The 144,179-nt window shown below is 32.1% G+C and overlaps 9 protein-coding genes and 2 long non-coding RNA genes across 26 annotated transcripts; 4 read left to right on the top strand and 7 right to left on the bottom strand.

The window, feature by feature from the left end:
- Positions 1-10,982: 10,982 nt before the first annotated feature.
- Positions 10,983-23,525, bottom strand: LOC111708248 (trypsin-1). Its single transcript, XM_023481569.1, has 13 exons — positions 23,341-23,525; positions 23,055-23,114; positions 22,378-22,459; positions 21,523-21,590; positions 20,776-20,869; positions 19,161-19,238; positions 18,592-18,676; positions 17,603-17,677; positions 16,928-17,012; positions 14,777-14,869; positions 14,100-14,185; positions 11,786-11,858; positions 10,983-11,085 (listed from the first exon to the last, which is right to left on the bottom strand). Exons 1-13 carry the CDS (start codon positions 23,395-23,397, stop codon positions 10,999-11,001), a joined length of 1,023 nt encoding a protein of 340 aa, XP_023337337.1. The 5' UTR covers positions 23,398-23,525; the 3' UTR covers positions 10,983-10,998.
- Positions 23,526-30,660: 7,135 nt separating this feature from the next.
- Positions 30,661-39,608, top strand: LOC111708238 (uncharacterized). The gene is made up of 9 exons (XM_023481547.1): positions 30,661-30,904; positions 33,335-33,457; positions 34,088-34,119; positions 34,459-34,548; positions 34,722-34,775; positions 34,911-34,973; positions 37,061-37,155; positions 38,406-38,477; positions 39,459-39,608. The coding sequence occupies exons 1-9, from the start codon at positions 30,761-30,763 to the stop codon at positions 39,575-39,577; spliced, it is 792 nt and encodes a 263-aa protein (XP_023337315.1). The 5' UTR covers positions 30,661-30,760; the 3' UTR covers positions 39,578-39,608.
- A 1,526-nt stretch (positions 39,609-41,134) lies between these two features.
- Positions 41,135-43,266, top strand: LOC111708249 (uncharacterized). 2 transcript variants are annotated; one of them, XR_002766610.1, is made up of 3 exons: positions 41,135-41,233; positions 41,654-41,716; positions 43,160-43,266. It is a non-coding gene; the product is annotated as an uncharacterized LOC111708249 (long non-coding RNA). The 2 variants fall into 2 exon arrangements; XR_002766611.1 differs by lacking the exon at positions 43,160-43,266 and adding an exon at positions 43,067-43,102.
- A 1,678-nt stretch (positions 43,267-44,944) lies between these two features.
- On the bottom strand, positions 44,945-61,343 carry LOC111708239 (uncharacterized). Its single transcript, XM_023481548.1, has 14 exons — positions 61,324-61,343; positions 59,571-59,795; positions 56,877-57,092; positions 56,130-56,194; positions 55,662-55,749; positions 55,364-55,437; positions 55,030-55,134; positions 48,793-48,945; positions 48,007-48,218; positions 47,904-47,949; positions 47,481-47,627; positions 47,101-47,194; positions 45,447-45,507; positions 44,945-45,013 (listed from the first exon to the last, which is right to left on the bottom strand). The coding sequence occupies exons 2-14, from the start codon at positions 59,772-59,774 to the stop codon at positions 44,964-44,966; spliced, it is 1,515 nt and encodes a 504-aa protein (XP_023337316.1). The 5' UTR covers positions 59,775-59,795; positions 61,324-61,343; the 3' UTR covers positions 44,945-44,963.
- Positions 61,344-64,515: 3,172 nt separating this feature from the next.
- LOC111708241 (suprabasin-like) lies at positions 64,516-65,535 on the top strand. The gene is made up of 2 exons (XM_023481550.1): positions 64,516-64,762; positions 64,898-65,535. The coding sequence occupies exons 1-2, from the start codon at positions 64,516-64,518 to the stop codon at positions 65,533-65,535; spliced, it is 885 nt and encodes a 294-aa protein (XP_023337318.1).
- Positions 65,536-68,965: 3,430 nt separating this feature from the next.
- Positions 68,966-81,002, bottom strand: LOC111708242 (uncharacterized). 2 transcript variants are annotated; one of them, XM_023481551.1, is made up of 20 exons: positions 80,808-81,002; positions 79,154-79,224; positions 78,549-78,627; positions 78,422-78,470; positions 78,018-78,063; positions 77,395-77,465; positions 76,789-76,871; positions 76,470-76,549; positions 75,183-75,251; positions 73,654-73,749; positions 72,431-72,521; positions 72,025-72,159; positions 71,826-71,904; positions 71,535-71,627; positions 71,391-71,461; positions 71,038-71,095; positions 70,772-70,832; positions 70,675-70,712; positions 70,032-70,117; positions 68,966-69,257 (listed from the first exon to the last, which is right to left on the bottom strand). In XM_023481551.1, exons 1-20 carry the CDS (start codon positions 80,852-80,854, stop codon positions 69,149-69,151), a joined length of 1,512 nt encoding a protein of 503 aa, XP_023337319.1. In that variant the 5' UTR covers positions 80,855-81,002; the 3' UTR covers positions 68,966-69,148. The 2 variants fall into 2 exon arrangements, with proteins under 2 accessions (XP_023337319.1, XP_023337320.1); XM_023481552.1 differs by lacking the exon at positions 80,808-81,002 and adding an exon at positions 80,286-80,371.
- Positions 81,003-82,679: 1,677 nt separating this feature from the next.
- On the bottom strand, positions 82,680-90,268 carry LOC111708245 (uncharacterized). 4 transcript variants are annotated; one of them, XM_023481566.1, is made up of 9 exons: positions 90,052-90,268; positions 89,181-89,392; positions 88,133-88,200; positions 86,967-87,049; positions 85,836-85,904; positions 83,969-84,022; positions 83,718-83,850; positions 83,251-83,344; positions 82,680-82,861 (listed from the first exon to the last, which is right to left on the bottom strand). In XM_023481566.1, exons 2-9 carry the CDS (start codon positions 89,291-89,293, stop codon positions 82,804-82,806), a joined length of 672 nt encoding a protein of 223 aa, XP_023337334.1. In that variant the 5' UTR covers positions 89,294-89,392; positions 90,052-90,268; the 3' UTR covers positions 82,680-82,803. The 4 variants fall into 4 exon arrangements, with proteins under 4 accessions (XP_023337334.1, XP_023337335.1, XP_023337333.1 ...); XM_023481567.1 differs by having other exon boundaries at positions 89,181-89,302; positions 90,130-90,268; XM_023481565.1 differs by having other exon boundaries at positions 89,181-89,302; positions 90,052-90,267.
- A 508-nt stretch (positions 90,269-90,776) lies between these two features.
- LOC111708246 (uncharacterized) lies at positions 90,777-92,899 on the bottom strand. The gene is made up of 3 exons (XR_002766609.1): positions 92,622-92,899; positions 91,252-91,383; positions 90,777-90,949 (listed from the first exon to the last, which is right to left on the bottom strand). It is a non-coding gene; the product is annotated as an uncharacterized LOC111708246 (long non-coding RNA).
- A 3,083-nt stretch (positions 92,900-95,982) lies between these two features.
- LOC111708243 (uncharacterized) lies at positions 95,983-109,375 on the bottom strand. 11 transcript variants are annotated; one of them, XM_023481561.1, is made up of 9 exons: positions 109,289-109,375; positions 106,150-106,297; positions 104,451-104,528; positions 103,517-103,740; positions 100,948-101,046; positions 99,169-99,235; positions 98,988-99,057; positions 97,461-97,492; positions 95,983-96,257 (listed from the first exon to the last, which is right to left on the bottom strand). In XM_023481561.1, exons 3-9 carry the CDS (start codon positions 104,476-104,478, stop codon positions 96,187-96,189), a joined length of 591 nt encoding a protein of 196 aa, XP_023337329.1. In that variant the 5' UTR covers positions 104,479-104,528; positions 106,150-106,297; positions 109,289-109,375; the 3' UTR covers positions 95,983-96,186. The 11 variants fall into 11 exon arrangements, with proteins under 11 accessions (XP_023337329.1, XP_023337321.1, XP_023337327.1 ...); XM_023481553.1 differs by having other exon boundaries at positions 98,988-99,076; positions 99,176-99,235; XM_023481559.1 differs by having other exon boundaries at positions 98,988-99,076; positions 99,176-99,235; positions 104,451-104,521.
- A 20,286-nt stretch (positions 109,376-129,661) lies between these two features.
- Positions 129,662-130,402, top strand: LOC111708240 (uncharacterized). The gene has a single exon (XM_023481549.1). The coding sequence runs from the start codon at positions 129,662-129,664 to the stop codon at positions 130,400-130,402; it is 741 nt and encodes a 246-aa protein (XP_023337317.1).
- A 4,566-nt stretch (positions 130,403-134,968) lies between these two features.
- On the bottom strand, positions 134,969-137,595 carry LOC111708237 (uncharacterized). The gene is made up of 5 exons (XM_023481546.1): positions 137,511-137,595; positions 137,168-137,279; positions 136,555-136,671; positions 135,516-135,598; positions 134,969-135,043 (listed from the first exon to the last, which is right to left on the bottom strand). The coding sequence occupies exons 2-5, from the start codon at positions 137,270-137,272 to the stop codon at positions 134,998-135,000; spliced, it is 351 nt and encodes a 116-aa protein (XP_023337314.1). The 5' UTR covers positions 137,273-137,279; positions 137,511-137,595; the 3' UTR covers positions 134,969-134,997.
- Positions 137,596-144,179: the final 6,584 nt, after the last annotated feature.

Raw genomic sequence — 144,179 nt, 5'->3', positions numbered from 1 at the left:
AACTATTATGTATTTTCAAAATTATCAAAATTAAATGCAGAGTATACACGACCGCAATTAACTTTTCTTGCATTTACTTTGGTAGACTTTTATTTAACTGACTGCAACGTACATAGGTGATAGTAAAACTCTCAAAATTCTTTTTATCTTATTTTTATCATCTTTTACATATAACAAAATACAAATATAACAAGATATAGAGATAGGAAATATGGAGATGGAATTGAGTGTTATATTGTTTGATATGAAATATAAATTGATGGCAAAATTTCCTTATTTTGTTCTTTCTGTATTTTTTCAATCATAACTCGTTTTTTTAAAAAGCTATTGACAAAATAAAAACTTTTTCCAATGTGACACCAAATAGATTTGCTTTTATCCATGCTTGGACGTAAAAAGAAAATTATACCGGAGCTACGAGGTTACAAAGTTGCACCTATAATTTCGTTGACATGCCCGTTACAATATTCGTTTTCAAGGGATGAATTAATGTTTATGTTGGAGTATTGGAACCTTAAAAGATACTACTCCCTAGTCTAGTTGAGTGTACAGAGTGTATTCCCAAATGTAGGATTAATATATCTAATATATATTTTTATATGTAAGGAACTCCTAATCTTTTATATTATATTCTTTTATTCAGACTGTTGTTAAGTTGGGTTAACGACGTGTGGGGACAACATAGTTCTGATAAGAAATATTAAACTTTTGAAGAAAGATTTTAAACTTTTGAGAATCCATTTTAACGAATAAAACTGCGAATTATTATCTTTTGTGACGTATAATAACTTGCAAACCAAAATAACGACAATCCCGTGGTTCTGTCGAGTTCCTCAATCAAAAGGAATTGAATCTTTGCCGCAAACTCTAATATTTAATCCCTATATCTGTGCAATCCAATGTCGTAGACATCTGCAGATAATTCATTTTAGATAAAATAGTCTAAGAATGAAATATCAAAGGTGTATTAATCAGAATGCAATGATATAGTGATTAGAAAATTCGAGTTTGTGGCGAAGACTCAAATTCTCAAATCGATCAAAGGGTGCATGTCATGGTTGGACATATACACCCAGACAGAGAAATTACTTCTTTATTTATTATTCTTATTTTTATTCATTTTTCTTGCAAAAATATATTCTTGAAGTTGAAGTCTGTGACAGTTTCCCCCAGGGAACCAAAAACTACTTTCGCAGATTTTTTAGATTTATTTTGTGATTTTTAAAGTTATGAGAAAAGAAAATGATTTAATATTTCTAAGATCTGGCCAGACTAAAACAATCCAACCATCCATTTTTGATCAGAATAAATATTCGGAAAAATGTAAATTGTGTTATTAAACTTTTCTTGAAGGTATTTAAAAAACATTTTTATTTAAACTTTTTGATCCGTAACCCCCGTCGATCGGGTTTAAAAAAACTTTTTTTTAATAAGAACATAATCACATTCTTAAAAAAATTCATAACTTTTCTCAAAATGAATTGGGGTTTGTAGCAATCTCTGATGTTCTAATCCAATCTTCGCAACTAATTAGTTATAATAATGAATTACGTTAAATAATAGTTTAAGTTTGAAATATCAAAGGTTTTCCATGTACCGTCAGGTTGCAAAGATTAGAGATTAGAAAATTTGAATTTGTGGGAAAAAGTCAGTTTTTTTCCTTTAGCTTTCACAGTTCACGGTATTGTTTTACTCAAAAAGAGCAAAACAAGAACAGTAATCTAAATAGTTACTTTGCTTGTCTGGGTGTTTGTTTGTCTGTCCGTTTGTTCCAATAAACGTCATTACATCTGAACCGATCGGGCAAATAATTGTGGTGGGACCTCGCGTGTGCCCAAGGAAGGTTTATAAATGATCGAATTCTCAAAAATTTGCCTGAATCAAAATTTTTGAAAATTTTGAAAATCCACGAAATTTTTTTTTTTTTACAATGTGCACAAAGAGAACATGTTCACAATGGAAATGGAAGATGGGCGCGAGCTTCCTAAAATCTTTGTAAATTATATTTCAACAAATTGTATATAAACATTTTAGAACCAATACTTTAAAATACCAATATGTTTTATTTTAGATGAGATTTTTCATAGTCTTCAATGATTCATTAAAAATGGCAGCGTGTTATAAAAATTACCAGAAAAAAAACCAACGCAAGAAAAAAAAAGTAATCAAAGTTATATTTAAAACAATTTATAAGAAAATGTAATCATATTTGAAGTTAAGGCAAAATAATTGTTCATAAGTATTGTGAGATAGATGAGAAGTAATGTGAGATAGATGAGAATGTTTCCTAGGTTTTAAAAAACCTTGTTTCACGGGCCTCGAGCTTCTCTAGACTGAGAAATTTATCCGAACTTTTCAATCCTCTCATTTCTTCTCCATCCTCATAACTTCTCCGTCCTCATATCTTCTCCGTCCTCATAACTTCTCCGTCCTCATAACTTCTCCTTCCTCATAACTTCTCTATCCTCATAACTTCTCCATCCTCATAACTTCTCCATCCTCATATCTTCTCCTTCCTCATAACTTCTCTATCCTCATAACTTCTCCTTCCTCATAACTTCTCCATCCTCATATCTTCTCCTTCCTCATACCTTCTCCGTCCTCATAACTTCTCCTTCCTTATATCTTCTCCTTCCTCACATCTTCTCCATTATCATATCTTCTCCGTCCTCATATTTTTTCCTTCCTCATATCTTCTCCGTCCTCATATCTTCTCCTTCCTCACATCTTCTACTTCCTCATATCTCCTCCATCCTCATATCTTCTCCTTCCTCATATCTTCTCCATCCTCATATCTTCTCCTTCCTCAAATCTTCTCCATCCTCATATCTTCTCTATCATCATATCTTCTCCTTCCTCATATCTTCTCCTTCCTCATATCTTCTCCTTCCTCATATCTTCTCCTTCCTCATATCTTCTACTTCCTCATATTTTCTCCATCCTCATATCTTCTCCATCCTCATATCTTCTCCATCCTCATATATTCTCCTTCCTCATATCTTTATCTTCCTCATATCTTCTCCTTCCTCATATCTTCTCCTTCCTCATATCTTCCCCATCCTCATATCTTCTCCATCCTCATATATTTTCCATCATCATCATATCTTCTTCTTCCTCATATCTTCTCCTTCCTCATATCTTCTACTTCCTCGTATCTTCTCCTTCCTCATATCTTCTCCTTCCTCATATCTTCTTCATCCTCATATCTTATCCTTATTATTATATCTTCTCCTTCCTCATATCTTCTCCTTCCTCATATCTTCTCCTTCCTCATATCCTCTCCATCCTCATATCTTCTCCTTATTATTATATCTTCTCCATCCTTTTTTTGTGAAAAAAATTTTTATCATATGATTTTCATATGTTTTAAAAATGTACAAGATATTTCAAAATAGCATTTAGATTTGCTACATGGTTAAAGATTTCTTGGAATTCTGATAGAATCTGCTAAATTGGATTCAGATGCGAGTATCATACCAAGAAATCAAATCTAATTACATCAAACCAAAATTTTATTTCCTGTGGCAAAACTCATTAAAAATCAAATAAATTCAGTATTTTTTGCAAATTTTGCTTTAGTAATTTTCAAAATTTGATTCTGCACTCGTAATGTTGCAAAAATAGATACTTATTAAAGGGGCTGAGACACTCCATTTAGGGGTCTAATCACAACGATACCCTCGAAAAAAGTGGCTTTAAGATTTTTGCAACAGAAGAGAAAGAAGTAAGTTGCAAAATATAACACTTTTTAAGATAGTACATTTTTTGGTATACTAATAGTAAAGAGTAAAGGACATTCGAAATGCATTAAAAAATCAAAATTACTCCAGGGTTATATTTGAATATGAGACCATAATTTCTTTTAATGGAATTGCCTTGCAAAGTTGCAGTTCTGTCAGTTATCTTTAAAGAAATGTCCAAAGTTTGGATTGCTAAAAGGTTTCGAGAAAAAGAACGAAAGGTAGCTTTAAATGTCACCAAAAATAAAAAAAGTTTATGATTTTTAATTTTGAAATAGACTTTTATTTTTACCGAAGAATCCAATCCGTCATTGAAATTAAGATATATTAAAATTATCTCATTGGAGTTTTTGTTTTTGAACTAAAGAATATTCCCGAAGTTCTTGTTGTGTTTTCAACAAAATACGAGATGGTTTCATAGCTAATTATTCGATACTAATCTTCTTTTCAACTTATGGAAACCTTATCGGGAGTAGTGTAAGCGTAATTTCAAGTGACCTTTCACGTAAAGATGTCAATGCCCGATTTATTACAGTAGCCCTAAAAGATCTAGAACGAAGTATGAATTAGATATCAATGTTTATGTTTACCACGCACCTCTGAACCTTCAGTAAAAGTAAATTAACCTAAAGTCTTACCACGTCAACCTTGTTGCACCGGATTGTCATATTGAGTGTCTGCTTTATTTACCCAATGTCCGGGCGATACAGTACTAACTGGGACTGGAAAGGTACTACGGCAGAATATAGGAAAATGTATTTACAAGTAAAAAAAGAAAAAAATGAAATGATACTACTGAATCATGGAAAGCCGGAGCTCTCTGGCAGATTCTCCGCCTTTCATTCGCCTCGTACGACGAGTTGATTTTCCGTCTTCAAAACCTTGATCACAACTGGATCTATTTCGGTTTTAGCCCTTTTTTCTCCTTCTATGCCGTGGTTCATGCCTATTGGCTTGAATATAAACCAGGATCTGGGGCAACGGTGGCTTCGGTTTACAAGGCGTTCAAGCATGCGTTCAAAGCATGTCTTCTGGGTTGGCATTTTCTAACAACAATATTTCTCCACGTTGGCGACTTATCATCCGCCCCACTATCTGTCCGACCTATAGCTATATAGAGCTATTACGTTGTTATAGAAGTTTACCCAAATAAAACACAGCATTTAAATTAAACAACAATCTAAAAAATATCTTTGACTCAAAACACACAATAAACAGAACAAAATTGAATCTAAAAATATTTTATTTCTAAATATAACTTATTTTAATATAAGGTAGATTAACAAATAAATAACATTTATATTTACACACGTGATAAAAATAGTAATAATTATAATAAAACAAAATATCAAATGCCCTGTTTTAAAAATAGAAAATACAGAAGGAAGACTAAAAAATACCTAAAGATTAAACAAAATGAAAGACTTGGATGGTGCCTTAGGGCGAATTTAAAGAATTTAAGCCGCGGCTTAAAGTTGAGACGCGGCTCAAACATGGTTGGTTCCACTTAAAATTGTATTAAATGTTTCAAGATTTAAGCCAGCGCTCAGTTGAAACCGGGGTTTGGCGGATTTAAGACGCGGCTCAAATTCATTAAATTTGGACACTGTAAGGTTAAAAAACTAGATTTTTGTATTTTTGCATAAATAAACCATAATTTTTGCATAAATAAAGCATAGTTTCTGCATAAATAAACCATAATTTTTGCATTAATAAACTATAGTTTTTGCTTTTTTCTGAACATTAGATTTTGCACCATTTTAACGAGGAATAAAAACGAAAATATTGCGAAAATGTTTGTATTGCAATGTCATATCTGCAGAAACTGGAGCTGATACATCAGAAAACAGAAGCTGATATATCAGAAACAGGAGCTGATATATCAGAAAACCGTAGCTTATATATCAGAAACAGGAGCAAATACATCAGAAACAGGAGCAAATATATCAAAAACAGGAGCTGATATATCAGAATACAAAAGATGACTTATCAGAAAAGGAACTGATATACCAAAAAACAGGAGCTGATACACAATGGTCGCCGTTTATAACAATACTATGAAAACGACTTTTATTATTAAGCTTCTCTTTGTTTCCATGTTAATATAATTTCATGCTGTTAGAAAGCTTGATAGACATCAAGTTTTGAAATCGAAAGTCGTCTTCATGATATAAATACATACGACGACGACTCTATAAGAAAACAAAAAAAAATTAAGGATTAACAAAAACAGTTTCCATTACTTTCCACAACTTGTATAATCCAATCCAGGTACCGACCAATCCTAAAAACATTATTTCAAACAACGAAAAAAAAATCATTTTTAATTTTTTGTAACTTTAGTAACTAGTAAATTTATATAATTATTTTTATTATTATTTTTTTAATTATTATTATTATTATTATTATTATTATTATTAAAATTCAAATTTAAAAATTATTTTTATCAAAAAATGAGCCGTTTTTTCCAATATTACACGCTTAAAAATGTTTGAAAATCAAATGATTTAATCTATCTAGCAGAATTCAAAGTTTAAAACATTGCAGCCTGCAGGTTGCAAAGATGTTGAATTTTGTAAACAAAACTAAAACTATGTTAGCTTTACAAAATGTTTTTTCATTTAAAAAAATCTTTGACAAGCGCGAGTTGATTTAAAATTCGGTGATAGTGATGAACCAAACCTCTGTAGAATAAAAAAGTAGATGTTAGTTCCACATTTATTGAAAATATATTTCGGTCTAGGTTGACCCTCGTCGGTTCTTTAGAGTGTTTCTGTCACAAAGATTAAAAACAAACAAAAAGTACCAGTTGTACAATAATGAATGTTTCCTATTCTTTGCAAGGAAAAGTAATTATTCTTTCTCCATTTTCTAATTGATTATTTGGGTGCAAATTGTAGGACTGGTTAATCGATTGAGAGAGAGAGAAAACCACGCATCGGACATAAAATGGCAATGTCTGATTTCCAACGATACCCTTAAACGCTTTGTCTGAGCAAGCATGAATTAGATCTTCATGTTTTTGTTTATTTAAACTGTTATATATCAATTTTTGGTTCCTCTTAAAAAGTGACTCGTGCATTTTTTGCTTACAAGAAGCCATGGAGAAACTATCAGAATTAAATACTTTTCGAGTTCATAAAACGATGTTATCATCGACATTTCTGATTAGATTAAGGTTTCAAGGGTAACGTGTAAATTGGTATCTTTGCATGAAAGGTCACTTTAAATTACGCAGACAGTCCCTTTAAGCCTGCAGCTATTTAAAAATACTTTCTTAAAATCTGCTTGGTTGCAGATTCAGTTCTTTGTGGTTCCCAAGAAGGCTTCTTAACAAAAGTTTCCATGTTTTTACTGCATTGATAATCACAAATTGCAAAAACTTAGAAGTCAAGAAACTCATAAAAAGATGTCCAAAAATGTTGAGCTGAAAACAATGATCCAAATTTGTCGATGCACTGCACAGTTTATCTTCTGGAACACATTTAAAATGTGGAGTTTTAAATTTTTTAAAAACTTTTGGGACACAGTGTCCAGACTGAAGCCAATTTCCTGGCAGAAATTGGCGGAAATGTTTTGAAAACAGAGAGAGAAAATAAACATAACTGCTGTTATAATGCTACCACATTATTTCTATATAATAAAACAAGACACTCGTATATATGTTGCGCATAGCCGGCCAAACGGCTGGACCGATTTTTTTGTGGACACTCATGGGTGGCCGGGGGTGTTATAGGCAAAAAATCCATTTTTTCCAATTTTATTTTAAACAATTTTTTTTTAAATTTTTTTTTTTCACGGGCAACGCCGGGCTCTTCAGCTAGTAAATTATATAATTGCATTTAACACATATTTTAGACAACGCGTTGGGCGTCGCTTAATTCTTCCAAAACAAAAATAAAATATAAGAACTTAAACTAAAAAAACAACTTCAAAACATGTTAAAAAATATCTCAGTAAAAGTCTTAAAAACATTATTTGCATGGTTTTACAGCAGCAACAAATTTTGACTGCCGAAATCCACTAAAGTTTATTTAAAAATCCGCAAATCATTATTTCACAATCCATACTAGCATATCAGCAACGATCAGCTCATCAAGATGGCGCGCAATACCAGAAAGAAAGCTGAATTGTGTGTCATTAAGTTGATAGTGGCCACTTCCAACTATTGTTACAAAAAGTAAATGTAAAGTTTTTTTTTAATGTTCTTTTGTATACAAAATAAAAATGTAGTGGCCACTTCCAACTATTGTTACACAAAGTAAATGTTAAGTTGTTTTTAAAATGTTCTTTTGTATACGAAATTTAAATGTAAAAGTTTATGTATTTTTTATTTTTTAATCCATTTATGAAGTCAAACTTTGGAATGCAGTAATATTTTAGAAAAAAAAGTTTTGTTTTTTGTTTTTTTGAAGGCTATATGATAACTACTAATATATAATAAAGCTCTTCGCGCGCTCATATATATATTTTTATATTTGTATATATGTTAGCTTTAGCTGGCTCAACAGCTGAACCAAAATTGGCTGATTTTTTTAAAGTACTCCGGGGGTAACATAGAATAAAAAGTTTTTTTTTCAAAATTCTAATTTTTAATTTTTTCAAGTGTTTCTAAAATTCCACGGGCAACGCCAGGCACTTCAGCTAGTTATTATATATTAACATATGATATTGTACTTTTGATATCACATTGGATAACTTTTTACTATTTATTCTTCTGAGGCCTGAGCTAAAATATTTAAATCAAAAATGCGATGTCATCTTTAACATTTTTATTTTTAATGCTACGAAATGCATTATTTGAAGATAAAAAATACTTTCACTCAATACTAGAAAAAAAAATAAAAAATATAAATTTGCTGTGTATTTGCTGCAAACGAGATATTACAATGAGCCCGAGGTCGGAATTTTTGTATTTTTAATCCTATTGGAAACAACTTATCCGTTTATTGGTTGTAAGTGCAACAGGTTAAGTTCCTTTTGTGAACATCTCAAACGGCCACATAAACCTACCGATCAAAAGCCAACTAAATCTGCAGCTAGCCAATAATAAATCGCGAAAGTCAGATGTTTTTGAACGGATGAATTCGCTTCAAATTTAAAATTTCGCTATGGATATCGTATTTAGGCATTGTAGATTAGCGTTACCTTAATCAAAAGTTCTTGTCTTTGCATGATATATGAATATATGATTAATAAATGTGTTGCTCCTACTCTATATAGGATATATTATTATATAATTATAAGGACCGGAAATATATTGCAGCAAGCCATGTTGTTATCCTAGGAATAGATAAAACATAAACATAATGGATGTTACATCATGTCAATTCCCCTCCTACGGCCTACAACTCCCCTCTCCCTACATTCTATTACTTATATATACTATACTGATAAATTACTTCTTTAATTGGGTAAACCTTGTTATACATTATATTTATACATTTATGCACATTGTACAATGTTCAGATATGTATATATAAACAATACTGTACACCAAGGTTATAATGCAAAAAAAGTTATTTCAGAGGTGTACGCATTGCAGTACTGCAGTGTACTGTCTCTGGGCGGTAATGTAAACACAAGACTGATGTCGAAGCTTGACATTGGATCCATCTTTCACATAAAAATCAATGAAATATTCTGGTCATAGGAAACTATATATGTATATATCAAAAGTATCAACATTTAATGCTTTTAACATCCTTGGATACTGAACGAACACTGATGCATCTATTCTTGTTTACAAATTCCGCCCAGAGAGAACTGGTTTCAATATTTACGCCGAGTATACGCAACTGAAATTAACTTTCCTAGCATTATAAGTTGCTGTGCACAGGCTTTTTAAAATACTCTGAGCCGGAAATTTAAGAGAGTATCTTTGAACTAAAATCCCGAGTTGCCTTTTTGGGGTCTAAAAATTTGCGTAGATTTTAATTTGAGAATTCAGAATACAAAGAAACCTCATGAAATAATATTTCTGAACAAAAATATTAGCATCTACAAAACTGTCTGACCCCAATCATAAAACCGGGTTTTTGATTCTGGGTTTCATAACGATACTCTGTCTTAAGTTTAGGGCTCTGAAGAATAACACAGATATACTGCACAGAGTACACAGAACAGAGCCCTAAACTTAAGACAGGGTATCGCAATGAAACCCAGTATCGGAAACCCAGTTGATTTTACTTGTGTTAGGCGGTTTTAGATATTATTATTTTAAAAAAGCTATCTACGTTGTAAAGAAATTTAGTTTTTGCCACAAACTCTGATTTTATAACCCCTATATCTTTGTGACCCGATGTCGTAGATCTTAGATATTTCAAACCAAGGAGAATTAAATACAAGGAGGGGGCGATAGGGTTTCCGTACACTTTGCTGTGACGTTTTTGGACTGCTGAAGAACTAGTTTTTGCGTAACAAAAATAACAAAGGCAGCCGATCTAATGTAAACAAACATGAGTTAGTATACGGTGAATCTTCATCTAACGCGCCAGAGATGCCAAATGTCTGTTTATCATTTGTGTTATTGTTTACAATCTTTATTATTGTTGTTACGCAAAAACTTGTTCTTCGGCAGTCCAAAAAAGTCACAGCAAAGTGTACGGAAACCCTTTCGTCCCCTCCTTCTATTAAATTCTCCTTGTTTCAAACAATGAATTCCGTTTGATAAAATAGTTGTAGTTTGAAATATAACAGGTTTACACCATCGGGTTGCAAAGATATAGGGATTAGAACATTTGAATTTGTGGCTGAAACTCAATTCCTTTATTATATTTAATTTTTTTCTTTTTTTGAAAAAAAACTGTGCAATAATTACAAATGTTTTCTTTACAGCCGCTAAAAATCAAAAAAAGATGTTTAAAAGTGTAAAAACTGTTTTATGTTCTATCTAGAGAAGAAAAGTTGCAGCTGGTTTATAATGGAGGAAAGAGGATTAAATATCTATCAACCTTTCACACGAACAAACTAAAATGTTTCTCACTAGTCTTCAGGGTTAAACAATTTAAGATGTATTTAGTTTAAATATTTTCAAGGTGGGGTTATTTGTAACAACTTTGGTAGATCTTTGTTAGCCACATGCTGGTCAAAGGTTTTTTGTTGTTAGGTTTAAAGCCAAAAACATAAACATAATTTATATATAATACAATTATAATTCAGACTGTATATAAATCTTTCTTGATATCATGTGAGCCATTCAGCGTTTATTGAACACAAACAAACCGACAACAAAATTGGCAAAAATTAAAACATCAATTTAAAAAAAAAAAAACTTTGTGTCACCTATTTGGGTGAAAGCACTCGTCTCATCGCCCCTCCAAACCATAGGTCCTCCACTATCTCCCTAATTAAACGAAAACGTCAAAAAATGGTTTAGAAACATAAAGCTTTTGGCCGTACACACTACATTAAAATTGCACTATTCGAGCCGGTACATCATGTACAGTCCAGTATGGACTACCCGGTGTTAAGTCAACCCGGCGAGATCACTGTATTGTCCATATTGTTGGTTTTTATAATTACTAGCCTAAGAGGTCGCTTTGCGCCCATATTCTAAATTAATTGTGAACATGTTCTCTTTGTGTACATTGTAAAACAAAACAAAAATAATTCGCGGATTTTCACAAAAAATTTCGTGGATTTTCAAAATTTTCAAAAATTTAATAAAGATCGAATTTTGATGGAGACAAATATTTGAAAATTTGATCATTCATAAACCTTCGCTGGGGTCCCTAGATGTCCCACAAAAAATGTGGGCCCGATCGCTTCAGCCGTTTTGACGTTTATTGGATACAAGCAAACAAACAAACAGAAAAAGAAACAGACAGACAAGCCAAATTTATTTATAGATTTGTACTTGTATGGTTAAGTATTTCTAGACCTAAGACAGTATTTAATAATTTTCCACATATCTCGTCTGTATAGAGTCAAGTGACACAGATTTGGAATTAAATTCGGTTTTGAATTTCTATTCTACTTTATTATAAAACATCTTTAAAAATAAACACAATAATATTTTTAATTTTTAAAAAATTATATTGTACCTGACATGCATCTAGTTTACCCTTATCGTATCCAGCACAAAACATATTCTCAGTGATCTCTTTAGAGTGATATCTAAACAAAATTTTTATTTCGGCCAATTTTTATATTTTTTCTTTTTTAGTTTCCTTCCATTTAAAGAATTACATGCCGGAATCGCACGCTACCCTTTAAAGTTATCGCTGATATAAAATGATAAAGATATCCTTGTTTTCTGTCTAAACTTTGAAAACTTTCCGATGCGGTTTCTTTACAAGAGGACTTACGAACCTTTGCAGCAAAAGCTTCCAGAATAAAGGAATTGAGTCTTTGCCACAAACGCTGACTTTTTAATCCCTGATGCTGAAGAAATTTAATATTTCAAACTATGAAGTCTGTTAGATCAAGTATTTTCAGTTTGAAATATCAAAGGTTTACACTGTCAGGCTGCAAAGATGAAGGGAGAAGAACATTTAAGTCTGAGGCAAAACTCAATTCCTTTCTCTAAAAAAACGTTGATATCGTGCTCAGATGTTTAAAGTGCGAATTGAAACAGTGACTCACTTGAAACTACATAAAATACCTATTTAAGAAATGTTTATTTTGTGGACATTAGACATTAAACATGAACAAAAAAATAAACTTCATATTTGACTTTTTTTAAATTTTAAATCCCTCTGAAAACAAGATATTTTGGTTTCTCATCAAAATGATTTTAATCTGCTTTTTAATTAGAATCAAATATGGCTTAGTGTGACCTTTCTTTTCAACTCAAATATCTAATAGGCTATTTTTAATTTATTTTATAAACATTTATCTTTGGTCATTAAAAAACCATAACGTAATTGATTTTTAAAAATGAACATGAGTCTTTTGGTATTTCAAATGTGAAATATTAAAGATCTACGACATCGAGGTGCAATAAAATAGGGATTAGAAAATCAGAGTTTGCGGCTAGACCAGTTAAAAAAAGATTAGCTTTGTCTCAAAAGGATCCAAAAATCGATCAAAATAAGTTCAATGAAGTAATTTAATTCTCTTTAAAGGAATTGAGTCTTTGCCACAAACTCTGATTTTTCAATCTCTATATCTTTGGAACCCAATGTCTTAGACCTTATTTAGTTCAAAATAAGTATACTGTTAGATCAAATAATCTAATTTTGAAATATCAAAGATTTACTCCATCAGGTTCCAAAGATATACGGATTTAAAAATTTAAGTTTGTGACCAAAAACTAAATTCCTTTAAAGTTAGGGTATTATTAGTATTGTCTAAAATATAAATAATAGATTTTTGATTAAGTTTCTTTAATTCATAAACCTAGGAAAATTTAAAAATTTGTATTCGAATTTAAATATAAAACCTTTTAAAGGATTTCGAATGTCATCTAAAGATTAAGTTTAGAATTCCACAAAAAACACCTTCTAAGTACATTCATCTTTAGGTTTAAAAAAAAAAGTCCAGTGCAGTACGATAAAGAAAGTACATTACAAAATAACATATTTGACTAAAGATTAGTATATCAAATTAGTTTCTACAAAATAACATACTTGACTGAAGATTAGTATAATTAATTTTTCTGTAAATCATTATTATACTTATGCTTATAACACAATTATCCTATACATATATTAATATAATAAAAATAAATTTTTATATTTTCTTATCATTATCAAGGTGGAATTCTTAGTGCAGTGTTACTTTTATTTTCCCAACCTGTAAGAATATTAAGGAAATTGTGTGTTGAAGCTAACCTTCAACAGTTGTTGAGTCAGACATTCTGAAGACTGAAAATACATCTGATATCTACTCACAAACAGTAACTTTCTATTATACTTAATTTGATATTTCTGGCACCAAGATATCAAACTATATAATAGTATGAATCAGAAATATGTGTCAAAATGCATTTTTCTCTTGTCTACCAGAGACTAGAATGAGTAGATCTAAAAGAGAAGAACAGAAAACAGATGTATGATCAGAAATAAGAAGATACAACAGCCATAGGAAAAAAATATTCACTTCTCTTTTTAAATTTTGTTAGAAAAAAAATATTTTAAATTTAAAAATAAATTTTTATTATTATTAAGTGTTTCATGTTGCTCAAAATTATTTGAAGAGAGAAGTGTTACATATGTAATTAATTTACTATCTTAATCATTATAAAAATTTCCAAGTTTTTTTTCTGAATAAGAATAGTCTGAACTTAAATTCACGAAAACACATAATTTCCAAGGCAATTGATCATAAAAACGCTCAAAAACGGCACTTTAAAATTATTCAATTTCACGCTCATATCCAAAGATTTAAAAACTGAAAAATGAATACTTTTTGAACCTTGTATTTCGGCGGCATTTTCGTTGAGGAATAACTGGGACTAAAACCTCCTGCAGTAGATCTGATGGGGATCCACCCTCACTCAACTAGAAAGATAGATAAATTAAGAAAAAAATATAAAATTTTTGGCGACATTACGAGTCCGCGATTTAAAAACTTCGGCTCGAGCTGTAATTACTTAAACCCGACTTTAAAACCCAATCTTTGACCCAACTCTTACGACAGCATGTGTCACGTGATTGACAGCTGCAAGATATTCGAGGCTCGACTTAAGGAGTAAGCCCAATGAAAATAAACCGACCAATTGTTGGTGTTAGTGGAAAATAAGGTAAAAGTTGAGTAGTGTTCTCATAAAAACACGGAAAGCGTCAATTCCTATACCAGGAAAATCCGCCATATAGAATATTAAACCGGTTTTTTTTTTAACTCAACTAATTGATGCAGTAAGAATCCGAAAGCTGAAGACGTAAATAAGGCCGAACGACAACTTATACCCAAACCGTGTTTTCCCGAATTTTTTTAATCGCGGGCTCTGTTGGTTTAAAACTTTTACTGTTTGATCGTGTAGAATTCAGAGTTTGAAATATAAAATAATGATATCAGAACTAAAGTTTCTTAAAAAACTAGCTTAAACATTTTTTAAAATGTAATTTTCTTTGATTTTCCTTTCTACTTACCTTCCCCCATCCAACTACGGTTGTATTATGACCGTTATAGCTTCTGTCAAAAGTGGGCAAGCACACTGGTCTTATATGGGAGGAGAAATCAATCTAAATGAAAAATAAAATAGTTTGAATTCTATCAGAATCTATAGGTAACTTAGCGTGCCCAGCGGACTACACTTTTAAATCGTAATTCTGTGACTACAGCGCTCGTCCACGCGCAAACGGTGTACATTTGAATATTCAAGCTGGGAAAATTAATAAAGCAGCACACCTCTAGATGTGCGTCTGTTTATTTCCCGTTAACGGGTAAACTTCAAACGCTGAAATCCCTCATTTTTATAGTTTTAGGTCGCTTTCAGTCTCTAGATCCATGGTTAACATAACCTGCCCGACTCTAGATCAGGTTAACATAACATGCCCAGCTCTAGATCAGGTTAACATAACGTGCCCAGCTCTAGATCAGGTTAACATAACGTGTCCAGCTCTAAATCAGGTTAACATAACGTGCACAGCTCTAGATCAGGTTAACATAACGTGCACAGCTCTAGATCAGGTTAACATAACATGCCCAGTTCTAGATCAGGTTAACATAACGTGCCCAGTTCTAGATCAGGTTAACATAACGTGTCCAGTTCTAGATCAGGTTAACATAACGTGCCCAGTTCTAGATCAGGTTAACATAACGTGTCCAGTTCTGGATCAGGTTAACATAACATGTCAAGTTCTAGATCAGGTTAACATAACATGTCCAGTTCTAGATCAGGTTAGCATAAGGTACCCCCCTCTAGATTCATGGTTAACATAACGTGCCCAACTCTAGGTCAGGTTAACATAACGTGACAAGTTCTAGATCAGGTAAACATAACGTACCCCGCTCTAAATCCATGATTAACATAACCTGTCCGACTCTAGATCAGGTTACCATAACGTGCCCAGCTCTAGAACAGGTTAACATAACGTGTCAAGTTCTAGGTCAGGTTAACATAACATACCACGCTCTAGATCCATGGTTAACATAACCTGTTCGACTCTAGATCAGGTTAACATAACATGCCCAGCTCTAGATCAGGTTAACATAACGTGCCCAGCTCTAGATCAAGTTAACATAACGAACCCAACTGTAGATCAGGTCAACATAACGTACCCAGCTCTAGATCAGGTTAACTTAACGTGTCCGACTCTAGAGCAGGTTAACATAACTTACCCAGCTCTAGATCAGGTTAACATAACGTGCCCAGCTATAGATCAGGTTAATATAACGTGCCCAGTTCTAGACCAGGTTAACATAACGTGCCCAGTTCTAGATCAGGTTAACATAACGTGCCCAGTTCTAGATCAGGTTAACATAATGTGCCCAGTTCTAGATCAGGTTAACATAACGTGCCCAGTTCTAGATCAGGTTAACATAATGTGCCCAGTTCTAGATCAGGTTAACATAATGTGCCCAGTTCTATACCAGGTTAACATAATGTTCCCAGTTCTAGATCAGGTTAACATAACGTGCCCAGGAGTAACGACATGTACAGCCCTTGCCAAAGGGAATGTAAGTATAATTTTAAGTGTCTTTCCATGCAAAGATGGCAATGTCCGATTTACAACAGTGCTTTTGTATCCTTTAACTAATCAAAAATGTAGAGAATAATGTCGTTTTTAAGATTGGAAAAAGTTTATTTTCCTGATCATTACTCCATTCCTTATTTCTTTACTTTGCTGAGAAACACAAATCAAAATAAACAGTTTTAAAAAACAAAAACAAACAAAGTTTAAAATTCTACCGTTGTAAATTAGGCAATGCCATCTTTGCATGGAGAGTCACCTGATATTGCACGTACAGTCTCTTTAACTTAATCATGTTTGATCTATCGTCGCATGATCCGAGCCCATTAGAGACTTCAACGATCTTGTTCCAACCCGTCTCATAAATCTAGTGGTTCCTGCAGACCCAGCGCGTTTTATGCAAAAAAAATGGGCTGGCTTGGGATCCGACTGTAGACACGGGGAGTCATTGTTAATCCCACCGTTTACACGGTTTACACGCCCCTTGTCGTAAATTACAAGTTCCCGAGTTCCCCATCAAAATTTGAGGCAAATTGGTCAACGGGTTCCAAAGTTATGATCAGACAAACAAATAAACGGACACTTTTATTATAAATAGATACTTACCGGTGAATTCATTTTGATGAGCGCAATATCGTTGTTGAAAGTTTTCTTCTCAAAGTTATCGTGTATAAAAGTGTTGGCCACGGTTCTAAAATTTTAAAAAAATAATTTTTTTAAATAAACATGAAAAATTGCTTTCAAAGTGAGGGAGGAACTTCAAAAATATATTTTTCTTTTTAAAAACATCAATTCAGCGTCAGGGTTGAAGAAAAACAATATTCACCAATTAAAAATATCTTTTGTGAAAGATACACAGAAAATTAAAAATATCTTTGGTGAAAGATACACAGAAAATTAAAAATATCTTTGGTGAAAGAAATATACAGAAAATTAAAAATATCTTTGGTGAAAGATACACAGAAAATTACAAATATCTTTGGTGAAAGATACACTACGACGAGCGTAAATCATTTTTCGTCTTATTCAATAGATATTAATTTAGTTGAGGCAACAATAAAACAAAATGGTTATTTAAGAAAAAATGTATTCTCTAACATTTATAAATCTTTCAAAAGATTTATAAATATGTAAAATTAGAGCCACATTATGGAAAAATTAAAAAATCCTTTGACTATTTCTAAATTTAAAAATATTCTAATAGATTGTTGAAAAATTAGGGAAATAAAGCAAATAAACTGAAAAAAATTGAATAAAAATTAAATATGTTTTTTAACTTACCTGTAAGTTTGACCAGGTCCCCTTAGATTCCGGTCATGATCTCCCAAAACAAGTTTTAAACGAGACTGATTAATCCTAAAAATATCAACAATTTAAGAAGAGAATGAGAATTTGATCAATAGATTATATCGTATTTATATTGGAATCCGTTCGAAGTTTATATTTCAGACATTAAAACTTTAAATTGGTTCACCAAAAATAAAAAAGTAGGCAAACAGTAGAACAAAAGATGAACGGATAAAAGATCTGTTACCCCTTTAAACAGTGGGTCCATAATGGATATAAGATTTGTTACCCTTTCAAACAATGGGTCAAAAGCGGATATTATATTAGTTACCCTTTAAACAGTGGACCAATAGCGGATATAAGAATGGTTTCCCATTTGAACAGTTAGCCAAAGTGGGCTACTAGTGGAAATAAAATGAGTTACCCTTTAAAACAGTGGGCTAATAGTGGAGATAAGATTGGTTTCCCCTTTGAACAGTGGGCAAATAGCGGAAATACAGTTAAGTTCCCCTTTAAACAGTGGGCCAATATTGGATATACAGTTAGTTTCCCCTTTGAACAGTGGGCCAATAGTGGAAATACAGTAGATTCCCCTTTAAACAGTGGACCAATAGTGGAAATACAGTAGATTCCCCTTTAAACAGTGAGCCAATAGTGGATATACAGTTAGTTTCCACTTTGAACAGTGAGCCAATATTGGATATACAGTAGATTCCCCTTTAAACGGTGGGCCAATAGTGGATATACAGTTAGTTTCCCCTTTAAACAGTGGGCCAATAGTGGATATACAGTTAGTTTCCCCTTTAAACAGTGGGCCAATAGTGGATATACAGTTAGTTTCTCCTTTAAAAATTGGGCCAATAATGGATATAAGATTGGTTTCCCCTTTGAACAGTGGGCCAATAGCGGATATACAGTTAGTTTCCTCTTTAAACAGTAGGCCTCACTCTAAGTATGCTAAAAGTGGAAATAAAAATAGTTACCCCTTTAAACAGTGGGCCGCTGTGAGGACAAAAAGGTTTGTAATTAAACTGCCTCCGCAGTAAAGTTTGTCCACAAACTGGATTCCTAAAGTAAGCAAAACAATATAAAAAGTTGTCTAGGATCCTGGATACTCGGGTACAAAGTAAACAAACAACTTAGACCAAGTTTGTTATTGTGTGAAACATAATTTAAAATATCAAAAAAAAAGATTCCGATGCAGAGTATTTCAGGAACCATAAGAAGTTAGAAACAATTGTCATACGATTGTAATAAGTAAATTGTTTATATTCTTTGTAAAAGTGGAAACAGTATTCATGTTTAAAAACGTTCTTCTTTTTTAGCTAAAGAACTCTTGTTAGTTATTACCGATCCAAAATGATTCAAAATCAAATGTGTATCATTTGCTTCAACCCTGTCCGACGTTATTATATTCCGAAATTGATATAATCTAGAAAAGTCACGACATAAAAATTAAAATAGTTACAATCGAACACGAATTAGCTTCGGGTTCATCCTCTTTCACCTTTAATTATTGCAAACACTCCCTTTAATTAATTATGATATTTACCAACTGTCCAAGGATATTGGCCTGGAGAAGTGTCTACACCGTTCACAATCCGTCCTCCCCTCGCAGGCTCACCGCAAACTGGAAAATGGCAAACTATTAAATTATGAAGAACTTACGAAAACCTTTTGTTGAACTTAAAGAACATACAAAGAACTTTCAAAGAACATACGAAGATCTAACAAAGAACGTACGAAGAACTTGCAAAGAACTTACGAAGATCTTACAAAGAACGTAGAAAGATCTTACAAATAACGTACGAAGATTTTACAAAGAACATACAGAGATCTTACAAAGAACATACGAAGAGCTCATGTAGAACTTATTATGAGTACTTACATTATAAGAACCTATGAAGAAATGATGAGGAACTTAAAAACGTATGATAGATCTTACAGAGAACATACAAAGAAATTACGTAAACCTTTTGTAGAACTTATAAAGAACTTATGAAGAACTTATGAAGAATGTGTTAAGAACTCATGAAGAACGTATTAAGAACTCATGAAGAGCTTCCGAAAAACTTATGAAGAATTTACAAAGAGCTTATGTAGAACTTAGGTTAAGAACCTGTGAAGAAATTATGAAGATATTACAGAGAACATACAAACAACATATATTTATATATATATTTACATTTTTTCAGTAGATCTCAAGCGTTTCAGTAGATCTCAAGTATTTCAGTAGATCTCAAGTATTTCAGTAGATCTCAAGTATTTCAGTAGATCTCAAAAGTTTTCCAAACCTGTATCAATGTTTCAGACGGAGACTGACGGGGAGGGGGGGGGGCTCCTCCACTTTGCAATGGAAAATTTTTGTTTTTATCCAATGTTTTGATGAAATTAATTTGTTTTTATCTTTCTTACAAAATAAAATAATTTTCTAATGGAATCTTCTGAAAACTTTGGTTTTGTAACAAATACAATTACATTGTATGTGATTTTAGAAAATTGGAATGGACTTTACCCGATTCACAACTGCACCCTTTAAACTTTTCTCTAAGTAAGAAAATTGGAAAAATTGGGAAAATTGACAATTTTCCATTGCGGTTTCTTGAAAAAAGTGCATTTGTGCAGCATGGACAAACTTAATTGGATGAAGAGCTAGAGGGTACCGTTGTGAATCTAACCTGAATTAAGGTTCCCTTAAAATAAAGTGAACATTCCCTTTGAACAAAACATTTGATTTGTCTAATCTCTGTGAATCTAATTAAATTATATTACACCGGAAAGAAAATAATGTAAAGGTGTTTAATTAAACTTTAAGCAAACAGAGCTTTAATAACAAAGCTAGAAGATTGTGAGTCTAACATATTACACAGTGCAGTTTTTATAAACAAAGTAGTAATATAACTTTTACCCCCCTTTGATCAACATTATCAACCTAGGATTCCACCAACAGAGGGAAGTTAATTACTTTACGTCTCTAGGGACAATTAAGTAGAATATCAACCCGTTCTGCCCATTTTCATCTCAAATGACGATAAAATTATTTACAACTACTTTCTCGGGAATAGGGTTGATTTATCATCTGGGTGATCACTGATCAGTATCATTTAGGACACAATCTGATAACAAAAGGGATAAAAGCGAATGTTTACAAAATTTAGCAAACTAACCAATATTATCTCCTCCTGGATGACATATCTCTGAGGATGCTGAACATGAAGGGAAGACGACAATATTAGATATATTACCCTCGTCTTCATCATCCTACACGTAGTAATTTATAATAAATAATAATAATAAACTTAGATTGGATTTTACAAATGGCAAAAAGTCGGTAAACTACAGAGTTTCCCTCGAAACATGACAGTTGGTCAATAGTTTTGAATTTCTACTTCCATATACTGTATACTGTATATACTGTATACTGTATGTGATAATTAAGAATTTTTGCAGATTATTTAGTTTAAAAAAATCTTTTACTTAAATATATTTTACTTTGAAATCAATTTAACTGTACTATGACTGCCATGAAAAATTTTTTTTATTATCTTTGATATTAAACAACTTAAATTATTTTGAAAGAAGACTTTTAAACTATTCACCAACTTTTTTAGTGCACTGTAGTCCACCGGCTAATACCACAGGGCTATCCACAAAGGATTATACTGAAAAGACGACATAAAACGCTTAAACTATGATCTGATTGAATTAAGTCTTCTGCCTTGAATATAGTCATGATTGGACAAAGAACGGAACATTTTTAAAGTTGCAGGGAACAATGAACACAAGGAAACAGTGTAATTTCGCACTGTTGTCTCTGAAGTCTGATCCTTTAGGTAACCATTTAGATTGTAAAACTAGTACAGTTTAACTGGTTTCCATTTTTATACAAAGAATTAATTTTCCATTTTGTTTACCTCATTATACTGCTTCCCAACCTTATCCTTTAATCTTCGCTCCGAGTAATCCTCCTCAAACAATTGCTCTAGAATTAATTAATTTAATTAATTAATTAATTCAAATTAGTTAAAAGGACTGTAAGTCTATTTTCAAGTGATCATCTATGCAAAAATGAGAACGGTACTCTGGAAGATATTTTCTTTTTCTAGGTTTAACAGCGTTTGATTCTGAAATTTTATAGAAAATAATTCATACTTGATCAAACAAAATATTTTAAGCCTGAAGGGACTGCTGTCAAAATGGATATTACTATCTCTCTTTTCATGTAGAGTTACTTGAAAGTACTCTTACAGTCCCTTTAAGTTTATTTATAAAATAGTTTTTATGTATTTTGAAAATAATCAACTTTTGTTTTAATTTTCCCGCGATATAACTGTACAATGTTAAAATTATAAATCATGACAAAAAAACTAAACGTATATTAAATATTGTAAGTTTATTAAATATTCATTAAATATTATATTGTATATGTTGATTTATTGAACAAAATCAAACTTATACATTTTCTTACGAAACTTTTTCGTTCGATTTTAGATATTTAAGGCCTTACAAAAAAGTCAAATTTTTTTATAAATTAATTTTGTGTTATATTATAATAAAATGTTTAAAAGTATTAAAACTAATCACACGATATAAACAAAAAATTATATATATATAATTGTATATTTTAAATTTAACATAAACATATTTGAGATTTGTAAATCCAAAAAGCCTTAAATATCAACTTTATTCTTTGTAAAGAACAGTGAAAAAGATTTTTTACTCTTTATTTATATAATCATGAACATGATTTTTTGTAAGGATTTGACTACCTAATTGAGCTCCAATATTTGAGAGAATGTTTGAAAATATTGACTTCTGGTCTCCAGAATTTCCTCCAGTAATGCCTCCGACCTATTTTAACTTATTTTAATTTTATAAAACAAAATTACTGCGATGTTAACAAAAATAAATTATGAATAATATAATAATAAATACTAATAATAATTTGTAATTTGCAATTTAATTTGTTATTATGTTTTGAAATATAGTAGTGAAAACATTTTCAAATTACAAAATATGAATTAACGAGGCAAACATTCAATCCTCAGAGTTTTGGTAAATTTATGGTAACAAAGTCCTTTTTTTGCAATTTGCTGAATGTCATTTCTAAAAGACTGCAAAATTTAGCAAAATTAGAAGGGACAGTTTGCTAAATAAGGAAAGGAAGTAAAACATAAACGATTATTTATAAATTTATATTTAGGTTTTTTCGAATTTGTAATTTCCTTCTAGATGTAATTTGCAATCCTCCTAGATACTCTTTTCAATTTAATGGTTCAAGAAATTGAGTTTTTTCCACAAACACTGATTTTTTCATCCCTACATCTTTCAAACTATGAATTCTGTTAGCTCAAATAAACTAAGTTTGAAATATTAAAAAAACTTTGTCAAACTTTAAGGATTAGAAAATTTGAGTTTGTGGCAAAGACTCAATTCCTTTGTTTACCTTTTTCACCATCTCCATTGATTTGGAAGACCTGTCGGCCGCAAAGACTGGAGCTAAATGCTAAAACAATAGAATCAATTTAAAGTTTTTCTTGATTTAAAGGAAAGTAATTTCGGTAGAAATAATGGATTAAAGTGAAACCCATACAATAGTGGAATATAAAGCAAATAGCTTAAAAATCTTCTTTTTTCTTCAAATAAAAAATGCATACCATAAAAGCCAAAAAATTAAAAAGGAAGAAGGCATTAATTAGGATTTAAGATTTTACAAATATTTCATTGTTTACCTGAACACCCTGTAGAGAGAAGTGTATGTGCAGAAGGAGTATAAAAGTCGTCTTCATTTTGAAATATTATAATTACAAGAATATGGCTGCTTTCTATAATCTTCAGAATCTGAACTGGAAAAATCTAGTTTTTACAATTAACTTCTCCTCAAATTCATGCTTTTCTCTGAAATTGTATAATTCATTTTTAATAGCTTTGAAATTCAATTTTTAGGTTTTCAATCGTTGTAATAATACAGGCTAACCCACAAAGTGTGAGCTTTTATGACGACCTAAAAAATTTTTTTTAAGTGAACGGAACCATATGGGTTGCTGGAAACAAGCCAGAAACCGTCTAATTTGCAGGAATATGTCTGGGATCGTACACAAAGATATATTTTGTAAAAATACTATCTTTCCGAATTATGGATACGGTATTAAGAATTTTTTTTAGTTAAAGGCACGGTTCACTTATTTAGGTAATTTAAGGGTAATAAGTGAACGGTCCCTTTAAAGGGACTGTGAACATAATTTTAAGTGATCTTCCATTTCTATGTCCAAGGGTTTCGCTATGCCGTCGAATATTGTTGTTGTTTTTAATTAACTTGAAATTAGACAATTTGTCAATCTCACCGCCAATATAGAATGTGCAAAGACAATATAAAAGTTGTCACTTGAGTTCCATATTTTTTGGGGGACACTGTATTCTTTATTTTAAAAAGCCGGAATTGTGCTCACAATTAGTGTTACAAATATTTACCTAATCTTTGGGAAATTATTTGAATTCGTTTTCAATAATTTTGTGGATAAAATATTTTATCTCTTCATAATCTAACTGTAAGCGGCTTCTGGGGCCCAATTTATCCTTCCAATTGTAAGGAAATGCGTCGCAAAACCTGTTCGTAATATACATTTTTGCGTAAACGATTAAATTGGATTCAATTGGTTTGGTTTGGTTGAGATGTTACTGAGTTGAGTGCAAGAAACAAACTGTTCCTGAATACAAACCAATATTGCCTGTAAATGTGTANAAATAGGGACTGCATACAGGGGGGATGAAAGCGCGAGGAAGCACGTTGAGTTTCGAGATTGCTTGTCGTTTACGCACGGTTAAAAGACACTGTGATATATGCGCAAAGATACAGGGTGTCCCAAGAAACATGAAAGTTGGTAAATAGTTCAAATGTCTTCTTCCATAATTTGTTAAGTTCTTTGATACCAAAGAGAATAATAAAAATATTATATGGCATTAATATAATAGTAAAATTCATTTCAAAGAAAAATATATTTGAGTAAAAGAATTTTTTAACGAAATAAACTGCGTAAAGTCTTTAATATATGATACAGTATATGGAAGAAGACATTCAAAACTATTCACCAACAGTCATGTTTCGTGGGACACCCTGTATGTAAATATATATATAAGAATTTTGAATCTTGATACAGGTCATTCAACTTTTAATTCCTAGCTTTCAGACAACAGCTATTGCATAATAGATTTCCTACAATTCCTACAATAGCTTTCTTATAATAGATTTCCTACAATTCCTACAATAGCTTTCTTAGAAAATTTACAATATAAGCTTTCCAATAAAGCTTTCCTTAATAGTTTTCCAATGACAGCTTTCAATCAATGGTATTTTCCGGTAGCTTTCCTTTAGCTTTCATACAATAGTTTTCCTACATTAGCTTTCCTACACTAGCTTTCTTATAATAGCTTTCTTACTATAGCTTTCCGAAAATAATTTTTGTAAAAAAACTTTCTATCAACAGCTTACTAACATAATAGCTTTCTATCATAATAACTTTCCAACAATAGATTTTCTAAAAAAGATTTCTTATAATAATTTTCCTAGGCAATAGCTTTCCTACAATAACTTTCCTACAATAGCTTTCTGACAATAATTTTCGTAAAATAGCTTTCTTACAAAAGTTTTCCTACAATAGCTTTCCTACAAAAGCTTTTCATCGATAACTTTCCTACAATAGATTTACTACGATAGCTTTCCTACAATAGCTTTCCGATAATAATGTTCGTAAAATAGCTTGCAAGCAATAGCTGTCTAACATAACAGTTGTCCTACAATAGTTTTTCGACAGAATGTTTACAAAAATAGCTATTCAGCAATAGCTTTATAGCATAATAACTTTCCAACAATAGCTGTCTTTCAATAGCTTTTAGAAAATAATTTTTTGAAAATGCTTTCCAGCAATAGCTTTCTAACATAAAAGCTTTCTAACATAACAGCTTTCCAACTAAAGCTTTCTTGCAAAGGTTGTGCAAGAAAAGCTTTCCTACAATTAATTGCTTGCCTAAAAGAGCTTTTTCTGAGATACCTTTTCAACAAAAGCTTTCTTTCAAAAAATTTCCAAAATAATTTAATGCAAAGGAATTGATTCTTTGGAACAAATCAAATACTTAAACCTCAATATTTTTAGAACTCGATGTTGTAAACCTTTGATGTTTCAAACTCAGATTATTTGATCTAACAGAATTCATAGTTTGAAATATCTAGAGGCTGCAACATTTGGTTCCAAAGATATAGTGATTAGAAAATCAGATTTTGTGGCAAAGACTCAGTTTCTTTGGAGGATACTTTTATAGCTTTGGAGGATACTTTTATAGCTTTGGAGGATACTTTTATAGCTTTTCTTTGAATGATTGCTTTCCATAAATACTATAGAATTAAAAATATAAATTATGCTGCAAAGAAATAATTAATTTAAGTAAACGTGCAGCAAGACAGCAAAATTGAATCTAAAAATCAGTTTAGACAGAAGGACGTAATATTGTTTGTATAATGCGAGAAAAAAAGAGATCACATGACAATGCATTAGGCTGGAAGGCCTACTGCCTGAAGTCATAAACTGAGCAGATGTTTAAACTTAATCGGTTTATATTGCATATTTGATATTAGTAATTAGCGTCAATCTCATAGCACATAATAGAGTGCAGTAGAGTAGCAGTGGGGGTATCTCAAAATTAAAAATAGAATTTATCTAGTATTTAATGAGGAGGGGGGGGGAGGGGGGAAGGATCAAGTTTGAATAGATTTAACTGAAATATATCTAATGGTTTAACAAATTTAAAAATAACTGTTTTGATTAATATTTGTGTAAGCCCATTGAATAGCCTTGAACTGCAGAGGAAACAGTTTCCGGGTTTACTGATAGTACTCTAGCTATATTCTATATACGGAGATATATTTGATGTAAACATCACAATTAGAAGCGTTTATATATCAATACGTTTAAATAGCTGTAAACCACATGAAGTGAAGGACAAAATGGGGGGGGGGGGTTATTAGTTCATTGCTTCAGGACTTTATTATATCTAAAGTTTAAAATTGAATAAACATTGTATTTCAGCTATTTTTTAGGGCATTGTTAATTTCAAATTCAAAATCTGTTTATTTCATACTTTACATATTTGACTTTAGCAATTAACAAATGGTTTAAACTTTCAAAGGTCTGTGATATCAGTGTCCGAATTTAATGAATTTAAGCCGCGTTAAATTCTTTAAATTCGGACTCGGACTAAGCTGTAGAATTTGGAGAGAAATCAGTTTCTCACAAGTTTGATATTAATTTTGAAAATTATTAGATCAACTATATAGAGTGGGATCAGTAGACAGAAAACATTTAATTCAATTGCTTAACCAGTATAGCTTGAAAATTAACTTAATGAGTAAAAAGAGTCTGTATACACTACACAGTGCACAATTCCTGTCCTGTATTTTAGCATTTTTTCAACATTTACATTCTAAAATTTGATTATTATAATATATAAATTTTTTTCAAATACAAAAAAAAATAATCTTTACATTTTTATAAAATTTAAACAAAAATTTCACATACAAAACATTTTAAGAAGATGAAAATAAGATATTACAAAAGTTTATGACTCTCAACAATTCTTTAAAGGGAGTGACCGTCTATATAAGGTACTTGAACTGAGTATTGATACATATAACACTTTATAAAGATCTGTAAATCCTGAGTTTGAGCGCAAATTCGACGTTCAAAATCGTACTTTTGGGTGGATACGTCTCCAGAATTGTTTTTTATTATTAAATAACGGCGATAAAAAATGTTAAAAAAATTCTACAGTAAACTAATTAGTTGTTTAGGAACAGGTTGAGAAAATAAAAATTAATCTTATCGTCGAAAATAAGTAATCTTGTTCAGTTATTAGTTTCTATTTTCTCATTATTCAGGTTTCTCATTATTCACGAAGATTTAAATTGAAAATACGACATTTGAAGAATTTGAAGAAATCTGCGAATAAATTCAAAGAAAATAATAAATTCAATATAATGATGAAACAAAATAATTTTGATTCTAGCATTGATTTATTGACAAATTTCTTTTGAGAAATTTGTTCCTAACCACCTAATTAGATTACTGTATAAATATAATTTATTTTTCTTTGTCGTTATTTAGAAATTTAAAAAAAAAAACCCGATTCGTATCCACCAAAAAGTACGATTTTGAACGTCGACTCTCAACAATTCTTTAATTGTATCGGGTAATTTTGCTTCAAAGTTGTGGAGAAAAAAAAAACAATTCCAAAATACTCTAATAAGCAAAACTTTATTTATTTCTTTTTAATTTTTACTTTTGTTAAAGATTTTTTACAATTTTTTTTAAGTTTTAGACAATTTAACTGTTTCATTTTATATTATTATATATTTATATATACTACCCTTAGAGGGCGCTTCGCGCCCATCTTCTAAATTAATTGTGAACATGTTCTCTTTGTGTACATCGTAAAACAAAACAAAAATAATTCGCGGATTTTCACAAAAAATTTCGTGGATTTTCAAAATTTTCAAAAATTTAATGAAGATCGAATTTTGATGGAGACAAATATTTGAAATTTTGATCATTCATAAACCTTCCCTGGGGTCCCTAGATGTCCCACAAAAAATTTGGGCCCGATCGGTTCAGCCGTTTTGACGTTTATTGGATACAAACAGACAAACAAACAAACAGACAGACAAGTCAAATTTAAATATAGATTATATATATGCATTGAATTAAATATTAATTAGAAATATAAATATACCAAATTGATGGGGATCGTGTTGAAGTCTTTTCTGAAACATTCAATATTGTGGATATCTTAAAACTTTAAAGATGTTTATCAATGTTATGTTGACATCTTTAGTCTTTTTGGTTGATATCTTTGGCATATGTTTAGTCTATTTGGTTGATATCTACGGTAGTTTTGGTTGATATCTACGGTAGTTTTGGTTGATATCTACGGTCGTTTTGGTTGATTTCTACAGTCGTTTTGGTTGATATCTTTGGTCGTTTTGGTTGATATCCTTGGTCGTTTTGGTTGATATCTTTGGTCGTTTTGGTTGATATCTCTGGTCGTTTTGGTTGATATCTTTGGTCGTTTTGGTTGATATCTTTGGTCGGTTTGGTTAACTTTGGTCGTTTTGATTGATATCTTTAGTCGTTTTGGTTATTTACTTTGGTGAGGAGAAAAACTTATTGACCAATCAGATTCGACTATTGATTAAATGTCTCAGATTCTAACCTATGTATAAGGCCAAATTGAATGTTTAAAAACGATTCTGAAAACGACTCCAGTCCTAAATGAGAACATACGTTTGTTAATGTATTACATAAAGCAAGAAAAGTTAAACAGTTATATTCAGATATTCAGTAATATATGGAGGTCATATATTCTATAGAGCAATAAACAATTATGATATCATAAAATAGGAAATAAAATTAGCTGGGTTTATACTTTGAATAACTATGATTTATATTTTTGTTTGTTGTCAATTCATAAATAAAATTGAACAAAAACTGCATTTCTTTTATCTAGTTATGGTTCAGAGCGCTTCTCGCCTACATTTAGCGAATTCATTTTTCTAACTTTGTTTTTTAATTTCATTATGAAAGGAAAGATTTCCAACTTTGAAGAAACTTTATTCAAAAACATTTCCCCATGCGCAGTGCTACAAAAACATTTCCCCATGCGCAGTGCTACAAAAACATTTCCCCATGCGCAGTGCTACAAAAACATTTCCCCATGCACAGTGCTACAAAAACATTTCCCCATGCACAGTGCTACAAAAACATTTCCCCATGCGCGGTGCTGTAAAAACATTTCCCCATGCGCAGTGCTGCAAAAACATTTCCCCATGCGCGGTGCTGCAAAAACATTTCCCCATGCGCAGGGCTACAAAAAATGTTTCCCCCTGTTCTGACATTTGTCTGTATTAATTTTTAGAAATATTTGAGATAAATGGATTAAGGTTTCTATTGATAACCCGTTAATCCAGATGAGTTAAGGGTTTAAGGATTAACTTTTCTAAATCTAGTTCCCACCTTAACTCCTTTAGACAATACAAGAACTCAATTAAAGAACTCGCTAGCTCGTGAGTAATATTCACCGACTAACGGTTACTAGGGTGCGCCGCAGGAATCTGACCGATAAACTAGAGCAGCCTCTGGGGGGATTTATCTTGACGGACCACTGTCAGTCTAACTGTCTCAGGCTGAAATGAAAGAATTACTATTCCTCCCACCTCTTCCTTCATCTTCTTGGTTCCCTCTGTCCTCCCTTTCTCCTCTTCTTGTTCTTATTCTTGTTCAAATTCTTCTTGTGGAACCAGTGTACAGTGATCTTCTTGTTAGGAACGGAAATATCGTTGAAAAACGTGAAAAATAACGAAAACTTTAGATATTTCGTAAAAAGAATAATAAAAAAGAATACCTGTGCATTATTAAAGGCTATTTTTTTTATTATTATTATATTGACTTTTTAAAAGTTGTCATTTACAAATTATACTTTTTAAGAAGTTTTATTTACGAAAAGATTGAACGTCACAGCTTTGGTTTAGTCTCAGTGGTTTCTATTTAAAGATTTACCGTGCGAATTCTCTGCAGTTCTTTTACATAGGGCCTTACCTTTAATCCTGTACCTGATAAGATATTTAAGATAACGTCGTTTTAAGATATTTAAGATAACGTTTTTTAAGATATTTAAGGTAACGTCGTTTTAAGATATTTAAGATAACGTCGTTTTAAGATATTTAAGATAACCTCGTTTTAAGATATTTAAGATAACCTTGTTTTAAGATGTCTAAGATACCTTGTTTTAAGATATTTAAGATAACGTCGTTTCAAGATATTTAAGATAACTGCGTTTTAAGATATTTAAGATAACGTTGTTTTAAGATATTTAAGATAACGTCGTTTTAAGATGTTTAAGATAACGTCGTTTTAAGATGTTTAAAATAAATTACTTTGTTTTAAGATATTTAAGATAGCCTTGATTAAGATATTTAAGATAAAAAATTTCGTTTTAAGATATTTCACTTAACTTACACAAATCGAGTTCAAGAATTGTTAGAACTAGTTTTTGCCATTAGGCTTGTATGATTAAGAAAACGGAGCAGTATTATTAAAATTCTTAAACATGGCGCGAAGCGTCCTTGGTGCAGCTTTTGTTCTATACAAATATTCACAACTTCAAACAACTGATGTTTCCAGGAAAGCAGAAAGTGAAGAATTAATTTTACTTTCAGGAAAATTTTGTTCTTTCAACGACAACATTTCTCAGGTTTTAGAAACAAAACAAAACAAAAAGATTTCTCATTTTTTCGCAAGATGTAATTAAAAAAGCCCATCTTTAAAATTAACTTTTAACACAATCAAAAAAAAATTTCTTTGACATGAATGTCTTTTGTATCATGAATAATTGCATTTATAAAGAACAAAACTTGTTTTTTTTGTCATAAAAATTTAATTCCACTTTTAGTTTAGCTTTTAGTTTTCAAAGAACAGAGGGGTTTGACTCTAAAAATTTACATTCAATCTTAAAGCAGATATCGTATCTATGTAATAAAATAGGGACTGCATATTCGGTATCTAACTCATGGAACAGGAACTGTATCCTCTGTAGCTATATAATGGAACAGGAACTGTATCCTCATTATCTATATAATGGAACAGGAACTGTATCCTAAGTATCTAGACCATGGAACAGGCACTGTATATTCTGTATCTAAATCATTTAACAGGAACTGTATCCTCTGTATCTATATAATGGAACAGGAACTGTATCTTCTGTATCTATATAATGGAACAGGAACTGTATCCTCAGTATCTATATAATGGAACAGGAACTGTATAATCTGTATCTAAATCATGGAATAAGAACTGTATCCTCTGTATCTAGATCATGGAACAGGAACTGTATCCTCTGTATCTATATGATGGGACAGGAGCCGTATCCTCTGAATCTATATGATGGAACAGGAACCGTACCTCTGTATCTAGACCATGGAACAGGCACTGTATATTCTGTATCTAAATCATTTAACAGGAACTGTATCCTCTGTATCTATATAATGGAACAGGAACTGTATCCTCTGTATCTAGATCATGGAACAGGAATTGTATCCTCTGTATTTATGTAATGGAACAGGAACTGTATTCTCTGTATCTACATAATGAACAGGAACTGTATCCTCTGTATCTACACTGTCTTTCTAATGGTTTGTCTTTTTTAAACCGCTCTACATTAATAAAAACACAAAGTTAAATTGTTTATATTTTACATTTTTGAATCTACAGGTTGGGACATTTAAGAAAACATATCAATAATCTCTATTCATTATCCCTTTGTGCTTGCTCAAGCTCTGCTCAAATTGATCTCCTTTCATCTGAGAACAGGCTGTAGTGATCTTATAGTGCTCGGCACCGTATGTGATGAACAGCCTTCTTCATATCTTCTGATTCCAGAGACTCTTTAAAGGACTCCACAGTTTGTTTCAGGAGGTGATGAACAGCTCTCTGTACATCTTTTGATTCCAGAGACTGTGCAAAGGACTCCACATGCTCTGCAGTCTGTTTCTGGTCGTCATTATTTGTTTGAGGAACCCTTTTAAGTTTTTCTAATCCAATACTCCAGCACCAGTAGTCCAAAGGCGACAAATCTGGACTCTTTGCTGGCCTGATTTGTCATTCGACTTTTAAATCTGTTGTTTAATCCCCCTATTAGCAGAGCTTAAAAGGGTTCCTCATACAAATAATGACGACCAGAAACAGACTGCAGAGCATGTGGAGTCCTTTGCACAGTCTCTGGAATCAAAAGATGTACAGAAAGCCGTTCATCACCTCCGGCGCCGAGCACTGTGGCCTGTTTTCAAAGGATTGGTGCTCAATATAAGTAGAGCTTGAGCAAGCATAAAGTGATTATGATTGGAGATAATTAATTTGTTTTTTCAAATGTCCCAAACTGTAGAATTCAAAAATAGAAGATTCAAACAATTTAACTTTGTGTTTATTATTGTAAATATCGATTTAAAAAAGACATTAGAAAGACACTGTAGATCATGGAACAGGAACGGTATCCTCTGTATCTATATAATGGAACAGGAACTGTATCCTCTGTATCTATATCAGTGAACATGAACTTTATCCTCTTTATCTATATCATGGAACAGGAACTGTTTCCTCTGTATCTGGGTAGACCAGGGAACAGGAACTGTATCCTCTGTATCTGGGTAGACCAGGGAACAGGAACTGTATCCTCTGTATCTTGGTAGATCATGGAAAAGGAACTGCTTCCTCTGTATCTAGGTAGACCATGGAACAGGAACTGTATCCTCTGTATCTAGGTAGACCATAGAACAGGAACTTTATCCTCTGTATCTAGGTAGGTCATGGAACAGGAACTGTATCCTCTGCATATTTAGTTCATGGAACAGGAACTGTATCCTCTGCATATTTAGTTCATGGAACAGGAACTGTATCCTCTGTATCTAGGTAGATCATGGAACAGGAACTGTATCCTCTGCATATTTAGTTCATTGAACATGAACTGTATCCTCTGCATATATAGTTCCTGGAACAGGAACTGTATCCTCTGAATATATAGTTTATGGAACTGGAACTGTATCTTCTGCATATATAGTTCATGGAACAGGAACTGTATCCTCTGTATCTAGGTATACCATGGAACAGGAACTGTATCCTCTGTATCTAGGTGGACCATGGAACAGGACGAATAGTTCTCCCTGCTGAAGGGTTTAATATGCTTGAGAAGCTGTGTTATATCCTAGACGAGATCAAATATATCTTTGTAGAAAAACCTAAATTTCAAGGAAAGGTGATTAAAATACATAACAACACATTTGGTTTCCATTATTCAGAAATAAAAGTCCATTTTTGAAATGGAATGATTCGGAGAATTTGTCCGTAAAGCGGAATTCTGGATGTAATGGAAACCGGAAAATTTTTGGTTTCCATCCGTACCCGAAAAAAATCCGATTTCCATCCTATAAAACGGAAAAATTTTGCGGATTCTCGAAAAAAAACAGTTCTGGAAATGATTATAATGGAAATAGGGAAAAATTCTGGATCATTTCCGTGTAGAACTCGTAAACCAGAATTCCAGTGAAGAGCCTCAAATTACGACTATGAAAGTTTTTAAACCAGCAATTTTTTATTTACAAAAATCATTCTGATGTCAGAAAGGTTATGTTAAAAATTTATTTCTCTTTTGACAAGGTAATCTCAATGATGTTTTAAATTGTTTATGTCAATTTTTTTTCGATATTGTTTTTCTTTTTAAGCCCATAAAAGTCATTAAAATGTATATAACAATAACATAATAACAGCCATAATTCTGCATAAACAAAAATATTTTTTTACATTTCCGTTGTTAATCTCCATTCCCCCATCTCATATTCTGTAGATGGTGCTTGACATTTCTATGAATAATTTAAATATGCTTAAGGTGAAGAGATTTGCAGATTTCAACTCAATCAGGTTGAATTTTATTTAATGTATTTCAGAAAGAACAGAATTTTAAAATTATCTTGATTTGAAAATGATTTAATAATCTTATCAATGAAATAATCAATATGTAAAGTCGTTAAAAAGGAATTTATTCTTGGCAACAAACTTTTCAAATCCCTATATCTTTGCAACCCGATAGTTTAAACCTTTGATATTTTTGATCCAACAGAATTAATAGTTGGAAATGATCTACAACATTGAGTTGCTCAGGATAAAGGTAATAGAAAATTTGAGCTCGTGGCAAAGACTCAATTCATTTCAATTAATTTTTAAATTAATATTTTCAAAAAAGTTTACTTTTATCTGTAGTTCAATTTATCCTGGGACGTTTTGGTGCGGTCGTGGGAATCTAATCAACGGAACTATGGGAGCAATCGGACTTCTTGGATCTTTAGACAGGTTAGAATGATAAAGATAAAAGTTTTAACGGATCTATTGGAGCAATCGGACTTCTTGCTGGCCAGCTGTTGTCGGGATCATAAATTTTATCTTTTTCTCAGCTGTTGTCGAGATCATGAATTTTATCTTTTTCTCAGCTGTTGTCGGGATCATGAATTTTATCTTTTTCTCAGCTGTTGTCGGGATCATGACCAGTGTGCTGACAATCTAGAGTTTGGGGAGTGCAGGTGATTTTTTTTAAAATTTATTTTCCCCTGATTACTTTAAATTTAACTTTTCAGTATTTTTCATATTTTTTTTGTAATTTTTTCAATTTTCTCATATAAATGGTTTTTTAAATTTGTTTATTCTTAATTTTGTAGATATGGATTGTGCAACCTGAGTCCTATAACTGTATCACACTGTGCTTGTGATTCACAATTCAGGTAAAAAACTATTTATTCCAGAAAACTTTTAACTTTTTAAAAATTAACTATAAAAAGTAGGTATTGCTCTTATACTATAAGTGTAAAGAAGAAGTAGTTGAACCAGCTCTACCTAGTTCAATCACTTTTAACAATCTCTATATATTTCTCTGATTCTAAAATGTTTGCAGTAGTATTCTTTTGTAGACCTTTTTAAACTGCCGGTCAAAATAGTCAAAGTTTGAAGTATTAAAAGTTGCAAAGATAAAGATATGATTAGAGATTGTGGCAAGTAATCAGCAGTCGGCATTTATATCAATACAATGAAGACGACTTTTATATTTAATGTTTTGATTTCCAACAAGATTTTTTAGAAATTACAAGTTTATAAGGCTCAGTAACATTTTGCGTAGTACAAGTTCGCCTAGTACACTTTCGCCTAGTACATGTTTTCCTACTAACATTTTGCCTAGATAACATTTTGCCTAGAAAAAATTTTGCCTAGACACAGTTTGCCTAGACAACATTTTGCCTAGATAACATTAGAAGGTAATTTTCGCCTAGATAATTCACTAATTTTTTTCAAAAATTTCTAAAGTTCCTCTTTTTTCTCAAGAAATTCAATTAAAAGAAAAAAATGTATTATAATAATGTTTACAAATTTTTTCTTAAAGGGCACTATTATTATTATTATTAACATTCAACCTATGGTCAAAGAATCATGATCCTCAAGGACAATGATTCTCCGAGCTCTAGCTCGCTGGAGATCATGAGCCAGCATTTTCAGATAATCAGTTTTAGGCATTGTAGCAAAAGCTACTACCACCAGTTTAACCCTCTGTTTTGCATCCTTGGCTCTCTGCTTTCTGCCTGTATTATCAGCCATATCCTGGCCAACTGAATTAGAAAGAAATGCGCGTCTTGCATCAGCATCTTGTTTGACAAACTGGTCCTGAATGTGCCAAACATTTGGACTGTACCCAGACAATAAATTCCAGATACGATTAAAGGATTCCAGCATATTGTTTGTTTCCATTCCATCCTCTAAAACTGTGCCGTACTGGTTCCAAATACAGGGCGGGAACAATGCTCTCCTCCCACCCCGTTTTTCAATCCAAGTCTGTGAATAGTAGTACCCAAAACGATAATTGTGAAATATTTACAGTAAAAATTGCGTATTTTTTTGTTCCAAAAGCTGGTTAAATATAATTTGAAGAATTTTATCTAGGCAAAATGTTATCCAGGCGAAATGTTATCTAGGCAAACTGTGTCTAGGCAAAATGTTGTCTAGGCGAACTTGAACTAGGCGAACATGTACTCGGCGAAGGTGTACTAGGCAAAATGTTACTGAGCCCAAGAGTAAACAAAGAGAATCTGTTAATTGACAGCTCATCTTTGCTTCCATGTTTATGTGTATCCATCCTGGTTTAAAGGTCGATAAAAATCGAAATTGAAATCGTCTTCATTGTATTTAGGGTTGTTAATCGTTTTTGAAAACGAACGTTAAATAATCGTTTATGTTTCGGTTTTCAATCGTTTTAAAAAACTATCGTTTCTTTTTGAACTTTTAAAAAGCGAATAACGATCGTTTTCAAAAACGATTTGCGACCGTTTTTTATACGATTGTTTTTAAAAAAATGATCACTTCTGAAAAAAACGATCGTCGTTAATAATTGCTAACGAAGGGTTGTCGTTAACGATCGTTAACGTAACGACGAACGTTATAAAAACGGTCGTTTTTGGAAAAAATATCGTTTTTGAAAAAACATGACATGCAACTTAATTGAATGTCGTTTTACACGAAATTAAACAGTTGTGGGGAAGATAAAACTTCCTGATATTTTCTTAAAAACTACTCAATGATAAGTACAGATGACCGTCAGGTCAGTTTCCTCTCTTACCGATCGTTAACGACTGGTTGTCGTTAATAATTGTTAACTAAGGTTCGTCGTTATCGATCATTAACGAAACAACGAGTTTTATAGAAACGATCGTTTTCGATTTTTCGTCGTCGTTTTCATAACAAAACGATCGTTTTTCAAAAAAAATGAAAACGTTAACATCCCTAATTGTATTGACTATACGACGACGACTGTATACTATTTTAGGGAATGTTTGTTGAATGCTAATGTAGATGAACATATCGCCAATGTTGGATACATCTTTTTCAACATTCTCAGACCTAAATGTTTCAGATTTAAAAGTAACTTTTAATTTTTTTATTTTACGATAATTTAATTAATATGACCATTCCAAGAAATGCATTTTGATTTACAATAAAATATTAATAAATAACAAAAAAAAATTGATGATATTAGTTTTTAGCAATATTTTTTGAAAAATGATAATTAGAATATTTGTCTGACATATAAAACGCTAAAAATATTTGTTGCTTGTCTGTGCTGCAGAGTTTAACTGGGAAATTGTGAATCATAGATGGCATTTTCTAGAATTGAATCAGCAGCCCCATTTCTGAATAAATAGGATTCAAAATATACTTTGCGACCTTCATCATTTTCAGAATTTACTACTTTGCAACCTTCATCATTTTCAGAATTTACTACTTTGCGACCTTCATCATTTTCAGTATTTACTAAAGAATATAAATGAAAGTTTTTCAAAAGTTTAAAATATGGATCAAAATATGTAAATATGGATCAAAATATGTAAATATGGATCAAAATATGTAAATATTTGGTGTTTAGAATATTTCAACTTAATACCCTGTTAAATCATGCGTTTTTTAGCATACGAACGGTAGTGTTACTTTTTTGAAATTATCTTTTTCATATTTTAAAGTCTGAAAATTTTCTTTTAATTACATTTGCCAGATAAATGTTTAAGTTTAAATTATAAATTGAAATTAAAATGGCGTTCTGGATATTCAGGTCGGATTTACTGAAAAGTGATAATGTACTGTACAGTAAGAACCAGAAAACTGTGAAATAAGACGATACTTATAAGTTACATCGCAAATAGTATCACTAGTAACTTATTAAATCACATATTAAGTTATTAAGTTTACTCTGCACAATTGCTGTGTCTAATTTTTATTGGACTTTTTAAAGACACACACTGATTCTCAAAGTCGTCTTCCTTTTCCAGAGTTTTTGGGTTTCCCAAAGTTTTTGGAATGATAAAGATGAACTTGAAGTAGTAGTTGAACATTTATCTTGCTTTTCACTTAATCCAGAGCTATTGAGGCATTTAAAGTTTACACTGGAAGGTAACCAGAGGCCGAATTTAAAGATTTTGAGACGAGTCTCAAATTTGAGACGCGGCTCAAACATGGTTGGTTCCACTTGAAATTGTATATTTAGCGTTTCGAGATTTGAGCTAGCTGGCTCAATTGGAACCGGTTTTAGGCGGTTCAGAGACGCGGTTTAAATTCTTTAAATTCGGCCTGTATAATTTTTTCTAAATATCCCTGCACGACCTTCTCTCTGTATTTAGGAAACATGCCCCGAGGCAGGTCATATATAGGACAAGAGCAGACCAGGGTTGACCGGAAGGTTAAATCTCAAGGTATAAAAAAAAACAGTTTAAAAGCATAATTTCAAGTGACCCTCCATGCAAAGATGGCAATGCCCGATTTACAAACCTAATCTAATCTGATAATTTGGAAGATATTGTCGTTTTTCTAGGTTTAACAGTGTTTTTATTTTGTAATTCCTTTATGTTTTCCTTGTGTAGAAACACTGTTTTCCAATTCATAACATTGATTTACATTTCATACTGAACTAAGCTTTTAAGGGTACCCTTGTTAATCGGGCATATTCAAGAATATAATAAAAGGACAGTTATTTCAGAGGTGTACGCATCTTTTGTACTGCAGTGTACTGCCTCTGGGCGGTAATGTAAACACAGGACGGATGTCGAAGCCTGACATGGGATCCATATTTTACTTAAAAAATCATTGAAATATTGTGGTCATAGGAAACTATTTTGTATATTATCAAAATTATCAAAATGTAATGCTTTTATACTCCTTGGATACTAAGCGAACACTGAATGCATCTATTCTTGTTTACAAATTCCGCCCAGAGAGAACTGGTTTCAATAAGTATGCAGATTATACGCAACTGCAATTAACTTTCCTTGCATTAGTACCTTGGGTAAAGTCATCTTGACTATACCCATTAGTCATTATAAATTAGGTCCAAACTTTTTGAAATCTTAGAAAACCCGAATGCGTTTCCGGGATCTCAAAATTTCGCTGAACATAGATCCTGAATGCTCTGAGAAATTGCATTAATTTTCAAGACGGGGTCAACTTTGATCCGTCGCAACGCCTTGCAGTCTTCGATTTTAACTCATTAACTCAATCAAACTTGTAGCCCTAGACATGTTATTGTTATGACTAGGAAGCACTTGTTTTCTGGCTAACATTTAAAAGGAGTTATTGAGAAAATGCTGAAAGATGTTTGCTTGAAGTTGAGAGATTGCAATATTTAAATCACAGGAATTAATGACAGTTTTCTAGAAAAACTAAAAACTTGATTTTAGATTGGGAAGTTGCAATGGAGGCTTACCTTGATACATCCGAGTTCCTTCCTGATTTTATAGTTCGGATGTCAACTGTGCGGACACGTCTGGACAAATATATTGCTCAGGTAAAGACTTGAATATCATCCAGACAGAACAAACAGAAATATGAAGACGACATTTTAAAATTGATGTCTTCTGGTTTGTTCTCACACTTTTGTGTCTTGTTGTTATTTTTATAATATTGTCAATCAATCCCTTCGAACCTTGCTCAAATTGCTTCAAGCCTATCATACCACTTAAAAATGTTCCCCAAGGAATTGAATCTTTGACACAAACTCTGATTTTCTAATCCATCATCGGAAACCAATGTTGTAGACCTTAGATAATTCAAACAATAAATTCCGTTCGATCAAATAACAAGAGTTTGTGAACTCAAAGGTTACATCAATAGGCTCATTGGACTATATATTATGATTTTAATTATTCATGTTTAGGATTTAAAAAATTGATCATAATGACACTGGATTTGCGAAATTCACAAACATTTGCTAAACTTGAAACTATGAAATTTAATCATTAAGAAATTGTGGAAATTTTAGTGTTTACAATATTTATGAAAATAAAAAATAATTTTATGCAAAACTATATTTTGAATTTATTCATTTATTTCAAACTTTATTGCATTTCCCTTTGAACTGTATGAATGCAAAGAAAAATGTTGAAGCTTAAAGAAAGAAAATATGTATCTTTACTCTAAAAGGAATTAAGTTCCTCCCACAAGCTCTGATTTTTTAATCCCTATATCTCTTTCACCCGATGCCGTAAACCTTTGATATTTCAAACTAAAAATTCTGTTGGATCAAATATTCTAAGTTTGAAATATCAAACATTTAAACCATCAGATTTGAAAGATTTGGGGATTAGACATTTTCAGTTTGGGTCAAAAACTCAATTACTTTGTTTTCTCCTGCACTCTTATTTTTGACCCTTGAAATTCCCTGGCTTTTTATGTTTTAAGAAAAATTAATTTAAAAATGTAATGCTGTTAATTGCAAAAAACAACCGTTAACGGCAGAATAATTTCTGTTAACACCATTAATAAAATTGAGATCGTTAACTAACGTACGGTAACTTTAAAAACGGAAAATACCGTTAACGAAAAGAACGTTCCGTTCCTGTAAAACTAACGGCTACATAAAATGTCTTTATTTTTTAACGGTAACTAACCGTTAACGAAACGGTTAGGAAAAGGTGGAACGTGCCCAGCCATAGTGACTGGTAGGATATAGAACGGTCCAAAGACCGGTCGGTGAAAATTGTTGAAAACATTGAACATTTCCATGACCAATGAGAAGCACCATTTTTTGTAACAACTTTTAAAAAGCTTTTTTCGCGGTATATTTTTGCGATAAATTTTGCTTTATGTTATTCAAATATGACTTATTTTTCGCTAAAGTTTACAAAAGTGTTTGTGATAATCATCAAATAATATATTTTACTTATTTTAATACAAATTTTAACAACAAAATGTGGTTTTTTTTCGTTTATTATAAAAATCGAAATGACGGTTCGAAAATACTTTTCACAGAGATTGTTTCGGAAAAACATAAAAAAATGAAATCCTTCTTTTAAAACATCAAAACAACTGTTGATTCGCATTTTTATATTTTCAAATGTATAACGTACATTTGAAATTCAGGTGTTCATTTTTGTTCCTTGTTGCACTCCGAGGCAGGATGTAGATATCTTCATAACAAGAACATTTTTACTTTCTTAGCAGACAACTTAAAAAGGTCGTATTTTTAACAAAATGTTTTTAAATCGTTTTTCTTAAAAGTCGAAATTTGACATTTAAAACGTCGCAGTTTTCAGCAAATGAAGACACTGAGAACGAAAATAGTTTAGCAGGCAGACAAATGTCAAGGAAGCTTAGTTTTGGCCACAAACTCCAACTTTCTAATTTTTGGTGTAATCCTTTGATATTTCAAACTGAAATGAAACCGAAATGAAAGTTTGAACTATCAAAGTGGGTTGCCAAGACATAGAGATTAGAAAATATAAATTTGTGGTAAAACTCAATTCCTTCTGTTTATAAATTCTGACAACTTAAAAAGGGCATAATCGCAATAACAATCGGAAAAACAAACTTTTTTGATCGAGGTAGAGTCAGTATAAATGATGACAGTCCCTTTAAAATATTTGTTTATTTAAAGAATGATTGAGCAGAATGAGAGATTCTCAAACCGTCTAGCAAACCTCGCCTACCAACTCTCAAGGTACTAAATAATAAAAATTCTATATATTTATATTTATATTTATATTTATATATATATTTCTTTATATTAATTTGTTCTATATACAATTGCACTTTAAACGACGTTTTTCCGCTAGGTGTCTTTGCCACGTGTGATCATTCAAACCATCGAGAGCAGAGACACCTGGCGGCCAACTATTTCGGCGTTTTAATTAAAATTAAAAATTTTATGAAATATTAACTAAATATGAATACGTCGAAAATAATCGATGACTTCAGGTTGTATTATCTGAATGACTTTTTAAAAAATAAATAGATTTCTTTACGGTCCGAGTTGTATATTTGCAACTCTCTGAATTTGTATGGACGCTACGTTCTTTGCTTTGAGTCTTTTTTAACAATTTTCTCCTTATAGACGCAACAGATAGAAGTAAGATTAGTAGCGATCTAAAGCGATTATTTTTCACCGTAAGCCTATACACCTCTTTCATTTTTCGCGAACACACCCTTTAATTTGATTGTTTCTATTTTCATTTTTTATTCATTTTATTTCTAGAGAATGAAATAATGCCATTATTTCCATTTTATTTAGAAAATGCAAATCGATCCATCTTAGGGTTTTTATTACTTTGACCTTTTTTGAAATAAGAACTATTTATTATAGACGAATTATTATTACAAAAGAATTGCTTCTTTCACGATATTTCTTCTGAATTGTTAAGATTCGTTTAGAGGAATATGAAACCAAAATAAAACAGAACCAACGTAAAGGGAGTGTTTGCGAAAAATGAAATAGGGTTATAGGCTTACGGCAAAAAATAAGCGCTTTAGATCACTACTAATCTTACTTCTATCTTTTGAGTCTAAAAGGAGAAAATTGTTAAAACGACTCATACCGCAGAACGTAGTTTCCATACAAATTAAGAAAGTCCCAACATTCAACTCGGATTGTAAAATAATCATAATAATTCGGTATGAGTCGTTTTTAACAATTTTCTCCTTATAGACGTAACAAATCCAAAGTGCTTATTTTTAGCCGTAAGCCTGTACCCCCTTTCATTTTTCGCGAACACTCCCCTTTTTATATTAAATAAAAGTTTTTTTTTAATGAAAATTCCCTTTTTATCATATTGCTTCTCTTTCTAAGCTTAGCACCTTAGACGAAGTTAGACTAAGCCTCATTCTTATGCAGTGTTCTCTCTCTCTAGTTTTATCAAGTTGTTTTTACAACACTTCGACTCTTCTTCAATCTTTAATAAAACTAAAATTGGATTTTCAGATCTTTTCTCCCACTTTCATGAAGGACAATTTACTTCTCATCATCATCAATTTCTTCAACAAATATATTAATCCATTTTTATATATTTTTCAGATCATTTCTCCCACTTTTATGAAGGACAATTCACTTCTCATCATCATCAATTTCTTCAACAAATATATTAATCCATTTTTATATATTTTTCAGATCATTTCTCCCACTTTCATGAAGTACAATTCCTTCTCATCATCATCAATTTCTTCAACAAATATATTAATCCATTTTTATATATTTTTCCGTCTTTTATTTTTTTCTTGAACTTATATCTATGTAAAAATTTGTTTTAACATTTGAAATAAAGAATTTTTAAGCAGTTTATTTAAGTTTTTTCGTGAAACCTAATAAAGCTGCAGTTAAACCCAGAGCTTAGAAGACATCGAAAGCTTTTATAACGACCTTATATTTATGATATATCGATGTCTCAAAAGTTAAACATATGAAATTCATCATCTCCATTCTGGAGACTTTCTAAATTTTCTAGAGAAGAGGAAAAATGTTGTGCACAAAGCGTGAAGAAATTTTTTAAAATTTTGTTTCAAAATCAGATTTTCTAATACCCATATCTTTAAAACCCAATAGATAGTTCAATATTTCAAACTGAGAATTCTGTTAGATTAAACAATCTATGTGTAAAATATCAAAGGTTTACATCATCAGGTTTAAAAGATAAATGGATTAGAAAATTTGAGTTTGTGGGAAAGACTTAAATCCTGTGTTAATAAAAATGTTTTTGCTTGATTTAATGATTATATTTTCAATAAATGTTTCAACAAATTACATTTTTACATGTTTTACCCATCAGCCCATACATTCCATATCCACCTACCATTATATAAATATAAATATGTCAAGATTATTAGATATTAATAGATAATTAAGTTTTGGCAAAAATATAAATCTTAATAAATGGAGATTCGATAATGAGTTTTTTAAATATTTAGAATAAAAAATAAATAGAAAGCTACAAAAACAGTGTTAAATAGTTTTTGTTTAACTTGATAAATGATTAAATATTTGTTTTTAGATAAATAAATAATTAGTTAAATAAATAAATAAATAAATAAATAGTTCAATAGATTATATAAGATCCTAAGAAGTTAAAGGGTGTCCAAGTACACATGGCTGTTGAGAAACGACTTTAATGTCGATGCTGGTGTTTTATAGCTCTCAAAGGTTGCACACAAATTAAAATCTTTTTGGTTGCTACATTGCACAATGCAAATCTATATATTAGCTATAGCTGGCCAACGGTCGGAGTCTTACCGAATTGGCTGACATTTTTTGAGGAAACCCACGGGCCACGGTAATTTCAGCTACTATATATATACACATATGATGGAATTGGCTTCAAAGACGTTTAATTTTTATTATAATTTTTGAAAGATTAAAGACGACCTTTAATCTTTGCAGGACACCCTGTATCTTACGCAATCTTAGAAACTAAGAAAACTAAAGTTTGGATGCGCGGCCCAAGTTCCAAATTATTGATGTCCCATATCCGATTTATGTCCCAATATGTATAAATATATAAATATATAAATATATAAATAGACAATTTTTACAATTTTTACAATTTTTACATTTCTCATGGAGAAAACGAATTAAGAGAAACACTTCGGGGTCGTTTACCAATGAGTTTCAAAAAGACAATTTTCGAAATATAAATGTCATTTTTTGGGATTTTTTAGAAGCTTTCTATGATTTTATGCTACAAGTATCGTTTTCATTTGATATTCTGTGATAGTAACTTAAATCAATATTGAAGTAATAAAATGCAACAACTCAGCAACTAATCTCAAGAGGACGACATTTACTCTCTACTACATATTAAAACATGTGTTGATGGAAACACTGTATCCATAAAGCAGAGACTGAGACTGGAAAACAAATTTTATTTCCAGTCACTTGTTTCATTTTTGTTTTTCTTTCTTCTTTATTCCTCTGTTGTTTTCTAATCTTCCAACATGTTTAAATCCAGTTTACTTAGATGCTTTCTGATTCCTAAACAGTTTTACATTACAGTATGAGTCAAAACCATTAGAAACAAAAATAAAATAGTGTAATTCCTAAGATACTTTTTAAAAAAACATTTATGATTCTATTTAAATTCTTCATTCAGTTTTCAGGGAATTTATAACAGCAAATTTTCCCCCTTGTTGGGCGACAACTGGACTTTATCGCCCTACAACAGAGCGATAAAATAACTTTTTAGACCTGTTATTGAAATTTAAAATTTGCGCCTAATATTTCAATATTAACCGAACTATAAAAAGTAAAAATCCCGGCAAAAACGTTTTTGCACTAAATAATACCCATGACCATGACAAAAATAGATATTATTTTGACAGTAAAATTAGAGGATTGAATCGTGGGGAAAAAGACTTGAAATATATTTGAAGACGACGTTCAAAGATGGTGTGATTGAACCCGATACCTGATAAAAGATCTATAGATCCTGCCGGAGAGAAGAGGGAGAAAGATGCCCTCGGATCATCCTAAAAAATAGAAAATTGTAAGAAAAAAATTTGAAATCTAAGAACGGGGGAACAAATGAATTGTGCCTTTGCCACAAACGCAAATGTTCTAATCCCCATATCTTTGCTATCTGATGGTTTAAACTTTTTGTATATAAGTAATGATATAAGTAATCATGGTTTTTTAAAAATATCCTGGTGTCAACAATCCTTCCTTAAAATCTTATTTAATCACTTATTATCTTGTTTAAAATTTATAGTCCCGGCTCGTCTATTTTTCTTCCCGCCGTATTGCCACTGCCATCTTTGATGTATTATGAAAGCTCTACGAAGTTCGTACCGTGCTAAACTTGGATTAATTCCATCCCATGATCTATACATATTTAAATGTTTCATTAAAAGTACAACATTTATAAATGATGTTCGCCGAATTTGCTTGGCTTTCTTGTCCTATCCATCAAGTTTGCAGTGCACTGTAATTTCAGTAAAAGTAAATATTTCCATTTACTGTTTAGCCCCGATATAAGGATTCAAATATAATTGGATGATGAGATAGATAGAAAGATAGATGATACTGCCATACTATTTCTATTGGTTCAGAATAGACACCAAACACATGACGGAACCCTAATTGGATCAGGCGCTAATGGAATCGCAAGGTTGCAGTTAAAATCAATTGAGCATTGTATAGACCCGTCTTTCGATTTTATATTTTTTTAATGAAATGAATCTTTATGACAAACTCTGATTTTCTAATCCTTACATTTATGCAACCCCATGTTATAAACCTGAAATATTTAAAACTATGAATTCAGTTAGATCAATAATCAGGTTGCAAAGATATAGGGATGAGACAAATTAAGTTTGCACTTTGTAGAAAAGTCTTAATTCCTTTGTTTTGAAGGAATACAGTTTTTACTTCTGAGTGACAAGCATGAAATATATAACTATGAGCTTTAAATCTAGTTTAAGGTTGGTTTATCATATTTTAAGATGAGATGAGATTTTCAATATTATAATATTCCAGCTCAGCCTGGAACAAAATATACATAAACCGTTATTTCTCAGCAATTAATACAATGGCAATCCTTCTAAAAACTAATAGTTATCTAAAGATTTTCTGTTTTCCGATATTAAATCTTCTTTTTACAATTTTCAATATTGACAATTATGTCCCAAATTTCCATCAATTAAACCTGCAGCGGAAAATCTTGAGGGAATAATTTTAACCCTAGCTATCCCATAAAACGGTGGAGGGGGGGGGAGCAAATTTTATTAACCCATAAAATTTAAAATTTAAAACAAGAGGGAGTTTTAAAACTTGAGAAAAATAACCAATTCTAAAACTTAATTAATATTTTTGAAACATGAGGCTTAAAAACAACGTAATTTACAAGTGGAAATCTTACAAACCCAATGCAGAAAATCATCAAGATAAAATTCACACAACTTAAGTTTGAGTTTTAGCATGGGAGTTATATAGGGAGAAATGGGAAATGGGAAAAAATATGTTTTTTGTTGCCAGGGAATGGAAAACAAAACTATAAGGACTAGACAAGACGAATATAACTAGACATTTTCTCAGATTTATATTTTTCTCATTTTTGTACAAACCTGTTGAGTTGCCTGATGCCAAGAATTAGTTTTTCTTAAAATTCTTTTTGTTCTTTTCTCGCTGGTCTCAAGCTTGTGTATCATCTTAGGGGATCTAAATAAAAAAAATAACTTTTAAAAAATCTTTGTTCGTAAAAATACTTTTGACAAAGTGAACCTCAAAGCGGTATGTCTGATTCGCAACATTTAAAGCCTGGTATAACTATTCAAGAATAGATGAGATATTCATTAGGTATCTTTCAAAATTAGTTACTTTCAATACTAGTTTCTGTAGATATTGACTAACGGATTTCTTGCTATAGAAACTATGGAAGAAATTGTAAGAATTGACCACTTGAACTTATTTTGATAGTATTGTTTTTTTTTTCTCGTGATTTTACCTGAAAAATGAAGAACTGATAGATCGTGTTTCTTTTAAGGCAGGTTTCTCCAGGGGAAAAGGGGGAGAATTTTCCCCATGTTCATGATTTCCCCCCTCATCCTCATTTTCCCCACCAACCAGTGGGGTTTCCCTCACTCCTTTCTCCCTACAAAATATAGTAAAAATAGAAAATAAAAATAAAATCTTAAATGACAACATTTCAGCTCTTAAAATTACTTTTGCGTTAATTCCCTCGAAGAGTGGAATATCCGTTGTCTGATTCACAACGGTACCCTATAAACCTTAGGCCGAACAAAAATAATTAATCCATAGAAAAACGACAATATCTTCTTCAAAGTTTCTCTGAAAAAGGTTAAAAAACGTTAATTTATTGGGAGTTGTCCCTTTGAGATGGATCGTAGTGATTTCATGAATTCATCACCTTGTTTCATATTCAGATCTAGAGGAGTCAGAATCAAACAGATGATCTAAACCAACATCATTACATTTATTATTATTATTATTATTATTATTATTATTTATTCCTGTAGATGATGACGGCTGTGTATCACTATGATTACTGTTCAAACTACTGTAATCACTGGTGATAGAAAGACGGGGGGCGGGTCTACTAATGCCCGCCTCTAGGCTGGGATAGCTGGAGAAGTTTGAGTAGGTGGAGTAGGCGGGGACTGAAAGGGTGTGGCTAAGTTTGGGTCGAACTGGTGAATCATCTTCAGAACTTCCAGATTCAGATCTTAAAACGTATTTTTTAATATTCAAAACTTATAATTTATATAGTAAGAAACCTTTCTTATTTTAAATAAAAATTGACAATATTAACATTTAATTTTTTTAAATTATCAAAAAAACATTTAAAGGATTTGAGTCTTTGTCACAAACTCAAATTTTCAATATCCGATATCTTTGCTACTGGTGCAAACCTTTTAATATTTCAAATTTAGATCATTTAATCTTTCAGAAATCATGGTTTGAAATATCAAAGATCAAAAACATCAGGATGCAAAGATAAAGGGATTATAAAATCAAAGTTTGTGGCTAAGACTTAATTCCCATTAGCATCACACTACAATGTCCAACAAAGGATTTGAGTTTTGTAATCCCTTTCTTTGCAACCTGATTTCGTAGGCCTTTGATATTTCAAACTATTAATTTTGGTTGATCAATAGCTTCTTAGTTTAAAATATCAAAATTTTCGATGGAATTTTTCCCAATATCGAGAATCGAAACACCTTTAAAAGGAAAGATGGCTTAAGATAGGGTACATCATTTGGAAATAGGTGAACACTCCTTTTAATTTATAATCTGACCTCGAATCAAAACTTGACTCTGCGGATAGGAGGCCCTGGGGCAACCATTGTTTCTCAGATCCCAGACAGTTTTCAGCCTCATCCTTCTCCTCCTCAGCCCTTCTCTTCTTCTCCTTCTTCTCCTTTTTCTCTTTTTTCTCCTTCTTTCGCCTTCTACAATTTTAATTCAAATTAATTCGACATAAAAGATAATTTTTGTATAAATTTTCACTCAACAGAATAATTCCATGAATTCCTTTCAGTGAAGTTATAACAGAAGTTTTGAATAGTATAATTCTACATTTAATTAATTTACTTTATTCAACTTTAAATAAAAGATTACTTGAAAAGAATGTTTAATCAGTTTAACCTCGACATAAAATATAAAAAATGACCTAGTATGAATTACATACAAAATTGTTTTCAAAGAGAATATAAATATCAGCGAGTTGATTTTAATCTATTTTAATTACAAATTTCTTTGGGAAAGATTATTTGACACAGTTTTAAGCTAATACTTGGATAAAAAGTGTGCAAGGGGGGGGCCCTTGCACACTTAATTACGCATGTGTTGGTCTGTCTATTTATATATTCACTTTATTTTTTTTTAACTTAAAAGACTCAAAAAAAGTCAAAATTAATGACTAAAGACTGAAAAACTATATTTTTAACTTTTCACACACTATAGTTTATTAAGACAGATATTTTTCCTGTTTTGCACTAGGGTTTCTTTCTGAAAATAGGAACAAAAAATTCGAAATCTCGGGGGGAGGCGAATGTCCCCCGCCCCCCTGTATCCACCCCTGACTTTATCTAGATATTTATAATTATGAATTAATTGAAATTATATTTTAATGAGTTTTTTTCGGAATTAAATTTCAGAAATTTTATCTATTTTTGACAAACACTTGTCATTTTCATATTTTGTTCCTGTTTTTGACTTGAAAATTTCCCATTTTCAGTCTTCTACAGCATGAATGTATTGTACTATAGTAAAAAATAGAAAGAATGCATTTACAAAAGTCAAACTTTCATGAATTATTTATACAAGCAACTGCACCACTCTGGCCTACAATATACTTTGAAGGTCATTCAAGAGAAAGTCAAATTGCGTCATGTTACAGACATTTCCTGAGTCAGCTGATTGACGAAACATAAAACACGTGTTGGGAATTGCGTAATTTTTCCCGGGTTTTTGGAACATTTTGTTATTCATTTCTTCTCAATTAAAAAAGTATTTGTTTAAGCAAGAATTTTAGCCTCAATTTACGCTTCAAATTCTAAACTAAAAAAATAGTTTATTTGAGATTAGGGTTTTCAACTTTATTCTTCTAAAACCCAAAACATATATGTTTTTATAAAAAATAATGAGATTAAAAAAAATTTAATGTTAAATCCAGATCCTGGTCATATAAGCAGTTGACATGTGTGCTTTAGACCCCGCCCGGAGCTAGGCAGTTATAGGTGAATAAACTTGAAAAGGCCTGACATTCAGGCCTTGAACCATCCTGCAGGTTTCTGGCCTTGAAATCAATGCATCATGGTTTTACAATTGGGAGAAAACTTTCTTTTTCATCTCTTGTACTCTGTAATCTTTCTAGTAAATTCTAGAACTTTATTCTAGAACGTTCTAGTTGGTTAGTCTAATTCTTCTCTTATTCATATCAAAAATAGAGGTCGAGTAACTGTTATAATTTATTACATGATAACACTGAAATTGTCTTAATATACACTTTTTTACTTTTGAAACAGTGTGAGGATGTCATTTTTAAGATGAAAGGTTATTATCAAATTATGAAAAAACATTTCGATTGTTGATTTATCTATAGCTATATTATTTTTAGATATTTCTAATGATAAATATAAATTATATATATATATTTCAAATGTAAAATGTCTACATAATATAGAATATATGGACAAAAATAATTGAAGAAACATGTTTAAGAACAAAACTCAAATGAATGTTGCAACAAAAATTGTCGAATTATTTCCAGAAAATTCTAAAAAAAACACATTTAAAAAGATGTTCTACATTGAGAAATAGATTCGTGGAATGTAGAACTTAATATGATGAAATTTAAAGGAAGGGGAAGGCGGTGTATGACCGAGGTATGACGTATCATGGTGCAATGTAGTTGAACATGGATTGAAAATCCACCAAAATTCTCAGTTAATCTATAACAGTCGAAAAGAAAGCACACACAGTTATATATAGTTAAATCTACTGATATAAATCCACTAAAATGGGGCGAACTTCGAGCAAAATAAATCGAAAGTTCGACGATTTACTGACAAACAACACTCTACCAAAATGTGCTAGCACAAGCATAAAAAGGATCAAGAAAGTGTTGAAAGAAGAAAAGTTAGAAAACCCTAAAAACGTTTCCCCAAAAGTAGATCTTGAGACTTTCTCTGATTCCAGCAGCGGAGTTTCTAACTTTAGTGAAAGATTCATTAATGATTCTGGATACTTTGACACTGCTCCTTCAATCCTTGATGACTCATTTGATGATGTTTTATCAACACCTGTAAAACATGCTGCTAGTCAAAGAACATTACAAGAGAAGCCCCTCACACTTCGACCTTTGTACTTTGAGGTCCCTGGAATGGGCAGATTGTTAAGAAGAGAGAAAATTTTGGAGACAATTGAGGGGTTTTTGAAGAACAGCAGAGGGGTGGTTCTAACCGGAGTTTCAGGATCTGGAAAGACCTCTGTAATTCTTGATCTTGTTCAGAGAAGTTTTTTCGGAGGAAATCCAGATGACTCCGTCCTAGCTTCAAGTGTGGTTGGATATCATTTCCTGATCCCTGAAGACCCTAAAACTTTAGACCTAGCTAGGTTTCTACACTCTCTAGCAGCTCAACTCTCCCAGCACCCAGCTCTAGGGGCATATAAAGATCTACTCCAGACTGATCCTAATCTTAGAGAGATTCAAACCCTGGATAGTTTACGGGAAGCGCCCCAGGTTGGGTTGGAAAGAGGGATTCTAAATCCTCTTTATAAACTGTACAGGCAAGATAGAATACACATGAACCAAGCTCTAATTCTGATAGATGGACTGGAGAACGAGGTTGGAGTAAAGAGCAACACCATCGCAAACTTTCTCAGCAGAAATATTCTACGATTCCCAGACTGGCTCAAGCTTGTGGTTACTCATAGATGTGATAGATCAGAGCTTACAAACCTGATGCATCTTCCCAATGTTAGTTTGAATATGGAGGAGAGTCTAAGATTACAAAACGATTTAGAAGAATTTATAGAAACTAAAATGTTCGCTTCCTCAAGAATTCTTTCCAATATATCCCACTCCAACCCTAAGAAAACAAATATGCTTCTTGCCAAACTAGTTCAATTCATTCTGAACCAAGCCGAGGGTTCATTCCTGTATGCAAATCTAATATTGGAGCTAATTAGAGATGGATTTCTCACAGTACGCTCTGATTCCTTCTCTCAACTCCCACATAACCTTGATGAAGTATTCCATCTAATATTTAGTATTAAATTCCCTTCCAACACAACATACAGGAATATTATAGCAGAGGTGTTATCTGTAGTTGTTGCATCTACTAAACCTCTCACCCTCTCCGAGGTGTACAGACTCCTGGAGACAGATCTGAGCTTCCCAGCCCTACAGGAGGAATATGCCAAGATCAAAGATGTTTTGGTGACACGATCTGACGAAACCTTGATGTTTCTCAGTTCTGAGTTAACATCTTGGTTGAGGAAAGAGCACAGGTTCAAGATTAAGCCTGGCCATAATCTCTTCATCAAATATCTCTACTCCCAACCCATTCAGAGAACTTTCCTAGTTCACCAATTTGTTCACCATCTTGTTAAATCCGATCTTTTCGACCAAAAGTGTGATTTTGTTTCAAATGAAGACAAAAAATATCTGCTTTTGACCTTTAAAGTTAATCGAAAGGATTTGAAAAAAGCTCGAGAAAATATTCAATTCTCCGGCTACAATGATCTGGATAGTTTAAATCTACTTGACATGGCACTTGGATCAAGTGTTTAAACACCATTAGGAAAATATTCAATTCTCCGGCTACAATGATCTGGATAGTTTAAATCTACTTGACATGGTACTTAGATCAAGTGTTTAAACACCATTAGGAAAATATTCAATTCTCCGGCTACAATGATCTGGATAGTTTAAATCTACTTGACATGGCACTTGGATCAAGTGTTTAAAGCCCATTAGGAAAATGTGAAAATTTGTTAATTTCCTAGAAAATGTATGTATAAAGTTATTTAGTATTTTATCAATATCTATAAGACTGTGAACTAACTAGTATTAATTAGTGTTATAATTAGACCTATAAAATTGAAATAAAGATTAACGTTTAAAACTTGTTCATTTTGTGAAGGAAAACGTGTTTAAAAATATATAGTATTATCAAGTTACCCACTATTTATAAATTTATAGAAATTAGCATTTCTCTATTCAATTTTGACAATTTCGTTCATTGTTTCCGTTGCATAAATCTACAAGAGTACCCACAGATAAGAATAGTCAATTTTCATTTTATCTGAATTATCCTAAAATAGTGGACATAATTCCTATATTTTTGCAACGCAATACCGTAGACCTTAGATATTTCAAGCTATGAATTCTGTTAAATCAAATAATCTAAGTTTGAAATATCAAAGGTTTACACCAATAGGTTCCTTAGATATAGGGATTAGAAAAGTTGAGCTAGACTCAATCCTCTTTCTTCTCAGTTGACGCAAGAATGATTTTAAACTATATTGCGTAAAGGAAGTATACATTATTGACGCTTTTGTCCTAATAACCTTGTCCTTCCATCATAAACAAGTCAGATATAAATAAACTAGGCTTTAAGGGCGCTTCACGCACATTTTCTATTTCAATTGTGAACATTTTCTCTTTGTTTACATTGTAGAAAAATTCGCGGATTTTATATAAAAATAAAACTTGGATTCTTCAAAATTTTATTGATCATCAAATTTTGTTGGAGGAAAAATTTTAAAATTTTGATACGAGATATCTATTGTTAACTTTTTGAAAATTGATTATTTTCATTTGCGGTTTTCACATACAGCAATTTTTAGATTCCAGAAACAATGCAGGAAATTCTTATGCTAAGACACATTTCAAGCTCTAAGAAACATGTCTTCCAGATTATTTACTAGATAAAGAAATAAAAAGATTAGCGTTTTGAATCCCCTTTTTTATCGGAAGGTTACATGCATGTTTAACCCAAATTTTAAGGCTAGCTCGTAGAAAAAAAGTTAGACCGATAACTTCAATAGTTTGGGTGCTAGGGAGGATTGAGAAAAATGCCTAAAAAGGGTCAAAAAATTGCTTTAAACAAATATCAAAGTGTGACACATGTTTCTAAAATCTAAATGCAGTTTTCAAGGGCTTTTTAAAAATATAGTTTTTAGATCTTTAGCTTTGTCACAAAAAAGTTATGTTCTATTTTAGATTTTTTTCAGACCAGATTTTTTTTCCGCTCTTACCCTACTCTATGAATTTTTAAATAAAATTTAAGAAAAAATTTCACGGTGATAGTGTCAAAAATGAAAGTGCCAGGACAAAAAAACTACAAGGGGGGGGCGCCAAACGCCCCCCCCCACAGACTGTTTAGGGTTAAATAAAGTCTTGCAACGGTATCCTGAAAGGTTTAGCAAGAAAAATCTCAAATATAGATCTACAGGAAATTATGAAATTTAAAATGGATAATTGAGTTGTCCCTAGGCCTAAAGTCCTTTCTGGTAAACCCTGTCTATTCCAGCGGGCATAACCCTGTCCATCAACCTCTATCTATCCAGCGTGGATTCTCATGATAAATAGCAATGATGACGCTTTAATATAAACATCTTCAAATCTCGATGAAGAAATATTAAAAATGACGTGGCACATTGTGTTTTAAGTGTCGAGGTTTGAGACTCAGTAAGTCTTCACTTTCAAACAAATTTTCTCCAAATAAATTGGACATGATTACGTATCTTCTATTTAATTCACAATAGGGTTCCCAGGAACTTACAAGTTATAAAATGACAGTCGCCTCAAACTCTGATTTTATAATTCCAATACCTTTGCAACCCAACAGTAAAAATTTTTTCTATGTCAAACTTAGCTTGAATTCAAAGTTTAAAATATCAAAGATTAAAAACACCAAATTTCAAAGAAATAGGGATAAGAAAGTTTATGACCCGTGATCAGTTCTAAATTACCAAATCTTAAAAAAATTCGATTACATCAAATTCAATTTATTAAAAATTACCTTCTAGGTTTAATTATCCTTGGTAGAAAATTATCCAGATCATCACTTGACAAACTGTAGGAGTCAGACAAGGTGTCACAGGACGTAGATACCACACTCTCCCTTCTAGATAGATAGATAGATAGATAGATAGATTGATAGATAGATAGATAGATAGATAGATAGATAGATAGATAGATAGATAGATAGATAGATAGATAGTCGATCGGTTCAGCCGTTTTGACGTTTATTGGATACAAACAAACAAACAAACAGACAAACAAACAGACAGACAAGCCAAATTTATATATAGATATAGATAGCTAAATAGATAAATTGATTGATAGATCTATACCTAAGATGAGTGTAATGATTGACCGAAGAAACAGGAGTTGACTGAACAGCAAACACTGGGTTATGATAAACATCCTAAAAATCAAGATTATAATTCTTATTATTTAAAGGGACTGTAAGGGTAGTGCGCCTCCATGCAAAAAAACGAACCAAAACGAATGGGGGGAGGGGATAGGGAACTGAATTCCTAGTTACGAGCCTGTATCCGAGTATACCTGAAGATACATGAATTCCTAGTTACGAGCCTGTATCCGAATATACTTGAATTCCTAGTTATGAGCCTGTATCCGAGTGTATACCTGAAGATACATGTTTCTGTAAAGATTCTGTCCCAAGTAGAAATTAGAACTGGGCTGGGAACAGTGACGGTTGCGGAGCATAGGATCACTGGAATATTAATATATAGCTATATTATTTTTAGATATTTCTAATGATAAATATAAATTATATATATATATTTCAAATGTAAAATGTCTACATAATATAGAATATATGGACAAAAATAATTGAAGAAACATGTTTAAGAACAAAACTCAATCCCCCCTCGATAAATAAAAAATCTATATATTTAAAGATATTTTTGGAATTCTAATTTCATTTGTAAACACTTTTCAAAGTTCAATCTGATAAAATGCATTTTTTGCAAAATTTAAATAATTTGATCAAATACTCGGCAGTGCACTCTCGAATAAGAACGTTTAAAAAAACTAAATTTTGCATTTACCTTAAATATTTTATTATATATTAATAAATTTAAAAATGTATACCTCATTTTTTTCTTCACTTTCCTATTTCTGGGCATATAGCTGATTAGTGGGGCACCTGTCAGTTCCTGGTTTTCCATTTACATTTGTTTAAACTTTAGTTTTAAAATTGAATTTTCTATTAAAATTCAATATTCGCCGCTAACAGTAATTTTCTAATACTTTTATATTTCAAAGTGCTAGCCACAGGCAGCCAAAGTACATTTGAATTTCCGAGCCGGGTCAACCTTTCTGGTCTCAGTTTGTACTGAACCGCCTGTCAGGGGTCAATAAAGTTGGTCTAGCTCTGTGTACAGGACTAGCCGGTGCAACGAGGTTGACGCGGTCAGACTTTACACTTCTATAGGTTGAACTTACTTTTATTACAACGACAGATCTGCGTGTAGCTATGCTACTACTAGGTCAAATAGTCAATATTTGAAATCACTGATATCTCAGATATAATATTAGTTTCCAATTTTTAACAGCCTCGACTTTAAAGTGTCGCAGCGACTTGGTATTTGAGTTTACCTCATCAACAGTCTTATCATTTTTTGTAGCCCTAGACATATACATTTTTAGACTGCAACGCACATGTTTTTAGCTTAAGTTTAAAAGCAGAAGTTGGCAAAATACTTCTCGATTTTTGCAAGAGAGCAAGCACATCTTGGTTTGCAATATGAAGATTATCAGGTTGCAAATATAGAGATTAGAAAATCAGAGTTTAAGAAGAGTATTCAGTTCCTTTGCTTAAAAAAAACAATTGTATTCCTTGGCGGAGAGTTGTTTCTTCAAGGGTTGATGAGTTGGATGAACAGGAAGGCTGGAAGGTCCTTGTGCAGTGTTTCCATGATGTCTAACATGTCCTGGGTGTCCGAGTAGATTTCCTTGGTGTCCGGGTGGATGACCATGTTTTCCCGGATTTCCTGGATGTCCCGGTAAACCGCCATAATTTCCATTGAACATGTTTCCGGGCAGTGAATAGTCCTAATAAAAAGAAGAACAAATTGCAAATCATAATTTCATCGAAAAAAAAACATTAAAATGGAAAGAATACGAATGGGTTCACTGAAATTGATGCTGGTTTAACTATATCTACAAATTTATGTTTATTTTGCTTGTTTGTATGTTTGTGTCCAATAAACGTCAAAACACCTAAACTGATTGGACCAAATTTTGTGTGGGACCTCACATGACCCATGGGAAGGTTTATGGACCATCAAAATTGAAGAAAAAAATCATGGAAAAACGTTGAATGCTCTTGTTTGAAAAATCCATTTGTAAAAAGGACGCGAAACACCCAAAAAGCCTAGTATTGTATATTAAGTTTGAAAATAATATCGTTGACCCAGTTTCAAGGAACCAAATAACAGGGAATCCCCGAAATAGCTTATTCTAAACCCTTTAGAGATTATGCTTATATTGATACACTAAAAGGATTGTGAACCTAAATCGGCACTTGCTTGAGAACCCAGCTTTGCCTTTCTCTATTTAAAGGGACAGTAAAGTGAAAATGAAAGGGGGTATAGGCTGAAAGCTAATCACTTTAGCTCTTGATCGCGACCCATGAAAGTTATATCTGATGTTCCTGTCTCGAGAAACTGATATAAAACTATGTTAAAATTATACGAAAATTCATATATGTAAAATTTTGAAAATCTGAAACTTAAATCACGTGACCAGAACTATCACCAATGGCAGAGCAGTATACTGGTCACGTGTCTCCGCCTGTATCACGTGACCACTTTACTGCACTGCCATTGGTGGAATTTCTGATCAAGTAATACGGACGTAAAAATAATATTATGAATGAAATCTATTGAAAATAGAAATAACAAATATAAAAGTAAACCTAATTTACAATTAGCTTCCTCTGGGATATCATCATTTTCAGATTGGTTGCTTATTTGCTGAATATGATCTGTTTAAACCTACTACTTTTATCCAAAATTGTATATATATTAATTTTCGTATGTATTTGACACAGTTTTATATCAATTTCTCGAGACAGGAACATCAGATATGACTTTCATGGGTCGCGATCAAGAGCTAAAGTGATTAGCTTTCAGCCTATACCCCCTTTCATTTTTCCTTTACTGTCCCTTTAAGTCAAGTTAAAAAACATTTCCCCTTAACAAGGTTTTAGGCAAATCGGATCCCGAGTTTTGATCGGACACACAAACAAACAAACAGACAAACAGACAGAAAAACAGGGATTACTATTGTCTATATAGACATATGTAGTAAATACCCTACTCTAGAATGGTTTCTATAACTCGTATCTATCCAGGTATGATCCAGTTTCACTTATCTATCAATGTCTAAACCCGGATACATTCTGGTCAACTCTCAATATCAACCAGGACACGAACTCTTAATCGATCAACGCCCCTACCACTGGGCGCGATCTTGTTAGCTATGGATGTCAACAGGAACACTAGCAATTAGCTATCAATGCCTCAACTAGGACACTTTCTTGAGCTATCAATGCCTCAACTAGGTACACTATCTTGAGCTATCAATGCCTCAACTAGGACACTATCTTGAGCTATCAATGTCTCAACTATGTCACTATCTTGAGCCATTAATGCCTCAACTAGGGCACTATCTTGAGCTATCAATGCCTCAACTAAGACACTATCTTGAGCTATCAATGTCTCAACTAGGACACTATCTTGAGCAATCAATGCCTCAACTAGGACACTATCTTTAGCTATCAATGTCTCAACTAGGACACTATCTTGAGCTATCAATTCCTCAACTAGGGCACTATCTTGAGCTATCAATGCCTCAACTAGGGCACTATCTTGAGCAATCAATGTCTCAACTAGGACACTATCTTGAGCTATCAATGTCTCAACTAGGGCACTATCTTGAGCTATCAATGCCTCAACTAGGGCACTATCTTGAGCTATCAATGCCTCAACTAGGACACTTTCTTGAGCTGTCAATGCCTCAACTGGGACACTATCTTGAGCTATCAATGTCTCAACTAGGACACTATATTGAGCTAGCAATGCCTCAACTAGGACACTATCTTGAGGTATCAATGCCTCAACTAGGACACTATCTTGAGCTATCAATGTCTCAACTAGGGCACTATCTTGAGCTATCAATGTCTCAACTAGGACACTATCTTGAGCTAGCAATACCTCAACCTGTTCTACTCGCTATTTATTACAGCTAGATACTCACTATTTATTACAGATACACATTACATTATGATCATGCTTAATCAAAAAAAAGGATTATTTAAAAGGTGAAAGATCTATTAAAAGATAATGAAAGTAAAAAAAATTTAAATTAAAAAGTGTAAACATTGATTTATTTTACAATACAAATAAGTTAACAATTTGAAGAAGAAAAAAACACATTTGCTTTCAATTTTAATGCGTATTATTTGAAAATTTAAAAATTGGAATTTAACGGTTTACATGAAAACTATACAATGATGGATCCACTTACCCTAAACATAGATCTATTAGCTGATCCTAGGGAAAGAGCACGCGCAAGCTGATCTCTGCTTAAACTCCTGTGTGCGTTAGGAGGATATGCACCCACAGGTGGTCCATTGGGACCATCCATATGGTGTCCCCCAGGGCCAGGGTGTCCCGTTGGACCAGGGTGTCCCAGTGTCCCAGGCCCCTCTGGATGATAAATGCCAGGCATTAAAACTGCATTTTAATTTCACTGAAAAAGAAATAATTTAACAATTTAGTATAATGTTCTTTTGAACTACATACAAAAATAAACTGTTTATGGGAAAATATAATTGTTGCAAAATAAAACGATTTATTCTTTCATTTAAAAATGAGATTTCGACATTCTTATAATTCCCTTGAAATGGTTTATTATAGTAATGGTGACTATTCAGTTTATTTTACTTTCCTATACTTTCCTATACTTTCCTATACTTTCCTATACTTTCCTATACTTTCCTATACTTTCCTATTATTCCTTCCAGTTTATCTAGTTGATGATAATCAAGGTTACACTAAACATTTCAAACCATTATTTAACCTTGAGATGTGATGTTGAATAATTATTTGAATTGATATTTTTAGTTGAAAAAGTAGAATTCCTTCACGCTAAATTAGTTATGTAAACAGGAAGTAAATGAATTTGAATGATATGTCAACTCCTGTATAATAAATATTGTGTAGCACTATATCTGCAAACCTGAATAACGTTGTACATTATTAATTATCTACGTTGTAAATAGCTACCTAAAAACCATGATTTATCTTAACTGCACTGTAAATAACTAGGTAATATGATTAGCTTAACTACGTTGCATATATATCCACATAAAACTTTTAATTATATTGATCAACGTTAATTTGTAACATAGAAACCCAAATATATTTAGTTGGAAGATACTCTGCTTTGATTACGGTGAGATATTCTCCCAACAAAAATATGATTAAAGCCAGGAACAGGAATACCGAGACAAGAAACTTAAAAAGAAGGAGAATACAAGAAGAGCTCATACTGGCAAGACGAAGTTATATTGGAAACAGGATACCTAGACAGGAAACATGACAATGGTAAAGATACCAGAGAATAAACGCTCAAGACAAGATAAGCCTGGCAGAATTTATTGATGAAATGCTCAAGGAGAAAAAAATAAACACGGAAAAGAAGATCTATAAAAGGGGAAGAGAAATTGCAGGACCAAGGAAGTTAGTCAATGAAAATGATATGCAGAGCTATTTGAGAATAACCAACACTTACATCTGTAAATTCCACATCTGCAGTATCCAGAAAAATGCGGAGTTAGACAAGCACAGAACGGTCAGTAAGAAAGTTAACCCAGTGTTAGAGAATCAACCAGAAAGGGCTTACAGAAAGGGCTTACAGGGGCAAGGAAAATACAGCTGGAACAGAAGTAAAGGAAACTAAAAGAATTAGAGAAGAATCGTAAAGGAAAAGGATAGACGAATCAAATCTAACAAGATCAAACCTGCACAAGGACACAAAGATGGAAATCAGGAAAAATCAACGAAACAGCCAGGAAAATGCACAAAAAATGCTGATGCAAACCTAGAGCAGCTTGTTGAGCAAGAAAAATACCTATTCTGTTTGAATGGATGTTTTAGACCTATTCCTTACCATCTCGTACTCTGGATCCAAGGGGAGCACGGGGAAGTTAATGTTATTGTGTACCGAAAGCTTGGACTCCTGTTTAACTTGACGAATCCTCAAAGAATCAACGTACCTTCCTGCCCAGATATGATAGTTTATTCCACCATGTTGAAAGGTGTTATGATAAGCCTCAAACCCCAGGCAATGTAAGCTTTCTCCTGTAAAATCAGTCGACGTCAAGGAAGGTCTATTGGTTTGGTCTTGATAGTTTATGAGATCATGTCCGGTTTTGACATTGAAAGTAAAATGAAATTGAGTTGTACCTGGATAGATTTTGAATTTTGAAAAAAGATAATTTAATATTGTGGATTCTTTAGAAAAGTGACATGCGCATAAATTATCAAAATCAAACTCTTTTAAACTTAAAAACAACAATATCTTCCACATTATTGATCAGATAAAGGTTTCAAGGGAACAGTTATGAATAGGACCCTGACATTTTTGCATACATTTGGAGGGTATAAAGTCTTAAATTTGAGAATTCGATATTCTTAAATCTGCCAAAAACTGCATGTCACCTATGAAATAGATTCTGCGGCTAAGGTTTATCCATTAACATGAAGAACTGTGGCTAAGCTTATTTAGATTATCCAAACTTTGCCAGAGATCCAACTCAAAAGTTTCGCCTTAAGTGATGGTCAACCTATTATCTATATATATATATGATTGTGCTTGTTTGTTTGTCAGGGATGGGTTTATGGATGGTTAGAAATTTAAAAAAAATGCCTTTAATAATTCATAAAAGATCAATTAAAAGTTAGCCCACCAAACATAATGCTTATGAAAAAGCTCACAGATTTCGAGATAGATAGATAGTTGATGACAGTGCTAAATAGAAAAGTAGCTCCAGTACAGAGATCCATTATACAATTCCCAGTTCTAAACCCCTACACAATACTGGACAGGGGGAGGAGGCTATAGGGGCCCCTGGATTAGTAAAATCTATCGTTTCCACAGGGGTTTTGAGCCAATACGAGTGCTAGCCCCCCCCCCCCTTAAGCAAAGCAATTTAAAGCCCCCTTGAAAAATTCCTGAATACGCCCAGGTTAACATTAATTATACTTGTTAAAACAATAGAACTATAATTCTTGTTCCTGGTCTGCACATAGATTCAGAATGCTTTGAACATGAACATTTAAGAGCTTTAAAACACTTGTTTTTAGTTGAAGCTTTAAAAAAGTCCTCGGCAAAATTATCATCGATTGTTGCGTGCGAGCTTGTAACCCATGGATTACTGTGTCTCTGAAAGCTACCAACTTAACAATAGGTTTTTCTACAATATCACGAGCAAATGAAATGTGAGAAAACATTTAAACGTCATATTAAATGTAAATGCATTTAAAAGGCCATGTAAAAAATATAACAATCAAAAAAACTGAGTTTTCCCACAAACTAAAATTTTCTAATCCCTATATTTTACAACCGGAGACTACGTGATCTCACAGAATTCGTAATTTGAAATATGAAAGGTCTAAAACATCATGTTGCAAAGATGTAGGGATTTAAAAAGTAGAGTTTAGATAAAAACTAAGTATATGTGATAGTAGTAATGGCAATTTCTAACTATCCCTTAAATATTGCTTTTATGTTGACTTTATATTCCATAGTTTTCTGGTTCTCACTGTATGCCAATATATATGCTATTTTTCTGCAGTTAACATAAGGTACATTTGCACATGCAACACAACAAATTGGCCTTCTTCAAGGGCTTAAACATCTATAGTAAACATTTAAACAATTAATTGCCATGGACTCGATAAGTAACCTTGCAGTTTTGCAAATTGTAATTTGCAAAATAGAATTTTGCACTCATTAAATTGCACTTTAAAAGTCGTTTTCAGAAGTTTATTTCTTTCAGAAGAAAAATGACGAATACTTTTTCATGGTTTCCATAAATGATTATTAACTGTTAAATTGACATAAATTAGGGATAAGTAAGACACTTTTTTTAAACTAAATGATGCTCTATCGTCACCAAAAAATCTTTAGTTTTAAAGAAAAAACAATCAATTCTCAGTTTCAAAGCAGCTAAAGTATAAGTGAACGGATACTTTCCGAAACTTTGAAATAAAAGCATCACAACAAAACAAGGTTGACTATAAGTAAAAAAATCTTTGTATGAGAAAAATAAAACAGATAATTCTCTGAAAATGGATAATTTTCAGTTGCGGTTATTCTATAAAAGTGACTTATGCATTTATGTTGCAGAAATAAAGAAGGAAAATTAAACAAATTATCTCTTTTTAAACTACACTATTTTAGGATCGATGATACTGAGATAAAAGTTTACAGGATACCATTGTGAATCAGAATCATTTATTCATAATGTAATCTAAGTTTAAAATCTCAAAGGTTTACACCATAAAGTACAAAGATATAAGGGTTAGAATATTTTAGTTTTTGATTCAATTCTGTTTATAAAGAAATTGAGTTCTTGCCGTAAACTCTGATTTTCTAATCCCATATCTTTGCAACCCAAAGTCGAATATTTCAAACTATTAATTCTGTTAGAGATTATATAATCTAAAATTAAAATATCAATAGTTTACTCCATGAAGTGCAAAGATATAGGGTTTAGACAATTTGAATTTTTGGCAATGACTCAATTCCGTTATCAATTTTTCAAGCTTTGCATTTTTACCAATTTCACTCCTTATAAAATTACGGATCAAATTCATTTTGAAAGCGCAATTCAGTTTTCACCAGTAGAAAGTTGAAAAAGAAAATACTATTTTGAAAATCCGTGTCATGTGCAATGCATTGAATTTATATTTTCTCTTTCCAGGCCGAGATATTATAAAAACAAACGTTAAATTAGAGTACAAATCAAAACGATGTACTTATTCCCCCCCCCCCACTTGTATATCCGTATAGGGGGTTTAATATACGCAGTTTACGCATAGTATCTGAGAGATATACCTTGACCTTGAAATCTCACAAAGGATCGGGCACTGCAGGAGGACGCTTGGTAACTATTCAAGGAGGTTTGGGGGGGGGGAGGGTAATAAAAATATTGTTTGTTTAATGGATACTATTTAAAAAACGATTTTCTGAAAATATGTTTTATTAAAAAAAAATATGATTAATCTGTACGATAAGACATATAAATATAAGTAAATGTGAAAATTATTTTTCAAAAAATCATTTAATATTTAATCTATTTAAATAATTAAAATGTTCTAGAATGATCTAAAGTAAAGAAATCACTGTGCAGGGTACGTGACTGAGAGCGTCACAAGGTGACCTTCACCCAGCAAGAGGAGAAATGAAACTGAGAGGGAAAGTATTGAAAAGGAAACTGGACGCAACTAGGGTTGTTCAAGGTACAGACGCTACTAGGGTTGTTCACGGTACAGAGGCTGCTAGGGTCGTTCACGGTACAAACGCTGCTAGGGTTGTTCACGGTACAGACGCTACTAGGGTTGTTCACGGTACAGAAGCAACTAGGGCTGTTCACGGTACAGATGCTCCTAGGGTTGTTCACGGTACAGACGCTACTAGGGTTGTTCAAGGTACAGACGCTTTTAGGGTTGTTCACGGTACAGACCTTAACTAGGGTTGGTCAAGGAACAGACGCTATATAGGTTAGTTCAAGGTACAGCTACACAACTAGGGTTGTTCAAGGTACGCAACTAGGGTTGTTCAAGGTACAGACGCTCCTAGGAATGTTCACGGTACAGACGCTACTAGGGTTGTTCACGGTACAGACGCTGCTAGGGTTGTTCACGGTACAGACGATGCTAGGGTTGTTCACGGTACAGACGCTACTAGGGTTGTTCAAGGTACAGACGCTACTAGGGTTGTTCACGGTACAGACGCAACTAGGGTTGTTCAAGGTACAGACGCTCCTAGGAATGTTCACGGTACAGACGCTACTAGGGTTGTTCACGGTACAGAAGCTCCTAGGGTTGTTCACGGTACAGACGCAACTAGGGCTGTTCACGGTACAGATGCTCCTAGGGTTGTTCACGGTACAGACGCTACTAGGGTTGTTCAAGGTACAGACGCTCTTAGGGTTGTTCACGGTACAGAAGCTCCTAGGGTTGTTCACGGTACAGATATGTTCACGGTACAGACGCTCCTAGGAATGTTCACGGTACAGATGCTACTAGGGTTGATCAAGGTACAGACGCTACTAGGGTTGTTCACGGTACAGACGCAACTAGGGTTGTTCAAGGTACAGACGCTCCTAGAAATGTTCACGGTACAGACGCTACTATGGGTTGTTCAAGGTATAGATGCTACTAGGATTATTCAAGGTACTTACGCAACTAGGGCTGTTTAAGGTACAGAGGCTACTAGGGGTTTCAAGGTATTGACCGACTAGGGTTGTTCAAGGTTACAAGGTACAGACGCAACTAGTGTTGTTTAATGTGCAGATGCTACTAGGTTTGTTCAAGATATATATATGCAACTAGGGTTGTTCAAGGTCAGACGTTACTTGGGTTGTTCAAGTTACAGACGTAGACCTGTTAAAATGACAGACGCTACTATACCTTTTCAAATTACAGACACTACTAGAACTGCTAAAGAAAGATAAGGTACTAAGGGTTTTTGATGAAACAATTGTACGGTTGCTTATTCCTAGAATTGTAGGGTTGCTCATTTCTAGAATTGTTTATATTATGTGAAAAACAATTCTAGATCGGAATGGATCGGAATGGATCGAATCGAGAGTTTAAAGGAACAAAGTATTTTCATTTTTGATATAGAAAACTGGAATAACAACTGTTTTATGTAATTACTATTCTTTATGTGCAAATTTTTAAGTTTGTAAATAAAATATTTAAAACTAAGATTTTTGACATAAAAAAGAGTCGTAAATAAAATATCAAATTATAGTTTTCATCTCAAATAAACGATTTTTAGTTTAAAATTAAGAGTGTTACAATATGTATTGTTATCTAATAAATCTGTTCGTGTCGTATCGTAGTCCAATGGAGAAACTTCAAATTCAAATTTTCTAAATGTTATGCACTTTGGATTACTATATTTTTTGCTTTAAGGATTTAAAGATTTGGATGAAAGGATTTAACCTAATTTACTCTGGTTGACTGCTCCTTGCTCCAGAATGTCCACATATTTACTCTCAATGCATTAAAGTACCATTTCAATTTTTTAGTAAGTGAGAGGGGGAAATAGGGGGGTTCTTTAAATATTCAAAACTTTTTAACAAACCTGGATTAAAAATCGATGAGAATGATGCCAATTACTGCTTACTTACTGCTAATCCTTTTTGACCACGTGGCTTCACTGGGTTTCCTTTACGCTTAAGGAAAAGAAAAACAATATCTGATTATATATTAGAAACAACTCTGCATTAAAAGAATTTTTGAAAAAAAAACAAGATTTTAATATAGTGAAAAAATTACTTTTGTTTGATGGGCCACAGATGGGAGTTCCTTTAAATACGGAAATTAAGTGAATTCTTTTAATTTTTGTCCCATGCAACATTCATTTGGATAAAACTTAAATGGTTCACGTGCTTTGAACCTTCAAAAATTAATTAATTATTAAGATTTGCAGTCCCAGTTTAATTTGATTTAATACACGGGCAGCCGTAGTACATTTGAATTTCCGAGCCGGGTCAACCTTTCCGGTCCCAGTTTGTACTGTACCTAGCTCTATGGCTGGTGCAACAAGGTTGAAACAGTCAGAATTTATGCTTCATATAGGTTGAATTTACTTTTACTAAAGGGGCAGAGGTGCGTGAATAGAACCAAAATTATCACTGACAAATATGTCTTCTAATATATAAATATATAAATATATAAATACTAATATATAATTCAAATTTTGTATCTGTTTTGTCCAAAATCGGAAACAATATTTTATGTCGTAACTGAGTTTCTATGTTTATTGAATTTTTGCTTTACAAAATTTTCGGAACAAATTAAAATATTCTATTCTTTCACAGCTTTACAATGGACATTGCTGGTATTAGTTGTCGTGAAGTTCCAATTATAATTAATTGCGAGTAAATACATTATTTCCAAACTATTTCTTTAAGATGTTTGTAAATAAAATTTCAGAATTTAAATTCTAGATTTTCTGACAAAAGTGAAATAAATTCAACTTCAGAATTACATAAAAAAAAATCATTTTATTTGATAAAGAAATATAAAAAAACGTTAACAAAAATTGCAACAAAAGATCAAATATTTTCTCTGTTTATTAATTTACAATCATCAATATGTATGAAAGAGATTTGTAAAGAACAAATTTCTTTGTTTATAAATTGTAAAATGATAAAATAAATTCAGTTTCAAAATAACATAAAATATATTTATTTGATGAAGAAATATAATAATACGTAAAAATTAACATATTCGAAAAATATATATGATAGCTAGATACAAACTTTAAATCTATGAATAAATTATTAATAGTTATTGTTTAGATGTTACAACTTTTTAAAATCTGAAATTTCTCACAACGTTTTAGAGATCGTTACTTAGCTTTGTCTTTATTAAGGATATATAAAAAAAATCGATGAAAAATTACTAATTTTCGCAAAGAAATTTAGTCTTGTAACAAACTCTGATTAATAATCCCGCTATCTTTGCAACCCAATGTCGTAGACCATAAATATTTCAAAATATGAAATCTCTTGGATCAAATATCAAAGGTTTCACAACCAGGTTCCAAGGGATGAGCAAATTTGAGTTCGTGGCAAAGACTCAATTCCTTTTAGCTGATATTTTGCATCCTGGATCCGGATCCAAACACGTTGCGGTTACAGTGGATCCGAAACCAAGCATGTTGCGGATACAGTGGATCCGGATCCAAACATGTTGCGGATACAGCGGATCCGGATCCAAACATGTTGCGGATACAGTGGATCCGGATCCAAACATGTTGCGGATACAGTGGATCCGAAACCAAGCATGTTGCGGATACAGTGGATCCGGATCCAAACATGTTGCGGGGATCCGGATCCAAACATGTTGCGGATACAGTGGATCCGGATCCAAACATGTTGCGGATACAGTGGATCCGCATCCAAACATGTTGCGGATACAGTGGATTCTGATTCAGATTCCAATCAACGGTACATACATTTTACAGTGTAATTTGTGAAACTTTAAGAGCGACAACATTAATAAAACTGTGCATCATGTATATCTGATAAAAAATTTCGACTTGAAAAAGATCAATGACTTAAAGTACAAAGCTGGAACCTTAGAAGATTCGGGAGTTAAGAATTTAGTAAAATCCATTTGTTATATTTATTTGGATTTAAACTAATCTTTTTTACGGCTAAAGGCACTGAGTTGTTGCCACAAACTCTGATCTTCTAATCACAATATCTTTGAAGTTAAATGTTGTAGACTTTTGATATTTCAAACTAATTAATTCTATTAGAGCAAATAATCTAGGTTTGAAACACCATCATGTTGCAAATAAATAGTGAAAAGAATTTGAATTTGTGACAAAAACTATGAATCAGTGAATAAAAAGTATAATATCAAGATATTATTAGTATTTTTCTAAAACTCTCAATTTTTAGCGTATTACATGGAAAGCTTTGAAAAAGGCTGCTTAAAATATATCTAAAACTAGTTCTAGATTATTTAAAATATATCTAAAACTAGTTCTAGATTATTTAAAATATATCTAAAACTAGTTCTAGATTATTTAAAATATATCTAAAACTAGTTCTAGATTATTTAAAATATATCTAAAACTAGTTCTAGATTATTTAAAATATATCAAAACTAGTTCTAGATTATTTAAAATATATCTAAAACTAGTTCTAGATTATTTAAAATATTTTCTGCTCCTTTAATGTAAAGTAAAACATAAATGTTTCTTCTTAAATATCCACTTTTCAGGGATACGTGTTTTTGCAGAAAGCTAAACCAACTTAGTAGGGCGGTTGATGTATGATTTAAAACCTACTCTTGTTCAGATGCTAGTCGGAGTAGGTTTATAGTCTCATCTCTAAGTAGTAAGGCTGTTGATGTCTCCAAATAGTTAGTATAGTAGGTCATCATATAATTCAACCTAAAAAGAATAAAAATAATAAAATTGTTTTCTACTGATTAGTAGTTTCGCGAATTTAGAAAAAATATTCCCATATTGAAAATAAATTAAATTTTTATAGATTTTAGTTACCACCTGGGTACCCATAGGTTCCCTGAAAAAATTCAGCCAATTTGGTCCAGCCCTTTGGCCATCTATAGCTGACATATATATATTAGCGAAGTTCTGTTAATTTAAACTTTAGTGGCTTTTACAGGAAGAAAGTTAGAAAACAATTCGAATTCGTAATTTGTCATTTATCAAAAATAACTTCTAATAAAAACATTTGAATTACAGCTCTAAGAGACCTTGTTAAAGTCCTAATTCCAATTATGGTCGTTTTTAAACAAGTTTACAGTTCTTAAGTCCAATCTGTTTAATTCTTTTATTATATTACACGCCGGATTCACAACAGTACCCTCCCGCCCCTGTTCTGCTTAAAGAGACAGACCGGCTATGTAAGGTAGTTAAACTGAGTATGCAGTGTTGTGGACAAATTTTTCAGGATTCATTTGAGACATAACAATGAAGAATATATGTTAGTATTCTACGTTGAAAACACCGCAATAAAAAATTACGAAGTTTTAGATAAAAAATAACTTAATCGATTTTAATCAGACAATCAACCGGTATGAAGAGTAAAATAATATCAATAATAACAATAATATCAATAAAAATAATAACACTCCCGTTAATCTGTATAGAAAGGAAACCTGTTTCTGAATATATGAGCTGTGTGTGAGAGGGGGTACAAACCTGTTTCTGAATATATGAGCTGTGTGTGAGAGGGGGTACCCCATGTTCTGACCGGAAACCATCACACCAACATCCTCCAGCAGCACCTTAAGGTGAATCACCAAATTCAGGGAGTGTTCGAGATATTTGAGAGAAGTATAAAAACAGAAAATTCATTCCCAACAAATAGAAAATATAAGTTTAGTACTCTTTTTGTTTTTCAGCTTTTGATCGTTATATATTTGCAACCTACTCATCTAATGTCGTAAGCCCTATTTCAAACTGGGAAACCTAGCCACGGGCAGCCGTAGTACATTTAAATTTCCGAGCCGGGTCAACCTTTCCGGTCCCAGTTTGTACTGTATCGCCCGGACATTGGGTAAATATAGCAGACACGACTAGCCGGTGGAACAAGGTTGACGCGATCAGACTTTTGGATGAATTTACTTTTACTTGAGGGTCAGGGGTGTAGCAACTGCATATTTTGAAATAGCTTGTGTTTACACCATCAGATTGAAAATGTATGAAGATTATAAATTCTGTGTTTGGAGAAAGGGATCATTTTCTTAAATACTTTGAAGATATAATAATAAAAATTAAAATGAAAACATTTAAAACAGATATACTTTACTATATGTTAATAATTTTATCTGTTTAATTTTACTTGATGTTTCTCGTTGTTTTCTTCTCTAAAAATGTGGCCTGAAAAATAAACATTAAAAATAATAAAAATAATATTTGGTATGAATTTAGGAAATTACCTATATCTCCGAGAATATTGAGATGCATCTCCGCTTCGACTTTCCGAATATCTTCCATTTCCTGCAGAAAACGATTAAATTGTCATGAAAAATGTCACCAGAGTGATTTGTTAATTTGTTGTTACCAATATCTCATAGAAGGCTCCTGATACATTTTTAGAGGTTATTTAGTTGAAAATTACACAATAATACCATAAAAAAAACAAAGTAACCAATAAACAAAAAGTTTATGAGGCAAAATTACTAAAAATATATATATTTTATACCTTAAAAGTATTGTCCAGGCTGCCAGATGCTATGGTTCTGCCGACCATTCTTACATGCCTTAAAAATGTCATTTATCATTAAATACATTATGTTTATAATACAGAATGAGTAAATTTCCGTTTCGTTCAGATTTTAGGCATAACAAATATAACAAATATAAAATCAAAAATACTTTTAGAATATTGAAAAATAGAATTAATAAATTTTTTGAGAATAAAATGTCATTAAAAATTAAGTTAAAAATCCGCAAAAATTTTGAGTGTCTAAAATCTTAATAAAACAAAAATTTTGAAAATTTTGTCCAAAACATCGATAATCCCGTTTTTTTACTAACCCTGTAGATAAAACTGACCTTAAAGCCATTTTGTTGGCCTTTGCTGTGTTATGGGCTGTTGTAAGCAGTTGGGCAAAACACCACAGCTCCTAGAAAGCAGATTTTGTAAAGATTCATCGATTACATTTCCTGAAATTTATATTGAGTTGCGGCATTTTCTACCTGTGACGTAACCGCTAGCTTTGGTTGGCTGAGCTGGGATGGGATTTGGAATGAATCCTCGTACACTGAAGAATATAAACCGGTTCTAGGTGCCTTAGAAGAAAATAATTGAAAAATTTAAGAACCATTAGTAAACATTTTTATATTTTTTTCTCCATTACAAATTTGAGTCAAATCTGTAAAAAGTTTTCACAAGTTATGATCGGACACACAAAAACAAAAAAGACAACAGACAAACAGAAATTGCAAATTTGTATACATATATAGTAATACTGTACACTGTACATTTACCTGGGTACAGTATTGTCTAATATTTGTTGCTATGCAGGCGCGAAGCGCTCTTACTGCCTCCCCTTGAACTGTACACATCCTGTATTAATATAAATTAAAATTTTTAGCAAATTTATAACAAACAAAAATTATTTTCACTAAAAAGATAGTTCTTAATAAAGTGAAATATTTTGAATTTTTAATAATAACTAAAAGTGACCTCGCCATGGCAGTGAGTGCTGCGGCTAGAACAAGGCCATGCAGAGTGACCTCGTCCTCTTCACATCTACCAACAACCTCCCTTGTTTCAGCCTCGGTTAACCAACCTCGCAAATATTTACTTCGAGGTTCATTACTGAAATACAATAACCTTTATTTAATACAAGAATAATAAAAAACTAAATACCAAAATTTGCTAAGTCAAAAAAATGTTAACCAAGTTAGTAACCCTTCGTGGTTATTTCTCACAAGTTCTCTATTTGAGGCAAATCGTCCCTATTCTAAATTTGAGGCAAATCGTTGCAGGGGTTCATCAGCTAGCTTGTGATCGGACAAACAGATGTTTATATATAGTTAACTTATATTAAGAATATCATTTTAATTTTCTCAATAATCATGGTTTTTACCCATTGGCACTTGCAGAATCGACTAGTAGGTTATCACAGGCACTTCTCTTTAAATTCATGAAGTGACCTCCAACAGCTTTCACAAGTGGAACTGAAAAACATCTACATTGTATAGAATTTTTTTCATAGTTTGTAGTTTTGTTATTTTTATTATTTTTATATGTACTATAGATCGATAGATGTATACGACAAAAAGTCTTTTGATGAGCTTCAGGCCGAATTTAAAGAATTTGAGCCGCGGCTTAAATTTGAGACGCGGCTCAAATATGGTTGATTCCACTTAAAATTGTATTCAATGCCTCAAGATTAAGCTGGCGCTCAATTGAAAACCGGTTTTTGGAGGATTTGAGATGCGGCTCAAATTCTTTAATATATAATATAATATATAATATATATAATATAATACATAATAAACAGTACATTTCAAAACAGTACAGTACAGCACAGTGCAGTACAGAGTACTATAACGTTTAGTATCGTTAAGTACATTATGGCGTATACAGTACAGTACAGTAAAATACAACTTGTGATGGATAATTGTAAGAATCGTGTTCCTAAATAAAAAGTTTTCGGACTTTTTAAAGTTTTTAAAATCTCTCAGAAAATAATGAAACGTTTTAAGAGTTCAAAAATCTTAAAAGTTAAAAAAACAGTACAGTATAATATACTACAGTAAAGTAATTACAGTATAGTACAGTACAGTAAAGTAATTACAGTACAGTACAGTACAGTACAGTAAAGTAATTACAGTACAGTACAGTAAAGTAAAGTACAGTAGTACAATTCAGTACAGTACAGTACAGTACAGTACAGTACAGTATAGTACAGTACAGTACAGTACAGTACAGTACAGTACAGTACAGTACAGTACAGTACACTACAGTACAGTACAGTACACTACAGTACAGTACACTACAGTACAGTACAGTACAGTACAGTACAGTACAGTACAGTACAGTACAGTACAGTACAGTACAGTACAGTACAGCACAGCACAGTACAGTACAGTACAGTACAGTACACTACAGTACAGTACAGTACACTACAGTACAGTACACTACAGTACACTACAGCACAGTATAGTTCAGAACAGTACAGTACAGTACAGAACAGTACAGTATAGTACAGTGAAGTACAGTACAGTGCAGTACAGTAAAGTACAGTACAGCACAGTATAGTTAAAAACAGTAAAGTACAGTACAGAACAGTACAATACAATTAACCTAGATCTGTGAAATGAAAAACTGAATCTGATGATGGAAGAATGGTTTCTAAAGAAGGAGGGAACTCTCCTGTTCCTCCTAAACTCAGCGGTTCATCTAATTCATCCAACAATCAAATTTAAGGAATTCAAATAAATTTATTTGAAATTAGAAACTATAGATGACCTTAGAAAACTTAAAGAGAAAACTACAATTTCAAGGACGGATTATGGGCTGGAAAAAAATCCCAATTTTCTGAAGTCCTTGGACTAAATTTCACTGGCAATAAAGTCCTAAGTTTAAGATTCCTGGGACTTCTTTTCCTGAATTAATATGGGGGCTGTCAAAAAAGTTTCTGGAAATAAGATCACAGGAATTACAGTCCTGGAGAAAAAAAAGTCTTAAGTCTAGGAAAATTGAGGTCAACGTTTTCATAAAAAGGAATTTTCTTCTATGCCATGTTCATATTAAATAAAGTTGATGTTAATGCCAAGTCCCTTTTTTCATGGTTTGTAAACATCCTTTGTTCCCATGCATTTTCGACTATAAAAAGGACTTTTTCCTAGGGATTTTTTGTATAAAATCATACCCTGTGTTAAGAGAATTCGCCCACACATTCCTGACAGATGGGCTTTAAGGTAAAAGAGCGTTTTATTTATAATTATTCTCTTCGCTATACTGGAGTCAGAAAAAAAAGTCCTAGAAAATAAAGTCTCGAAATAGTAAGACTTTTTTTCGGAGATTTTTATTTCAATGGACTCTTTTTCCACAGGACTTTTTTAATGCCAAGAGTTAGCACTTTTATTTCCGATAACTATTTTTTCGCGGTTACCAGATGACAATATAGAATTTACATAAATACCAAGCAGATTATTAAGTATAATAGGTGGCAACAGAGAAATGGACAAACTATACACGACGTCACAAATGTCAAATATAACAATGAAAACGAAATTTGCTCACATTAGTGTATAAACAGAAAATAAAGAACACATAAAAATGAACTTATTTTACTGGAAGATAAGCACTTTTTTTCTGAAATTATCACTAATAAAAATAATTTTGTCGGACACAAAAAATTGACACGTGTGACGCAAGAATATAGTTGTACTGAGAGTGTACAAATTCTACGTTGCCATCTACTATTCTATAATCTATTTGATAAATACCAATTGTACATAACCAAATCAAAATGCATTCGGTATCTTCCGCTAAAATTCAATCCCGTGTTGGTCTATAATTCACCAATTTTTAAACTTACAAAAACTTCTTTCTCTAAAATGAAAAGGCGAAAAAAGCTCAAATTGTGATCGAAAATCACAGAATTAAATCTGCGCGATTCTCACAAAAATTGAAAGGATGAATGTATTCAGTCTTTTTATTGACATCCTTGGCTGCCTTTCCGAATCAACTGTGTATATATATAAATCACAAAAATACTTTACATATATAAAAGCCGGGACACAAATGAAAAAATGAGTTTCACGAATTTTTTATCTGTGTATCCATAGATATATAAGATATTTTTGTATAGGGGTTGATTTTGTTTCCTGAAGTTTGAAGCTTTAATTCCAAAATATCCATAAATTGTTTGGCAAGATTTAATGATCCAGGAACATCTAAACAAATATTTATCAGACCAGTACCTGTACCTGTACCTGTACCTGTACCTGTACCTGTACCTGTACCTGTACCTGTACCTGTACCTGTACCTGTACCTGTACCTGTACCTGTACCTGTACCTGTACCTGTACCTGTACCTGTACCTGTACCTGTACCTGTACCAGTACCTGTTCCTATACCTGTACCTGTACCTGTACCTGTACCTGTAAGATTAAAGCTAATGACAACCCTATATTGAAAAACGATAAATTATTTAATAATAAAAACTTGTTATTTAAGATTGAAAACTTATTACGACCTTTTTTGAACTAATAAAGACCTGTTATAACAAAGTTGAAAACTAATGAAAAACTATTATTGAAGGATGAAAACTAATAAAGACCTGTTATTAAAAGTTAAAAACTATTAAAGACCTATTATTGAAGTATGAACACTAATGAAGACCTGTTATTGATGGATGACAACTAATGAAAACATGTCATTGAAGGATGAAAACTAATGAAGACTTGTTACTGAAGGATGAAAACTCTGTTATTGAAGTATGAAAACTAATAAAGACCTGTCATTGAAGTATGAAAACTAATAAAGACCTGCTATTGAGGGATGAAAACTATTGAAGACCTGCTATTGAAGGATGAAAACTAATGAATACTTGTTACTGAAAAATGAAAACTCTGTTATTGAAGTATGAAAACTAATAAAGACCTGTTATTGAGGGATGAAAACTATTGAAGACCTGCTATTGAAGGATGAAAACTAATGAATACTTGTTACTGAAAGATGAAAACTCTGTTATTGAAGTATGAAAACTAATAAAGACCTGTCATTGAAGTATGAAAACTAATAAAGACCTGCTATTGAAGGATGAAAACTAATGAAGACCTGTTATTGAGGGATGAAAACTAATGAAGACCTGCTATTGAAGGATGAAAACTAATGAAGACCTGTTATTGAGGGATGAAAACTAATGAAGACCTGCTATTGAAGGATGAAAACTAATGAATACTTGTTACTGAAAGATGAAAACTCTGTTATTGAAGTATGAAAACTAATAAAGACCAGCTATTAAAGGATGAAAACTATTGAAGACCAGTTATTAAAGGATGAAAACTATTGAAGACCAGTTATTAAAGGATGAAAACTAATGAAGACCTGTTATTGAAGGATGAAAACTAATGAAGACCTGTTATTGAAGGATGAAAACTAATGAAGACCTGTAATTGAAGGATGAAAACTAATGAAGACGATACTTCTTCCTTCCTCATCTTCGCTTTCTCCGAAGTTTTCAATATCTCTAAAGAAGTAAAATTAACTTTCCGAATCATCAAAAAAATTTTGACAAAATCAATGTTTACATTATTTTTACTGCTTTAAAAAAAGTTAAACAAAATAATTGCTAAACTTTTTAACTACTGCATGGAAAATATTTATATCAAAACTATGAAAATTACCCTTTCTTTTTTTAACTTTTTGGACCCATGTTATGCTACTGAATTTCGCAACATTAAAATTTACTTTATTTTTATAAATTACCTATTGAGCTGCCCCTGCATATATCTGAGTAAATAGCGCCATCTTGTTTCAAGATTAGAGTCGTCTTCTATTATTGCTTCAACCTTAAAAAAGTAATCATGGGATTAACATGGGATTAACATGGGATTTGAGATTTATATCTTTCCAATATTATAGATATATACAGGTCTAAACACAAGAAAAATACCTGTAAGTACCTGAACATCTTAAAATATGAATATTGTAAGCTTAAATTAGGCTTAGACTTGAATTTAGACTTTTAATGATTTAATGATGTAATGATATACAGGGTTACCCACAAAGGATGAGACTGTAAAAAACGACCAGAAACTATCAAAATAAGACGATTCACAGGTTGAATTAAATCTTCTAAAGTCTTCTCAGGGCTTATTTTATGATTTTGCAAAGAGCGAAACCTGTTTACAGTTGCAGAGAGTTATGAATAAAAGTGAACAGACAGTGTAAATTCCGTACAGTCGTCTCTGAAGTCTCATCCTTTGTGGGTAACCCTGTATGTTTTTCTAGACTTCTATTATTTTCGAACTGTCACATGTTGAAAAAAATCATACAATAAAAAAGTTGGTTTCCGTTTTCTGAAAAAAATACCTCAGGTCCAAAATTTATTCTTGCAAGCTCTAGGGTTGTCTGACTTACAATCTGAACCCGCCAGAGAGGTCCTGAAGGAAGTGATATTATAACTGATTATTATTATTGGGGAGCACTGTACTATTAGTATTTTCATTGTTTAGTTTTCAAAAGGACTGTAGTAATATTAAAGGACCTCTATTCAAATAAATATTTAAGTACTTGATAATCTAGTTTTAAAATGGCTGATGCAGGCCTTATTCACAACGGTACACTTTTAATCTTTTTTCGATTAATATTGTGGAAGATATCGTCGTTTTACTTTGGCTTGAAAAATTTAAAGTCTGACTTTTTCCTCCAGTGTTTCTGTAGTGCAGAAATCACTAGAGAACCCACAGTTTAAAATAATCAACTATTCAATTTGAAAATTTTGGATTAAACAAAGCTTTTAAGGTTACAAATGAATCCAACATTTGTACTCCATAAATGCAAAGCTACTTAAAATTATGTTACAGTCCCATTAGTTTGTTTCTCTATCGTTTTCTTGTCGTTTTTATATTCGTATAAATTTACATTTTTTGTTTTAGATTAATTGTATTATTTTAATTTTTATCATCAAAATATTTTTTAAAAAGTTGTATAACCTGTCTCAATATTGAATTGTTCATGTATAAAGTCGGAACAAGCAAACTATTGAATATACTGTATTAATGTCTTTTGTTATTTAAAAGTAAAATGTGCAAATATAACAAAAACAATTGTACTGTACAGCAAAACTGTGCCGTAAACTAAAAAGACTAAAAATTAATGATAATTTTCATTTTAAAACTTTACTCTTAAAGCTTTTATAGTCATCATATATATATAGAGCACTACACATCACATTGATTTTTTTTAAATATCTTTCAGTTAAAAAAAAAATTTTATGTGAAAATCTTATAAAATTCTTTCTTTTATGTCCCAAAGATTAAGATATCGATCCAATATGATGTGGGATACTCTAAAATATTCCATAGTTCTACAGATAAAGACGACATTTATTGTATTCCTGTGTATCAAGAGGCAGAACTGGGCATTCCATGGGAGCGAACACTTGTCTGAAATAATAAAATAAATATCTAAATAATCCAAGATTTTCAGATTTTAGAATCTTATGAATTTAAATTTTTTATTACCTGGATCCAATTGTTTGGATTCTCGCCGTAAGTTGCGGATTTTGATGTTGTAATTCTTGTAATCCAACTTGGACAACACCTAAACAATTATATATTATACAGGGTGTCCCAATAAACATGGGAATTCAGTGACGAATTCGATATCGTCTTTTTAAATAATTCTTTGATTTAGTATAGTGGTACCTACTGAGAAAGCTGTAATCTGTAAGAGTTTCGTCTGCTATGATCACATTTTGTTTGTTTATGTTTTAACTGCATATGGTTGTACTTAGTAAAACAAGAAAATTGCAGTACACAAACAGAGTAAACTTGTCCGTCTTCACTGTTGATCTTGCGGAGACATTATAGACACATCTTTACACATATTTTACCCTTTTCATAAAATAAACTCTAGCTGACATAACAATATTATGGCTTTTGAAATTAGGTATTACAATGCTAATTCATAACAAAGACGATATCCAATTCGTCACTGAATTCCCATGTTTTATGGGACACCCCGTATGATAGCTGAACTGCCCGGCGTTACCCGTGAATATAAAAAATCAAATTAAAAAAATATTTTTTTAAAGAAAATTTCAAATAAATTGCATAAAATAAGTTACCTAGGTCCAGAGGTTGTCTTGTATGAATAGTTAGCGCTACAACTATGTTTTGGTTTCCATGAGAATGGCATCTGAAAAAAATAAATCTTGAAAAGATTCAGTTTTAAATTCTAAGTATGTATTTTCAGATTTGAATTAGAATTATAATTGGAATTAATAGTTCAAAGCTTTTACATGCAGTGAGGTTTGAAAGACCTAAGGCCAAATTTAAAGAACTTGAGCCGCGGCTTAAATTTTAGACGTTGCTCAAATATAGTTGGTTCCACTTAAAATTGTATTAAATGTTTCAAGATTAAAGTAGGCTCTCAATTAAAAACGGCTTTTGGGGGATTTGAGACGGGGCTCAAATCCATTAAATTCGGAGTCTGCAATCCAATGTTTTTGATGATGTTTAAAATGCAAATACTTCAAAACATTAACTTTATAAGTGAAAGTAAAAAACAGTGCATAATTGCCGTGTATCATGTTATTTGTACACTCTAAAAATTAAGTCTAATATGGTCGTCTTCATATTTCACAATTTTATATTTTGAATTCTATTTTTATGTTGTACAATTCTAATTTTCTGGTTCTTAAAGGGAATTTGGACGTAATTTCACGTGCAAAGTGTCAGTCCGATTCAAGATGGTACCCTTTAAAATGTTGTCAGTCAAGATTGACTAAGATTTTCTGATTTGTCTAGGTTAAAATAGATTTTTCTTCAATTGCGGTTCTCTGTAAATGCGTATTTATGCATTACAGAAATGAAGGACATGGAGGAAACTTATTTAAAAAAACGACGACTGCGTAGACATTAGACACAGTTTTGAATTGAACTATACCATGCTCCAAGGTACTAATTCAAGAAAAGTTAATTGCAGTCGTGTATACTCTGCGTAAATATTGAAACCAGTTCTCTCTGGGCGGAATTTGTAAACAAGAATAGATGCATCAGTGTTCGTTTAATTTTAATAATTTTGAAAATTCACATAATAGTTTCCTATGACCAGAATATTTCATAGATTATTTTTGTGAAAATCGATTCCTTGTCAGGCTGTGACATCCGTCTTATATTTACTTTTCCGCCCAAAGACAGTACACTGCAGTACAAAAAATGCGTACACCTCTGAAATAACTTTCCTTGCATTATTACCTTGCCATGCTTTCTGTATGGAGACCAGACTTGAAATTACATCTATACTCCCTTCACATATTTGCAACCTGAAGCCGTAAATCAACACCAACAAAATAATTCTGCTTGATCAAAAGTCAACGGTTTACACCATCAGGTTGTAATCATATAAAGGGATTGGAAAATGAGAATTTACCGACATTTTTAAGTAAAAAAGCGGACTGAAATAGAAGAAATGTAAAACTCGTAAAATGTTCATAAAAGAAATTGAATGAAATTGAAATGAAAAAGATAATTTCAAGACAAAATGTTTCTTATAATTCTACACTGTGAGAACAAGAAAACTTTTTTATGAATTTATTCTTTTGAGGTTTCTTCAGAATTTATGATTTTAGGTCTTAGGATTTTATAATTTATCATTCGGAATTTATGTATCACTAATTCTGGTTATGGGAGCTTTTTTGCATTCAGCTGCGAATTACAAAATAATAATTTAATGTTTTTATTCTCACTGTGAATAAAATTATTATTTTTAAATCTTACTTGTTCAGATATTGTTCTGTAGGACCCAGTTCTCTGTACGACGCCATTTTTAGATTATTTCTTTTTTTTTGATTATTTTGTTTTCTGTTATTATTATTATTAATATTATTGCTAATGTTTATGCTAAGGTGTATTCATGCTGCCACTTGTATATGAGGTATCGAGTACACACCAATAGGCATATATTTACCTATCTATCTATCCATCTATCTATCTATCTATCTATCTATCTATTTATCTCTCTATCTATCTATCTATCTATCTATCTATCTATCTGATACCTACCTGCCTGCATATATCAGGCCATCCAGGCAACAGGTGTGTAGGGAGTGAAATCATTTTGTAGATTATAAAAAATTAGGGGTGGTATTGTAGATTTATTTTTATGAACATTTATTGATAACAAACTAATAAGTTACAAATATTTATTTCATTTTAGAATTAGTATAAATAATTAAAAGAGGTATCAAAATATCCAAATAAAATAATATTTTGACTTTAAAAACAATGTGAAATGCAGTCATCGTAATAATTTAGAAGTTTTTGCAACACAGCAAAAGAAAAACAAGAATAGAAATAAATAAAATAAAATGGACTATTACAAGTAAATAATTTCTTAAAGGGAGTGTTCGCGAAAAATTAAAGGGGTATAGGCTTACGTCGAAAAATATTGGATAGTGAATGCTACTAATATTACTTCTATAAGGAGAACATTTTTAAAAACGATTCATACCGAAGACTTTAGCATCCATACAAATTCAGAAAGTTGCTTTATCCGACTCGGATCATTAAAAAAATCAATTTAATTCCAAACAAATCATTCAGATATTACAACCTATAATCATCGATTTTTATTCGACGCATTCGTATACAGTTTATCTTTCTTAATATATTTTATCTATTTTACAAATATGATGCAATTCAAACGACCATTAGTTGGCTGCCAGGTGTTTCTGCACTCGATGTGCCTGCATGGTTCCACGCAGGAGAACATTTTTTCGCGAACCCTCCCTTTAAAAAAGTTAAAATATTATGTTGCTTACTTAAATTACTACAAATACTTTTACAACATTTCATTTATTATATATATATATATTTATATATATATATATATATATATATATATATGTATATAAATCAGTCGTTTTTAACTAAATACTGTTTAATACTGAGCATTTGTTAAAATATATTTAAAGATACAATTATTGAAAATTAAAGTAGAGTTTTAAATTTTTAGTGGAAAGATTCAGATTAAAGAAGTACATGCTAGTTCTTCAAAGATATAAAATATGAGATTTGTTATTATATCAATCTATATTAAAATTTTCATTTTTTTCTTTGCAACACAACATTTTCAGAGACAATTCGTTTGAAAATAATCGATTTTCAGACAGAAAAATAATGATAACTCATTCTCGATCAGACACCGATTTTAAGAGTATTGTTGTGAATTGAAATCGATGTAAAAAGGGTCCATTAGCTCCTGATCCAATCAGGGTTCTGTCATGTGTTTGTTGTCTGTTCTGAACCAATAGAAATAGTGTGTTGGTAACAACTATCTTTCTATCTATCTCATTATCCAATTAGAGTTATGAATCCTTATATCGGCGCTATCAGTAAATGGAAATATATACTTCTAATGAAACTATAGTGTGTAATTACATCTACGATCCCTGTACGTAAGGATGCAACTATGTATTTCTATTAGAAAATTGACAAGATGTAGAAAAGAGGAGTTTCCAGAGAGCGTTCTTGAAGTTATACAATAAAAATGGCAATAATATTATCTTTATCCAAAATCATTACTTTTTTTAAATGGTTTAAAGGGGTTTCATGCGATGTAAGCATTTTTGTTTAAGGGTTATGTTCAAGTTACGGCCATCACTTCCTTTAAATACAGATGAAAAGTGTGTTTATTAGAATTATAAATAGAATTTAATATTCTTAAAAGATGATAAAAATGGTACAGATGGTACCCTCGGCCCAAAGCTTCAATTTAGGTTCTTTTCCTCTCTTTCTCTTCCTTTGAACCATCCTTCACTTGGTCTGCAGCTCTTAACAATGTGTTTTTAAATGTAAAATGAAATCCCTATATCTTGGCCACCTGGTAGTTTAAACATTTCATGTTTCAAACTTAGATTAATTAATCTAACAGAATTCATGATTTTAAAGGCTTAAGGTCTGCGACACTGGGTTGCAAAGATATAAGGATTATAAAATCAGAATTTGTGGCAAACTGAATTATTTTAATTGTGTTCAGATTATATTAACTTTTAATAAGGAGATTCTAAACTATATCGCCAAAAAAAGTGTTTGTTTATATTTAACAGATTTTAGCTTGTTTCTTCATTCACTTGAATATAATATTAGATTCAGGTGTGTAAAAAAAATATTTTCTGGCTGGGTTGGCTTTTTAATTTAATTTAATTTACAAAATACTTACTTTTGGACATTAAAGCTAATGATGAGATTTCCGTTATCGTGTTGTTTTTCTTCTATTTTTTCTTCTAATCTACCCTTTTCGTCGTATGGTACTTCTAAAATATTTAGAATTTGTATTTCCAGATATCAATATTTTCAGAACTTGTTTAAATAATTCAAAATAAAGTATTCTTTGAGAATGTAATATTTTCATTTTGGTTTCTGGAGCATGGACAAATTTAGAATTTTTTATCAAGCTGCTTGAGCACCGATTTTAACATTTCAATTTTTACATAATTTGATCCAATTTTTGAAAGAATACAGCTTGGCCGCTCATAGATGTCTCAGAGTCAGAATAAGAGGTTTCCTGTCAAAGATCTCTTCGAATAAATTTTTCCAAATAACAAAAAATTATTTATTTCAAAATAAATTATATTTTGAGATTTTAATATTTTCATTTTTGTATTTCATTATCAAAGATTATATCACCAGGTTTGGGTTGGGTTTGTTCTTCTCCAGGTACAACTGAATACAGGGATGGGTTGAGTTTAGCTCCAGGTTGTTCAACAAACTGTGAGGATTTACTTTGTCCTGAAGCTATCGGCGGCACTCCACGCTCAAGCTGAATTAGAATATATTCTTCTCAATATTTATATAGAAATTTTATTCTATCCTAGGAAAAGGTAACTAGACGAGGGGGGGTGGGGGTCATTAATCATATTCAATACTTTTATTCTTACCTTTGGAAATGCTGTCGGAATATCAGGATGCCAGTTTCCATCCTTTATCTCAATCTGAAAAAACACTTTAGTATAAGTTTTTGCCTTTTGGTTATTTTAGATTCTGGTTTCTTTATTACAGATTTCTTGGTACAGAAACAATGGTTAACTTTGTGAGAATTAACCATTTTAGAGCTTGAAGGAACACAAAAATATCTGCTGCACGTAAAGGATCAGAAAGAATTTTAAAGGGTACCGTTGTGAATCGAACGTTGCCATCTTTAAACATAGGGTCACATGAAATTCCAACTACAGTCCCTTTAAAAATGTTGAGAATAGAAATATAAATAAATTAGAAATAGAAATGAAATAGAAATATCAAAATAATATTGCTTCTTTATTTACTAAGAATTTTCTCTAAATTGTAAATTATTTCCGTTTTGATATCTCAAGGTCTAACTAATCATAAACTAGCAACGATATATATCTGCTTTTAGGCAATGAGAGATAAATGAGAGATCAATGAGAGATAAATGAGATATTAAAGAGAGATCAATGAGAGATCAAAGAGAGATCAATGAGATATCAATGAGATATCATTCAGATATCAATGAGAGATCAATGAGAGATCAATGAGATATCAATGAGAGATCAATGAGAGATCAACGAGAGATCAATGAGAGATCAATGAGAGATCAATGAGAGTTAAATGAGATATCAATAAGATATCAATGAGAGATCAATTAGATATCAATGAGAGATCAATGAGATATCAATGAGAGTTCAATGAGAGATCAATAAGAGATTAATGAGATATCAATGAGAGATCAATGAGAGTTAAATGAGATATCAATAAGAGATTAATGAGATATCAATGAGAGATCAATGAGAGATCAATGAGAGATCAATAAGAGATTAATGAGATATCAATGAGAGATCAATGAGAGATCAATGAGAGATCAATGAGAGATCAATGAGAGTTAAATGAGATATCAATGAGAGATCAATAAGAGATTAATGAGATATCAATGAGAGATCAATGAGAGATCAATGAGAGATCAATGAGAGATCAATGAGAGTTAAATGAGATATCAATGAGATATCAATGAGAGATCAATGAGATATAAATGAGAGATCAAGGAGATATCAATGAGAGATCAATGAGATATCAATGAGAGATCAATGAGATATAAATGAGAGACCATTGAGATATCAATGAGAGATCAATGAGATATCAATGAGAGATCAATGAGAAATGCATGAGAGACGAATGAGAAAATAATGAGAGATCAATAAGAGATCAATGAGAGATCAATGAGAGATCAATGAGAGATCAATGAGAGATCATTGAGATATCAATGAGATATCAATGATATATCAAAGAGAGATAAATGAGAGATCCATGAGAGATCAATTAGAGATCAATATGAGAGATCAATGAGAGATCAATGAGAGATCAATTAGAGATCAATATGAGAGATCAATGAGAGATCAATGAGATATCAATGGGAGCTAATGAGAGATCAATGAGATATCAAAGAGAGATCAATAAGAGATCAAATAGATATCATTGAGATATCGATGAGAGATCAATGAGAAATGCATGAAAAACGAATGAGAGATTAATAAGAGATCAATGAGAGATCAATGAGAGATCAATGAGAGATTAATGAGAGATTAATGAGATATCAATAAGATATCAATGAGAGATTAAAGAGAGATTAAGATCAATGAGATATCATTATTATATCAGTGAAAGATGAATGAGAGATGAATGAGAGATTAATGACTAAGAGAGATCAATGAGAGATCAATGAGAGATCAATGAGAGATCAATGAGAGATTAATGAGAGATAAGAAAAATATTCTAAATATTTTTTTTATAAACCTGATCAACTGAATCCAGTTGCAATGCTAAAGGAGCGGAGGAGGGTACAGAGCTTTCTTCCATTTCATGCTGTCAAAATAATTAGATATGTTTTTTGTTTGTTTGTTTTATTAAGATTTAAAGGGAATGTTAGCGGAATTTCAAGTGAACTTTCGAATAATAAAGTGGGACATACCATGGGACATACCATGGGACATACCATGGGACATACCATGGGTTTGCAACGGTTTCTATAAACCTTTGATTGATTATCTAGTACAGAGATTAAACCTTTGATTGATTATCTAGTACAGAGATTACACCTTTGATTGATTATCTAGTACAGAGATTACACCTTTGATTGATTATCTAGTACAGAGATTAAACCTGTGATTGATTATCTAGTACAGAGATTAAACCTTTGATTGATTATCTAGTACAGTGAACGTATATTTATCCCGTTAAAAGCTGTACAATTGGAGTGCACACTAAAGTGTCTGTGTGAAACAGCTTACAAACAAAGTGTTCAAGAATCATAAGCCTTTCTGGAGATTAATTAAAGTCTATTTTACTTGATTAGTCCAATGATCAAAGGGTACCGGGCTGAGTCGGGGAAGGTCACTTGAAATTACGCTAACAGTCCCTTTAAAAGCCAACACAAGAATCTGAGATATTTATCATTTTTAACAAATTCATAGCAGACCATTTTAAAATATGCTGAGATTTTTGCGGAGCTTTTAGAAAATTTATAAACTTCAAATTTTCATTAACAAATTTAGAATAAAACGAGGAATAGCGTTTTTTTTCATGTTTTTGGTAAAGTTTGTTTTTGGAAAAATTTAGGACAAATTTTCACCAATCGTTTTGTGTAAATTTTGGTCTAGTTTTTTTAATCAATTTTGTATCTTTAGGATATCTGGCAATAAAAACCACAAATTATTTTATTTTTATAAAAGTTTAGTTTAAAATGCAGTACATAGGCATTAGACATCCTATTTCATACCATCAAATATCAAATGCAGCTAATGTAATTTTAAATATAATAACGCACATAGATTAAAAATGTTAGGAAAAAATGTTCGCGTTTTTTTTCATAATCTGCCTTTTTAAGTTATGTCTTTCCTTTTAATGAAAATATGAAAGAAAAATCACCTTATGCTGTAGGTAGTGAGTTGTGTGGGGGTTTTTCCAAAGAAAAATATAGTAAAGAGATAACAGTATTGCACCAAGAGATACTAAATATAGAGATAACAGTATTGCAACAAGAGATACTAAATATATAAATAACAGTATTGCACCAAGAGATACTAAATATAGAGATAATAGTATTGTACCATAGATATACTAAATATAGAGATAACAGTATTGCACCATAGATATACTAAATATAGAGATAACAGTATTGCACCATAGATATACTAAATATAGATACAACAGCACCATAGATATACTAAATATAGATACAACAGTATTGCACCATAGATATACTACAAAAAAAAAAAATTTCACCAAAGATACTAAATATTGAGAAAGTTATTCTTTTTTATCTTAACTTAGTTTTTAAAAAAATCTCTTCTTAAAGAGTTTTTAGTTTATTGTACGGTTGTACCTGAGAACATATAAAGTTTATTGTACGGTTGTACCTGAGAACATATAAAGTTTGTTGTACAGTTGTACCTGAGAACATATAATGTTAGTTGTACGGTTGTACCTGAGAACATATAAAGTTTATTGTACAGTTGTACCTGAGAACATATAAAGTTTGTTGTACAGTTTTACCTGAGAACATACAGTGAAACCCTTAATAACGAATACATCGGAAGAATTTATCAAATGTCGTCTTGACAATTTTTCAATGAGTTTTATACTATATTGCGTAATTTTTAGTATTTGCGAAAATAAATAAATAGCCATGATATACGGGAACAGTTTTAAAGAGTTCCATATAATCATTTAATTAAAAAACTAAATATCTGCAACATTCCATTATCAGAAAGTGAAGAATACGACATTTGATGAATTCTTTCGAAGTATTCGTTATTAAGGGTTTTACTGTATAAAGTTTGTTGTACAGTTTTACTTGAGAACATATAAAGTTTGTTGTACAGTTGTACCTGAGAACATATAAAGTTTGTTATACAGTTGTACCTGAGAACATATAAAGTTTGTTGTACGGTTGTACCTAAGAACATATAAAGTTTGTTGTACAGTTGTACCTGAGAACATATAATGTTAGTTGTACGGTTGTACCTGAGAACATATAAAGTTTATTGTACAGTTGTACCTGAGAACATATAAAGTTCATTGTACGTTTGTACCTGAGAACATATAAAGTACAACTGTCAAGATTCGAACAATTTTCTTATTCGGTTTTGGATCATACAACCTGAGAGAAAAAGTAAATAATTAAAAATCGTCTTTATGATTAGCAGTTATTAAGTTATAATTTGAAAAAAATTTAACAAACGTTGCCAATGAATAACTGAAATTGTGAAGAAATTAAATTTTTTGTATTCTACATTCGTCGTCGTAAATGTCAATACAATGAAGACGACTTTCTAATCTAATTTTGATTTCTACTCAGGTTTTAAACGGCAGAAATTTTTTAACATTTAAACTAAGAGAAGTTTTCAATTAACAGCCTCTCTTTTACCTGTAAACTTGTATTTAACAAAAGGCTTGTTAGGGATTAAAACATTATTAATAAAAAGTCGTCTTCATTGTATTGATAAAATCGCTGATTATTGATAAAAATATGACCAATTTCTGATGAATACCCTCCCCCTCCTCTCTACTGCAAATTAGAAGAAGGAAAAGGTAAACATTACGCAACATGACTAGTACAACTTTGCGACCTTTGGTTTTAATTATACACTCAAGTAGAAGATTAGCAAATTTATCTCAGCTGACAAATTTTGAATGTTAGATATCGAGATCAATGCTTAATCCTCACATTTTGCTTAACTCATAAGAGAAGTAATAAGAGATTAAACAAATATAAGATTTTTATCTTTTACGTGCAATTTATACAATAGTTTAAAGGGTAAAAATGTTGACAGTCGGAATGATAAAGCCAGGATGATAAAGAATATATACAGGAAAATCCAAAAAAGATAAGCCATCAATGACGACCTGAAAACCTTTTCTTCTCACCATCTAAAGATTTAATTTGGTTTCACATATGTCCTTTGAAAGGTTTATGTACATAAGGAATTTTAGAAAGTAAAAATGTAAAAAGAACATTAATGTCAGCAAAACATTCCGTACAATCAAAATTCATACTTAGTGGGGAAACCATTTTTTGTCAAATATTCGGAACATTTCTCTGGATTTAAAAACAAAAAGATTAGATTTCAAAACCCTTACCTTTCATCAACATCTGCTGAGACACCCCTAGACCCCCCAGCACCAACATTATCTGGGTATTTAATATCACAGGTCGAGGAGACAGACTTCGGGCCATTCATTACCACACTCATGTTCACAACCTATACAACATGTTCATTGTTCATTACCACACTCATGTTCACAACCTATACATCATGTTCATTGTTCATTACCACACTCATGTTCACAACCTATACAACATATTCATTGTTCATTACCACGCTCATGTTCACAACCTATACATCATGTTCATTGTTCATTACCACACTCATGTTNTGTCTCCATGTATCCAAAAAATAAATGTTGTTTGGTGTTTCCATGTCTCAATGTATCCAAAAAATAAATGTTGTTTGGTGTATCCATGTCTCCACGTATCCAAAACAATACATGTTGTTTGGTTTATCTATGTCTCCATGTATCCAAAACAATAAATGTTGTTGGTATATTCATGTCTCCATGTATCCAAAAAATAAATGTTGTTTGGTATATCCATATCTCCATGTATCCAAAACAATAAATGTTGTTTGGTATATCCATGTCTCCATGTATCCAAAACAATAAATGGTGTTTGGTATATCCATATCTCCATGTATCCAAAAAATAAATGTTGTTTGGTGTATCCATGTCCCAATGTATCAAAAAAATGAATGTTGTTTGGTGTATCCATGTCTCCATGTATCCTAGCCAATAAATGTTGGTTAGTATATCCATGTCTCCATGTGTTCAAAAAAATAAATGTTAAATATCAGCGACTAATTAATAATCAGAGAAGGCCAAACAACAAAAAGCAACTAACAAATTGATATATATTTATTCAGATGAAAAAAAAATCATGTTAATATTTCACCACCTGGATCTTTTTCAATCATGTAAACAAGATGTCGTCTTTATAATAGTTCACTGTTCACAGCTGAATAGTATTGTTTACATTTTAAACGGTTCGTAAACAGATCTTGTCATTTACCCGGCCTCGAGATATATCCTAGGATTTAGGCCCTTTTTTGGAGGCTGCGAGAGATGCAATACTTACTATCAGCCTCTGGCCTCAATTCTCTACAGATAGATAGATAAATAGATGGGTAGATAGATAGCTGGGTATGTAGATTGATAAATGGGTAGATAGATAGATGGGTAGATAGATAGCTGGGTAGGTAGATTGATAAATGGGAAGATAGAATGTTAGATATATAGATGGAAGTAAAGAAGATAATGGATGAAAGGAGGATGCTGGATGATTTATTAAGATTTGTCGACAAATACTTTCTATTCACACGTCCATTCTTCAGTCAGGTTTCTATCAAAAAAAGCTTATCTAAATTTTAAAAACTTTTTTTTCTTTTATAAAATATTATTTGTAAATAAAACTTTGTTATAATGAAAAAATTGAAATGTTGTTATTTCCTAAAATTTACTTTGACTTTGACAATTCAAGAGTGATGTAGAATCAACTTTAATCTTTGATTGCGCTTGAACTGTAAAAGGTGTATAAAAAAGCAAGCAAAATAAAACATGAACGAAATTCTTTTTAATTTTGGAAATCTTAATTTCAAATACCTTTACACAAATAAAACCATAACAATTAGATAATATTTTATTTACATTTTAATTAACTTTGATCAACTAATGATATGTTTTCAGTTTCATTCTGTGATTGATCGTCTAGTCTGTTCTGTAATTGCTCTGTGAGAGAGATAAGTCGTCTTCTATCTCCACCAGGGGAAGGAGGAGGGTATCCAGGTTTAGTACATCTAAAGTAATAAATATTCACAACTGTGAACATAAACAAGGAAAAAACGAGATATTGTCAATTAACAGATTCTCTTTGTTTACTTCATTAAACCATAATAAACAGGCGTCTTCATAGTATTGGTAAAATGGCCGACCACTGTATGAAAAATTAAAAATTAAAACAAGATATAAAAATTTGAGATATCCCTAACATATCTTTCAAAATATCGTAATGTTCGTTAATTCGAAATAAAAGTGTGATAGTTTGGCAAATGACATTGGGTAATTTAAATTTGTTTTGAAAAGCTTGTTTATATTCGACCTGATGACGTCAACTCCTCTGAAACCTGAGTTTGAAGTAGAACCGGTTCTGTTATGACCCGCCCTGCCGGGTCGGGGGAGCAGAGGAGATGTGTGTGGGGAGCACAGTGGGCTGGTGCCAGGGGTTCCAGACCTTAACATTTCAAGTATAATGAGCTTGTACTCTTAATTGTTTCAGAAAATACTGGAATCACTGTTTTCTTTGTTTTTCATTTTGTAGTTTGTGATCATATTTATCTTTAAACACCTAAACCCTCGGCTTAGTTTCATGAACAAAAGTAAGAACAAAGACGATGATTATTTCACTGTTTTCTGGAAAAAACTGTATCATTTTATCCTTTTCTTCTTAATCTTGAGGTATAGGACAGAATATTAAACTAGAAAATATTCATTTATACGTTAGTATTAAACTGAACCCTGAACCCTTGTATTCATTGTATATCTGAACCCTTTTATTCATTGTATACCTGAACCCTTTTATTCATTGTATACCTGAACCCTTTTATTCATTGTATACCTGAACCCTTCCATTCATTGTATACCTGAACCCTTGTATTTATTGTATACCTGAACCCTTGTATTCATTGTATACCTGAACCCTTGTATTTATTGTATATCTGAACCCTTGTATTCATTGTATACCTGAACCCTTGTATTTATTGTATACCTGAGCCCTTGTTTTCATTGTATACCTGAACCCTTGTATTTATTGTATTCCTGAACCCTTGTATTCATTGTATATCTGAACCCTTGTATTTATTGTATATCTGAACCCTTGCATTCATTGTATACCTGAACCCTTGTATTTATTGTATACCTGAACCCTTGCATTCATTGTATACCTGAACCCTTGTATTTATTGTATACCTGAGCCCTTGCATTCAATGTATACCCGAACCCTTGTATTTATTGTATACCTGAACCCTTTTATTCATTGAATATCTGAACCCTTGTATTTATTGTATATCTGAACCCTTGTATTCATTGTATACCTGAACCCTTGTATTTATTGTATACCTGAACCCTTGTATTCATTGTATACCTGAACCCTTGTATTCATTGTATACCTGAACCCTTGTATTCATTGTATACCTGAACCCTTGTATTCATTGTATACCTGAACCCTTGTATTCATTGTATACCTGAACCCTTGTATTCATTGTATATCTGAACCCTTGTATTCATTGTATATCTGAACCCTTGTATTTATTGTATATCTAAACCCTTGCATTCATTGTATACCTGAACCCTTGCATTCATTGTATACCTGAACCCTTGGATTTATTGTATACCTGAACCCTTGTATTTATTGTATACGTGAACCCTTGTATTTATTGTATACATGAACCCTTGTATTTATTGTATACATACCTGAACCCTGATCTTGAATTTATTGAAGAGTTTCTAGAGTATCCTGGAGGTCCAGTGGATTCTGAGTCTCTTCTACAAATGAAAAAATTTTCGGTGGCAAATCATGAAACTGTTTAATGATTGTCGTCCTCCTTCTTTCTTTCAATCAAAAAAGAATTTTGTATTTATGCTTTTTATAACTGACGTCTATGACAAAAAATGTTCAAGACACCTTTTTTGTAACAAAGTTCACCCTTACCTATTCAACATCAAATTGGATCATTTATACCTCTAAATTGCGATTTTAGGGACTAATCAGAAAATTTAAAAACATTAATATTAAACTAACCATTTAAAAATCTTTATTTCGATCATTTATAGAATATGGAATTTCAGCCTGGGGAAGAAAAAAATGTTCAGAAATAAAACAAATTCACATTTTACAGAAACGATCAATAAGATTAATTGATAACTCAAAAGCCACGTCTCATAGTGATCCTCTTTTTGGTTCTTTTTAATGCACTTAAAGTTTTATTAGCTCCATGAGGTTATTGTTTACGTTTATGCAAAATCCTTGGCAAGGTTTGGTTTGGTGAGTGGACGGATCGGGTTCAACAGAGGTACAGTTTGTCAGAGACGACTTTTACAACAGGGTTATATTAGGGGGTATGGTTCACAACTCTATAGTTATTCTAATCAATGTATAAACTATTTTGCATAAGATAAAATCGCACCCTGATATCTAATAGTTCTCCTTAAATCTATTTAATTGAAATGTGTTGTTATCATTATTGAAATTAGGTGGAAAAAATAATCAAAACAGCCAAGAGCTTTTTTCCCCCTAATTGCTTTTTACTTGTACTGTTAATATAATCACCAATTTGTGATTGTAAACTCGTTCTGTACACAGATACATGTATTTTAGCAATAAAATCTATCTATCTATCTATCTAAAACTTTTTAAAAATAGAAAAATTGCCTAAGGCTAACCTAAAAATTTGCATGCAGAAAATACTAGGATTTTCTATTAACCGTTTGTGTGACATGTAAGGCTGGGAGATACTCAAATATGATATGGGACATAATCATATATCATATGGGACATAATCATATATGATATGGGACATAATCATATATGATATGGGACAATCTGTATAATGATTAGAAACAAAGACAAAGACAAAGACTTCTCTGTTTTCTGCTTGTATTGCTGTGAGAGATGAAAAAGTGTATCAATCTACAGTGATAACTAAAAACTCTGGAATAGTAAGACGACTTTTAGAATCAAGTTTTAAATTTTATAAGATCCATGACGACGAATCACAGCAATTGTGCAGTGTAAAAAGACCCATTTTACAAAACAAATGATTTTATAAGTGTCTGGTAAAACCATTTGCTTTGTAACACTATCAAATACACTGTGATGTCGTCTTCCTATTCCATTGTTATCTGGTTATCACTGTAACATGATAAGTTTAAATAACGACGCCATTTTCTTGAGATTAATCAATTGTGCAGAAACTAGCCTGAAAACGATTACGTCAATCATCAAACATAAAACAAGTCTTGTTTTTGCTTTACAATGTGAAAAGCTTTAATAAAATTATTAAAATAAAACAAGAAAATCTGCAAATTGGATTCTTTCTCATCCTATGTATCACATGTCATTTTTAATGGTTTCAAAAAAGCTGGCATTTTTTTCAAAAAAGTTTTAAACCTAAAATAAAATATATTTTCAAAAATACATTATATACTGTAGTAATATCCCCTATTAATATCATATGGTCCTATTGGAATACTCAAATGAATTCAGAAACCAAAAAGCAAGCTTCAAATCGTCCTATTTGAGTTTTGGGTCGTCTTTACAGTCTCATCCGGCCTTTGTTGGTAACCCTCCATATTTCACTTTTTTGGGACACCCAATATAATCCCTTTATGCAAACATTCCTACCCATGGTTCTGCCGAGTACCCCCAATTAAAATTCGAGGCAAATCGGTCATGGGGTTCCTGAGTTATGCTTGGACGTACAAACAAACAAAACCAAAGATTACTAACTTTAATAATATATGTGTTGTTCAAAGAACTACTGAGGATCGTCAGGATAGACGTGAAACATTATGTTTAGTATAATATAGATTATAGACATAGAGAATAGAATATATAGACTACCCTGGAAAAAGTAAGAATTTAATGTAAAAATGTAAAAAATCAGAAAATGTGGATAGATAGATAGATTGATTGATAGATAGATAGATAGATCGATAGATAGGAAACTATTGCCAATCGTTAAAATTGTTCTTCTTTGACAATTGTGCATGAAAATTTGGATATTACAAGGTTTTGCTTTTTCTTTTCTCTATTTCAGCTTTTAATTGTGACTCTATTATGTAAGCATCTTCTCAATTGTACAATATTAAACAAAAGCTAAAAAGATTTAACACTATTTTTTCGCTCATTTTCAAAATTTAACAAAAATCATAAACTTTTGGACACAATTTTTTTTAATTTTGGGCCTCCATAACCTTCCCTGGGGTCATGTTGGGCCCCACAATAGTTATGTGTAGCATGAGATGGATTTTATGACTTTTGATTTTGGAACAAATTTGTACAAATTCATTTCAAAAGCTTGGAGGGTTGTTAGCAGGACATTGATAAAAGTATGATTTGATTTGATATATATGATAAAACTTAAGTAGATAAAGCTTGAAAAGAGAGATTAGATGTACATAAAAAGAATTAAAGGGACAGTAAAGGAAAAATGAAAGGGGGTATAGACTGAAAGCTAATCACTTTAGCTCACGATCGCGACCCATGAAAGTTTTATCTGATGTTCCTATCTCGAGAAATTGATTTACAACTGTGTCAAATTTATACGAAAATTAATATATATACAATTTTGTATAAAAGTAGTGGGTTTAAATAGATCAAATTCAGCAAATAAGCAACCAATCTGAAAACGATAATATCCCCGAGAAAGCTAATTATTACTTAGGTTTACTACAATTCTAATTTTATATGTGTTATTTTTATTTTTAATAGATTTAATTCATAACATTATTTACACGTCCGAATTGCTTGACCAGAAAATCCACCAATGACAGTGCGGTAAAGTTGTCACGTGATACAGGCAGAGACACGTGATCAGTACACTGCTCTGCCATTGGTGATAATTCTGGTCACGTGATTTAAGTTTAAGATTTTCTAAATTTTACATATATGAACTTTCGTATGATTTTAACACAGTTTTATATCAATTTCTCGAGACAGGAACATCAGATAAAACTTTCATTGGTTGCGATCAAGATCTAAAGTGATTAGCTTTCAGCCTTTACCCCCTTTCATTTTTCCTTTACTGTCCCTTTAAACCTTTCATTTTTCCTTTACTGTCCCTTTAAACCTTTCATTTTTCCTTTACTGTCCCTTTAAGCCACTTTCATTACATTAAAAAATTAACTAAAGTTGTTTAATTGATTACTAGCTGGAGTATCCGGCGTTGCCCAGGTTTATTTTTTTATCAATAGTTTTAGTTAGTTCCGCCGTTTATCAGCATTAGCCAGCTGTAGCGAACAAATAAATGTTATAAGATTAGTTATTAAGAAATAAAAATTGCCGTCTCATCTTCATCATTTTCCATAATTGTGGTGTGCGGAATTGATCTAAAAAACATTAAACATTATCACAGGCAAGGTTATAATGCAAGGAAAGTTATTTGCAGTTGCGTATACACTGCGTACATATTGAAACCAGTTCTCTCTAGGCGGAATATGTAAGCACAAATAGATGCATCAGTGTTTGTCTAGTATCGTTAAGGATAAAAGCATTTAATTTTGATAATTTTGATAATTCACATAATAGTTTCCTATGACCACAATATTTCATTGATTTTTTATGTGAAAGATGGATCCCGTGTCAGGCTTCGACATCCGTCTTGTGTTTACATTACCACCCAGTGACAGTACACTGCAGTACAAAAGATGCGTACACCTCTGAAATAACTTTTCGCATTAAAACCTTGGTTAAAATTAAATTATTGAAAAGTAAAGCTTTATATCATTATTTTGTAACAATATTAATTCAAGTCAACTTGTTGGAATCCCTCCTAAATATTTAGGCGTCTTTTTATTTATATTTTTAATGTTGTTATATCTGTTTGAGTGTATGAGTGTTTGTTTGTCCGATCATAACATAGGAACCCTTTCACCAAATTTAATGAATTTGAGCCGCGTCTTAAATCCGCCAAAACCCGGTTTCAATTGAGCGCCGGCTTAAATCTTGAAAAATTGAATACAATTTTAAGAGAAACCAACCATATTCATGCCGCCGCTCAAATTCTTTAAATTTGGCCTCAGGTCGACTTTTATCGGGAAAAATAGCTAATATCGTAAATTACGATCAAGTGCGGGTAAACGGGGAGAGTAGCTTTGAGTACCATGGGTAACGCTGGGTTCCCAAGCTAGTCTATCATATAATTGATTAGTGAAGGTAGTAAAGTAGTTTGAAGTAATGATCTTTATTGTAGAAGGTGAACCTGATGAATTCATTTTATAATTTCAGTTTGAAATATTGATCCTTATTATGCAAATGCAATAAACAGTATACGGAATTTATACGATGTGGTAAGAAAATGCATTTTCTGTTTGCTTTTGATTAAATATTGTTTATCATATTTTATCATAGTATGAATACACAAATATTAGTTAACATTTTTTATTAATTTTAATCGATCAATCATTATTTTTGGTTTAAAATAGTTTTTGAGAAAGAAAAAATTACTTGTTTTTAGAAATCGCTCAAGCAAGGCATGAACATACTTTTTTACAATTATACCATAACAAATTGCACGCAACGATTACACTTACCATATCCCTTTGCAATGCGCACGAGCAATTGCCTTATAATATAAAAAAAGGCAATTTAGAAGCTACAAAATTTCGTGGGATTGATAGAAGAAATAGCTTTATGATGTGTTTTCTGCTGAAGATAAATTTTAATTGCTTGGTTTCAAATTGCATCACTACGCTTAACAACAGAATGGCTTGAAAGTTCATGCATTATTAAAACTTTTTAGTAAATCTATTCTATATATTTGAAATTTGAAAAAATTTTAAATCGAAAAATAAATTTTTGTCGACAATTAAAACTTCAATAGTTGAGATATCTAACGAGGGAGATGGTATAAGTTTTGCTGACAATTTATAGATTATAGACATAGAGAATAGAATATATAGAGAGGAATTAAAAGAATCTCTCGGAATGAATTTTTTCAGTCCCTTTCAGCCTGAAAGGGAGTGCAAAGTGTACAAATCATGTAAATGTTCACAAATTATATGCAGTAGAGTACATTAATACAGTATGTTCCGTGGACTATCCATTTCAATTTCGAATATTTTAAACTGTTAAATAAACTTTATAATGAATTGGATGAATAAAAACATCATTTGATTTATAGTCATAACGGAAAATCATCGTTTGTAAAGTGGAAGGCATAGAGTCTATGTGAAATGATCATTGGTCAATCATGAAACCAGCCTATTTCATAATTTGGTTTTCTTTTAACAATAATTTTAGATTTTCTATAAAATGATATTCCAGGGCCCACCAGGTTATATAGCATAAATATGTGAAGTACACCTGCAGTATGGAAACAGTACAACAAAATGGCCGTTTTACACTTTTTTCTAGTAAATTCCTCTCTATATATTCTATTCTCTATGATTATAGAGAGAAAAACTCCCTAGGCAGGGCAATACAATGTATAGTGTACACTGTACAGTGTACACTTGTATACCAGTTTCAATGTACAATTTACAGTGTACAGTGTGTACAGTGTACACATGTATACCAGTTTACAGTGTACATGGACAGTCTACACTTGTTTACCAGTTTCATCGTACAATTTACAGTGTACAGTGTACACATGTGTACCAGTTTACAGTGTACAGTGGACAGTGTACACTTGTTTACCAGTTTCACTGTACAATTCACAGTGTACAGTGTACACTTGTATACCAATTTACAGTGTACAGTGGACAGTGTACACTTGTTTACCAGTTTCATTGTACATTGTACAATTTACAGTGTACAGTGCACACATGTATACCAGTTTGCACTGTACAATGTACAGAGTGTACAGTGTACACTTGTACACCAGTTATATTGTAAAATTTACAGTTACAGTGTACAGTGTACACTTGTATACCAGTTTATACTGTACAATGTACAGAGTGTACAGTGTGCACTTGTATACCAGTGTACGCTGTACAATGCACAGTGTACACGCTTTAAAATTTATTTAAATTAAATTTCTAGGAATTTTTGTACAGGTTTTTTGTACAGGTAAGTTTTAAGTTTAAAGTTTTAAGGAGTATTCAAAAAATAATGTTTACCTTTGTAGAGGGGGAGCTAGAGGGGGAGCCTCATATACAGGTACCCCACCAACAGCCTTAGGTCTGGCTGAGCAAATAAACTTTTCTATCTATTAAAAAATGTTTTATTTAAAGGTATTGACAAATATAAGAAAAAAATATGAAAATTTAGTTAATGATTTTATGAAAGATTTTTTCCATGGATTTACATAAATATTTGATTCATATCGCCAGGACTCTGCTCTTGACACATTTTTACCGCCTGGTATCTAAACAAAAAAAATAGAATATATATTAGAGTGGAATTTAGACAATCCCTTTGTCAGTCCCTTTCAGCCTGAAAGGGAGTTCAAAGTGTACAAATCATGTAAATGTCCACAAATTATATGCAGTAGAGTATATTAATACTGTATGTTCCTTAGACTATCCATTTCAATTTCGATTTTTTTAAAGCTGTTAAATTAACTTTATAAATGAATTATAGGTGAATTAAAAACATCATTTGATTTATAGTTATAATGGAAAATCACCGTTTGTAAAGTGAAAGGCATAGAGTCTATGTGAAATGATCATTGGTCAATTATGAAACCAGCCTATTTTATAATTTGGTTTTCTTTTAATATTAATATTAGATTTTCTGTAAAATGATGTTCCAGGGCCCAAAAGGTTATATAGCACAAATTTGTAAAGTACACCTGCAGTATGGAAACAGTTCAACAAAATGGTAGTTTTACACTTTTTTCTAGTAAATTCCACTCTAATATATATACTATTCTCTTTGTATCTAAACAATATAAAAAAGTGATCATAAATTGTGGAACAGGGTGTAAAGAGTAAATGATGCACTAAAACATATGATAACTAAGTGCTATAATATAATACACTAGCTTGGGAAACCATCGTTGCCAAGGGGAGTCATAGTTTGTCCCACCGTTTACCCGTCTTTTGACGTAAATTACGATTTTAGCTATTTTCCCCGTTAAAAGTGAACCCACTCGACTTAGAATCTCAAAAGCAAACTAACAACATTCCAGTTATTTTCCCTAGTTTCCCGATCAAAATTTGAGGCAAATCGGTCTGGGGGTTCTTGAGTTATGATCGGGCAAACAAACGAACAGACAAATAGAGATTACAACTTTATAGATAAGATACTGATAAAGAATGAATAATTGACTAATTTCTCACCAATGATATTTTATTATTTGAAGGATGAAAAAATATCTACTGCAGTGATGAATTATATGAATACTGAAGAATGAGGAATGAATAATGAATGACTATAATAAGAAGGATTAAATGTCTAACATATTTCCAATAATAAATGATAAGAAAAAATGAATGACTAACCTATTTCCAATGATAAAAGATAGAAAGGATTGAATGGTAAACGATTAACCTATTTACAATGATAAATGATCAGAAGAATTAAATGGCTAACCCTATTCCAATGACAAAAGATTAGAAGGATTGAATGACTAACCTATCTTAAATGATATATAATAAGAAGGAGTTAATGACTAACCTATTTCAAATAATAAATGATAAGAAGGATTGAATGACTAACCTAGCTCCAGTGATATATGAAAAGATGGATTAAATGACTAACCTAGCTCCAATGATGACAAGAAGGATTGAATGACTAAACTGGCCAATGATATATTTAAAGAAGGATTAAATGGCTAACCTATCTCCAATGATATATAATAAGAAGGATTTAATGACTCACCCAGCTCCAATGATATATGAAAGGAGGGTTTGAATGACTAACATATCTTCTATATTACATGATAAGAATTAAAAGACTAACCTATCTTAAATTATATGTGAAAAGAGGGATTGAATAACAAACATATCTTCTATAATACATGATGAGAATTGAAAGACTTACCTATCTTCAATGATAAATGATAAGAAGGATTGAATGACTAACCTGCCTGCACATTCTCCAACGATATATGATAAGAGGGATTGAATGACTAACCTGCCTGCGTATTCTCCAATGATATATGATAAGAAGGATGAGAAGTAGGATTGCTAAGCCTAAAAGACCGCTGAGTATCACAGTTGCGTAAAAATATCCCTGAAAAATATAATATTTATTCACGGGCAGCTGTAGTACATTTCAAATCAAATCAAATCAAATCAAATCATTTATTGGGCCACAAGTTTACAACATTCATATTAATAAAAAAAAACTAGACAATTATATATATATTTTGTGGCCGGGGAGCTACAAGATAGCTAAGGTTGTTTTCACATGAGCTCCCCTGGTTCAGCATAATAATGATTAGATTCAAACGTTGTGCAATGGAGCACATAAATGGCGGAGAGTAGCAGCGGTGGCGGTTGGAGAACAGGAGGCGTAGACATAGCGTCAATCTTTTCAGTCAGAAATACAACTTGAACTTCTGAGCCAGGTCAACCTTTCCGGTCCTAGTTTGTACTGTACCTAACTCTATGGACAGGACTAGCGGGTGCAACAAGGTTCACGCGGTCAGACTTTAGTCATCAAATAGGTTGAATTTACTTTTACTAAAGGGGCAGAGATGCGTGTGTTTCAATTTTTAATTCAAATTTTAAAGGTTTGTGAAGAAATTTCAAATGACGATATTTGTTACTTTAAAAATTCCATCTTTATCGTTTAAATATTAAAGATTGAGCAGCAAAGATATAAGAACAAAAAAAATTAAGTTTGAGGCACGCTCGTGTTAAATTTCTTTTTTATTAAAAAAATTAGGTTTATGTGGCGAATATGTTTCAAACTATTATATTGTAAATCTACTTATAAATATTTTAAATATGAATTCTAATTAAATTGCAGAGTAATGAAGATGATATGATGAGTTATTTGTTCTCTTGCAGTTGCAACATGTGGCTAAACATTGCGGGGAAACATTTCAACACTTTATTCAACCTTGAACTCGGGTATTGAAATTCATGAATAAGGAAACTTTGCATGATTTTCTAATCCCTATACATTTGCAATCTGATGGCGTAGACCTTAGATATGTCAAACTATGAATTCTGCAATCAAATAATCTAAGTTTTAAATATTAAAGGTTTACGCCATCAGGTTTCAAACCAAGGTCCTTTATATAAGGTTGGTTAAACTCGAAATGCGCTCCAATGTACGGAAAATGTCGTCTCCTTAGCATAGATTGTTATACATAGAATCCATATAGACGTCATGCTCGCTTCTACATGCAGTGACGTCATATGCGAATTCTATCTATCTAAGCTAAAAAGACGACATTTTCCGTAAATTGGGACGCATCCAGAGTAATCAACTTTAGTAAAGAAAAATAGGGATTAGAAAATATGAGTTTATGGCAAAGACTCAATTTCTTTAACTACTGAAATTACAAGAAAAACTAAAAGGGTTGGACTAAAAAACAAATCAAATTTTTTTTAATGAATAATTTTCTGAACTTTGGCTTTTATATCTCACAGAATTTATAGTTTTTAATATTCAAAGAGTGCTATAGATTAGACTAGAGTAGATACTAGAGATTGACGCGTTCGGGCTTTTTTCATTTCGTTCGTTCGTCGTTCATGAACAACCCATTTTTTTCAATAGTTCAAAACAATTGATTTTCTTCGCTCTTAAAATTATCGTTTATTTTCCATCTTTTTCGTTCGTTTTCTCACTAAACAATCGTTCAGTAAAATCATTTGTTCAGTAAAATTGTTCGTTTAGTAAAAGTTCCATAAAATCGTTCATTCAGTAAAATAAATATCGTTTTTAAAAAGTTTGTTCGAGAAAATCGTTCGTTCTGTAAAAAAAAATATCGTATAGTATTGTATTGTATTGTGTAGTTTTTAAAAAACGATAGTTTTTTTATTTCTCTGATCTAAGTCATTCGTCCGTGATTTGTTTTCTTTATGAAAAATGTCTGAAAAATACATTAGAATTAAAGATATTATTGAATTAGTGTTTGTAGAATGTTATCAGTTAGAATCTGTAAATACAAAAAATAATACGAAATATTTTTAATTATTATAAAACGAATAACTTTTTACTTGATTGATATGATAAATGAATATGTTTTAAACAAATTTTTAATTTGGTTTTTCACGTTTGGTTTAAAAACAATATAAAAATCTGAGATTAATAACGTTGAAAATACGATTTTTAAACCCTATGCGTGATCTCAATAAACTTACTTCTAGAATAAAAAGTTAAATGCAAGCCTTAGCGTACATATTATTCACAGAGTTTCAACAGGCGTAATTATACCCTAATTTCAGATTTTTGTGTTAGCGTGTAGTATAGAAATATTTGAAACGAAAAAAAGACATAATTATTATATTTTAATATTTAATAATTTGCCTTCATGGCGTAATCCTTTGATATTCTAAAGTTAGATTATCTCTACCAGAAATTATGGTCTACGACATATATACAAGAAATAGAAAATTTGAATCGGTGGCAATTCCTGAAGACTTTTAGATTAATGATCAACCTAGGCAATTTAGATCGCAATACTCAAGTATTTCTTTCAAATACAATTTTTCCAATATTTTTGAAATTTAAAAATAATAAAATTGACCTGGTCCGGACACTGAGTTTCTTCAGTTTGAGTCAACTCTGTCAGATAAAAGTCTGTATTTTCCATTCTCTCATCCGAGCTGCCATACTCAGAGTCATCCTTTGATTCATCCAGGAGCTCATCCACCAGGTCGTACATTAGGTCATCCAGAGGAGAATCTATCTTCTCATTCATGTATTCCAGAATTTCATATTTAACTCCATTCTTCTCTAGATCCATAGGATCTGAAATATTAATTGGTATTCTTGGCTGTAAACATGATTTTAAGTAACTCGCCCTTCAAGAAGTGGCATATACATCCCAGTTCCACTGATACCCTTTAAATACGGGTTGACACCAAATTCAAGTCTGTTTAAAAACTCAAGGTGTTTTAGCTTTAAAGGTGTTCTAAAAGAATATCAATATCCGAATTTTTATATGTTTCTTTTTACTACATTATGCAAAAAGTTAAAAACTCAATATCTTTGCAATCTGATGTTGCAGACCTCTAATATCTCAATCCAACTTTACTGATAAAATATCAATATTGAGTAACAAAAGGTATACTTAAAATCATTTGCCCCTTTTAAAAAATTTGACTACAGAAAATGTGTTTTCCAATTTATAAATTGCTATGTCTATCGTATTGCTAAGTCACATTGTATACAAGTATGCTATCCTATTGAATAAATTGTAGTTTTTAATCGTCTAAACTGCTGATTCGTCAATACTCGATTTTAAATGTAATATCAATTCTGACAAGAAAATAATGAAAAAATGTATCCGGAAACTAATAGATTACTTCTTAATCAATGTATGTAAACGATACTATCGTAAAATAGTTTTTTTTCTGTTAAATCCATATAAACTAAGTTGTAATATATCCTCGATACGTAAATAAATATCTAGATCTTAAATTTATAAACAAAAATGCTATTTTAATGAATAATTTTACCTGAATTATTCGGAGAAATATAGTTCATTGAAGCTTTTCGGGTAACATTCGTTTCAAACTTTACAATTTATCTAAAAACTGTAAAATAAAGGATTAATAGAATAATACATTTTGGCTTCGGAAGGATTGCATGCTGGGGGGTCTTAGATAGAACAGATCAGGGCTGTCAAGGAGGGATGATCAAGCCAGTCGGTAGATCAGTCGGTAGACCTCCCCTTCCCCTCCTATCAATTTTGTACATGACCACTAATTTTCAGCAACATTATATTATTTATTTTTTATTATCTTAGGTAAGTTAGGTTAAAAAATTTATGGGGCGAGCACTGTGGCTAGGACAGGCTAGGAGGCCGACCGCTGCGGCCACATGACCAATTATATCCATTATGTACAAAATTGAAAAAAGGGGGGAGGGGTCCAAAAATCGTATACTAGGAAATTACCGGGCTATGAGTACTGATGGGGTTTTTTGTTAAACAATTAAAGTCTTTAGACTTAAAAAATTTGATTGTTAAGATCCTGTGGAAAATGTGTTTTTTTACATTATGCAAAATTTTTACTTGACCAAAGATATTAATCAAAACCAGATTGTTCAAAAAGATCAGTTAAATCGTTTTAATGAATAATTATTAACTTAGTTAGCAACATAATAGTTTAACTTTTTTAAAGGGAGGGTTCGCGAAAAAATGCTAGGTGTCTCTCCTCCGTGGAACCATGCAGGCACATCGAGTGCAAAAACACCTGGCAACCAACTGATCGTCGTTTGAATTGCATCATATATGTAAAACAAATAAAATATATTATGAAATATCAACTATATACGAATGCGTCGAAAAAAGATCGATGACTATTGTTTGTAATATGTAAATGATTTGTTTGGAATTAAATTGATTATTTTACGATCCAAGTTGAATGTTGAAACTTTCTGAATTTTCATGGTTTCTACGTTCTTCAGCATGAGTCGATTTTAACAATTTTCTCCTTATAGACGCAACAGATAGAAGTAAGATTAGTAGCGATCAAAAGCGCTTATTTTTCTCCTTTAGCCCATACCTTTCATTTTTCGCTCGCCTTTAAATGGACTGTAAGCGTATAATTACAGGTGACCCTTCATGCAAAGATTTCAATGCCCAAAGAAAGTGTTTATATCTGATAATTCCAATTTGTGTTCCTGCTGTAGAAATTGTAAAGTTTGTCCAATTTAAAATAAGTAGTTTTCAATATTATAAACATTTATATTAAAGTCATACTTGGTTAGACCAAGGTTATAATACAAGGAAAGTTATTTGCGGTCGTCTATACTCTGCGTACATATTGAATCCAGTTTACTCTGGGCGGAATTTGTAAACAAGAATAGATGCATCAGTGTTCGTTTAGTATCCGAGGAGGTTAAAAGCATTAAATTTTGATAATTTTGATAATTCACATATTAGTTTCCTATGACCAGAATATTTTATTAATTTTTTATTTGAAAGATGAATCCCATGTCAGGCTATTACATCTGTCTTGTGTTTACATTATCGCCCAGAGACAGTACACTGCAGTACAAAGTTGCGTACACCTCTGAAATAACTTTCCTTGCATTATATCCTTGGATTAGACAAAGCTTATAAGGGAATCATTGTTCAATGTTCATCTTAGCATGGAGGATCACTTGAAATTACGCTTACAGTCCTTTAAAAATTGAAAGGTGTAAAATCACCTTGTTTTTATATCACTATCTTCGACGAAAACTGCCTTGTTTGTCAAATCACCAGTGCCTTGATTTCACCAGCTGCTTGAATACTGCCTGATTGTTCTCAATACTGCCTGATTTACCTGATAAGGCAGAGTTGAACTGAAACCTGAAACTATGAATAATGATTAAACAAGAATTGACATTGGACTAAATGCATATATAAATAAATGCAGGGTGTCTCATCAAATCATTCATGTACTGTAGAATTAAATTTTAAAATATCATTTTTGAAGTAAAATGAAAGGAATACAAATTATTTTTCATTCTGAAATATAATTAATGAATAAATTGTATTCTTACGTAGTTCTTATTCAAATTTATATCAGAAAAACACCGTTGCTTATCTTTTAAGAGTTATAATACAGTTTAAAGTCCATAATTTAATAATTACCTCTGCTGCTTACAGATAATTAAAACACTTTAATGCCCAAACTTTAGTTCTTTTTAATGGAGGATAGCACCTCGTTTTCTCCAACTAACATATGCCAACGCTGGGAACTTTTGTTTTGATCAATATTTGATCCTCTCTTATTCTTAATCTCGAGATTAAATAATGCTTGTTCTCCTCTTGTCAGTAATCTCCAGAGCTGGGAACTTGAATTGGAAAATCTTTAGTCCCGATCGCTTAATTTTAATATTCAATGTGGACACTTTTAATTTCCTGCTTAATCCATTCTTTTTTGATATAGTACAGTACTGTATAGTAAAGTACAGACAAATAAAAACCGGTTTTACAAAACTAAAGAGTATCTCCCGTCTCATATATATTAATATTAATTAGAACCCTGATCAAATGGCGCGCAAAATTTCAAATTTCCCGGCTTCTGATACGCCACTGTGATTGGTTGAATTTTATAAACTTTTCAGGATACAAACAAGGATACAAGATTAGATTAATTTCCAAATTATTAAAAAGAGAGGATCAAAAATTGATCTTGATATCCACCATTTTAAAGTTTTCAGCTCAGATTAATAAACAGATATGGATTAAGAATATCCTGATTAAAAGTTCTCAGCTCAGAATGATCCAGTTAATAATTATTCTTTCTGAACATTTTTCCTTTTGAATGTTTTTCCATCAGAACAATTTTTTTTTTTTGAACATTTTTCCTTTTAAATATTTTTCCCTTAGCATAATTTTTCTTTTTGAACACTTTTCCTTTTGAATATTTTTCCCTTATAATAAATTTCCTTCTTAAAAAAAATTTTTCATATTGATTCTTTTTTTCTGCAAAATTTTTTGATCTCTTAAAACATCATAAAACGTTATTCCGTAATTATTTTTACAAAGTGTCCGTTCCTTTGAAAATTTTCCTTATACATTTCTTTATAACCCTCCCCCCTACCTCCCCCCCCCTTTAAAGTTTAGCAGAGTTTGTTAACAAAATATTTGGTGAGATATTTAGTAAAATATTTTGAAGAATATTTATGGGAGAAATGCTTTACTGAGCGCTAACTAGAGCACATTCACACAATCAAATATATATACAATTATATATATACAGGGTGTCCCATTAGATATTCGAATAAAAAGATGATTTCTATAAATCGTCTTTGTTCCAAGGTGGATTATTTTTTGTAAACATTAACTTGTTTTATAACTATTAAAACGAAAACTCCTAACTGGTATTTTCAAGATGTGGTCTGCCATTATTTCACCTTCAAAATTGACTGAGTTATTAGGAAATCTGTCCAGATTCCAGTTTATTAAAAATCAGCAAAACTGTTCAAATCTTTAATATCTCGGTCAATTTTAATGATGCACAAAAGTAGACCATATTTTAAAAAGCTTATTAGACTTTCAATCTTTTTTATCATTAATCAAAGGCGATATTTAAGTCGTCTATCAACTCCCATGTTTATTGGGACACCCTGTATAGTATATATATATATATATTCAAATATTCAGATACAAATATAGAGAAGACTTTGTTAAAGACAGGAATATAAACTAAATCGTTCCTGAAAAACACAATACATGAATATGGTAAAATAATATAGAATAAACAAAAACACTAGAATGTAAAACACATCTAGAGCAGAGCATGGAACATAAACACTAGGATGTGAAACACACAAAAACACTAGAATGTAAAACACATCTAGAGCAGAGCATAGAACATAAACTGAATGATGTGAGTAGATTATAGAAAATAAACACTAGAATGTAAAACACATCTAGAGTAGAGTACAGAACATAAACTCAATGATATTAAACACACCTATGTAGATTAGAGTATAGAACACAACACTATGATGTGAAACACACCTAGATAGAGTATAGAACATAAACTTTATGATGTAAAATACACCTAGAGTAGAGTATAGAACAAAAACGCAATGATATGAAACATACCTAGAGTAGAGTATAGAACATATACACTATGATGTGAAAAACATCTAGATAGAGTAAAGAACAAAAACACTAGAATGTAAAACACACCTAGAGTAGAGTATAGAAAAAAAACACTAGAATGTAAAACACACCTAGAGTAAAGTATAGAACATAAACTTAATAATGTGAAACACAGATATGTAGAGTAGAGTATAGAACAAAAACACTTTGATGTGACACACACCTATAGTAGGAGTAGAGTATAGAACATAAACACAATGATATGAAACACACCTAGACAAGAATGTAGAACAAAACACCATAATGTGAAACACTCCTCTAAAGTAGAATATAGAACAAAAACACAATGATGTGAATCACACCTAAACTTGAATGTAAAACTAAAACACCATGATGTGAAATACACCAAGACTAGAGTGTAGAACAAAATTAACACTATGATGTAAACACATCTAGAGTAGAGTATAGAACAAAAACACTAGAATGTAAAACACACCTAGAATACAGTATAGAGAAAAAACACCCCGATGTGAAACACGCATAGAGAAGTAAAGAACCAAAACACCCCTATGTGAAACACACCTAGTGTAAGTATAGAGCAAAAACACCATGAAGTGAAACACACCTAGAAAAGTTAAGAACAAAAACACCCCGATGTGAGACACACCTAGGGAAAGTGTAGAAAAAAAACACCCCGATGTGAAACACACCTGGAGTATAGAGTATATAGTATAGAGTGAAACACACCTAGAGTAAGTATGACTCAGATAAAGCTGCCGTGTGTGTCGCTGTGTCACCGTGGTGTATGCACACAAACTGAATAATATATTAAACAAGACGTTTAGCAGTAGCAGAGTTAAGATTCAGAACTATCTTTTAGTTAGATAGATAGACAGAGAGATAGATACATAAATAGATGAATATATGGATAGATAGATATATAGATAGAAAGATAGAAAGATACAGTGATCTATGAAAACCAGAAAACTGTAGAAAGCAAATACTAAAGTGCATTAGTTAAACATGATAAATGGAACAAAAATTTATATTACATTTTTTCATCTCCTAGAATTGCACGTTTTTCTCATTTCTCATACAAAAATATTTAATTTATAAAAATATTTCAGTACACAACAATTAAAAGAGATCATCTAAAACACAATGAAACAGACAAAACTGTAAATTTTGGATTTTGAAACCGTCTTTCATACCTTTCTGTGAACTTTCAGCAAGAAACCTACTGTGCAGCGTTATTAGTGAAAAATCAGGGCCAACCTCAAGAAAAGGACTGATTGGAATAGAGTTAGGCCAGTCTGTTGAGTTTATGAAAATTGTTCCTTTTGTCACTATGCCAAATTATCAGTCCAAATTATCAGTTCCCAATGTACCTGATGACTTCATACAAAAGTTCTCATACAGACCAGAGATATTTTTTCATCTCATGAAGGAATGATATATACTTTGTAGAAAAAAACTCAGCGGAAGCGGTTGATCAAGCGGTGAGATCTAGCCTAGACTCTACGCACTACGCAGTCTAAAATATAAAATTCAACTTTTTTTCTCAAATTTAAAATTTGTCCAACCGCTAAAATCGTTCTATTTACGTCAACATTTTTTTCCACTTTTGAAAACTCTTTTATTAGTTAAACCACTGAGAAAATCCAGTTTTTTGCTTTCAACCGCTGGGTTTAAGATCTTTCAGCCACCTTTTCAACCTCTTTAGATAATTTTCCTTGAAAAACTTTTTTCTGTCAACCACTGGGTTTATGATTTTGAAAAACTTTGTGCTTTCAACTGCTGAAAAATAATTTTTCTCAACACCTTTTTCTTTCAACCGTTTGGTTTAAAATTTTCAACAACTTTTTGCTTTCAACCACTGAAAAATAAGTTTTCTTAACACCTTTTTTTTCAACCGCTGATGGGTTTTTAATTTTCTACAAATTTTTGCTTTCATCCACTGAAAAATAATTTTTCTTAACACCTTTTTCTTTCAACCACTGGGTTTAAAATTTTTAACAACTAATTTCAACTAATGAAAAATTATTTTTGAAAAACTTTTTTCTTTTAACCTCTGGGTTTAAAATTTTCAGCAACTTTTTGCTTTCAACAACAGAAAAATTTTTCTTAAAAAACTTTTTTCTTTCAACCGCTGGGTTTAAAATTTTCAAAAAATAGTTTTCTTGAAAATCGTGTTTGCATTCAAAATAACAGAAGTTGCGGGGCTTTACCTGACACACCCAGGGAACAAGAATATTTACCTTTCAATAGTTATCGCTAAAAATATTATTACATATGCGCACATAGTCATTTTTATATCAGCACATACATTGATGAACCTGCATTTATCAGTTTTCCCCTAAAATCTTCTCCACAAGCAGAATACGGTAAAAAAGATATTTACTAATTCTAAACCTTGAAAATTACCTTCTGCTTTTCTGCTCAGTTTTAAGCAAAACTGCTCTACATGTGCTGAATGGTAAAACTGCTCTACATGTACTGAATGGTAAAAAAATGGTAAAACAGTCGTTACGAAGCAAAAGTAAAAAGAATAAATGTCAAATCTTCTTTATGTATTCTATGATATTGATTGATTGATTGATTATTTAAGCTGACAAGGAAATGTAGACTCCAATGTAAATTTAATAGTCTCTGAACATCAAAGATAAAATTACATCTCCTAGAGTGATACTTTATTTATTTCTTTGTATTTTTTTTGTTATTTTGTATTGTATTTTTTTCCCCTCAACGAGAGATTATACTAATTAACTGATTGATTGATTATTAAAAATTACAAAGAAACTTAAACTCCAACGTTAATGTCTCTGATCAACAAAGATAAAATTACATCTCCTAGAGCGATTTACCCAAAGAATCAGTGTTGTCTATTCCCACTATGTCAACTGGCCCAAATATTGTACAGTGCACAGTTAGGGCCAAATATTGTACGCTGCACAGTTAGGGCCACTTTTTAAATTTTTAGTAATTTAGACATTTGTTTGTTCGATTTTAACACAAATTTCGTTTGCATAATATACATTTTTAAGATTCATAAATGTTACATAGTTAATGCGTTTTTTAGAAAAGTGAGTGACTTCATACAACAGTCTCTAGATTGTTCCAACCTTTTAGTCCTTGTATTCCTGCGTTTTAAGTAAGTTATATTTAAGATTTCTGGTGAACGAAAACTGTCGCAAAATTTCGCATTTTTTCGCAAAAATAAATTATATGAAAAAATGCGACAATGATCAGAAATTTCGCAAAAATAATTGCGGGGAAAAATTTCTGTGAAAACTATAACTTTGGTAGTGAAAACAATTAATTGCACAAACACACTTTTGGAATGCTCTGCTCTGAGAGCTCAGCCTTAAAATTTTTTTATACTATGGTCGGCAAAAAAACTTTTTATTGAGCTTTTTAAACTGCCAGCTCCTCGTTGTTTCCATGGTTTTTGTGTGAATGCTTTTCAAAAGCTAGATATAAGTTGTCTTCATTATATTGCTATAATCGCCTACCATCGTATCATAGCTAATAATTTCCCAATGTTTTTTTTTTGCGCACAAACAAATGTTTAAAAATGCCAAATTTTGGCAAATATAAAGTTTAGGCGAAACAATTTCCCCTTTTTGCTGGAAACGCTAATCACATTAGAGGTGCAACTGTGGTATTTTAGAGGAAGGACAAGGGGCATTGCTACAGTGAGAACCAGAAAAACTCTTATATATGAAGATAACGCAATCATGTGCAGTGTAAAAAGACCCATTGTACTTCATAAGTGATTTCATTACTTAAGTTACTATTAAAACTATATGATTTGTAATGACATCAATCACACTTTAGTATTGCTTTAATGACATCTTCCTATTCCACAGTTTTCAGGGTATCACTGTATGAAAACTGACAATCAACCAATATTGTCTAAAGCCTGAATTTCCACATTGCACAGTGCCTGTTTAGGCTTAACGGTGTATTGCAAATAAATTTTTTCTACAGGAATTTTCTACCTATTTATTACCTGTAAATTTCCGTTTTCTTCGTGAACACAATAATCTTTGTTTTTTTAATTTGGTGCTATAAAATTTTGTAATTTTTATTTGTAATCAAAAATTGAATTGTTTCAACATTTTTCAACTTACACCAGCCAAAACCTTCCCTGGGATCATATAAGTTGCCTCAAAAAGGTTGGGTTTGATCAGTTCAGCTTTTTTTTGTGTTTTTTGGATAGAAACAAACAGACTACGCTTTTATGATGTTTTGTGCCTATTTTCTTTCTTCAAATTATAATTGTTGCTCTATCTGGGAGCATTTTATCTATGTATACAATTTTAAAAATTAACACAAAAAGTAGGTGGATTTTTAACTCATGTTTTTGCGGATTTTTTTAATTTAAGAAAACCAAAATTTTTGTCAATTTTGATCTTCTGAACCTTCCCTGGGTCTAGAGAGGTCCAACACACAATTTGGGCCCAATTGGGTTATCCGTTTTGATGTTTGTTGGATACAAACAAACAGACACACAGACAGACGAGCAAAGTATATAGATAGAAGATAGTTACTCGAAATTAGATATTTCTTTATACTTTAGACACACTTTTAATAAGATTTAATAAAAGTTTGAAAAAACTTTTTACATGTGATATGAGGGCAGCCATTTTCTTTAAGAATTCATTTGACTTCTTCTTGGAGAAATCCTTCATGAGGAAAAGTACTTTCGAGACATAAGTTTACAAATAGGTCTGTGTATGGTATTTCCCTGAACTCAGACAATCTAAGAGGTTGTTTGTTCAAGCATTATTCAACTTAAAATTCAATCATCTCTCCTAAACAACACGGACCTATTAAAGCTACAGAAGTAATCAATCCTCCGGCCCCCCTCCTGTCATGTCCTTGCTCCCTGTATCCCACACCCGCCTCCTATCTTACTCAGGTTCTGGTTAGGCGGGTCCAAACTACATAGTAAATTGTGATTTTTTTATTTGTATTATCTGGTGCTTTGTAGTTGAATAAAATATGAATCAAATGTCCCAATTGTATGTCTATAACTATAATTCTTAATTTACCTGGACATAAATAATGAATTTCCCTAACATACACCCTAGAAACGTCTGGCGACGTCATATTTTAGGTGTTGAGGATGTTTAACGAAAGGATTCTTATGTCCTTACGACCTAATTTTCGAAGTCGAAATGACGTCACTTTGGACATCCAAATGACCAAACTTTTAACTTTCAAATGACCAAACTTTTGACTTCCAAATGACCAAACTTTTGACGTCCAAATGACCAAACTAGTCAATTATTTATCCTATTTATTAACCACTGAACAGAGCCTAATTAATTCTATTAGTACTGCTACCCTTTAACCCTCCCCTCCTGGTATTACATTTACACCAAAACTGTCCTTCTGTTGTTGGTACCCCTGCCCCCCACCCCTTGTATCACATCATGACCACCCTACCCCTCCCCCCCTGAGGTTCATACATTCAATATATCATCTAAATACTATTCATTCATCAATTCATACTTATTTTCTAAGCTGTAGATGCTGTAGAAAAGAACTTCTATTTGTCACAAAATTCACAATTTACTGACATTTATTTTTCAGAAATCATCAATTAATTTCGTAAAAATCAAAGTTTTCAAAAATGTTATTTTTTCAAATATTTGGGTATTATATCTTACAGAACAATTCTTTTGAAAAAAATTATAATATTTGAAAATTCTAGCCATCCAAGGCCAAAAAGTGGCTTTAATTTAAATTTCAGGTAGAGACATCTAGTGGCGAAACTCAGAAGGTCCGAATACGACCTAAATCCAACTTAAGGGCACTGGTTAGGTTGTGACCAGTTATGACCAGTTTGGTCATCCATGCACGCAAGACACAATCTGACTTAAAGGTCAAGTATATGAACAGTTAGGACCAGGTAAAGCAACCAAGTCCGACATAATCCAACCCAATCTAGTTAGGTCTCTTGACTTAACTCAACCAATCTTGACCAAATCTGACCTAAGTGGATTTGTCAAGTTAAGACTAGTATGAGACCAGTTAGGTAACTCGACCTAACCTCACCAAACACAACCTTGGGGAACTGGTCATGCATGTTCCAACCAGTTAGGTCTTCACAACCAAATCCGACCTAAGTAGATTGGTCAGGTAATACCAGTATGAGATCAGTTAGGTAACTCAACCTAACCTGACCTAACCTGACCAAACATGACCTAGAAGGACTGGTCATGTTCCGACCAGTTAGGTCTCCTGACATAACTCAACCAATCTTGACCAAATCTGACCTATGTGGATTGGTCAGGTTAAGATCAGTATGAGACCAGTTAGGTTATTTGACCTAACCCAACCTAACCTGACCAAACACGAACTAGGGGGACTGGTCATGTTCCGACCAGTTTGGTAATCTGATGTAACCCGACCTAACACTACTGGTCATATTGCCACCAATTTGGTAATCTGACGTAACCCGACCTAACCTGATCTATCTCGACCTAATGGGACTGGTCCCGCGACATCACTGGTTTCTAGGACACATCCTGATCATATCCAGCAGGAACAGTGACAAGAGCAAAGTATGTCCTAACAAAGAGACTGTATTGTAAGGTTCTAGTGTTTTCAGTTTCCTCATCTTTGAAAGAAATTGTGATTAGAACAAACCTTCATAAAGATTCTTTTTTAATAGATTTAATGACTTCACCTTCTTTAATACGACATCCTTGAAGTGGAAATAACACCCAGACAACTTGGATTGGGCAGAGGCGAAAGTTCAGAGATTGTGGGCGAGGGGTGGGGAAGACTTCACTGCACATTTTACAGCTGATTTGACTGAATATGCCCCGTTCAATCAAAGGCATGAGTAAGGGGGGTGAATTTTGTAGATCCAGATTGAATCTTTTCGGTGGAATGCCTGCGTAGAGACTGACAGCTGTTATGACAGCTTTTGATACGAGTGTGAGTTTGGTGTCCGGTGGGGAGAGGGAGAGGATATCAACTTTGATACGAGTGTGAGGCTTTATCATTTTTAGTGCTAAAATAGATACGTTTTTCACTTTTTAAGATTTAAGTAATATTTCTTCAACTTTTTTACAAACAAAAATTTATCTTGATACTTTACTAATGTTCAGGATTGATACGAATGTTATGATTTTGATATAGGTTGGGCTTGATTGTTTATCTCATCTGGATACACATGTTAGGGATTGATACAAATGTTATGAATGAGGGGAGGAAGGCTAACCACATCAATCTCTAGTCCGAACCACATTCTCATCATTTTCTTGTCCAAACCACATCGAAATCCTTGTCCTTTCAATATTATTTTTCTTAAGTGTCCGATCATTGAAAATGAATACATTCTTTTTAAATATGGCGACGTTAGGGCATAAAACATGACTAGAATAAAGTTTTCCAAGGATTTTGAGATGTTGGAATCTTCAAATCCACGAGAATGATGTCAAACATTATTTAGGTTCAAAATTGAATCTCTTCTGCCTCCAAAATGGATAACTTTCACAAATAAGAATTTATACCAAAGAATTCGCATGAACATTGCCTTTAATCTTTCCATTTCAACCCATACAAAATATTCATTGATTTCTAATTTATTTACAAATAAGGTAGATTTGTTGTCCCCACTAAGAGACCACTACTGCCTGCCGCATGCTTAAAATTCTAGAAAAAAATAATGTTTAATTTATATTATTCAAATCATTTGCTACAATTAATTGCTCACAACTCTATGAATTCAAACAGTATTTCATCATATAAAAATTGTAAGTCATAACTCTAACCCAAGTTCAGCTGAAATATTTACTAAAAGTTGTACATCAAGTTTTTAGAATATTTTGCGGCATTTTCCGGGAAAGAAAGGGCCATAAATACAGTCGCTTTTTTGTAGAACATTGTTTATGGAGCATTTTCATTTTTACACAAATCTAAAATTTAATTGGGAAAATTTGATATTTCATCTATGCCCTAACGTCGCCATTTTTAAAAAAAATGTATTGATTTTCAAGGATCAGACACTTAAAAAAAATAATATTGAAAGGACGAGGATTTTGATGTGGTTCGGACGAGAAAATGATGAGAATGTGGTTTGGACTAGAGAATGATATGGTTGGCCTTCCTCCCCTCATTCAATCTTGATCTACAAAATTCATCCCCCTTACTCATGCTTTTAATTGAACGCGGCATTTTCAGTCAAATCAGTTGTAAAATCTGCAGTTAAGTCTTCCCCACCCCTCGCCCACAATCTCTGCATTTTCGCCTCTGCCCTTGGATTGGGCCCCAAAAAACCTCCATTGCCACTTTCATGAACCCTTGCTTGAAATCTATAAGAAACTGTGCAGGTTTTATTCCGTCTGTCCAGAACATTACTTGCACCAGAACAACCTGCAATATTTGTAAAATACAAAAATTATTATCGTACAAAAGTATTAGTACAAAATGGTTCAATTTCAATCATAAATTACCTTGTATGTTTCAAATGTTTTATCTGGCAGAAGGCAAAACATGCATGGAACCAGATGCTTAGACCCCTCAACTGAAGCAAAAAAGGGATATACTTGATAAAACCTTTTAGTTGATGTCGCAAATGTTTCATCACCTTGCCATTTCGTGGATTCTTTGAGGGTTTCCAAACCCTCATCAGAGGCAAAAATTCAGGATTCGTTTACTAAGAGAATCCTGGTTGAAGCGCAGAAATTCTTTTCCATCAATTAACGTAAAAGCATCTGGCAATTCTGCCAGATCTTCACCCAATTTAACATCTTGTGAGCATCTTTCTGACGTATCAAATCAGCATGTCTTCTGATGAGATTTTATTTGTACATAAACAGCTGAAGTCCTGAATCCTCTAAATTTTTTGATACCTCAGAAATTTTTACCCTGTTTTCCTGACTGAGATTCTTGATAATTACTTCTCTTTCTTCTATAATTGCTATGTCCCTACAAAAAATTAAACAATTTGACTTAAAATGCTTGGTATCAATATTTACATGAGGGGTCCAAAAACGCTGGAATATAATGGTCATATTACTATTTATTTTTGGGAAACACTGAATTAGACTAAAAAGATGAGTTTAGCAAAACTTTTGTCTTCAAATGACAAACAATGTGAATGTCTGTCTGACCTTCTAACTGAATTGGATGACTAAGAGGACTTTTGAGTGTAATGTCACCTTCAAAGTCAATATTCATGGTTCTCTACAGTTGTAAACAAGTTTTTTTCATAAGCATATGTTGAATGCCAGATCATAAGAATTCTAAATCTTTAGGTCGTCATCAAAGTCTCATCTTTGAGTGGGTAACCCTGTGCTAAACTTAATTAAGATGGTAAATGAAGACTTTTCTTACGTGTACCATCTTTATAGGAAAAAGTTAATGCAAACTCGCCATAATTTGCCACTTTATTTTGTGGAGCACTGTAAATTCATAAAAAGTGGCCATCATTCACCATTTTATATTGGGGAGCACTGAAAATTTGAAAAGTCATCATTATTTACCATTTAATGTTAGAGAGCACTGTATATTTATGTCTTCATTCACCATTTTAAGGGATACTGTTGTGAATCGGGCCCATCAACATGTAATTACATTTAAAGTCCTATAAAGGTCAATATATATTACCTTTCCAGTTTTGATGTCTTTCCTTATAATGGAATATAAATAATTCTGGGAATCCCATATGAACATGGGTTATTACTCAGGTTTTAAGGATTTTTCCTACTAGGCACAAAATCATAGTCCATGCTTCTACTCCAGTCAAACACACTCTCTTAACTAACTTAATTCTGTTTTTCAACTTTTTTGAAAAAGTTTCATTGAATATCCTAGTTCATGAAATTTAAGTCATACAGTTCCCCATGGTTGTTACTTAATACGATTATATCTAATGTGTAAGAACCTGGGCTGGCAGTAGAAACATATGAATCAGAGGATTCGGCCGGCAACTATTTTGATCAATTTAAAATGTTTTAATATTTTTAAACAAAGAAATTGACTAAAAATGCATTGTAGTGACAAATGATTTCAGTAATTTTTGAGTGATTACCAAAAAACAAAAGGGTGGGGGAAGTGTAAAATTTTCCCTCCCCCCCCCAGGCAAGATACAGTTAAGAAGGTCTGCATGTCAAGAGAGGAAATTAGATATTTTGTATTAAGAATGTATTATTTCTCCATGACTTCTGGTGCCTTACTTGGTTCAATCGTGTAAGTTTTTTTAAGATTAGGGAGTATCACAGTGGAGGAGACTAAAAACTTTTAGACTCTACAAATGAGTGTTTAGTCTGTGGACTGAACTTAACTAAGCTTTAAATGGGTAAGTTTAATCAGATGATCAAATGGGAAAGACATAAATATGAAGTTTTGATTTCTCTAGTGCTTACATGGATTGTTCTTTAAAAAATACAGGAATCAAGGCTTCCTTCGCATAAAAATTGGACATCAGATAGATGTTTTAACAGGAGGCTGTGTTTATTGGTCTGAGTGTACACTATGGATACTTTACTGTTAAGGGATGTTTTTAGATATTGGCCAATTCATACAGTGCAAAATTAAATATGCAGTACGCTTTTGGAGGACAAGTGTATGGGAGGGTTTTGTTTAGTATTTTGAATTTTACTCAGTTTTCTCAGAACAGTTCATTAAAACAGAAATATTGCTGTGTAAAAACTGTAAATGTAAGTCTTCCTGTGAAAATGGAATCCTGCTCACAAGAAAAGGGTAACCGTTACATGGAAAACAAATTCTCCATTTAAATATTTTCTGAAATCACCCCCGANCCCCCCCCCCCCCGATTGTAAAGATGGCGGCCCCTTTTCTAGTGCACTGCTTGAAGTCTAAGAAAATCTTGCTTTACTTATCCTATCTGGCTCAGCTAACAATTTCTATAATATCTTCAGCTAAAAGGGCGAAATGTTCAGTTCTTAACATTTGGATTCCCTTTTATTCGAAACTATTTTGATCTGTAAAGGCCTTACACCTTTGCTAAAGCATTAGATAATTTTAAACCATTCAAAACTTACCAAAAAAAACAGCTGATTTTTTCTACTGCGACTTTTTCAACAAAAACTATTCCTTATTTAATATACCAAGCTTGGTCTGAGATTTCAATTAAAGTTTATCATACTTTTTTTCTTATTGAAAACTATGGGAAAGAAGCCCTAAGATATCTTTTTTTAGCTCAGTGTGGAATCAAAGAGTATATTTATCATAATTCGGTTAACAAGGTTTATGGTTGATTTCCAAGAGTTAACTGGTCAAAATCGATCGGAAAAACTTGACCACCCTGTATTGTGTTCAGAACTGCAACCTCCGAGAAGTGTCACTATTAGTAAATCAGTCACAGCTTATCATTCTGGGAAAAGATTCTGTTCGCTTCAGAGTTGAGGTGGCTTGGAAGGTCCTGAATATTATTGCAGAGAGGTAATTTAATTGTGTAGGTGTAAAGCATTGAAATTATCAAGCTAAATCTTTAATGTTTAATTTCACTGCTTTAATTTGTAACTTATGAAAATGATTTTTTCTTAAAAGTGGATTATACAAAACAGGAAAAAGGGGTTTTTCTAGAAAACGCGACAATTTATTCAAATTAATGATACAGTCAAAGGTTTAAATATACTAAGAAATCCTTCACTAATGTTGATTACAGAAAGGAGTATATAATTGGGAAATGTCCTCCTCATGGTTATTAAAATGTTCTTTTAGTTATTACTATCCACTCCCTCAATTGGGCCTAGATTCTAATCTCATTCTTTCAATTTGTGCCAATTTCTAACACTCAGTGTTAAAACATTCGGGAAAGTGTTAGTTTTGGAACAAATATCTCCTGGATTTGCTTTTTAACCTTAAACCTATTTGTCTGTTGAGTGTAGAGTTTTTTATTTCTTGTCTTGCATTAGGTTTGCAATATAACGTTTTTTGGGAAATTAGTTTATATTCATAAAAAGTTCTGAATTTATTTTTATATATATATATATAAATAAGTAAATATAATATAAATAGAATGAGATAGTGCTAGATAAAGAGTTATACAGGGTTATCAACAAAAAAAGAGACTGTAAAGACGACTTAAAACTCTTGAAATATAACTTTTCAAGGTTTAAATTCAGTCCTCAGCCTTGAATATGTTTCAAATTTCAAATGTGTTGTTCAATGATTTTGCAAAAAAAAATTTTAGTTGCAGGGGAGTCATGATATAATGTAAGACAGTGTAAATTCTGCACAATCTTCTATGAATTCTCATCTTTTGTGTGTAATCAAGAATATTATTTAACAGGTAGACCTGTGTTAATACAGATCTACCAGATCTAACCAGAAAACTTAGAAATATGAAGACAACATTGTAGGAATACTAAAGTGTAATTGATGTTGTTAGGACAGCAACTAGTAAATCATTTATAAAGTGAAATGGGCGGGCACGTTTACACTGAAAAAATGCTGTGTTACTTGGACTATTTAAAATCATAACTTGAGTCTAAAAATTATCTTCTTTTTCTGAAATTTTCTGGTTATCACTGTTCTTAGTAGCCAAAACTTAATATATAATTAAGCATAATTTAAACATTAAAATTTAACATAATGAGAATCCCATAATTTGTTCGGATATTGATGGTTGAAGTTGTAGAATTGATGATTTTAGCTAGGTAAGTCATGAAAAATTCTTTAATAGGTTGAAACATCAAATAGCATCTCTTGTCTTTAATAACTTTGCTTATTTTTATGGGTCCTTTTGAAGATCTCATAAGATTAAAGTTGAACTAATTATGTGTCTCTGCATGTTGAAGGATTGATTATACAAAAAATTCATGTGTGATCACATGTGTTGTCTTGTCAATGAACTGTTTTAGACTGGATGCCCAACAGATCCCCGCTGGTACTGTCCCCCACATTAAAACCTTTTCTCAATTTAAGGAATTCCAACGGAGCTTCTCTTTTGGAGTATTCTCCTCAAATGGAGGGAACAAGGATTCTCCACAAGAGGAGAAAATGAGGAGAACCATCCGATTTTGGTTGAAGACAGGAGTATAGAGGTAAGATTATTGAAGAACTTGGATTACATGAAGATCTAAGTGATGCAGATCAAGATGAAATACAGAGGGAAACAGATATAATACAGATATAATACAAGAACTGAAAAACATAAACCCAGCTGCTAAAAGAACCAGGAAGAAATCACCTTCAAATGAGGAATACGGAAAAAAGCAAAAAATAGCCATACCCAAGGATGTAATGCAAGGAAAGTTATTTTAGAAGTGTACACATCTTTTGTACTGCAGTGTACTGTCTCTGGGCGCTAACGTAAACACAAGACAGATGTCCAAGCCTGACATGGGATCCTTCTTTCACATAAAACAATCAATGAAATATTCTGGTCATAGGAAACTATTATGTGAATTATCTTAGTTATCAAAATTTAATGCTTCTAACCTCCTCAGATACTAAATGAACACTGATGCATCTATTCTTGTTCACAAATTCTGCCCAGAGAGAACTGGTTTCAATATGTACGCAGAGTATACCCAACACCAATTAACTTTCCTTGCATTACACCCTTGGCTAAACCCAAGAAAACCGTGAATAAACCTGTTGAAATATACCGAGTTCAGGAAGAAAGAAACCAAACCCTAGTGTTAAATACTGATCTATCAGCTGTTAGCTCACCCAGTGGTTCAGATATGGAAATTGAAAAGGAAAAGAGAAAGGAGGAAGAAAGTGATAGAAGAGAGAACAGTACAGAGTCACAGATCTCTCAAAGTTACGAAGAAGAAGTGGAAAATGATGAAAATTCCACCTTGATCCAAAGATAACATATGATCGTGAAAACATAAAGTATAGAATTAAATTTTCTTGTCCATCAAGGTTAATCAACAATGAATCCAGGGATGCAGAGAAAGATATACCTGTAAGTGTAGTAACACCAGGGAAAAGAACAAAAAAACCTGTGTAGTGTGTATGGCCAGATTACTGACATTACAGAACCCAAAAAGAGTGCGAACGACCCTGACAAATGGAATCTGCACTTTATTCTAGGCATGGATGGACACTTGATGCAGTGCTGGATTTTTGGTACAGAAACCAAAATCAAGGAAAGGAGCAATTGTTTGGAAGAGAGGAATACTATCTCTTCAGCTTCTGGGGAAATTTTACTATAAAGGATATAAATACGACTCTAAATTCAATCACATGAATGACTGGGCAATATATATATAAAGCACATGCAATAAATTCGGCAGAATTAAAAGATCAAGCAATTATTAAGAATCTGAAGACTTAGAATCAGAAGACAGAGAGAGATTTGCAGAACAGTTTCAACCAGCACCTAGAAAGAGCAAGATTCTAAATAAGAAAAAGAACATGATGCATGGATGAAAGGGAAACTAGACACAAATCAACTTAGGATCACAACATGTGGTGTAACAACAAGATCAAAATCGAGACATTCTGGTACATCAGAGAAAACCTCAGGAGATCTCCAAAGAGTAGTGAAATAGAAGAATGTGACGACTGAAAAGTTCAGTTCTTTAACATACATTTAGCTAGACATAAAACAAAAATTCCATGTTACCAAGTAAATTAAATGTTAAATCCAAGAAAAGGAAACACAAAAACAAAAACAAAAAACGTTTTAGTGTAAAAGTTAACACAAAAAAAGATTTTAAAAAAATGTCATTGTTTAAAAAGTTATGTATGTAAATTTTATGAATTCTTAAACAATAATGGTCAATTCCATTGTTATAATTTTTGCTAAAAGAGTAACCCCAAGTAAAATTTCAAAGAGGTATTATACCACCAAAATGTAGAAATATGTACTTGAAACCAATGTAATCTGTTATAAAATGTGTTGAGGAAAATTTTTTATTCTTCAATCATGTCAAGTTATACAAATAAATTCTTTAAACCAAATTTTAATAATCAATTTTAATCAGAACTAATGAATCCAATAATAAGATGTTCAAGGCTAGTCCGAACCACAGTCTCCTCATTTTCTCGTCCTTTCAATATTATTTTTATTAGGTGTCTAATCCTTCCATATAAAACTTTATTTTAAGAATCAAGCCACATTAGGGCATAAATAAAATATCAAATTTTTGTAAATCAAAGTAAAAGTTTCAATTGAATTAAAGATTTCAAGTTTAATGTCCTTAAAAATGTACACCTTTTTTACGGGCATTTTCAGATATTCGTGGTGTAGAATGCCACAAATAATTCCAAGTTTATAGAACTTTCATCTTTTTTGTTAACTATAGTGAAAACCATAGAATTTTTCCAGGTGGTTCCATGGGGAAAATTATAGGCATAGGTATGCCAAATATTTTTCTATTTATTTTAAATCATAAAGGTTAGCCATTATGGAGGCAGAAGAGATTTAAGTTTTACCTAATTAATGTTTGATCATTCTTGTGGGTTTGAAGATTCCAACATCTCAAAATCCTTGGAAAACTTTATTCTATTCATGTTTTATGCCCTATTGTTGCCATTTTTTTAAAAAATGTATTTATTTTCAAGGATTGGACACTTTAAAATAATAATATTGAAAGGACGAGGATTTTGAGGTGGTTCGGATAAGAAAATAAGGAGAATGTGGTTCAGACTAGTGATTGATGTGGTTGGCCTTCCTCCCCTCGTTAAGGGCCCATGGGTTTAGACCACATATGTTAAGTACGCATCACAGCGATAACAAATGGCGGTTTGAAGAAAACTTAAATTAAAAAATCTATTTTTTTAGCCTATGTTCCTCCCGGAATACCCATGGGTTCCCTCAAAAATAATTAACCTATTTGGCATGTTTCAATAAATTGAGATTTTTAAAGTTTTTGAAAAAAGCAGAAATGGATCAAAAATTTGAGGAAACCAATCAACAAACTAAGATTTTTAAAGTTTATGAAAAAAGCGGAAACGGATCAAAAATATGAGGAAATGGACCCAAAATTTGAGGAAACCAATCAACAAAATGAGATTTTTTAAGTTTTTGAAAAAAGTGAAAATGAATCAAAAATATGAGGAAATGTGAGAACGCAGGCAGGAAACAAGTAGATTATCCTGCCAGTTCCCCATTTTTTCAGTAACAGCAGAGCTTCTGGATAATTGACTGGGGGGGGGGGAAAGGTCACAAGACATGATAAAATTAGACAGTTCTGAAGAATTAACTTGGGGCACTCCATTGGTCAAACATCCTGAAGATTTACCAAGAAAGCATGGATAAACTATAGGATAAACTGTTGGCGCAGTCTGTTCTGTCTAGGTAGCTTGGTTGAGATTTACTAATCATACAGCTATATATACTTGTATAAATTAAGATAATCAATCAATTTTCTTGTAGTATTTAGGGTTATCGTAAATGTTGTGCACACTTTTTCTGCAATATCAGCTGTACACAGTGGGTTTATATATAGTGACTTAGACCAAATCTCACATTGTGTTTCTTCTTAAAATTAATGAATTACAGTGGTTTTACAAAAATAATTCACGAAAATAATAATTTTCACTATTCAATAGGGCTCACGTTGACATATTTGACACTATTTAGTGATTTAAGTTTCTATTTTTGGACATTTTTAAATTAATATATATAAATATAATCCGAAAGATTTTGGATTATTTCCTAGAGAGCAATTTTTGGACCCACCCTCCTATCAGTTTTGTACATGGATTTTAAATGTAAGACATGCGACAGCAATGCTCGGCCCCCTAGCCTGTCCTAGGCTAACCCTAAATAAATACTAAAAATAAATTATGTACAAAATTCATAGGTGTTTTAATAAACATAATAATAATAATAATAAATTTTCAGATCAGAATGGGCTATAGAGTATGCGCTGTAAAGTCATGTAGAAGAAATTCTAAAGAAAAAACAGTAAATTTTTTTTTCCATCAAATCCTCAGACAAAGGAGCGCTGGTTGCAGAGCAACCCTGATCCTGATGGTTGGAGAATATTAAAAAACTTTCATGTTTGCTCCAGACACTTTGCCACAGGAGATATGGATGTAGAAATGAATGGAAACCACTTTCTCTGAAATAAAGCTCTTGCATGTCCCTCTGGTTTTGAGTTTCCTGCTATAATTATCAGATTATTTTTTTTAAAATATGCATTATGTAATCAAATATACAGGTAGTGGTTTGAGAGAATTTGTTTTATAAAAGTATCTTAATGGTATAAGCAGGCGTGTATACAGAAGGGGGCCTGTGGGGCAATTCTCCCCCCCCCCCCCTAGAGATTTCATTTACCCCCTCTAAAGCTTATGAACACCACATTATTAACTGGCCCCGCCATCAAAGAATTCAATCCTGTATATGCCCCTGGGTATAAATCAGTGTAAAACTATTTGGCAGTTTTTTTGATAGAAATCCCGTTTTAACCAGTCAACAAGTTTTATTTAGTAAATGTTACAAATTTTTTATGAAACATTTTACCTTTATTTAAGCAACTTTTATTCTATATTTAGAAATGCTAGCCAAGCAGCTTTATTTAACTCTGGAAAAGAATAACTATCCTATAAGAGCCATGAAGTTCCTTCATTCAGTGGGATAGCAATCCCAACCTACAGTACTCAAACAGCTCCCTTATACAGTCTCACACCCAAACAACCTGTCAAAGGAAATTTGCACACTTTTAGTTTTTCTTGATTAAAAATCAGGTTATTTAAAATTTTGCAAAATTTTTTGCATATTTGAAATGGCATGGTCAAGGGCTTTTCAAAAATGTATAATTTGTCATTTTTTGGACAAATTTTTTTGCAAACATTTTACTATAAAACTGGATTTTGCGATAAAAAATTCAATTTTTGCAAATTTGCAAAGTAGAGCACAAGAGCTTTCTAATGATGTATCATTTGTCATATTTGGACATAAAACATGGGATTTAGAGGGGGAGGGGTCAAATTGACCCCCCCAGCGTATCCTGGTTTTCAAGTACCCCAGCAGGGATAGGGTTAAGGATGAATTTTGTTTCAGTGGGGAGCATTCATACTCGGTGGATAATTCAAAAACTTGGAAACGAAAACTGGATGAAGCTACTGAGAAGGGTTTAAAGTTAAAGAAAAATATTACAACTCCAACAAGAAACTAAAACGAGCCAAGGAGGCAATAATAAATTTGCAGCAAAAGTTATCTGAAGCTTATGAAAAGTTCAACATCGATTAAGAGAAGCAAAATCACATATCATATGCAGCTGATCTAACACCTTTACAGCTTTTAAAGAAAATCTTGGACAATCAGTGTGATTATGACGAATCCATTCGCAAATTTGCATTGACGTTGCATTTTTATTCAGCAAAAGCATATAAGTTTGTACGTGAGCTGTTCAATACCCAGCTAACATTAAATCTTCGCCAGAGTTGGTTTTCTGCCGTCGTAAATGCGATGGCAGGGGGTACACTGTATCGCAATAGTATATACTGTATGTCCCCGCCATAGTGCAATTGTCACAGTTTCGATGGCGGGGAATTCTGAACCTCTGTAGTAGAAACAAAATTTTTCCCGCCATAGTATAATTGTTTCTATATATATACGACTTCGGAAATTCTGAACCGCTGTAGTATATACAAAATTTTCCCAGCCTTAGTACATCTGTCGTACATACGACTGCGGAAATTCTGAACCGCTGTAGTATATACAAAATTTTCCCCACCATAGTAATCTGTCGCAGATACGATAAATACACCGCTGTAGTAGTAAATCCGACAGAGTAGACTAAATTAACAATATCAGATATATTAACTGCTATTTCATGTACCGGCAAGGCTTCGAATAGATCAGTATTTGTCCATCCTCTCAAGGAGAAACATATGTAGAAACTTAAAAGTAATAGAAATGTCCACAACTGTGGCTGTTCCTTCCATAAAAGCTATATTGGTTGACAACTTGACGTCTCCTATATTGGTCGTGAAGTGTACGGAGAAAACAAGTAAATCAGTAATGCTGAGTAGACGAGAAGAATCTTATTTCTAGAAGCCATGCTTACTATAGTTAAGGAAGTAGGTACAAATTTAATTTAATTCTAAAGGGACTGTTAAGGGTATTTCAAGTAACCCTCAATTGATAGTACGTCATGTCTGAGTCATAATGGTGCTCTTAAAAGCTTTTTCCGATAAGTATGATTTAAATCAATGTTTTTGTAAATTAAGTATTTTCATTTGTGAATTTTCTTACTCCATAAGCAATAGATCTATCTATCTTTCAGGACATCCCAATAACACTAATGTTATCAGGAAACCACCCCTCCCGGCAACCCTCTGCCTCCCTTAGGAGTACGTGGGTCACAGAGTTAGCATGACACGTGCTAGAGATGTCAACGTTTCGACTTTTTCGATTTTTAGCATACGTTACGATAAATTCAGCTTAAGCACCTAACGTTAGAAAAGTTACGTTAGACATTTTGAAATTGTATTCCACAAAGAAACATTACGTTTTGGATTTTATGCCCTTGAATTTCCTGAACAACGTTAGAATTATGAAATTTTTTTTTTTTTTTTAGCTCAGTTACGTTTTTGCTTTCACAATTTCAAAAATTTTCATAACGTTGTGTTAAAGTTTTATTGAAATTTGAACAAATTTACAACGTAACACATTTCTCCGAAATAGATTTTTTGTAGAACATACGTTACACTTTAACACTATTTTATATCTTAAATCATACAAACGTTTCGTATTTCCATCACGTAGTTTATGCCTATTTCAGAAACGTTACGTATTAAAGCATTATGTTGCATTATAACGTTAAAATTTTCCATGATGTTAAGAATTATATATTTACTACTTATGTTACACTTTTTAAAACGTAGTCGTCTGAATATTTTCCCTTTACGTTTACTGAACCCTTCCAGGGTCTGGAAGTTTCTTACGTTACGCAATATTGAAACGTTAGGTGCTTGCTCTTTCTAACGTTACGTAATGAGGTAGCGTTACGTATATGCTCTACCAAACGTTACGTACTAGGGGAACATTACGTGCATACTCTTTCTAACGTTACACAATGAGGTAACGTTACATATATGCTCTACCAAACGTTACGTACTAGCGAAACGTTACTTACATGGTCTTCCTAACGTTATGCTTTAGGGAAATGTTACGTGCATGGTCTTTCTAACGTTATGCTATAGGGAAACTTTAAATGCACTTTCTAACATTATGTTACGTTAATCATTTCAACCATTACGCTTTATAAAAATTGTTAAGAATGAATGATTTACACCATTATACGCCACAGGTATCAATCATCAATCATTAAGTTATTCATCTTTTTTTCTTTCTCATAAATAGAATTTCTTGCAATCTTTTGTACTGAATTGTTAAACCTGGTATTCTTCTGTAGTCAAAAATTAATAAACCTTGTCAAAAATAATTGACCTTTCCCATGGAAAGAAATTCTTAAATTATCAAGTTTTACTTATTAAAATTCATTATCTTAAAGATATGGTTTCTGCAATACAACAATTTCGATTTCAATCAAATCAAACAGGTTACTTTGAATAATCCTTGGTATACTTCTTGTCTAGGTTTAGCATTAAAACATTAGTAGATGTAGAATATGGTTTTATTCACAATTTCACATATAATATGACAATTTACATAAACAGGAGATTTAACAATAGTAATAGTGATATGGGTATCAAAAGTTGCCTCTTGAAACGCTGAACACCGCCCGTTTGGCCGATTTTCGAGATTTCAAAAATTGTTTTGATTAAGAATATCTTTCCAAAATTTTGCTACATTTGTATAGGATTTTTACGAATTTAACGTTTCTGAACTCAATATTTCAAGACGGATTTTGTGAAACTGTGGCGGACAAGTCGTCGTACTTTCCGCCGTAATGTCTGCAAGTACTTACCTGATCTAAACTCATGTAATATATATAAAAGTCACCAGTTTTTTTGTTCTATTTCATGTAAAAATATATTAGTTGTTTTTTGACTTTCGTCTTTTATTTAGCCGTCGCTAAATCTGGTGACCCCGACGTGATCAACTCCGTACGTTATTTTTTTCGCTATAAATAGACTTTTTTTTCTCGCCGCACTCTTTTCTGAAGTGAGCCGGGCTCCCTGTTTTTTCCACAGTCCACTCCTTAAGTAAGATTAGAAACGGTGAATTAACCTTTTTTGGTGTGATTGCCAAGTGTTATGGCCACCCAATCTGGTGAGGCGCTGCCCAGTGTCGGAGCTGTTGCCCTCAAGCTTCCCCCTTTTTGGCCTGAATCTGCGGAAGTTTGGTTCGCCCAGGCCGAGGCCCAGTTCAATATCAAAGGGATCAGCAGCAGCACCACCAAGTTCTACCACTGCGTGGCTGCAATGTCTCAGGAAGTAGCCTCTCAGATGTTAGATCTCATTCGAGTTCCTCCAGCCTCTGAACCCTACGAGGTCCTTAAAGCACGGTTAGTTAAGACCTACGGTCTCGATGACTATCAGAGGTTCGAGAGTTTAATTTCTCTACCACTCTCTGGCGATCAGAAGCCGTCTCACCTGATGAACAGGATGCTCGCCCTGCTCCCGGAGGATTTCAAGCCTGGTTTCATTTTTCGAGGTTTGTTCCTACGCCGTTTACCTGCAAATGTACGTGCACACCTCCTACAGGAAGATATATCCGACCCTCGTGCTCTTAGTTTGAAGGCAGATGAATTTTACCACAATCTTGCCTCCGCTCCGGTCAACATTCTGTCCTCTGAAGAAACCTTGAATCCTCAGGCCGTCAACGCCATTAGGGGGCCAAGCAGTGCAAACAGAGATCGTCGTTCTAGTGTTTCATCAAACTCGTCTTCAGCTACAACGAGTCGTCGTCCTGCTTCAAACCTTTGCTGGTATCATAGGACTCACGGTGAGAATGCTTCAAACTGCCGTAAACCCTGCTCCTGGTCGGGAAACTAGCTGGCCGGCGGGAGGAATCCTTTTCTCTTCCTGCCGGCAGTTCAAGAAACTCCAGCCTGATCTATCTACAGGATTCATTAAGCAAACGCAAATTTTTGATAGATTCTGGAGCTTCAGTGTCCGTTTTTCTGTGTTTGAAGTCTTCCAACAACAGTTCCAACTCTGACGTCAAGCTCCTCACCGCGGACGGATTTTATATCGACCATTTTCTGGTTTACAATAGTGAGTTTGATTTACACAAAAAAGCAAAGACATGAATAAGTTTAAAAAGTTTCAAACTAGTATTTTTAACAAAAAAGGGCCCATTAGTTTCACTAAACCTGGTGCTTAAAAAAAAATTCTTCCACAGCAATGTTATTCAGGGTGTCACAATATACATTAAAATTGATTCACACTAGTCACTACAGTGTCCTTGGGGGTAGAGGTTTACTATAAATGTTAAAATATGGAGTTTTTTTAAAAATGAGAGGAAAACCCCAGACACCATAAACCTCTGCTATGCAGACAAGCCTCCCAGAGTTGCTAGGCAGATCAAGCCTCCACTTTACAGAAATGAGCATGAACAATACATGAAAATGTGCCTGTGTAATACAGGTTTACTAAAAATTGTTTTTAAAGTTTAAATAAAAAAGTTTAAATAAAATATTTTTTCTCATATGAAAGTATTTATCAATTATCATAAATAGTGGCTAATATTGACTAATGAAGAGGTATATAAAAATTTGAATATTTTTCACACTAAAAAATCAGTATAACATAGGTTTGATAACTGTATTGCGGAGGCTCTCACTGCATGGCAGAGGATCGGTCCACCTAGCAAGTCTGAGTATCTTGTATCTATATAGTGGAGGCTCACATGGTCCAGGGGTTCTCTTCTCAATTAAACAATAGTCCCAGGGCTCCATAAGAAGGGGTGGGGTAAAGGGGGATATACCCCTTAAATATTTAGGGAGTGTAAGCAATTGCCAACCTTTAATTTTTCATTTTTGTGATTTGATTAAAAAACATTTCCCAAGAAGTAAATGATGTTTTGTAAAATTAATAAATATCAGAAATTTGGTCGCACATTTCTCCCCTTGCTTGTCATGATTTGGTCTTAGAATTTACCAAATTCCAGAGGGTTATAATTTTGGGTGCAATTTAAGTGCAATCGCTTGATTGTCTACCCCCACCCCCCCCTGTAAATATTGTAAGCTGCCCCTGAAATTGTCGTACTTAAAATCTCTACCCCCCTCTCAGGAAAATGTTAGCTAAACATTTTAAAGGATTATTATTTAGTAATCATTTTCTCTACTCACTGCACAGGAATGGCTTTATGTCAAGAAAGTCCCGTTAAAATAATTATTGTATAAACAAAAACATTACTTGCCATACGCCACACAAGACAGAAACATTTAACGATTATTTTTACCTAAACATTAAATTAAAAAATGACGCAGACTGATTTCCTAATTAATGCTTAAAGGGGCTGTAATCGTAATTTTAAACCACTTTTCTTGCAGTGGCCCTTCTGGAATTTCAATGTTAACCTTCAACCTTTAAACGGATACATTTCATCGATGCAACAACGTTTTCGATTTTCATACATCATACACCAATGTAAAAAATGTAAATTTTTTTTTTTTGGGTTCTGCGGTATTTTCAAGGCATATTGGATTATTAAAAGTTACATTAAAGGGAGTGACCGGCTATGTAAGGTAGTTGCACTGAGTATGCAGTGTTGTTGATATTTCGGATTCAATTGAGACATATAAATCTTTTTAAAGATCTGTTAATCTAGAGTTTGAGCGCTGGTCAAAACTCCTACTTTGGGTGTGGATATGTTTTCAGAATTAGTTTTTTTAAATTATTAAATAACGACGTCATAAAATGTAAAAAAGGTCTACCTTAAACTACAGACGTCATGAATAGGAACATGTTGAGAAAAAAAAATTAATCTTATCATCAAAAATAAGTAATCTTGTTCAATTATTAGTTTCTATTTTCTCATTCACAAAGATTTACGCAGATTTTCTAGAATTATTATAGAAAAGACCACATTTTAAGATACTGAAGAAATCTGCGAATAAATTCAAAGAAAATAGGAAATTCAATATGATAAATAACAAAATAATCGATTTTAGCATTGATTTATTGACCAATTTTTTTTGAGAAATGTGTTCCTAACCATCTAATAAGATTACTGTATAATTTTTACTGAATTAAACGATTCTGAAAACGGATCCAACCCCAAAGTAGGAGTTTTGAACGTCGAATTTGCACTCAAACTCAGGATTTACAGATCTAGAAGTTTTACAGAAGTTTTATATGTCTCAAATGAATCCGACAAAAGTTTTTAAACAACACCGCATACTCAGTTAAACTATCTTACATAGCCGGTCACTCCTTTTAATACTTCTTTATCAAGGAATTAAGAATTATCCGCAAAAACGGGATTTTTTAACTGGATAAATTATACAATACATTCTACCTAATCAAGCTAGTATGCCATTCTTTGGTTATTTGAAATTACGCTTAGCATCCCCTTTAATCCCCATAATCTCAATTTATCCCAAAGATTGAGTTCCTTAAAAATATTAACTTTAAAACTAATGAAAGCCATTCCTGCATAGTTAGGCAATTTATCTTGCCAAGTACCCTTGACTCAAGGGTTTCGGGATTTATCCTGCCAAATTTGTCTTTGGATAGGAGCCCTGCTTGGCTGAAAAGTCTATTTGATGGAGTAGAAATTGCAGGGACACACCTGAATGAAGTTCATGAGAATGTACATCTTTCGAAAAAAAATCAAAGCTTCAGTTCGCCATGGCAGGGATATGTTTTTTAAAACCGCATTTCCTTCATCAATTTTAATTTTCAAGTTTATCTTATTGATTTTAAAAATAAGTACACTTTTCAAATTAACCATTTTAGATTTTCATCAGCTCTAAATAAAAGTCAATTTGAAATTAATCCAAAAATAGGATTAATAAAATAAATACACTTTGGCTGAAGAATCAATTTATTTTTTTACCATAGCTGGGAACTTAAGAATGGGATAACTTTAATAGTTTAATTCAGACTTCTTAATCTTAATATACAATGTGGATACTTAAATTTCTTGCTTAAAGGGATTGTAAAGGAAATATGAAAGCTAATCACTTTAGCTCTTGATCGCGACCCATGAAAGTTATATCTGATGTTCCTATCTCGAGAAATTGATATACAACCATGTCAAATTTATACGAAAATTAATATATATACAATTTTGTATAAAAGTAGTGGGTTTAAATAGATCAAATTCAGCAAATAAGCAACCAATCTGAAAACGATGATATACGAGAGAAAGCTAATTGTGACTTAGGTGTACTCCAATTCTAATTTTATATTTGTTATTTCTATTTTTAGTAGATTTAATTCATAATATTATTTATAAGTCCGTATTACTTGACCAGAAATTCCACCAATGGCAGTGCAGTAAAGTGGTCATGTGATTCAGGCGGGGACATGTGACCAGTATACTGCTCTGCCATTGGTGATAGTTCTGGTCACGTGATTTAAGTTTAAAATTCTCTAAATTTTAGATATATGAACTTTTGTATAATTTAACACAGTTTTATATCAATATCTCGAGACAGGAACATCAGATAAAACTTTCATGGGTCGCGATCATGAGCTAAAGTGATTAGCTTTCAGACTATACCCCCTTTCATTTTTCCTTTACAGTCCCTTTAAGCCACTTTTTTTTAATTTAGTACAGAAAAAAGGTTTTTCTAAATTATAGAGTCCCTGTGTATCTGTATATTACTCTTAATTAGATGAGAGACCTCAATAAAGGTAGTGACCAGCTATGTAAGGTAGTTGAACTGAGTATGCAGTGTTGTGGAAAACTTCTTTCAGATTTATTTGAGACATATTAAACGTTTTAAAGATCTGCAAATCCCGAGTTTGAGCGCAAATTCAATTAATTTTGGGTGGATACGTTTTCAGAATCAGTTTTATAAATTATTAAATAATGACGTCATAAAATGTAAAAAAGGTCTACTTTAAACTACAGACGTCATGTATAGGAACATGTTGAGAAAATAAAAATTAATCTTGTCATCGAAAATAAGTAATCTTGTTCAATTATTAGTTTCTATTTTCTCATTATTCTGGTTTCTCATTATTCACGAAGATTTTTGCAGATTTTCTAGAATTATTTTTCATTGTCGTTATTTACTATTTTAATAAACTAATTCTGAAAACGTATTCACCCCCATAGTAGGAGTTTTGAACATCGAATTTGCGCTCAAACTCTGGATTTACAGATCATTAAAAAGTTTTATATGTACCAAATGAATCCGAAAGAATTTTTCCACAACACTGCATGCTTAGTTCAACTACCTTACATAGCCGGTCACTCCCTTTAAATGACGCACAAAATTTCAAATTCCCAGGCTTCTGATACTCTACTGTGATTGGTTGAATTTTACACACTTTTCAATATAAAAACACGATTAATTACGGTAGTCTCAAGATAAATAAGAGTATTGATCGATATCCACCAAGTTTCCAGCTCAGTTTATTGACAAAATATATCTTACCTCTGGGAGGTTTATTGAGAATGCCTTTGTTCTTCACCAAAATTTGGCCGGATCAGTTTCATTTGCTTTGATCCCCCTACTGAATCAATGAGCAGGTCAATGTTAATTTAAAATAATTGGTTGTTATAACACGGATTTTTGATAGAGAAAATCATTGTAAAGAATCTGGGATATTTACTTAATACTTAATCTTAAAGTTTAGGTTTTAAAAGGGTGAATTGAGCAATCTTTGCTCAGAAGGTTTTTTCAAGTCTATGCATTCACAGCCAGAAATTAAAGAATTTTAACTGTGACTTAAATTTGAGACGCTGATCAAACATGGTTGGTTTCCCTTAAAATAATTTAAAATGTTTCAACTTTTAAGCTGGGGCTGAATTTAAACAGAGGTTTGGGGAATTTGAGAAGGGGCTTAAATTAAATTTGGACTCTGAATCAACTGAATTTTTGATGTTTGGATTGTGATGCTAGTGTTAAAATAAGTGTAAAGTTATAAGTTCGTTGAACATTTAAAAGTAAATCAAGTTCCTACATTGATCTGAAGCTTCACTAACCTAAATATCACAAATTCTCTCTTCATCGTCTGGATGTCTTGTTTTGTTAGGTTCAGGATGTCAACTTGATCCGAGCTATCAACCTGAACAAAAACATCAGAAAAATCAACTTTTCTGCTGATTTTGCAATACATTTATGGAGATATAAATCAAACATAGTCAATGGCCGCCAAAAATGTAGATGTAGACTAGTCAGAACTCCAACGTAATTTCAAGTAATCTTCTGCACATTTTAGCAATCGACCCTTTCTGGTTAACAATGAATAAGGTTATCGCCTGACGCCTATGCTAAGAATTCTGACAACTTTCCTGAATCACAAAGTTTCATAATAAACACTACAAAAACTGCATGGGTACTGGAGTTCACGTCTCCAGTCCATTAAAAGAAACTGCAACCCAATTTTTTTTCATCTTCTAAAATGACTGAATGAGTTGAGGAAAAATTGAATAACCAAAAGACCATTTATGTTTCATCCTATTTAATACATTTAAACAAAATATTATATTTTCCTCGTTAAAATAAATTTATATCCCATTTTTGCTACGCTCAAACAAGCCTGACTTTTAGAGAAAATAAAAAATGTTCAAGAGAGGGGGGGGGGGTATGATTAAGAAAATATACAACCCGGAAATATACAAATTATATTTTTCTCGCAGTAAGAAAACATATTCTTTGAGTAATTTTGAGATGCAGAAGAAAATAAAGTATTGCAGTGAAAACAATCTTATTGATACTTCGCCAGAAGAAATATGGTTAAAAATGCGGAAATCTTTTTTCAATCGAAGTAAACATTCGTGTTTTATTGTCTATTCTTTGAGAAGATGAATTTATTTTACTAGTAGTACTGACAATTTGGATAAATTAATTCAGCAATGAACTACAGGAAATATATAATTTCTGTCAATATTAAAAATATTCAATTATGTCCCAAAACTTATGTTGAATTTTTGCTATTACGGTAAATTCTTTAGAAAATGCAAGATTAACCCTCACTTTCCCATTGCAACAAGTCTACCCAAAAATCTTGTGTATACTAACCACTTGTAAATATTTAAATCTTCCCACAGGCCCAGGGACAGGGGCTGCTCTAGCTAAAACAGGGGCTGGTAGAACAGGAGCTGGAGTTGCCTTTACCGTCTTGTTTAACAACCAATCCTTAAAAATTAAGATATTAACCATTGAATAAAATTTTTTTACTAACAAAGTTCTATGCATTACCTCAATTTGTTGATGTAACTTGCATAAAAACGATGGGCACTATTTTTTATAAAATAAATTGAACCTATCAAAATAAGGGTATTTCCATCTGGATCTCACAACGCCTGGAGGCAGCCTTGATTTAGGTTTTACGCAGTGTTTTGCGGCGCCGTAAAGGCTGGGTATAAGAGAGCGAAACCAAGTCTAATTTTAACTGGGAAGGTAGGGTCAGAAGGCTGCATTGAAAATCTGCAGTTTTAAATTTCTAATGGGAAAACTGTCCATTGATATTTTAAACTTTGATTTCTTTATCTGACAGAATTCATATTTTTAAATAAGGTTGGGTTGCAAAGATAAAAGGATTTTAAAAAATCAGAGTTTGTTGCACAAACTCAATTCTTTTCAGGCAAAATCAATAGAATAAGAGTAAGAATTATAGAATTCTTTCACATACCTCACTCAAACTGATCTCCTCCAGACTGAGACATGCTCTTAGTGTCGGATCCACACTTCTTGCTTCAGCATACACCGGCTCATACTCAGGATCGTCCATATCCATACAGTATCTTAAATATTTTTTTTTATTTTTTTGTTCCACGACAGTCAACAAAATTTTTTTTTGTACGAACAAGGCCATAAAAACTAAATTTTATAAAATTAGTCTTTAGTAACTTTAGCGAAAAAACATTTTTTGTTATATGCTTTAGCATTTGTTTTTTGAAGAAAAATAATATTTGTCATTGAGAAATGATTTTCCGGTAAAATATTCACACTTCTCCCTCAAAAATAAATCTTACTTAAAATAGGTATGAATCAAAGCACGGTAGTCTCTGCAGAACTCTCAGACACCCTTAGGCAGACTCGTTTGACGCTCGACATGCCAAACAATGTTGAGAATATCCTAAAAAAAACAATAAATTTTGTTCATATTTTTTTTTGGAGGGAATACCTTGATATGGGAAAAATGACTGATTATTCTGTCAGATCATATTTTCATTACATATGTATTTGTAGCGGAGCACAACAAAAGTTCATAACTTTTTTTTAGCAGCATCATTCTAATTATTAAAGAAAGTGATTGATTATTCGTAAAAGTGAAACTTGATTAGGTAGAACCCCAACGCTCCCCAACCAACCTGTTCAGGGTTAACTTATTTTAATTTATATCTACTCCACAGATAAACAAAGCTTAGTATCACATTAAAAAAAATTGACTTAAGTATAAGAAAGATTTCGCCATTAGTATCCAATTATTAATGGTTTTTAGTCAAACGATTTAGGAATTGGTCTCTAAGCCTTCATGGATCAATCAGTTATCAGCAAAATTTGAAAACTCAACTTCCCTACCCTACCCTACCCTACCCTACCCTACCTTCACACTGGGAATAACTTGGTTAATTGTTGAAAATTCCTCGCCACCGAGGATATCGATGTGACCCATCGCCGGAGTAAAAAGTTCCACAAAAAGTTTCATCAGAACTAATTCCTGAAAAAAATTTAACTTATCAAGTTTATTTTTTTAAATAAATGGTCAATGTGATTGGGTGTTTCATTCATGTTTTTCTTTCATTAAAGGGACCGTTCACTTATTTGGGTAATTTTAGGGTGAACTAAACAGCCTATTCGCTGTTGATTGGTAATAGTCTTACTTTTACTTTACTGTGGCCGGAGAAAAACAAACAAACAGATCTAATGTTTTACACAAAATTCTTTACTAACATAACAAATGACGTCTTTAAAATCCACTATTTTCTTTCCCAGTATATAGGTGGGGGGGGGGGGGGAAGAGAGTTAACAGCATCCCTTAAATTTTTTTCAAGGGGAAAAATGAAGAAAAAGGAATGGGAAAATTGGAAGAAAAGGGGAAGGAAAAAAGAAAATAGAATTAAGAAGAAAAAAGAGGGTGAAGAGGGATTAAAAATGAAAAAGGAGAAACAGAAATTTTTTAAAAAGAAAATTTAGATAAACATTTACCTACGCTTTGAACTACAGTTAGCATAGACATCCACCTTGTTCTAACGAAAGATTTAATCGACTTGGAGGACTTTTTGCTGAGAAACTCTTGCGCCTAATAATTTTGGTGAAATGAATATTAAGATATTAACAATATGAAGGGCATTTTTACATCTTGTTTTAAACGATAATTATTCTTGTAAATCTCAATCAAATTTTGTTTTTATACATTAAAAAACATGCCTTTCTAAAGATTACTGCACAGCATAATTTCAGACTTCATATATCTAGTTCCCTTTCTATATTTTTGTTCTCAACTTTATTTCAATATTGAAAGACTTAATTAAAACCTATAAATGTGGGGGATGGAGGAGGGGGTGTGGGTTGAATCTATGTATGTTTAAAATGGGGGGGGGGGGGCCATCACCACATTCACCTAGAAAAAGTCAATTGCGGAAAGGTACAGAATTTAAATGCATGTTCATTGCCAAATTATCAAGGCCAGCTCATTGAAAAAGTGAAAGCTTTGGTCCTATGGTCGGATGAAAATATGTCAATAATTGTGGGAAAAATTAAAACATAAGTATTTTTACAAATATCAAAATGTTAAACATCCATTTTTCAATTGCTTTCAAATTTGTAGTTTTCGAATCTGAAGCTTGTCACAAACACGTTTTGGGCAGTTTTAGATTTCTTCAACACGGACAGTACTTTTTACTTCCTGTACTATATACTCAAAGTATTAAAACAAAATATTGGTATCAGTATAAAAAAAATCAAGTTGGTAGTGTCGAAAGTAAGCATTCTTTTTTAAAAAAACTGGTTTTTTGATATGCAACAGTTTTCATTTAATCACGTCCCCTTTTAAAAATAGTTATAAATAATAAAAATAATTCGTTATTTTTACAAAGGGATGTCATATACTCTCAAGACAAATAAAATTCATTGGAAATGTAAACCGCCTTGGGATTCAATGTGTGAGAGCAATCGATACATTGTATTATTAAAATTATTATTAAAACTAATTGTCATCAATAACAAGTATATTTAAAATTCGGTGACGGTAATGGATGAAACCTCTGTAGAGTATAAAAGTAGATGTTAGTTCTACATTTATTGCAAATATATTTCGGTCTGGGTTGACCCTCCTCAGTTCGAGATTGTTTCTGTCACGAATATTAAAAACAAACAAACAAAAATAAGCATTGAATCCAAAATAATAACTGGAGAAAAATAATCCACATCCTTTTTATACTAACTTTAGGGCTGTGACTGAACTTTCCGGCAAGTGATTCTACTTTCTTAAGCATAGGTGAAAAAACACTATCCTTTGACACTCGCAAAACCACAAGATTCAGTGTATGACTAAAATAAGCATTCGTTACGATAAGGGGGGGGGGGATTGTTTATATTAAAATCATATCAGCTTCAGGAGGATGACCTACGATCACAATTTCCAAAGTTGCTCAGCAAGAGGATTGATTTTGAGAATCGCTTTAATTTAAGTATTCAATAACAACCACGAAAAATGGAACAACAAATTCTACAGTTAACTATTTGGTTGTTTAGGAACTGGTTGAAAATAAAAAATGAACTCTTACCATCGAAAATAAGTGATCTTATTTAGATATTAGTTTTTGTACTGTAACAATGTTTAAAATATTTTCAAAATTTAAGAAACCTGCAAACTAATTCTGAAATAAGAAAATCATAACAATGATGAAAAAGAACAATTGATTCTAACATTGATTTATTGACAAATATAAATATATTCCTACATCTAATTACTTTACTGTTGAAATTTCTTAAACTTGTCATTGTTTTGGAATAATTTTAATGAAGCCAATTCTCAAAATCATCCCTTCAAAGTGGACAATCAATGAGGATTTTAAATATTGAATTTGCACTCTTGCTGAACAAATATCCACTGTAAAAGGGTATTTAAGGTATCAAATGAATCCCAAAAAAATAATCAATAGTGCTGCTATCTGAGTTCAACTATCATACATAACGGTCACCCTCTTTAAGCATGCTGCTGCCAATCAATATTTGAGAGTCAATAGAATTTGTTTAAACATAGATCAACATTTTAGCTCCAACAAAGGTTCAGTTAAGAATTGGGGAAAACAACTAATTTTTATGAAGTGACTAAATATTACTGCAAGTAGTATGAACAGTAAAGAAAAACTTGCATTTTCATATCCACATCTTCCAAACTTAAATGAGGGGGTGGGGGGCCGCGAATTCCACAAAATATAAACCCCTGCAAGGCTGCAAAACCCCTTAGGATCGAGTAAATTCAAACCTGAAACATCTTCCCCTTTCCTTCTCCTCCTCTAGAATCTTACTTTTTATCTTAATGTTTCCTGAACAAAAACTAATTGAGTAAAGTTCATTTCCAATTCTGAAATGGTTGAATCCTTTCCATATCGGTGATTTTTTAATCCTTCAAACATCTTACTTGAATCAGTCTCCAATTCATCATTATCCTTGTTCTCGGAACCGTCTTCGTCTGCGTCTTCGTCTTCGTCTTCGTCTTCTTCTTCTTCGTCGTCGTTGTCAATATCAGTATCTGGTCTCTGCGAGGCGGTCATTTTTAAAGAGATGACAAAACAATATATGAATTTTTCAACAAGGCAAAAAAAAATGTTGTGCCCCCCCCCCCATTGGCAACTTTGTGCCCCTCCCCCTTTATAAACCCATTTTTTTAACAAAAATATTGATACCTTTTTTAACTATGTAAACTTAAATTAATGTAATTTTCTTAAAGCGGGGGGGCACAATGTTACCAAGGGGGGGGCACAACTACCTTACATAGCTGGTCTGTCCCTTTAATGTTAGCGACATAATTGAACCATCTGTTATTTTAAGATTTATGCTTCAATTACCTCGTAAACAACTTTATGATGAGCTCTCATATGGTTCTCTAGGGCAGAAGAATATCTTCCAGCAAGTGGGACCTATAAGAAAGTGAGGGTCAATTTGTATGCTTGTTTGTAAAAACTTGCTAAAACAAGAGAAGAAAGTGTTTTGGCCAATCAAATACATTAAACAAAGTTGAATAATTTGAATATTTATGAAATGCTGAAAATCCTCAGAAAACAAATATGATTTTACATAAACGTGATAAAATTTGACCCAAATTGTGAAATAACAATGTTACTTTTTCAGCCTCCACTACTAATCGTTTAGCTCCATAAATTTATTTGGAAGAGTTTAATAATTTAGAAAAAAAATTGTATTTAAGATTTAACTATGTATGGCCTTCAACTTACAGCAAGAGATCCATAAGAAAATTTTTATGGAGCTCCGTGCAAACATATCTAATTTCTGTGAAAAAATTTGACATTAAAAGATTTACATCTTCTTTAATTCTATTTACCCAAAAATTGTAAATTAAAGCCTTTATTTTTTTTTTAAAAATTATTTCGTGGAAACAACTTAACTTATGCAGAATAAAATTATTTTTCAACTATTCGGAGGAGGGGGGGGGGATGTTGAAATCAGAAAGCAATTTTTATATCCTTTTTACAGGCAAACATTCAGCAAATTTTTAAAAATGGGAAACATTATTAAAGAAAGGAATTAGTTTTCTTCCACAAACTTGCATTTTCTTATCCCTACTTCTGATTTTCTTATGTAAATGAGGGGGATCAAAACATTTTAGGGGGTGCACAAAAAAGTATTCCGAATGAAATTTTTACTTACATTACAATGATTGCAAACACTTTTGACAATGTCCTTGTTGTAGTTAAAGTATTCATGAGTCAGAGATTTAGGGAGACGTCTCCTGAAATTAAAATGAATTGTATATATATAATCTTTTTTATATTATTTTTTTTGGTGTAAAGATCCATTTAGCAAATCTGTTTTAAGTAAAGTTAGATAAATAAAATAAAGGGGGAAGATAAAGTAAAAATGCTCTAGGGAAGTACAGTGGAGTTGTGTATTACTTTCATCTACAGCATGTCCTTTTAAATAATGTTGCCAATTTTTAAGTGCTGTGTGTGCCGTGTGGTAACTGTAGTTATTGTTAAATATTTTAAAAATATTTAAGTGATCCCTCAAACTTGTTTGGAGATTGTAAAAATTCCAAACAACAAAGTTACAGTAAATAGAAAGTTGGCAAGATTAAAAGAACACCCTATAGCTTGGGAATCAGCTTGGCATGGAGATTTCCAAGTAAGTCAAGCCTCGCAACTTCAAGGCTAATAAAGGCTAATAACATTCTCGTGACTCTAGTTTCAACAATTTCAAAAATTCTGACTGGGAAATATTCAGTGGTTAGTGGCGCAACTTATATCCCAAATCGTCATAATTATAAAAACTAAAAAAATCGACCTCCCTTATTGAATAATTTGATGAATGATTTTTAAAAGTGCTCGTGCTGACCTATATTTAAAAAAATCTATTTTGACTAACAGAGATTTAGTGAAAATCATTCACAACAGGAATAAATGCAGAAACAAAAAGAGCCGAGATTAAAATACTACAAAAATAGTAACTGGTTTACTATCATCCCAGGATTAATAAAATAAGATTTTACTTTTTTGTGTCTCTAGGGGAACAGTCTCCAACAGTCTCCGTCGTAGAGATTTCTTCAACGTCAGAAGACAACAAATTTTCACCATCATGTCACTTCACAAGATAAAAAGAAATGGTTCTATGTTAGTATACAATTTCTACGGAAAGTGCTACAACTGGGACAGGCTAGGAGCCTAGTTGCAGCTCATAGCCTGTCTTAACCTAACATAACCCTTAAATAATATAAAATTAATATTACCCCATTATAGGCAAGATCAATACCTCAACATTGGCTAACATTTTAAAACTATCTTACATTGACCCAACATATATATTGGGCATAAAAAATATTTTTCCTTATTTATTTTACATTTTGGGCTATGGGCACATTACAAAATTAATAAAGGTTGNAACAGGTAATTTCCTGAAGAACGATTTTTGGAAACCCACCCCACCCCACCCCCTCAAATTTGTACACGGATCTTAAATGTAAGAAATGTGGTAGCAGCGCTCAGCCCCCTAAAAGGGATAATTATAAAGGGGGAAGGGAGGTTGGTTGATGGCAGGGAATCTAACACGCAGCAAGTCTTTCCTAAGAATTGCATTGAAAATCATGTTCTACACAGAAAACGTCGATATCAAGGGAGTTTCAAAAGGTATTGAAAACCTAACTCATAATGATTCATACACAATGTAAAATAAGAATTCAATCCAATTGCAGTTTCAATTTAAATGTAAAGCAATTAAATTCTTACGTGAGAAAAACTCTTTTTCTGTGAGAGTGATAAACCCATGGAATAGTTTGCCAGACTATATTAAAAAGTTTAAAACCTTAATCATTTTCAAGAACAGTTACAATGATCATGTAAAAAATGTCGAGCATCTTTAGTGTGAAAAAAATATCAAGTTTAAGAATCACTTTTTATTACCAAAAATGGTCTCTAAGCGAAACCAGAACAACATAACAAAATATGCATACAAATGAGATA

Source organism: Eurytemora carolleeae, unplaced genomic scaffold (genome assembly GCF_000591075.1).
Source record: "Eurytemora carolleeae unplaced genomic scaffold, Eaff_2.0 scaffold867, whole genome shotgun sequence".
Lineage (NCBI taxonomy): Eukaryota > Metazoa > Arthropoda > Copepoda > Calanoida > Temoridae > Eurytemora > Eurytemora carolleeae.
This window is presented reverse-complemented; position numbering and strand designations above follow the sequence as displayed.

Excerpts from the sequence above, each read along its gene's own strand:
- LOC111708248 (XM_023481569.1), bottom strand. The coding sequence starts at position 23,397 with ATGAAGACGACTTTTATACTCCTTCTGCACATACACTTCTCTCTACAG. Across the intron at positions 20,870-21,522 it reads TTGGGAAGCAGTATAATGAG|GATGATGAAGACGAGGGTAA; the intron begins GTAAACAAAATG and ends TACTACGTGTAG. Across the intron at positions 14,870-16,927 it reads TCATCAAAATGAATTCACCG|ATTGATTTCTCCTCCCATAT; the intron begins GTAAGTATCTAT and ends TTTTTCATTTAG.
- LOC111708238 (XM_023481547.1), top strand. The coding sequence starts at position 30,761 with ATGGCGCGAAGCGTCCTTGGTGCAGCTTTTGTTCTATACAAATATTCA. Across the intron at positions 33,458-34,087 it reads AACCTAAATTTCAAGGAAAG|GTGAAGAGATTTGCAGATTT; the intron begins GTGATTAAAATA and ends AATATGCTTAAG. Across the intron at positions 34,974-37,060 it reads GCTTGTGATTCACAATTCAG|GGAATGTTTGTTGAATGCTA; the intron begins GTAAAAAACTAT and ends ATACTATTTTAG.
- LOC111708239 (XM_023481548.1), bottom strand. The coding sequence starts at position 59,774 with ATGCCTGGCATTTATCATCCAGAGGGGCCTGGGACACTGGGACACCCT. Across the intron at positions 55,750-56,129 it reads AAAGTGAAGAAAAAAATGAG|TGATCCTATGCTCCGCAACC; the intron begins GTATACATTTTT and ends TTAATATTCCAG. Across the intron at positions 47,195-47,480 it reads ATCAGTTCTTCATTTTTCAG|ATCCCCTAAGATGATACACA; the intron begins GTAAAATCACGA and ends TTTTTTATTTAG.
- LOC111708241 (XM_023481550.1), top strand. The coding sequence starts at position 64,516 with ATGAAACTGAGAGGGAAAGTATTGAAAAGGAAACTGGACGCAACTAGG. Across the intron at positions 64,763-64,897 it reads CGCTACTAGGGTTGTTCAAG|GTACAGACGCTCCTAGGAAT; the intron begins GTACAGACGCTT and ends GGGTTGTTCAAG.
- LOC111708242 (XM_023481551.1), bottom strand. The coding sequence starts at position 80,854 with ATGGCGTCGTACAGAGAACTGGGTCCTACAGAACAATATCTGAACAA. Across the intron at positions 78,628-79,153 it reads AAGACAACCTCTGGACCTAG|GTGTTGTCCAAGTTGGATTA; the intron begins GTAACTTATTTT and ends ATAATTGTTTAG. Across the intron at positions 77,466-78,017 it reads ACAATTCAATATTGAGACAG|GACCTCTCTGGCGGGTTCAG; the intron begins GTTATACAACTT and ends CACTTCCTTCAG.
- LOC111708245 (XM_023481566.1), bottom strand. The coding sequence starts at position 89,293 with ATGAGTGTGGTAATGAATGGCCCGAAGTCTGTCTCCTCGACCTGTGAT. Across the intron at positions 84,023-85,835 it reads AACTGGATTCAGTTGATCAG|ATTGAGATAAAGGATGGAAA; the intron begins GTTTATAAAAAA and ends GTGTTTTTTCAG. Across the intron at positions 83,851-83,968 it reads TTCCGACAGCATTTCCAAAG|CTTGAGCGTGGAGTGCCGCC; the intron begins GTAAGAATAAAA and ends ATTCTAATTCAG.
- LOC111708243 (XM_023481553.1), bottom strand. The coding sequence starts at position 104,478 with ATGAACTATATTTCTCCGAATAATTCAG. Across the intron at positions 101,047-103,516 it reads AAACTCAGTGTCCGGACCAG|GGATATTTTTACGCAACTGT; the intron begins GTCAATTTTATT and ends TATATTTTTCAG. Across the intron at positions 97,493-98,987 it reads CTAGCTCCCCCTCTACAAAG|GCAATTGCTCGTGCGCATTG; the intron begins GTAAACATTATT and ends TTATATTATAAG.
- LOC111708240 (XM_023481549.1), top strand. The coding sequence starts at position 129,662 with ATGGCCACCCAATCTGGTGAGGCGCTGCCCAGTGTCGGAGCTGTTGCC.
- LOC111708237 (XM_023481546.1), bottom strand. The coding sequence starts at position 137,272 with ATGGATATGGACGATCCTGAGTATGAGCCGGTGTATGCTGAAGCAAGA. Across the intron at positions 136,672-137,167 it reads AGGAGATCAGTTTGAGTGAG|GATTGGTTGTTAAACAAGAC; the intron begins GTATGTGAAAGA and ends TTAATTTTTAAG. Across the intron at positions 135,599-136,554 it reads GATTTAAATATTTACAAGTG|GTTGATAGCTCGGATCAAGT; the intron begins GTTAGTATACAC and ends GTTTTTGTTCAG.